The sequence below is a fragment of the Dysidea avara genome, chromosome 2, assembly GCF_963678975.1.
Source record: "Dysidea avara chromosome 2, odDysAvar1.4, whole genome shotgun sequence".
In the NCBI taxonomy this organism is placed as follows: domain Eukaryota; kingdom Metazoa; phylum Porifera; class Demospongiae; order Dictyoceratida; family Dysideidae; genus Dysidea; species Dysidea avara.
This window is the reverse complement of record NC_089273.1, coordinates 1,809,803-1,953,981: the sequence shown is the minus strand read 5'-3', so window position 1 is coordinate 1,953,981 and position 144,179 is coordinate 1,809,803. Positions and strand designations below refer to the sequence as shown.

At 37.9% G+C, this 144,179-nt stretch overlaps 4 protein-coding genes and 2 long non-coding RNA genes across 23 annotated transcripts in view; 3 read left to right on the top strand and 3 right to left on the bottom strand.

Moving 5' to 3' along the window:
• Positions 1 to 4,720, top strand: part of LOC136246345 (probable serine/threonine-protein kinase DDB_G0271682) — a 12,551-nt gene extending 7,831 nt beyond the window's left edge. Inside the window, exons 2-4 of the mRNA XM_066037738.1 lie at positions 1 to 109; positions 1,163 to 1,238; positions 3,381 to 4,720. The exon at positions 1 to 109 is cut by the window's left edge and continues 14 nt beyond it. Coding sequence (XP_065893810.1) covers positions 1 to 109; positions 1,163 to 1,238; positions 3,381 to 4,543 — 1,348 coding nt within the window. The 3' untranslated portion in view covers positions 4,544 to 4,720. The remainder of the gene's footprint in view (positions 110 to 1,162; positions 1,239 to 3,380) is intronic.
• A 35,988-nt stretch (positions 4,721 to 40,708) lies between these two features.
• On the bottom strand, positions 40,709 to 84,616 carry LOC136246439 (deleted in lung and esophageal cancer protein 1-like). Of its 16 annotated transcripts, none has more exons than XM_066037890.1 (19): positions 84,476 to 84,616; positions 70,197 to 70,538; positions 67,751 to 67,861; positions 64,931 to 65,023; positions 64,714 to 64,764; positions 57,637 to 59,953; positions 56,984 to 57,040; positions 56,258 to 56,619; positions 56,012 to 56,100; positions 54,346 to 54,525; positions 53,087 to 53,168; positions 52,494 to 52,617; positions 51,798 to 51,890; positions 48,833 to 49,059; positions 48,632 to 48,783; positions 48,190 to 48,290; positions 41,366 to 41,436; positions 40,966 to 41,197; positions 40,709 to 40,915 (listed from the first exon to the last, which is right to left on the bottom strand). In XM_066037890.1, exons 15-19 carry the CDS (start codon positions 48,638 to 48,640, stop codon positions 40,876 to 40,878), a joined length of 453 nt encoding a protein of 150 aa, XP_065893962.1. In that variant the 5' UTR covers positions 48,641 to 48,783; positions 48,833 to 49,059; positions 51,798 to 51,890; positions 52,494 to 52,617; positions 53,087 to 53,168; positions 54,346 to 54,525; positions 56,012 to 56,100; positions 56,258 to 56,619; positions 56,984 to 57,040; positions 57,637 to 59,953; positions 64,714 to 64,764; positions 64,931 to 65,023; positions 67,751 to 67,861; positions 70,197 to 70,538; positions 84,476 to 84,616; the 3' UTR covers positions 40,709 to 40,875. The 16 variants fall into 16 exon arrangements, with proteins under 16 accessions (XP_065893962.1, XP_065893964.1, XP_065893958.1 ...); XM_066037892.1 differs by lacking the exon at positions 56,984 to 57,040 and having other exon boundaries at positions 48,833 to 48,949; positions 48,996 to 49,059; XM_066037886.1 differs by lacking the exon at positions 56,984 to 57,040 and having other exon boundaries at positions 57,637 to 57,955; positions 59,755 to 59,953.
• On the top strand, positions 84,557 to 108,070 carry LOC136246456 (uncharacterized). Of its 2 annotated transcripts, none has more exons than XR_010696430.1 (3): positions 84,557 to 84,683; positions 97,074 to 97,114; positions 107,963 to 108,070. It is a non-coding gene; the product is annotated as an uncharacterized lncRNA (long non-coding RNA). The 2 variants fall into 2 exon arrangements; XR_010696431.1 differs by lacking the exon at positions 107,963 to 108,070 and adding an exon at positions 99,242 to 99,417.
• An 8,228-nt stretch (positions 108,071 to 116,298) lies between these two features.
• On the top strand, positions 116,299 to 117,369 carry LOC136246344 (uncharacterized). The gene has a single exon (XM_066037737.1). It carries the CDS (start codon positions 116,299 to 116,301, stop codon positions 117,367 to 117,369), a length of 1,071 nt encoding a protein of 356 aa, XP_065893809.1.
• Positions 117,370 to 120,056: 2,687 nt separating this feature from the next.
• Positions 120,057 to 122,120, bottom strand: LOC136246396 (uncharacterized). 2 transcript variants are annotated; one of them, XR_010696387.1, is made up of 8 exons: positions 121,793 to 122,120; positions 121,581 to 121,740; positions 121,354 to 121,458; positions 121,033 to 121,097; positions 120,944 to 120,972; positions 120,762 to 120,854; positions 120,279 to 120,343; positions 120,057 to 120,219 (listed from the first exon to the last, which is right to left on the bottom strand). It is a non-coding gene; the product is annotated as an uncharacterized lncRNA (long non-coding RNA). The 2 variants fall into 2 exon arrangements; XR_010696386.1 differs by having other exon boundaries at positions 121,581 to 122,120.
• An 11,667-nt stretch (positions 122,121 to 133,787) lies between these two features.
• On the bottom strand, positions 133,788 to 134,906 carry LOC136246343 (integrase/recombinase xerD homolog). Its single transcript, XM_066037735.1, has 2 exons — positions 134,717 to 134,906; positions 133,788 to 134,458 (listed from the first exon to the last, which is right to left on the bottom strand). Exons 1-2 carry the CDS (start codon positions 134,904 to 134,906, stop codon positions 133,788 to 133,790), a joined length of 861 nt encoding a protein of 286 aa, XP_065893807.1.
• Positions 134,907 to 144,179: the final 9,273 nt, after the last annotated feature.

Below are 144,179 nucleotides of genomic sequence, written 5' to 3'. Positions count from 1 at the left end.
CCAGTATACTAAAAAGACTCCACTGGAAAGAGCAGTTGATGACAACAAGGTGGACATCGTCTATTGCTTGATCAAAGAGTTCAATAAAGATGTTTCCAGTGTTGATCAGGTACAGTATAAACAATAATAGCCCTTACTGTATCATCATCTAACTACATATTGATGTCGAACATTTGTAGTACTGTTTGTGCATAGTTTTCCTGTGTGAATGCCTTAACACTATAACCTAACCGTGGTTAAATTATCGCAATATCCTATTTTCTTACAACTATTGTCAGAAGAAATAATTATGATGCATAAAAGTCAATACAAAGTTATACATTTCTAAGCCATACATTAATGTAGAGGTTCATCAACAGTATTGTGTGAGACCCATACTCTTATAGCTGGTAATTAGTTTATAGTTTCAGTACGAAAATTAATAATGAGCACCTACTAGTGCTGTGAACCTGCAGAGTTTACTAAAACTGATTATTGGAAAGTGAATTGGATATTGACTGGTTATTGCCTGATTGCAAATTAGCAGACATAATGTACTTTGTTGTCTCAGCAACAAACAAAAAGCCGCATAAAATTTTACAAAAAATACGTACACTGCATCTGCATCAGCCGCTATACTGGCTATTGATATTGTAATTGGATGTTGTCACATGCCATAATGTTATAGAACTCGGTGCAGTGGAAGGGTGGTTTGTGTTGGAAAGCATGCCATAATGTGCTGTATGTGCTCAAGCTAGCATGTTAAATGGTACGTACTCAACATGCCTGTGTTGGAAACAGTAGGGTGGTAACAAAGTGACCATCAACATTCTTCCTTAAAATAACAGTTATTACAATCACATATTTACACATGCTGTGAGGTTATGTTATAATGTTAGCACTTGTCAGCAGGGGTAATTTATTGTTTATCAAGTGTTTACCAAGTGGGTTGGCAAAACTAGTTTAGCAAATAATTTCCTAGACTTAGACAATAACTGGTTTTTCCATACTGTTTCATAACACTAACACCTACAGGGTATAGTGGAAAAGCAAAAGATTACATTAAATTGTTATCACATTTCCTGAACTTCACAAATTTAACTAGCTGTTATTGATACATTTAAAACTGCAATTGCGTTTTCATTCATGACTACCAGCATCACAAAGTCTTCCTGTTATCTAGAATTACCAATCAAGGATTAGAAAAATGGTTCAAGATTATGAAAGATCTCATCCTAATCTGATGATTCAATCACAAGGTATAGATGCAATTATTGACTTGTTTGTACATTCTGTTACATTTCTTGATCTATACAGCCCATGTCTGAATGAGGCACTTAAACGAACACCAATAAAATAAAAGCCACACTGCTCCAAAGTAATAGCAATAGAAAACATAATCAATTATTGGTGGCCACTAGACAATTATGCTCCAATTTTATCTATTAACCTGTGCTGCACTTCTTAATAAGTTTATGACCTTCACAATTTACATATATAGATACCTGTTCAGCTGTTTATTTACTACACATGTACTGACTGAGGTACCTGACTGCTCCAAAAGGGTTATTTATATTTTCTCTGCACTATTACATGTTATATATTAGTGCTAGGTATATAGTGTACTGGATATACCAGGATACTAGGATACTATGTAGTTGTCATTAAACTTCCCTTTAAATACCAGAAATATTGGCATTTGGTGTATTATGCTATGAGGGAAGCCCAACATTAGGTCTTTGGTATTTAATTAAGTTTTGTGTTGATGGTTTGGTGTAGGGATGCCACGATAGTCGTGACATACGACATGTCGTGACATAAAACTCCATGATATGATATGACATAGGCTTCTTTATGTCATGATATAAATATCTCCTAATAATGCACACTTTTCCATTCATTTTGATCAAATTTGATGTAATAAATATGAGAAAAATTGACAAATAAGTATGAGCAATGTTGGTTGTTGATGTCATAGTTAATATTGCTGATGTTTAAGTTATCATGTTTGAATCAAAATAGCTCTACAGTTTCATAAGTAATAGCTTCAGTTGTGAAACTTTAAGAATTGCTTATATCGTGACATACGACATGTCGTGACATAAATCTCTATGACATGTGACATAAAAATTTCTATGTCGTGGCATCCCTAGTTTGGTGGTGGCCACAAGTCCTACCTGTGTGTAAACTGTGAATTAGGTTACAATGTATAGTGCCAGCCTATTGTATAGCAGTTAGAAAATTGTAATTATATACCCTGTTAGACACAAGTAACTTTTCTTGTGGCATATGTCCAACTATAAAATTATGTGTTAACACAAATAAAATTGATTTTATTTAATGTAGATTTGTTGATTAACATGAAATGCAGGATACCAGGGTATTTCTCAAAACCAGATTCCGGTAGCAAAAATGCAATAACATTCAGAAATATTTTGTATCTAACTTAAATTAATTGTATCAAATTTCGTAAAAGTACAAAAAGTACAAATTTATCACTTTGTAATTCTTGCAATAGAATTCTTAGAAACGTGGTGAGTTTTCCTTTTCTATGCAGTCTATTACCAGAATGAAACCATGGGAAAACAGTGTGAGTGACTAATGTTTAAAGTGTACAAAACCAAACTAAAATCTCTTTTCAAATTCCTCTTGGTTCATTGTGTCCACTTTTTTATCCATAGGTGCTTTTCTTCAACATATGTGATCAGCTTTGCATCTAACTTGTTTGTACAAATTGAAAATTTGCGGTATATTTATATGAGAAATTTGTATTATGGTTTGTACTGAATAGCATAAACAAAGCTGCACATGTACAGCATCATACAAGTCATATTGGAGGCCAGAAAATATGATTGGGTCTTTATTTTTGGGATCCCCATTATACAGAACTATACTGACAGTAGTGTAATGAGCTTAGTATATGACCACTTAGCTGCCTACACTTTTAAAGCAGAAATTATCTTACTTCCATCAAAAACATGCTTCCCAGACTCATATGAGTATTGTTTCTCGGTACCTATTGTCATAACTAAGCTAAGGCAATGTGGTAGCTAAAATACAAGATAGGATACTAAATACTGAAACACCCTGTATTCTCAATGTGTTTAATTTTATTATCCATTCAGCTTTTCTGATAATTTCAAAAACTGGTTATTTCAGCAAGTAACATGTTAACGCTAAGCTACAGACACAGTTTGTCATCCCTTCATTAGCAAACAATGCTGGTGCAGTGATGTATATCATTCAACAGGCATCACAATTTCTGTGTTGTCTATCAACATACATGCATGCACTGCACCATAATTATTACAAGTATAGTTACGTAATACTTGATACATTTTACCAAACTGTAGCTAGTTATTCATACAAAATTATAGTAATTTATTCTTGGTATCATTTAGCCACACCTCAAAATGTGATGGCTGGTGTGCAACAGCTTAAAATGGTGGATGACTATCAACAGAGAAGGAGCCAACCGCAACAGCAACAACCACAAAATCAGCAACGACAACCAGAGCAAGCACAACAGCTACAATTGCAAATAAACAATTTAATGACACAATTTCAAACATTGCAAACAACTGTCACAACAGAGCAAGAAAAGTCACAGTTACTAGAGAGAAGATGTAAATCACTAGAATCAGCTCTAGCTTCTGAACAGGAGAAGTCCAGGTCGCTAGAAGCAAGGTGTCAAACTTTGGAGTCTAGTGTGGCAGCTGAACAGCAGAGGTCCCAGTCAAGATATCAGAATCATGAGGAGAGGCTGAAAGAAGTTGAGGACACAGTTGAACAATTGTGGTCAATTTCAAGGGATGAAGTCAACCTTACTAAGGAGATTATAGGCACAGGAGGATGGGGATATGTTACTGAAGCTGATTTCAGGGGAAGGAGAGTAGCAGCTAAATGTCTTCATACAGCCATCACATCTCAACATAATCAACAATTGTTTGCCAAAGAAATGAAAATATTTGCACGTTGCAGGCATCGCAATCTCCTAGAATTCATTGGAGCTGTTCCTGACCACCCAGCTATCATTGTCACAGAGTTGATGGACACCAACCTCAGAGAAGCCTTGAGTAATGGAAGAGCCACTCCAAATCATATCCATCCCATCTGCATGGATGTGGCTCAGGCATTATCATATTTGCATGGCATCCAACCCCACCCCCTAATCCATCGTGATGTCAGTGCTCCCAACGTCCTACTGAAGGCTGTTGACAAAAGAGGATGGATAGCCAAGTTGTCTGATCTTGGTTCAGCACAGTTTGCTAATATTGCACAGACCCTTGCTCCTGGATGTGTGGTATATGCTGCTCCTGAAGTTCGTCAAGAAAGTTCTGCTCGTAATCAGACCACGAAGATGGATGTCTACAGTTATGGTGTGCTTCTAATAGAGGTCCTCATCAGAGAGATGCCTCTTGGTAATGTTGCAGATCTGATCACTAGTATCCAACTAACATGGCCAAAGTTTGTTCCACTGATCAGGCAGTGCACTACCAATGAGCCATCCAGGAGACCAACTATGATCCAGGTGATCACCACGCTGAATACCATAACTATCTGAACAGCTTTTAAACTGTATTAGTTTATTTTAGGATTCATAGCATTTTTAGATTTTGTTTGTATTAGGTAGCGTTTTTGATCCTTTATTATTGGTAGGAATATTTAATGCTATGAATACATTTTAATAAACAGTTGTTTTGATTTGAGATTCATAATAGAGTATTAATATTAAATATCACCGTTTGCATGTGAAGAGGTTGTTGTAGTCTAAAATGTAGTGTTCTATTATTTTTATATAATACAAGCTATGTTTATAAGAGGTGAAGTGTAATGTATAGTAGTTCTACTTGAAGTTAATCACAAGAGAACTCTTGAACTTCTCTAAACTTTGCACTGTATAGTGCAAATAATGTATGTAATGGACTGGACAAATGAGCATTTTGTGAAGCAAAATTTTTGGTGGAGTGTTTCAATAATATCATGACATATGAGAATCAAGACACACGGTAGTGTGTCGTGCGGCCCAAGAAGCCGGCGCGTAACACCCGTGATCAAGACACACGGTAGTGTGTCGTGCGGCCCAAGAAGCCGGCGCGTAATACCCGTGAGTATATTGACAGGAAGAAAGAAAACGCAATTTTCGCACCTCCGTAGCTCTGTGCTTCCTTGATGAAACAAGACGATTTTTGCTGTGGACATTCCCTCCAACTGCAGCACTCCACATTCCAAATTTGAGCGAAATCGCTTAGCGAGTTCCCGAGATATGCGACTTCAAAAATTGGCTCAGTTTCTTCGTTTTTTTTCTTCTTATTTTTCTTTTTCTTGTCGCACACTTACAAAAACTGCTATAAAACTCGAACGCCATATCCGATTGCCTTGAAATTTGGCACACAGAAGGGGGATATAAAGGCGCACCTCGGTATTAACTTTGGCTTGGAATACGATAAACAGGCAAAGAGTTATGAGCGATTATTCACGAAAAATAACACCAATATGTTGTCACGCCTACAGGGTAAACCGCGTACGGGAAGAAGCTGAAAATCGGTGGGTGAATAGGTTAACTATTGAACCTCAAACCTTTTGTAGTTTGAAAGAAATCGAGCTAAAAACCAGGAAGATACAACGAAAAAACCAACAGTGTGCAACAATTATGCAATCGAGATCAGCTAATAAAAAAACGACTGCTTGCCACGCCTACCAGATAAACCGCTTAGGGTAATGCTTTGAAAATCGTTGTACAGATGGAGTAATCATCTTAGAAAGGCTCATCAATGGTGTAGAAGAATCAGACTTAAAGCCACGGAGTTATAACACGAAATCCAACTTGGTGCGGCAAGTGCGAGATCGAGATACTCTAATAGAGCAGTCATCCTAATAGAGTAGTCACCCTGAAGAGAATTCAAGAGATCAGCTAGAAATAAGAAACCTGTATAGAGATCAGCTACACACAAGTCACCCTGTAGAGAGATCAGCTAGAAGAAGTTACCTTGTAGGGAGTTCATGCAACTATGGAAAGAGATAGTTCAGCTAGAAAAAATCACCTTGTAGAGTTCAGCTACAAAGAAACCACCATGTAGAGAGTTCAGCTACAAACAAATCGCCCTGTGGAGAGATCAATAGAAGAAGTTACCTTGCAAAGAGTTCAGCTACAAAGAAACCATCATGTAGAGAGTTCAGCTACAAACAAATCTCCCTGTAGAGAGATTAGCTAGAAGAAGTTACCTTGTAGAGAGTTCAGCTACAAAGAAACCATCATGTAGAGAGTTCAGCTACAAACAAATCTCCCTGTAGAGAGATCAGCTAGAAGAAGTTACCTTGTAGAGACTTCGGCTTCAAACAAATCACACTGTAGAAAGATCAGCTAGAAGAGGTCACCTTGTAGAGAGTTCAGTTACAAAAAAACCACCATGTAGAGAGCTCAGCTACAAACTAGTGACCTTGTAGAGACATCAGCTAGAAGAAGGTACCTTGTAGAGAGTTCAGCTACAAAGAAACCATTCTTTAAAGAGCTCAGCTGCAAAAAAATCACCTGTAAAGAATTCAGCTACAAATAAATCACCCTGTAGAAAGATGAGCTAGAAAAAGTTACCTTGTAGAGAGTTCAGTTGCAAAGAAACCACCATGTAGAGAATTCAGCTACAAACTAGTGACCCTGTAAAGACATCAGCTAGAAGAAGGTACCTTGTAGAGAGTTCAGCTACAAAGAAACCATTATTTAAAGAGCTCAGCTGCAAACAAATCACCTATACAGAATTCAGCTACAAACAAATCACCATGTAGAGAGATCAGCTAGAAGAAGTTAAGTTCAGCTACAAAGAAACCATCATTTAGAGAGTTCAGCTTCAAACAAATCACCTGTAGAGAGTTCAGCTACAAACAAATCTCCCTGTAGAGAGATCAGCTAGAAGAAGTTACCTTGTAGATCGTTCAGCTACAAACAAATCATCCTGTAGAGAGATCAGCTAGAAGAAGTTACCTTGTAGAGAGTTCAGCTACAAAGAAACCACCATGTAGAGAGTTCAGCTGCAAAGAAATCACCCTGTATAAAATTCTACCACGAACAAATTGCCCTGTAGAAAGATCAGTTAGAAGAAGTTACTTTGTAGAGAGTTCAGCTACAAAGAAACCATTCTGTAAAGAGCTCAGCTGCAAACAAATCACCTGTACAGAATTCAGCTACAAACAAATCACCCTGTAGAGAGATCAGCTAGAAGAAATTACCTTGTAGATAGTTCAGCTACAAACAAATCACCCTGTAGAAAGATCAGTTAGAAGAAGTTACTTTGTAAAGAGTTCTGCTACAAAGAAACCATTTTGTAAAGAGCTCAGCTGCAAACAAATCACCTGTACAGAATTCAGCTACGAACAAATCACCCTGTAGAGAGATCAGCTAGAAGATATTACCTTGTAGATAGTTCAGCTACAAACAAATCACCCTGTAGAGAGATCAGCTAGAAGAAGTTACCTTGTAGATAGTTCAGCTACAAACAAATCTCCCTGTAGAGAGATCAGCTAGAAGAAATTACCTTGTAGAGAGTTCAGCTACAAAGAAACCATTCTGTAAAGAGCTCAGCTGCAAACAAATCACCTGTACAGAATTCAGCTCCAACAAATCACCCTGTAGAGAGATCAGCTAGAAGATATTACCTTGTAGATAGTTCAGCTACAAACAAATCACCCTGTAGAAAGATCAGTTAGAAGAAGTTACTTTGTAGAGAGTTCAGCTACAAAGAAACCATTTTGTAAAGAGCTCAGCTGCAAACACATCACCTGTACAGAATTCAGCTACGAACAAATCACCCTGTAGAGAGATCAGCTAGAAGAAGTTACCTTGTAAATAGTTCAGCTACAAACAAATCTCCCTGTAGAGAGATCAGCTAGAAGAAATTGCCTTGTAGAGAGTTCAGCTACAAAAAAACCATCATGTGGAGAGTTCAGCTGCAAAGAAATCACCACTGCCCAAATTTCAAGGCAATAACTCTTTCCAATCTGAAGTTATCAATTGTCAAAGTTGGCAAATTGGATGTGTGTGGAAGGCCCCTTTTTGCAAATCCGGTCACATATGTATTATATATATAATTTGTACATTTACTGATAAAATATTTAAAGTATATCTACTTCATCTTTACTTCTTCCTGTAGTAAAGAAAAACAACATAGGTTAAAAAAGTCCCAAAGCTGGCCATAGGCCGGTTTTGGGGTATACAAATACAAAAAGAAATGAAATCTAATCCAAAACAGCCAAGCTGTAAAAAGTGTGCGGCCCTTAGAAAGGCTATGGTGAAAAAAGATGTGAAATCCAAGGTGGCGGCCAAGAAATGGCTGTGATGGTAGGTTAATGGTAAAAATTTAATAACGACAATTCAGGTGAATTTTTGTGCAGCGGGCTGCACACTTTTTTTACAGCTTGGCTGTTTGGGATTAGATGTACTTAATATGAAATTTTGAAGGATGTTTTTATAAAACTGTTTCACTGCATGATTATAACTTGCAATGTATTACATTAGCTAGAAATTTTCCTCCATTAGGCATGAGGCTATTGTGCTCCAAAAATTGAGCATTATGCTTTTGATCAGTGTTCAAAAATCACTTAGCAATACTAAAACAACGCTACTGAAGTTATGATCAATATAAGTTTGCAATTGGTTTTGTGTGGAAGACATTTTTCACAAATGTGGTAACATATTATTACACTTAAAATTCTGTTTTATATTTTTTATTATGTGTTCAGAACTGATTATTATAAATTGTGACCAGGCCTACAAAAATAGGGTATGTGTGCACAACAAATTTGTCTACTTTTCAAACTTTCATGACTCATAACTTTTTGTGTGGTTATCATATTACCATGTACTTTTCAGCACTTACTAAATGTTTAGTTGGTTGTATAATACAAGTGACAGATTGCATATATTCCATTGTACTACTGAGATATGACTTGTTATGTGATTGTGTGTAGTGTGTTCTCACATGTCCTATTGTTGCAGGCCCGGTCACATTTATAATTATCTTGCATGTGTTTTAATTATCCATTTCCAAATACATACATGTAGAACTGTTCTAGTAAAAGTGTTGATATTCACATGCTCTTCTCATTCTACTACTCTATAATGAGCGTATCTGTTCACTGTTTTCCATGCAAAATGTACAGAGTTTATATCCCTCAGTATCAATCTTACAAAATTGTACCAATTATACCATCATCATGTCCTTTACTATTAACAATGTATTATTCTCCAAATTATGTCAGAAAATTGATATGTAATTAACTAGTGGTTGCTCTAGGTTTCTAGTTTTATGTTAACGTTGGTTTAGGGAATATCTTGGGGAAAAGTTGCATGATTTTAGCATAAGTTTTGGGCTGTTTTCAAGCCTTCAAATTGAAAAAAATTTCTGCAGCGTCTGAGGGTTGTACCCTCGACCCCTTGAGATTCTACTTTATATTACAGACATATAACAATAGTCATGCTGTGCCCTAATCGACCTACCCTGTCGGTCAGGTCTAGAATTGCCACTGATCACAGGTTAACTACATTTCATTGCAAGGTTTCATGTCACTGAGAGAGTTAGACATCCAGTCACTAATTGTGTGTATGATGGAAATGATGAGTGAGAGGACATGATAAAAATAGTCTATGATATGTGGTATGTAAGTGACCGAAAAAGTTGGCTAGATATCACATATCAAAGCTTAAATCCATGATCCATGATCTACCCCAATCCTAAGTGGATTATTCTATGATCACACCAATGTTCTCAATAATAGTCCTGAAAATTTCATCATGATGGTGTAGGAGATATAAAGCAACATGTGGAGTATTGTAAAACAATTTTGCAACACTTGTGAGAGACATGAGGCATTATGACAATTGAGTGCTAAAAGTGCACCTGTGTATTATGCCTTTGAGAGAAATTTGACTGATAATAGCATATTAATGGTTTATATATTATGCCACAAATATTGTTTCAGTTTCCAATTTTTTTAGCTGTGCAATAGTTCATATCATAATCATTCTACGTGACTACTTTAATAGAGTAGTATTATTGCTTGTCATTTGACTGCTCTATTAGAAATTTTTAACAGAGTTGTGGAATGTCTGGTTGATCTGTAAATATCACAGGTTAACTACATTTAACTACAAGGTTTCATGTCACTGAGAGAGTTAGGATATCCAGTCACAATTGTGTGAATGGTGGAAATGATGAGTGAGTGGCCGTGATAAAAATAGTGTATATATGATGATTGTAAGTGTCTGAAACAGTTAGCTAGTTACCATATAATTATGTGATCGAATTTGTAAAATCAGCCATATGGTCGCACATGAAACAATTTGAATTTTATTATTTTAAGGTGATGCTGTTTAGTGCAGGGTCCAGTTTTAAAAGTATTTCAAAAACTTAATTGTAATTCAAGGAATTGAGAATTGATTAACAACTGCATTTACACCATAAATCTTATTATTTAATCATTACTTTAAGCATCAAATGTACCCATATATATGAGTAAGTTTCCAAAAGTCAATCACATCAAGACACACGGTAGTGTGTCGTGCGGCCCAAGAAGCCGGCGCGTAACACCCGTGAGTATATTGACAGGAAGAAAGAAAGCGCAATTTTCGCACCTCCGTAGCTCTGTGCTTCCTTGATGAAACAAGACGATTTTTTCTGTGGACATGCCCCCAAACTGCAGCACTCTACATTCCAAATTTGAGCGAAATCGCTTCGCGCGTTCCCGAGATATGCGACTTCAAAAATTGGCTCAGTTTCTTGGTTTTTTTTTTCTTATTTTTCTTTTTCTTGTCGCACACTTACAAAAACTGCTATAAAACTCGAACGCCATATCCGATTGCCTTGAAATTTGGCACACAGAAGGGGATATAAAGGCGCACCTCGGTACTAATATTGGCTGGAATACGTTAAACAGCCAAAGAGTTATGAGCGATTATTCACGAAAAATAACACCAATATGTTGTCACGCCTACAGGGTAAACCGCGTAAGGGAAGAAGCTGAAAATCGGTGGGTGAATAGGTTAACTATTGAACCTCAAATCTTTTGTGGTTTGAAAGAAATCGAGTTAAAAAACAGGAAGATACAACGAAAAAACCAACAGTGTGTAACGATTACGCAATCGAGATTAGCTAATAAAAAACGACTGCTTGCCACGCCTACCAGATAAACCGCTTGGGGTAATGCTTTGAAAATCGTTATACAGATGGAGTAATCATCTTAGAAAGGCTCATCAATGGTGTAGAAGAATCAGACTTAAAGCCACAGAGTTATAACACGAAATCCAACTTGGTGCAGCAAGTGCGAGATCGAGATACTCTAATAGAGCAGTCATCCTAATAGAGCAGTCACCCTGAAGAGAATTCAAGAAATCAGCTAGAAATAAGAAACCTGTACAGAGATCAGCTACACACAAGTCACCCAGTAGAGAGATCAGCTAGAAGAAGTTACCTTGTAGGGAGTTCATGCAACTATGGAAAGAGATAGTTCAGCTAGAAAAAATCACCTTGTAGAGTTCAGCTACAAAGAAACCACCATGTAGAGAGTTCAGCTACAAACAAATCGCCCTGTGGAGAGATCAATAGAAGAAGTTACCTTGCAGAGAGTTCAGCTACAAAGAAACCACCATGTAGAGAGTTCAGCTACAAACAAATCGCCCTGTGGAGAGATCAATAGAAGAAGTTACCTTGCAGAGAGTTCAGCTACAAAGAAACCATCATGTAGAGAGTTCAGCTACAAACAAATCTCCCTGTAGAGAGATTAGGTAGTAGAAGTTACCTTGTAGAGAGTTCAGCTACAAAGAAACCATCATGTAGAGAGTTCAGCTACAAACAAATCTCCCTGTAGAGAGATCAGCTAGAAGAAGTTACCTTGTAGAGAGTTCAGCTTCAAACAAATCACCCTGTAGAAAGATCAGCTAGAAGAGGTCACCTTGTAGAGAGTTCAGTTACAAAGAAACCACCATGTAGAGAGCTCAGCTACAAACTAGTGACCTTGTAGAGACATCAGCTAGAAGAAGTTACCTTGTAGAGAGTTCAGCTACAAAGAAACCATTCTTTAAAGAGCTCAGCTGCAAACAAATCACCTGTACAGAATTCAGATACAAATAAATCACCCTGTAGAAAGATGAGCTAGAAAAGTTACCTTGTAGAGAGCTAAGTTACAAAGGAACCACCATGTAGAGAATTCAGCTACAAACTAGTGACCCTGTAAAGACATCAGCTAGAAGAAGTTACCTTGAGAGAGTTCAGCTACAAAGAAACCATTATTTAAAGAGCTCAGCTGCAAACAAATCACCTATACAGAATTCAGCTACAAACAAATCACCATGTAGAGAGATCAGCTAGAAGAAGTTAACTTGTAGACAGTTCAGCTACAAAGAAACCATCATTTAGAGAGTTCAGCTTCAAACAAATCACCTGTAGAGAGTTTAGCTACAAACAAATCTCCCTGTAGAAAGATCAGCTAGAAGAAGTTTACTTACCTTGTAGAGAGTTCAGCTATAAACAAATCACCCAGTAGAAAGATCAGCTAGAAGAAGTCACCTTGTAGAAAGTTCAGTTACAAAGAAACCACCATGTAGAAAGTTCAGCTACAAACTAGTCACCTTGTAGAGACATCAGCTAGAAAAGTTACCTTGTAGAGAGTTCAGCTACAAAGAAACCATTCTGTTTAGAGCTCAGCTGCAAACAAATCACCTGTACAGAATTCAGTTACTAACAAATCACCCTGTAGAGAGGTCAGCTAGAAGAAATTACCTTGTACATAGTTCAGCTACAAAGAAACCACCAAGTAGAGAGTTCAGCTTCAAACAAATCACATGTAGAGAGTTCAGCTACAAACAAATCTCCCTGTAGAGAGATCAGCTAGAAGAAGTTACCTTGTGGAGAGTTCAGCTACAAACAAATCACCCTGTAGAAGGATCAGCTAGAAGAAGTCACCTTGTAGAAAGTTCAGTTACAAAGAAACCACTATGTAGAGAGTTCAGCTACAAACAAATCACCCTGTAGAGAGATCAGCTAGAAGAAATTACCTTGTAGATAGTTCAGCTACAAACAAATCACCCTGTAGAAAGATCAGTTAGAAGAAGTTACTTTGTAGAGAGTTCAGCTACAAAGAAACCATTTTGTAAAGAGCTCAGCTGCAAACAAATCACCTGTACAGAATTCAGCTACAAACAAATCACCCTGTAGAGAGATCAGCTAGAAGAAATTACCTTGTAGATAGTTCAGCTACAAACAAATCACCCTGTAGAAAGATCAGTTAGAAGAAGTTACTTTGTAGAGAGTTCAGCTACAAAGAAACCATTTTGTAAAGTACTCAGCTGCTAACAAATCACCTGTACAGAATTCAGCTACGAACAAATCACCCTGTAGGGAGATCAGCTAGAAGAAGTTACCATGTAGATAGTTCAGCTACAAACAAATCTCCCTGTAGAGAGATCAGCTAGAAGAAATTACCTTGTAGATAGTTCAGCTACAAACAAATCACCCTGTAGAAAGATCAGTTAGAAGAAGTTACTTTGTAGAGAGTTCAGCTACAAAGAAACCATTTTGTAAAGTCCTCAGCTGCAAACAAATCACCTGTACAGAATTCAGCTACGAACAAATCACCCTGTAGGGAGATCAGCTAGAAGAAGTTACCATGTAGATAGTTCAGCTACAAACAAATCTCCCTGTAGAGAGATCAGCTAGAAGAAATTACCTTGTAGAGAGTTCAGCTACAAAGAAACCATCATGTAGAGAGTTCAGCTGCAAAGAAATCACCACTGCCCAAATTTCAAGGCAATAGCTCTTTCCAATCTGAAGTTCTCAATTGTCAAAGTTAGCAAATTGGATGTGTGTGGAAGGCCCCTTTTCGCAAATCCGGTCACATATGTATTATATATATATATAATTTGTACATTTACTGATAAAATATTTAAAGTACATCTGCTTCATCTTTTCTTCTTCCTGTAGTAAAGAAAAAAACATAGGTTAAAAAAGTCCCAAAGCTGGCCTATGGGCCGGCTTTGGGGTATCTAAATACAAAAAGAAATGAAATCTAATCCAAAACAGCCAAGCTGAAAAAAAGTGTGCGGCCCTCAGAAATGCTATGGTGAAAAAAGATGTGAAATCCAAGGTGGCAGCCAAGAAATTGCTGTGATGGTAGGTTAATGGTAAAAATTTTAATAATGACAATTCAGGTAAATTTTGTGAAGCGGCACAAAAATTCACCGGAATTGTTGTTATTAAAATTTTTACCATTAACTTACCATCACAGCAATTTCTTGGCCGCCACCTTGGATTTCACATCTTTTTCACCATAGCCTTTCTGAGGGCCGCACACTTTTTTACAGCTTGGCTGTTTTGGATTAGATAATTATTATCTTGAAATATGTTTGTGTAATGGCCAAGTAAGTAATTTTTTGCTGTGCTAGGCTGACTTAACTTGTAGTGTTGGGAGCTTTAAAATTGGCTCCCTTTGGTACCAGTATTGCCAGGAGATCATTAAGTCCTTCACACTCATTATACTATTAGTAGGGAAGACCAGAGAAATTAAGGGGCTCAGGGTAAAGAGTTAAAGTGGGACCCCAGGGTCAAGGAGGGTTCCACTCTGAATCACAACTTCAGTCTAGAAGTCAAATACCAATAAAAACAGGTCAATACATGCTGACAATGACAATAACTGCCCCTCACCAACTATATCTCCTTATATATAAGGTTGCTACACTGGCTGCTCTGAAGAATACTGTGACTGCTCTATTAGAGTATCTAGATTTTGCTACTCTATTAGAGTATAATTATCGATCTTTTAAACAGGTATTCAAGGGGCTCTTGATGGGCCCCTTTTCAGGCTGGGACCCAAGGAAAAATGGCCCAGTCCCCCCTTCCCCTGTGGGCAGCCCTGACTCTTGGTATAACAAAGTGACTACTAAGAGAAGTTCCACTACATATAATTTTATCACACATGTATAACTTGAGTTGTGTGTTAGAGCTCTCTATTCAAACCCAAATTGTAGGATAACTACACAAGTATGTATTGTGTATAGTGTAGGTGGATTAACTCTTATGTAGTATGTGATCATACAGTGTTCAAGAGCATAGTCAGGATTTTTCAAGGAGGGTTTCCAAAAGCACAGCAAAGTTGGCCATGCAGCAGCAGCAGCTGGAGGACACACCTTTATGTTACTATACTTGAACTCAACAGACTGCTATATTTTGTGAATGGAGTAATGTTATACATAGTAAATAATTGTAATTTTTAACCAGGCCTGTGATAACAGGGCATGTAGGCACATAAAATTTGCCTTGTTTTTCAACATTTCATGACTCATAACTTTTTATGTCACAGTCACTTCTGGCCATGCAATTATTATCCCTTATGGCCCATTTAATTAGCTAGACAATTGTATATAGTCTATTTTATTGCAAATAGTTTCAGAATGTAAACAATCTATTCCATTACTGATATATGACATTTTATGTAATGTGGTGTAGTTTGTGCCCACACCCTATTTTCACAAGCATAATCACATTGGTATAACTCCCTAGGAGACATCTATTTAGCTAGTACATTGGCTTGTACATATAATACAGACACTAATCTACTGACAATAGCAGTGATTTGTAAATCAACAGACACATTATTTTACCCTGAATGACATTTTATTAGAAGATGATGAACTGTTGTTGATCATTTCAAGCACTCCCTTCTCACAATACTTAATGGATATTTATATGCATATTCTATTAGAGTATTTGAATAACTTTCAAGAGGTCCCATCTGTGGATCCTTATGAATTAAATCTTACTATAAATTATTACTCTGTACTGCACGCTGCACTTTTGTGCTGCCAAAATTAGCATGTTAGTTGTATTTCATAATAGTGTGTTAAGTTGATATATAATAACAGAGCAGTCATACAGTCTAATATTTAAAACTATCAGCAGATTACATTCAATGTATACATCTTATTGCCTTACTGCTTCATAATCATGCTAAAAATTAAATTGCAAAAAATCTATTAATTTGAGAATAATAAATATACATTTTGAAATGATCAGAGCATGATGAGAGCTATTTGAGAACTCTGAATAAAGAATGAGTGAAAATCTGAGCATAACTCTTGCCTGAGGCTTATATGGGTCACTTTTCACTCTGACAGCATTTGGCAATCAGAAATTAAAAGTGCTTATATAATTATTCTGAAAATGGGCTCAGCGTTAGAGATACCAAAATTCAAAAACATACATTTAGTTATCTGGCTACTATTTAAAATCATCACTAACAAGTCCATCCTGGCATTCATTGTTAATTATATGGGTGTTCAAGAATATCAAGTAATGTTATTAACTATCGTCATTCTTTTGCCAAAACAATGATTTCTTTTAAACCCATTCAATAAATTAGTGACAATGTGAGTGACATGTATAAGCAAAGAAATGATAAGTGCAAAATTGAATAAAAGTCAAACTTATCATGACATTTGTGACAATAGAGAAAATGTACTTCAGTTTCGATATTTTTGAAATTTGTTGGACATTCATCAGTTAAATTGTAAGTAATTGTCCCAATATAGCCAGGCTGTGAATAAGGGTGTGTTGTCCTTCAACAAGTATAAAGTTGCAAGTCTAAGTCTCGATTTTACATTAATAATTATTTCACATTTTTTGCAATCATTATTAGATTGCTTTTCATTTTTGAATTCGTGATCATGTTTCACTGGTTGCTTTATTAGAGTAGTTTACTGTTGTGTAACTGTTCTATTGACTGCTCTATTAGGGCAACTCGATATTCTCCCAATATTGGGACATACAAACAACTGGGCATGTATTATGCACCACTAAATTTGAGTAGACAATATCAAAAGCTCACAACATAGACTTGGTATACTGGGACAACCAATATCAACTATAATATCAGGAAAAGCATATCAGAAGCTTCTCAGTCGGTAGCTAACTAGAAGGAAATAATACATCAGTCTTGTGTGTTATCTTTATATTGTTGTCAGGCCCGTATTGTTGTCAGGCCCGGAAGCCTTTCTGAATAAGGCAAGAGAGAATACAGTGAAGTGTATAAAACTAAAATAATTATAATAACTTTTATTCATTGTGCATACAAGACATGCTTAGTAAAGATGCTACAAAATAATTACATTTTATTGACATCTTCTTTGTTAAATTTTACAAATTCTAAACCCTCACTTAAAATCATGCTGTCCAGCACAAGATTTGATTATTCAGACAATTAAACACTACATATACTTAATACCTTGATCTGTAGAATTCTTTATTTCATTTTGACCATAATTGCAAACAGAAGTTATACACCAACATGTTATTTATTTACAAGAAATTGACACTAACAATGTGTATAGTGTATACTAGTCAATATCTCTGCCACCGTACAAAAATGAGTAATAATTCACTTTATGCAGTATTAAATAAAACTCTCATCAACTAGAGATGTGCAGATATACCAATCTGCTATATAATTAAATGAGTTATCTAAACATTAAAGTTAGAGAACATCTCCTGAGCTCTCATCAATATCTCTTAAAAATCCCAAGTATAGATGACCTAACTTGTTTCATTGATTTTTATTTTATGATCCCTACTCAAAATTTCTAAATTTTCCTTATACTTGTTTGTTTAACACAATGATGACTGGTGATCCAATGTGATATGTTTTGATGTGGTATTACATACCGCTTTGATGTGGTATTGCATACCGCTTTGATGTGGTATTGCATACCTCATCAAAACAATGAATGGCAGCAGCCTGATAACATAGCTATGTAACTTGTGCCCTGACTATAAACAAAATAAATTACCATGTTTGTGAAAAGGGATCTTCCCCACGCACCCAATTTGCCAACTTTCACAATTCATAATTTAAAAAGTTCTTGCCTTGAATGTTGGTCAATGGTGAGCACCAACATATAGCTCATTAGATAGTGAAAAGAATATCAGATTTGTATGCACATTGTATCTAAGTTATGGTTTTGCAAATTCGGTTATCACAGAGAATGACATAGCCATTGTGCTTAATGTTCAGCTTTGTTCTACCCATTATACAGCATTACAAACAAAGGAACAGTACCAGTAGCACAGTAGCAATCCACTCACTAAAATAAAATCGATTCACTACAGAAATTGCAACTAAATCACCCTAGTAGTGAATTATATCCTGACAATTATTATAACACCTAAATATTGTCAGATTAGTGAGGATGTTGCTTTACTGTGATATATATATATATATATATATATATATATATATATATATATATATATATAGTAGACCTAATTACAGAGATGTAGGGTTAGAGAGGTGTTGTATATACATAGGTGAATATTACAATACTATTATGTGACCGGATCTGTGAAAAGGAGTCTTATAGCCTTTCCAAGTACATGTACTTTTCAATCCATAACTTGATTTGTATGGATGGTACCAACCTGAAAGTTGGTCACCTTACACTCCTTACTCCTAAATAGCTATATATATGATTTTGACTGGTTTTTAATTGCAGCAGGAAAAAACTGATTGTGGTTAATAAAAAGTTAGTATTAATTTTATAATACTAATCATACAGGTGTGGAAAGACAAACACCTATGAGTCCTGCTCATTACACAAATCACACAATACTATACCTAGATAATTAAATCTAATAAATAAATCATAATTATACAATATAATAAACTAAATAAACAAATTATAGTCAAGTGTTATAGGATAGTAGCTAGCTATAGTGAATATCAATGTTGAAATCATTAATAGAAGGTGAATTGACAGTATCCCAAAGTAGGTTGTTCAGTTTACACATTATAATTATAAAATTAATCTTCAAGGTAGCTATGCATGCTCACTTCAGTCAGAACACTTGTAGTTGATATCAATTTGCATAATGTATTTTTAGTTGTTTACACATCTTTAAACATTGTAATGTCACATGTTATGGGGACATAAGTGTATATTATTATAGAGTCTTTCACACTTTCTTCTGTTACACTAGACTAGCAGTGTGACTATAAAGTATTTACAGATTTTGCGGTCTACATGTATTGTAATTACTAACACCAAAATTAGTTCAGTTTTAAAGCTAGCCTGGTGAGGGAATAGGATGCAATGAGATCGGGCCTACAAAAAAAGGTCATGTGGGCACATAAAGTTTGTTTAAATTTCAATCATAACCTTTGATATTTAAGCTATTGCCATTAACTTTTTGGCACCTACGTATTATCCATTTAACTGGCTATATAGTTACAGAATGCAGATATTCTATTCTAGTACTGATATGAACTGTTGCATGTTGTGGTGTAGTTTGTGCCCACATGACCGGTCACAAACATTGAGCTATATGTACTGTATTATATTCCATTCATGTGCAAGTTGAGCTGGATCCTGAAAAACAACTAAAAATTTTAAGTGGATCTTTTCTCAACATTTTAGCCAACCAGATGATTAATGGTGACAGCAAAGGTGTCAAACAACAGACACATACAGTTTGGTAGCTCCATTACAAGTTCAGGAAGAGGCTGTAATGGACACTGAACTTTTATGGCTTCATTATAAGAAATGTATGGTAAAAATTTAGATTGGCCATAAACAATATGTCAGACATTGGAACAAAAAAAATTGAAATATTTTTAGTGGGTCAAGCAGCACTACAAGTGTGCTAAATATTAAGATCGTGTGTAATAGGCCGTCTCAGCAAAAACCTGTTAGTTTTCACAACCATGCATTTTGAGAATAACAAAATGATGAAACTATGCATGCTACAAATAAAAACATACGTAAGCAAGTTTTAATCGAGCCATTACTGATGGGAAGCAAGTTTCAAATCAATTAAATCTATGTACCATCTTGCTTGCCTGTTCATGGGGAGTTTGAATATCATCGTTTTGTTTCATTAGCCCCAACAGTGTACATGCCACGTGTGCTTCCTTATGATGCAGCAAAATTGATGTTACTTCTTTATATAAAATTCCTTTATTGTAAGTGACTACAATGATAAAACTATTATATTGATTGATTTGCCAATTCATGAACGTGTAAGCCAAATCCCAACTCTGTAGACTAATGCAAATGAAAGTTATGGCAGCGAATTTAAATGCCTGCAGTTTATTTTCAGTAGAGTTGCTGTATATTTCGATTTCTTTGTTCTTCCTACCATCTAGTGCTATAATTCAAAAACTGCTAACCATAATTTGGACACCAGATAAAGCTGAGAAAATAAAATGAAATTCGGAAGTTGTGCGAACCAGGCAGAATTTGCTGAGATGGTCACATATTCATACATAAGCTTGCACACGCACAAACACAGGGATTGTAAACACACAGCTTAGAGAAGTCCCTTTTGACCACACTACTCTTATTAGTGCTCTCCTCCATCTCATCACTATCATCATCATCATCCAGTAGGACTAGTAATGTCCCATGACCTCCTGGTGTTCAACTCATCTGTCTTCTCTGTCACTGCACTAGCATGGGTACTTCTACTCCTTAAAACTGGGGTTTGAGCTAGTGGAGTTGAGAGGTATATCATAACAGAAAACTAGCACACAATGCAATGGACACCACAACTGGTTTATTTTTAACATACAGCTTCATACGTAGTTATAGTCATCTGACCACTAGAGGTTTGCATAACTACTAGGGTGTTTATTGTTACAGTAGTGGGAAGTGAGCTGGAGGATACTTACTGATCTTATCACATGTATGTATCACAAATCAATTTATGGCCACTTCCTTTTAGAAGTAGCGCAATGTCAAGCAATTGTAATTGTAACTTTCCTTCACCACACATCTTCCAATTCTATGAATATGGAAATCATAACTTAATGATTCAGAAATAAATTACCCTGAAATTTTCTTCATCCATTAAGCCACACTATTGACCAAATTTCAACCCAATAGCCATTTCAATTCTGAAGTTGTGATTTATCAAAATTGGCATAATATGTACATGAAAGACCCCTTTCGCAAATCCAGTTACATATACATACAAGTTATCACTAATTGTAAATAACAACTTACATAGGTCCCCCTCAATATTATACAATAATGCACTAATATGGAAATAGTATAGCATTTATCCCTAAGGTGCACCAAGAACAATTAGCTACTATATAGTTTGTCTTGGCTACTCTACTTTGTTTTAATTCATCACAGATCAATGTATGGCCACTTCCTTTTAGAAGTAGCACAATGTCAGACAAGTAATTGTAATTGTGATTTTCCTTCACCAAAATGTTCCAAAATAGCACATGAGAGAATTGTGCACTAGTAAACTGATATATTTTAGATGATTTTAATGTTTAGTTCCCGTTTGTAAAATTTAATGAACAGAGTATAATATACATTATCCTATTGTTGGGACAAATTCCTTATTGTTTATTGTTCTGGCATTACTAACCAATATCTACAAGTTTTACACAGGTCAATCTCAACTATGCATGCAGCTATCAATAAGTTTCAGTGAAATGTCTGAAATAAGAAGTACATATATTCCTGATGTTGCTTTATTGTGCTAAATATAATAGACTCAATTACAGAGGTGTAGGGTTAGAGAGGTATATTTTAATACTATGTGACTAGATCTGCGAAAAGGTCTTATAGCCTTTCCAATTGCATGTGTGCTTGGCAATCCATAACCTGACTTGTGTTTATGGTATTAGCCTGATATTTAGTCACCTTGCACTCCTAACATAGCACTATTCCTGGATGTAATTTTAAAATAATAGGCCAGGTTAAACATATAATGAGTTATGACTCATCAAACCTAGAATTTTGGATAGACTATAATACCCCTTTTGCAGATCTGGTCACATATACATAATATTATACAATTCTGTAGAAGTTGCAACTCTATATACGCAATTTAATTATTTTTTATAGTAAAGTGCACAACTTGCAAGAAGTAGCTATACACATGATTTTGACTGGGTTGTAATTGCAGCAGGAAAAAACTGATTGTGATTAATAAAAAAGTTGGTATTAATTTTATAATAATAATCGTACAGATGTGAAAAGACAAACACCTGTGAGTCCTGCTTGTTACACAAATCACACAATACTATACCTAGATAATTAAATCATTTATACATTATAATAAACTAATAATTTATTAGACAAATAATATTACTATAGTCAAGTGTTATAGGGTAGTAGCTAGCTATAGTGAATATCAATGTTGAAATCATTAATAGAAGGTGAATTGACACATGCCCAATCACAAACGTTGAGCTATATGTATTATATTCCATTCATGTACAAGTTGAGCTGGATCCTGAAAAACAGCTAAAAATTAAAAGTGAATCGTTTCTCAAGAGGACAAACATTTTAGCCAACTAGATGATTAATGGTGACAGCAAAGGTGTCAACAACAGACACATACAGTTTGGTGGCTCCATTACAAGTTCAGGAAGGGGCACTGTGCTTTTATGGCTTCCTCATAAGAAATGTGTGATGGTAATAAGTTTGAATGGCCATAAATATTATATCAGACATCTGAACGAAAAAATTTTGAAACATTTTTAGTGGGTCAATCAGTACCACAAGTGTGCCAAATTTCAAGATTGTGTGTAATAGCATCATCCATGAGTTATTAAATGTTTTTGAAGATCCAGCTGCTCAATGCGTACATGCTATATCAAATTTTGTACCCAGCTGTAGTCAGTCAACTGGCATCATCATGTGACCTGGAAATAATGTAGCAAACTTGAAACTTTGTTATTCTAGAGCTCTTGCATAACACAGTAACGTACGTATACATCTAAGACAAGAAAGTTTCAAGTTATAACACATGAAAAAGCTATTAGTAAGACATGCATCACTTTGGGTTACTAATGTCTCACACTACACAGTAGTTCAGTAAAACACTTCACAATGGAAAATAATATGAATTATTATACACAACTATGTGTTTACAATAATGAGACAAGAAACAGTTTGTATTTGATGTAATTCACAATTCATAATAATAAAAACCACAAACCAGCTAATTACAAATCAATAATACATAAAAGATGACATAATTAAAATAATTATGTTATTATCGGCTCACTCCAAAATAGATCATGGTATTTGTAGTAGCGCCCAAATGAACTCAAGTGAATTCTAAGGTTCATACGAAGAATGAATGAACATTCAAATGTGGGATGAACAGTTCAAACTATACTAATTAGATAGTAATACAGTTAACTATTCCATAATGATGTGTGGGAAGCTAAACGTATGGTATTTTGGAATTTAATCAAGTTAACTAGTGTTGATGGTTTAGTGGTGTTACAGGCCATGTCTATAAAGTAAACTGTGAGGTTTTAAAGTTTCCATGTTGTGCCAGTCACTTGCCTCAGCTGTATAGCCATAGTAAAACCTAGTAACCATGAATAACTTTTACTTGTGGTATTCAATTTTAAGTTTTCTGAGTACAAGTGTTGAGTCAGTACAATTGCACGCGTTGCAAACTTGTGAGACCACATTAATATGCGACATTTATATACAGGAACCATTTCTATTTAAAAGTTGGAAAGATTCGTAAACGTTAGTTAATAAATGTTTGAACCTTGACAATCCAAGTTTGTTTGGGCCCTAGTTTGTAGGTCACTTGCTAAATTTGTCTACAAAGTTTCTTACCAGCCTTAAAGCCACTTTTTACTGTAATATTTTCAAAGTAATCTTTTTCACCATAACATGGAGGGTGATAGATCACATCATAGTCGTCTACCTTGTCTGGACTAAACACACTTAACTCTCAATATTGTTTGGGATTACTACAACTTGTCATTGAGGGACTTAGTGAGCCGTGACTTTTTCTCTAGTGTGAACTGAGAGATTGTACTAAGTTCTCTAGAGTGAACTGAGAGATTGTGGGGCTGCTTATTATTATTATTATGATTAAAGTACTTGGTAAAGGCAGAGCCTGTATACCAGAAAGCCTTATAAAGACCTGTTTAATGATGTTTACCAGTTACTACATTAGAGTGAGCTCCATTTCAGTTGGTACATGATCAGGTGATGATACAGCAATCATGAGATCATCGAAAATCAAATTTCTGAATATGTGACTGAACTTTGGAAAATCACCCATATGGGCACACTTTACATCTAAACTATTTAATGATCAAATCACAAACTTTATAGTGCAAATCTACTTGTTTATGGTTGTAAACCATTCTCAATACCTTAAATTACAAAAAAATACTTGAAATATTTTCAAGAATGTGCTCTGCTCTTATTAGCAACCCACTAAAAATGAGAATTCTAATTGTTTCATGTGTGCCCATACGGGTGATTTTCCAAAATTCAGTCACATATAATCATCATATTGCCTTTATGAGACAATTTACTGAATAAAATCCTCTTATGAAGATGGAGATACTCTAAACTCTAATAGAACAGTCAACTCATATAATCTAATTCTCCGCAGCTATTGATTCATGGGTATCATCAATGGTAGATCCAGGATGGGGAATTTGGAGCAAATGCCTCCCCCCCCCCCCCCCCCCCCCCCACCTTGTGCAGGAGCCAGTCATAGCTACATACTTATGATGAAATACTAAACTTTATGTCAGGCCAAGATTAGTTTATAAAATATGCACATTTTACTACAGTAGCATTTATTACAAATTTTACCTGAAACCAAAGTAAACTAACTGTAAATTGTCATCCAGCATCTTCGTGTGTGCTAAGCACCTCTAAAATAATTATTGTGCTGCTGGCATCATTGCATTCAGTGCCTTTAAACAGTTTTTAAACACTTCACAACCATCTGCAAATGCCAAAATTGCAAACTCAGCAGTGAGACACTACTAAGAGGTGATTATTTGCTGTTTCAAAAATGCAGCAATTATGACAAGATAATCTGGTTCTCCCCAACCACCTACAACGTAGCCTGTTTGCGCCCCTCTCCTTGCCAGCTCCTGGATCTACCCCTGATCATCTACACCATCTTCCCATTCATGGGCATGGTTTTTTGCTAATGAAATGTACATTGTCCTTTATTCTCCATTCTTTTTTATAGATATTAAATACAAAATGATTAATAGGCCAAAGGCCTTTAACTATGTCCATATCCAGTTTTCCTCCCATATTAGTTTAATAACTTAAAGGCTATTAATTTTTTGCCAGATCAGGTAAGTCATTCCATTGTTGGTCATTCCAAAGTTGAAAAGTGTTGACCAATGCTTCTGTTAATTCTTGGTTCAATTGGTGACCCCTGCATGGTGACACCATCTTGTTGTAATGTAAAAATATCTTTTGGGTCAATTTGATAGAGTGATTTTAACATTAAACACCTCAATTAGGTCTCCTCTTGGTATACTACAAACTAAAGTGAGTACAAATCAAAATATTCAAGTCTAGCTTCATAAAGTAGTGTAGAGACAGATGGCATCAACTTAGTGGCCCTTCTTAGTATCTTTTCTAATACATCAATGTCATTACTAGATTATGCTGATTATGCAACTGATAAAACCAAAACTTAATGTTTAAAATCTACTACACATTAGTTATTATACATAGCTCAGATCTAATTACTGATGATGTCACTATTATCATCTGATATCTTCAAAAAATACTCTGTTGTTCACAGAACAAGTTGGTTTGGTAAAGTTTTAATTGGCTTAAACTTAATTATATGGCAACTGTTGTGTTAAGCTGTTCATTAGTCAGCCAAGACATTCAGATGCTTGTTTATGTCCATCGCTTTCTGAGTGCTTCTTAAACTTCTACAATGCCACTGTCCATAAATACAATGGTGTCTTGACCGGCTCATCAATTTTATCAGGACCTGAGAATAGGGCACAATACATACGTATTGCTTCATACACTCCATCTAGCAAGCTACATGTAGTGAGTAGTCATATGCAATCCATTTATACTCATTACTGAAACATGTTTGGTTAAGAGATTTAGATGCTTTCCATACTATAATCTTCTATGACACTTGACAGAGCGTATAGGTAAAATGTAATGGGACTCTAGTGTTTCAAGCTTCTTTTCATTTGAGTTATGGAAATCATTTCCCGTATCCTTGTATACACTTCAAGTCACTGAGCCTCTAAAATAGTCTACACTGTGCTGCTATAGTGCTAACTGAAGTTTTAACTATCAGTGCAGTTGGCAATCAATGCCTATAATAGGTTACACAAGATCTATCTAACTACTGAATCCTTATGCTTAGCTATTTACAACTACAGTAGCTTATAGCTTATGGTGATTCTACTGTATATTAAGATATATACACACTATCACACCTTTAATAGGCTAGGTAACACAACACCAAGGGGTATTGTGGCTGCTCTATCTAAGTATCTTACTGCTCTATTAGAGTAATATACATTGATCTAGTTCTCCTTAGCTGCCTTGGTTGCCTTAGTGGTAAGTAGCTATGTCACTGAACCCTCTCCTGTTCATTCCATAGTCCTGCAACGTTTACCAATGAAATTGTCAGGAAATGTATAAGTTTATCATGGACATGCACATTTCCTGAAAGGAATTAGGTACATTCATGCATATAATTACCAAAAGCAAGAGTTCATAATATAAATATACTAAATACATATATTATGAACTCTTGTCAAAAGATAAATTAATTGTGACAATTCCTTACACAATTCCATGTACATTTTCTTTAATTCAGGAATTACACACATTCGGGTATTTCTGACTCAAGGAATTGTCATGATTTGTTATGCATGAAACGTCAGGAAACACAATTTTTTTGCACAGTGGTAAATATAGGGACCATGAATACACTGATAGAAATGGAATGACTTATATACAATCTAAACATTGTTTTTATACAGATAGATTCATTCTATGCCCAAGTGATAAAATACAGGAGTCCTACAGTATGTCTGCTATACAAAAAATAGCAGTGTAAGGTCATGCTCATTTGTATCACCTTCAAGTTATAATGTTTCGTCTGAAAGTATTGTTAGCCATAAACTCCAAAACAAACACTCACCAACAACCTTTTATATTGTGAGAATGTTCTATTAGAGTAAATGTGACTGCTCTATTAGAGTATACATGACTGATCTATTAGAGTATTTATTAATGCTTTACAGCAAAAATACTGAAGGTTCCCTATAGCTGTTTAAAGATGTTATTATAGGTGTGTTTAAAAATTTACAGAAAGGAGAAAAATCCTTGATCTGACCTAGGCAGCTTCGAACCTGCAACAATCCAATCAACGATTGAATGCTTACAGGAGTTTGCCAGGTGGTCAGGACATTTTCTCTTTGTATTTGTATCCATAGGAACTCTAGTGAGTGACTTATTATCTCTAAGTACCCCAAGTAGAACCAAATGGATATTACTTACTGTATTATTTTATAATATTCTTTTTAAAAGTTTTATAAAAAGGACTCTTGAGTGTAGGGGTGTAGGGAAGGGGTTTCCTATGGTTTCAGGAATCCCTTTGTAAAATTTAGACTTCTAAGCTTGCAGCAAGAACTTTACGCAGCATTAATTTGGCAGCACAAAATTACACATAAGCATTGCGACCAAATTTTGAAAAATCACCCATATGGGTGCATTTGACACCTATAATACATTTAATGATCAAATCGCAAACTTTATAGTGCAAATTTATGGTTTTAAGCTATTCTCAATGCTGTAAATTTCTTCAAATGTTTTCAAAACTGCGACCTGCTCTTATAGCTAGCCACTAAACATGAAAACATGAAAATTTTTGTTGATTTCGTAGTTGCTTCGTTATCCGAAAAATTTTCATCCTCGAACATTAAAAATAATAGGATTGGCTCAATGCTTTATAATAGATAGCCTAGGTAAAAAACCAGTGATCCTTGAAAATAAAACTGCGAAAACCCTGAGAATTATTAACCCACAAAAATTACATACCTTGAAAATTGATACGTATACGGTAATCACAAATCATTTTACCTGTTACTACTTACATTGAGGAGTGAACATCATTGTTATAATAGAAGAGTGATGTGGATAAGTGGTAGAACAGGTTGGGTTGACACTAAACACTTCCCCTGACCACTTAGTTCCCTCACCAGTGTTCATCTCCAATGGTTCAACTGTACGGTGTGGCAAACACTGTAGGTGAATAAGCATGTATTACTATAGATAATACCTATCCCTAAAAGAATACACTACAAATCTTAAGCAATAGGTTAGTAAACTGCACATGTCAGTATCACATGCCATACATGCAACATATGATATCCCATTTCAGGGGACACGTGTAGAATTAAAATGATGTTGGGAGTGACAGGATCTCAATGTTGCAGCTCTGAATATTTCAGAATGTAAGCCAAGACATTTTACAAATGTGTTAAGTCAGATCCACATTGTTATCTATAGCATTAAGAGTGTTGCTTAAGATTTCAATTTTTAGCATTGGCTCGTACAGTTTTAGATTTTTTTGCCAAAAATATAAAGTTACAAACATGTCACATGTAGAGTAATCCTCAGTTATCTGAACACTTTTGTTCTTATAGTTAGTCATCAGATAAGTGACAATTGTTCGGATAACTGAAGCCATGACAGAGCTATGTTCAATTACTCTAATAGAACACTCAATTACTCTAATATAGTGTACACTAATGACAAAATACTCTAATAGAACAGTCACTTTTGGCATTCGGATAATCAAGGTGCTCAGATCATGAGGTTTGAATAAGTGAGAATCCACTGTACACCCAGAGAGGGTAAGGGTGCAAATCACAAGGGACATGATACAACTGATATATTATGTACTATGTCTATTACTGGCTAACAGCCTCTGGCAGGCAACCAAATCTCAAGGGTAATCACTCATTTTATAGACATGCCTGTGAAAAAATCAATTAGAAACCATGGTGTAGCACCTGGGACTTGAAGGTGACCGGAAGTGAATTAGTATATCTTGTAGTGTTGACTATGCTCTCGTGTTTGCTTGAAACACTAATAGACACAGCAATAACGATGTCAGTTTCCAACAGTTTCTCAATTAGCCCACTTCATGTGTACAAATGCAGTTTACAAAAATTGAGTTCAAAGTTGCAAACTTTGTGTACACAACCACAAATGGTTATTGAGTTAATCAACTTATGTATTAGAATGCTTCATACCACAAGTAGTTAGCAAGCAGTTTCCAAATGTGGAAACTTAGTCAATTAACTTTTCAACAACAAAAAACACACAAAGCTTTACAAATACACCTATTAATAATTGTATGCAATGGCGGATCCAGGATGGGGCATTTGGGGCAAATGCCCCCCCCTCAAGAAATTGCATACAAGATCGAGATACTCTAATAGAGCAGTCAATTACTCTAATAAAGCAGTCACAATGTTCATGAGGCAGTGCAGCTTATTTATGAAGCTATAAATAGGATTTTATTTTACATAACATACGTGATATAATATATTTAGTAAAGGATAACTAGCTATTATTGTTGTGACCTTTTTTTTTTTTGCTCTTCAATTTTTTTTTTCAGCAAGGTGCCCCCCCTCTTTCCAGACTCTGGATCCGCCCCTGGTATGATGTCACAATTAATTAACATACACCACACAACACAGTTGGTATTCTAGCAAATAATTTTCTAAATATATTAGACTTACATATTTACAAAAATGTACAGATAAGTCATATCCAGCTCTATATTAAAGAGTTATAGCTAAACGTTATCAAAATAAATATAACACAGGTGTCATTACTGTCACAGAACATTATATTCCTCACATTTACATCCGTTACCAGGTGGAAAGGATTTTATTGGGCTTATATGAAGCTGTAGACACTTCTGGGTAGTGGCTATTGTACCACCAATCTCCCACCACCTTTGATCTTCTATAGCTATCTTGCAATGTGTTAATGAAGATATCAATGTCTGTATATGCATACAATAACAATGATAATGAACATACACAATAATGATAATTATGGTACATCATTGTCATACATGCAACTCCATTATATTAGTTGCATAATAGTAGCTTGCATAAGTACATTAAAGTGTGAAAAAAAGTGAAGCTAAAAATTGCATCTCATGGCATGGCAGTGGTATTCGTCTTAACAGTATTACATTTCCAAACCTCTGTGGCCATCTTGTCTGTGTTCTGTTAATATGTGGCTTGAATACCACAAGTGAAATCAAGCCAAGCAATATAGTGCTTTATAGGCACGTCCTCAGTTGTAGGATTCAACCCCAAAAAAAAACAAATTTTCTCCATTAACATGTGCATACACATACACACATACGCAAAATAGAGCAAAGCTTTATTCCTATGCTGTGAACCAGTTCAGACACCTCTGCAATACTCGGGTGCTATGAGTCAGCACATTCCAATCCTCCAGGTAAAGGACTAGTGACCCACATACAAGAACAACAACAACCTTGCCTGGTGAAATGCTTACATGTGAAAGTTAAGGTACGTAGAACTAGACTAAGTTATGAATCCAAGTGGTATGGTTCTTTGTATACTACCAGAGGATCAAGCTGATACCTGGACTGTGTGTTCAGTAATTATAGTGTCAAAATTTCTGGCTAAACAGATCTAGATTTAGCCTTCTTTGTGTAATCCCAAGTATAAGCACACATTACAGTATGTATGTGGGTATACATGCGTGCATGCACACACACAGACACAAAATTAATATGCACAAAGAAATCTCCGGCAGCTGCAGCTATTGTTGTCTAGCGAACACACTAAATATCACATCACACATGTACACTGGACACACACTTTATACTCTACATAGTGCACATACACACACAGAAACCTAATAATTAGGGACCGGCCGATTATGCTCATAATTTTACCTATTATGCTATGCTGCACTGCTCAAAAATTCACCTATTATGCTTAAATTAATGCTCAATATTTACCTATTATGCTCGATTATGCTCAATGTTCATGCCTTAGTTCATATGCTTTGCTACTAGTTTAACACTGTGTAGAAAAAAAATGAGTGGCTGGAGCATAAATAATAAATTCTTGCTGCATGTAAGAGAAAAGATCGATATACTCTAATAGAACAGTCAGTTTGATGATTGTTCTATTAGAGTTACTGACTGCTCTATTAGAGTATATCGATCTTATTTTGCAATTGTCATTTTTCCAGCAAGAATTTATACTATCGTACAAATATTTAACCTATTATGCTGGCATTATGCTCAATGCTTTTAGGTATCTATTATGCTCAAAATTATGCCAGCATAATCGGCGGGTCCCTACTAATAATTGAACCAATGTAAGTTGAATGAATGCACAGTAGTTCTGGATGGAAGATGTATGAATCCTATAGTGCATGCATAGAATGGTTGTTGGCAGGTCAAGTGCTGAGACTATACTTTAGCTTTTATAAACAGTTCTAATATAACATACACAACACAGTACACATTACACACAGTGAAATTTGGCACTCTAAATGCAAGGGTGTATAGTCAAGGGTTTCTGAAGGCTCAGAAGCCTCCCTTTTCCATGAACAGAATGTTTTAAAGTTAAAAGTTACACCAAACTCATAGCTCTGGAATTCTACAGTAGCTATACTTGCACACTGGTGCTGCACTGCACTACTCCTGAGGATCACATACCACTAACAATGAATTAAGCATTTCTTCAATAGGTTATTAGGTATATCATAATATAATCAATTGTGTACGTGATTCTTGGTGTAAATGGCAAAAGATTCACATAAAACTATTTACAAGGCAGCAGGTACAGAAAACTTGAGTGTTCATGTGATATATACATCAAATTAGCACAAACTGTTGAATAGTTTATGTATGTACATTGTGAATGTTTGTATGTATGTGATGTCTTATTGGAGTATAAGAGTAAAGACATCTGGATTTACTTTGACCATCAACAGGGAAAGGAGCAAGAATTATGTTTATATTTGGAAGAAAGTTTTGCCAACCAATAAAGTCACTCAGACGTGGAGGAAGCAGGAATACTAAAAATTAAAGTTGGTTGGTCATCAGTAGCTACGTACCTGAAAGAGGAAGAATAGTAGTTCTATTTAGGCTTAGAACTGCATAGATACCTGTGTGTACATTTCAGCTAGGAAGATGCATACACACTAACTTTAATGTAACCACCTAGGGCTCAGTTTGCGTATGCATTCATAGGTTCCTCCAGGAGATCACCCCAAACCTTCCCCCAAGATAATTCACTTCAAATTTGAATCCCATCCCCTCCCAGAAACTCTTGACATGTGCATTTGGTGACAGTGGCAGCAGAGGGGAGTATAGAGAGATTGAAACCATCAACTTTAAGGGGAGAGGGATAGAGTACTCCAATATTACCTTGCATGACATCATGAGTCTATGACATGATTAAATACTGGCATGATTTTTGAATTGGCAGTTACATAATTATTAAATACGTAGCTATGTATGTCTGATAGTTAAATTACTTGACAATATTTAAAACTTAAATAAGTGTCACCAACTTCAATTTCAAGGTACCCACTTTTCAACAATTTCAGGTCCTCCTATAAGAGGCATGCTATGTTAAGTGTCCATTGCATACTGTTGTAATCACTAGTACAAACATAAACAAGTACGTACTACTCCAGCCTCTATATGAGTGTCAAATATTTAAGCCTAGTTTCACGCCCAGACCTAGCTACCTTCTTCCCCCAACTTTTTCACATTCCTCAGCCTCTGAGCTACACACTTTACACTAACACCACACACAGTGAGCCATAGATATACTAATTAACCCAACGTGATCCACTACATTTTCAATAAACTTAGTGTACTTAGAGTCTACTTGTGATGAGATGCTGTAGTTGCAATCTTCTCCTCAATTTGTCATACTGCCCTGAGGCTAATAAAACTTGATTACCAGTTTCTTACTCAGATTTTTGAAAATTTGATGCGGGCGGGTGGTTATTATTCATTATTTTCCAAAAGCACAACACACATCCCAAACATGAAGATTTCTGCCAAGAAACAGTGAGATCTATACATTGACCACTCTTGCATTAAATAGCTAACTGAAGCCATTATGCAGAGCTGTGTTCAATTACTCTAATAGAACACTCAATTACTCTAATAGAACACTCAATTACTCTAATAGAACACTCAATTACTCTAATAGAACACTCAATTACTCTAATATAGTGTACACTAATGACAAAATACTCTAATAGAACAGTCACTTTTGGCATTCAGATAATCAAGGTGCTCAGATAACTGAGGTTTGGATAAGTGATAATCCACTGTACACCCAAACCCAAGTGAGGGTTAGGGTGCAAATTACAAGGGACATGATACAACTTATATATTATATACTATGTCTATTACTGGCTAACAGTCTCCGGCAGGCAACCAAGTCTCAAGTGTAATCACTCATTTTATAGACATGCTTGTAAAAAAATCCATTAGAAGCCAAGGTGCAGCACCTGGGACTTGAAGGCAACTGGAAGTGAATTAGCATATCTTGTAGTGTTGACTATGCTCTTGTGTTTCTTTGAACACTAATAGAGCAGTCACTTGACAGTGACATGTGAGGGCTTTCAGGTTATTTGCTCACTTGCATTTAGGTAATGGCATTGTTTTGTGTTTAAAATAGGTCATAATTGTTGAATGGCTTCATAACATTTTTGTGGTTTGGTGAAAGCAATACAATAATTTGTCTAGCATTGGTCAAATTGTTTACTGTTTTAACGTTGCTGTATGGGAAAATATAGCACAGTGGGAAATACAGCTCACAAGTGCAGCCAGGTGTACTTAAGCAGTACTACCTACATAGCTGCAATATTTGACCTATATTATACACTTAATAAATTCACTCTCACTTGCTAAATACAATAGCTAACCACTCGTCTATAGCATACTCACAAATTTAATCTTGGGCTTGAAGCCAAGCCTCAACTGAAGAACAAGTATTTGGCCATTTAATGTCACTCTAGCAGCTGAAATCAAGGAAACCTAGCATCATCACACTTGTGTAGTGTGGATAGTGCACTGGGAAAACTTATTACCCATGCCAGCCACTACTTTTGTGCAATAAACCAGTTAAAGCACTGCCTAGCTCATGCGGAAAAAATAGCTTGGAGCATGGTCTCGAGCGATGAGCCCGCACTCTTTTCCACATCGCATTTACAGTGGTGCTTTAACTAGTACAAGAAAATGCAATACTATCACAATAGGGTCAGGCTAACAAGGCCCACATGTTTTAAAACCAAGTTGATGTTGTGCTACTTCTAAAAACTAGACACTGTGTGACCAGCTTGAATTAACAGTTGGAATTAACAAAATATAGTAATATTTATTTAGCTTTGGTGCAGTGTTACATACAGAATTATTTAAAATTCATGAAATATTTTGTAGTTGTGTAATTATGTTGCTATGCAATGATAAGGAAGTGTACTCCATTTTAAACCACTAAGAAGTATCTTCATAATGTGTTTTATAGTTTATCTATGACATTTTCTTGCACAAATTTTCCGGACGAAGCCTCAAAGCTGGTCTTAATTTTTGTTCGTGTTATATATAATCTAATCCAAAACAGCCAAGCTGTAAAAACAGTGTGCGGCCCTCAGAAAGGCTATGGTGAAAAAAGATGTGAAATCCAAGGTGGCGGCCAAGAAATGGCTGTGATGGTAGGTTAATGGTAAAAATTTTAATAATGACAATTCAGGTAAATTTTGTGAAGCGGCACAAAAATTCACCTGAATTGTCGTTATTAAAATTTTTACCATTAACCTACCATCACAGCCATTTCTTGGCCGCCACCTTGGATTTCACATCTTTTTTCACCATAGCCTTTCTGAGGGCCGCACACTGTTTTTACAGCTTGGCTGTTTTGGATTAGATTTCATTTCTTTTTGTATTTGTATACCCCAAAGCCGGCCTATGGCCAGCTTTGGGACTTTTTTAACCTATGTTTTTTTTCTTTACTACAGGAAGAAGAAAAGATGAAGTAGATGTACTTTAAATATTTTATCAGTAAATGTACAAATTATATATATAATACATATGGGACCGGATTTGCGAAAAGGGGCCTTCCATACACATCCAATTTGCCAACTTTGACAATTGATAACTTCAGAATGGAAAGAGCTATTGCCTTGAAATTTGGGCAGTGGTGATTTCTTTGCAGCTGAACTCTCCACATGATGATTTCTTTGTAGCTGAACTCTCTACAAGATAATTTCTTCTAGCTGATCTCTCTACAGGGAGATTTCTTTGTAGCTGAACTATCTACAAGGTAACTTCTTCTAGCTGATCTCTCTACAGGGTGATTTGTTCGTAGCTGAATTCTGTACAGGTGATTTGTTTGCAGCTGAGCTCTTTACAAAATGGTTTCTTTGTAGCTGAACTCTCTACAAAGTAACTTCTTCTAACTGATCTTTCTACAGCGTGATTTGTTTGTAGCTGAACTATCTACAATGTAATTTCTTCTAGCTGATCTCTCTACAGGGTGATTTGTTTGTAGCTGAATTCTGTACAGGTGATTTGTTTGCAGCTGAGCTCTTTACAGAATGGTTTCTTTGTAGCTGAACTCTCTACAAAGTAACTTCTTCTAACTGATCTTTCTACAGCGTGATTTGTTTGTAGCTGAACTATCTACAAGGTAATTTCTTCTAGCTGATCTCTCTACAGGGTGATTTGTTTGTAGCTGAATTCTGTACAGGTGATTTGTTTGCAGCTGAGCTCTTTACAGAATGGTTTCTTTGTAGCTGAACTCTCTAAAAGGTAACTTCTTCTAACTGATCTCTCTATACAGGGCAATTTGTTTGTGGCAGAATTTTCTACAGGGTGATTTCTTTGCAGCTGAACTCTCTACATGGTGGTTTCTTTGTAGCTGAACTCTCTACAAGGTAACTTCTTCTAGCTGATCTCTCTACAGGGTGATTTGTTTGTAGCTGAACGATCTACAAGGTAACTTCTTCTAGCTGATCTCTCTACAGGGTGGTTTCTTTGTAGCTGAACTCTCTACAAGGTAACTTTTCTAGCTGATGTCTCTACAAGGTGGCTAGTTTGTAGCTGAACTCTCTACATGGTGGTTTCTTTGTAACTGAACTTTCTACAAGGTGACTTCTTCTAGCTGATTTTTCAATAGGGTGATTTGTTTGTAGCTTCACTCTCTACAAGGTAACTTCTTCTAGCTGATCTCTCTACAGGGAGATTTGTTTGTAGCTGAACTCTCTACAGGTGATTTGTTTGAAGCTGAACTTTCTAAATGATGGTTTCTTTGTAGCTGAACTCTCTACAAGTTAACTTCTTCTAGCTGATCTCTCTACAGGGTGATTTGTTTGTAGCTGAATTCTGTACAGGTGATTTGTTTGCAGCTGAGCTCTTTACAGAATGGTTTCTTTGTAGCTGAACTCTCTACAAGGTAACTTTTCTAGCTGATGTCTCTACAAGGTGGCTAGTTTGTAGCTGAACTCTCTACATGGTGGTTTCTTTGTAACTGAACTTTCTACAAGGTGACTTCTTCTAGCTGATTTTTCAATAGGGTGATTTGTTTGTAGCTTCACTCTCTACAAGGTAACTTCTTCTAGCTGATCTCTCTACAGGGAGATTTGTTTGTAGCTGAACTCTCTACAGGTGATTTGTTTGAAGCTGAACTTTCTAAATGATAGTTTCTTTGTAGCTGAACTCTCTACAAGTTAACTTCTTCTAGCTGATCTCTCATACAGGGTGATTTGTTTGCAGCTGAGCTCTTTACAGAATGGTTTCTTTGTAACTGAACTTTCTACAAGGTGACTTCTACAAGCTGATTTTTCAATAGGGTGATTTGTTTGTAGCTTCACTCTCTACAAGGTAATTTCTTCTAGCTGATCTCTCTACAGGGTGATTTGTTTGTAGCTGAATTCTGTACAGGTGATTTGTTTGCAGCTGAGCTCTTTACAGAATGGTTTCTTTGTAGCTGAACTCTCTAAAAGGTAACTTCTTCTAACTGATCTCTCTATACAGGGCAATTTGTTTGTGGCAGAATTTTCTACAGGGTGATTTCTTTGCAGCTGAACTCTCTACATGGTGGTTTCTTTGTAGCTGAACTCTCTACAAGGTAACTTCTTCTAGCTGATCTCTCTACAGGGTGATTTGTTTGTAGCTGAACGATCTACAAGGTAACTTCTTCTAGCTGATCTCTCTACAGGGTGGTTTCTTTGTAGCTGAACTCTCTAAAAGGTAACTTCATCTAACTGATCTTTCTACAGGGCAATTTGTTTGTGGCTGTATTTTCTACAGGGTGATTTGTTTGCAGCTGAACTCTCTACATGGTGGTTTCTTTGTAGCTGAACTCTCTACAAAGTAATTTCTTCTAGTTGATCTCTCTACAGGGTGATTTGTTTGTAGCTGAATTCTGTACAGGTGATTTGTTTGCAGCTGAGCTGTTTACAGAATGGTTTCTTTGTAGCTGAACTCTCTACAAGGTAACTTCTTCTAACTGATCTTTCTACAGGGCAATTTGTTCGTGGCAGAATTTTATACAGGGTGATTTCTTTGCAGCTGAACTCTCTACATGGTGGTTTCTTTGTAGCTGAACTCTCTACAAGGTAACTTCTTCTAGCTGATCTCTATACAGGGTGATTTGTTTGTAGCTGAACTCTCTACAAGTTAACTTCTTCTAGCTGATCTCTCTACATGGTGATTTGTTTGTAGCTGAATTCTATATAGGTGATTTGTTTGCAGCTGAGCTCTTTAAATAATGGTTTCTTTGTAGCTGAACTCTCTCAAGGTAACTTCTTCTAGCTGATGTCTTTACAGGGTCACTAGTTTGTAGCTGAATTCTCTACATGGTGGTTTCTTTGTAACTGAACTCTCTACAAGGTAACTTTTTCTAGCTCATCTTTCTACAGGGTGATTTATTTGTAGCTGAATTCTTTACAGGTGATTTGTTTGCAGCTGAGCTCTTTAAAGAATGGTTTCTTTGTAGCTGAACTATCTACAAGGTAACTTCTTCTAGCTGAAGTCTCTACAAGGTCACTGGTTTGTAGCTGAGCTCTCTACATGGTGGTTTTTTTGTAACTGAACTCTCTACAAGGTGACCTCTTCTAGCTGATCTTTCTACAGGGTGATTTGTTTGAAGCTGAACTCTCTACAAGGTAACTTCTTCTAGCTGATCTCTCTACAGGGAGATTTGTTTGTAGCTGAACTCTCTACATGATGGTTTCTTTGTAGCTGAACTCTCTACAAGATAACTTCTAGCTAATCTCTCTACAGGGAGATTTGTTTGTAGCTGATCTTTCTACAGGGTGATTTGTTTGAAGCTGAACTCTCTACAAGGTAACTTCTTCTAGCTGATCTCTCTACAGGGAGATTTGTTTGTAGCTGAACTCTCTACATGATGGTTTCTTTGTAGCTGAACTATCAACAAGGTAACTTCTTCTAGCTGATCTCTCTACAGGGTGATTTGTTTGTAGCTGAGCTCTTTACAGAATGGTTTCTATGTAGCTGAACTCTTTACAAGGTAACTTCTTCTAGCTGATGTCTCTACAGGGTCACTAGTTTGTAAATGAATTCTCTACATGGTGGTTTCTTTGTAACTGAACTCTCTACGAGGTAACTTCTTCTAGCTGATCTTTCTATAGGGTGACTTGTTTGTAAACGAATTCTCTACATGGTGGTTTCTTTGTATCTGAACTCTCTACATTGTGGTTTCTTTGTAGCTGAACTCTACAAGGTGATTTCTTCTAGCTGAATTATCTCTTTCTATAGTTGCATGAATTCCCTACAAGGTAACTTCTTCTAGCTGATCTCTCTACAGGGTGAATTGTTTGTGGCTGATCTCTCTACAGGGTGGCTTGTTTGTAGCTGATCTCTATACAGGTTACTTGTTTCTAGCTGATCTCTTGAATTCTCTTCGGGTGACTGCTCTATTAGGATGACTGCTCTATTAGGATGACTGCTCTATTAGAGTATCTCGATCTCACACTTGCTACACTAAGTTGGATTTCGTGTTATAACTCCGTGGTTTTAAGTCTGATTCTTCTACACCATTGAAGAGCCTTTCTAAGATGATAACTCCATCTGTACAGCGATTTTCAAAGCATTACCCCAAGCGGTTTACCTGGTAGGCGTGGCAAGCAGTCGTTTTTTATTAGCTAATCTCGATTGCGTAATTGTTACACACTGTTGGTTTTTTCGTTGTATCTTCCTGGTTTTTAGCTCGATTTCTTTCAAACCACAAAAGGTTTGAGGTTCAATAGTTAACCTATTCACCCACCGATTTTCAGCTTCTTCCCATACGCGGTTTACCCTGTAGGCGTGACAACATATTGGTGTTAATTTTCGTGAATAATCGCTCATAACTCTTTGCCTGTTTATCGTATTCCAGCCAAAGTTGGTACCGAGATGCGCCTTTATATCCCCCTTCTGTGTGCCAAATTTCAAGGCAATCGGATATGGCGTGCGAGTTTTATAGCAGTTTTTGTAAGTGTGCGACAAGAAAAAGAAAAATAAGAAGAAGAAGAAGAAGAAGAAGAAAAAAAAAACGAAGAAACTGAGCCAATTTTTGAAGTCGCATATCTCGGGAACGCGCGAAGCGATTTCGCTCAAATTTGGAATGTGGAGTGCTGCAGTTGGGGGGCATGTCCACAGCAAAAATCGTCTTGTTTCATCAAGGAAGCACAGAGCTACGGAGGTGCGAAAATTGCGTTTTCTTTCTTCCTGTCAATATACTCACGGGTGTTACGCGCCGGCTTCTTGGGCCGCACGACACACTACCGTGTGTCTTGATTAGTACAGGTCATGTCTCTTTTAAATCAAAGGAATTCACTATAGTATACCTGGTAACCTATAGACCAGCTACATTGTATTTCAGCTGTTTGACGTTTGTACAGCAGATTTGGAAAGGCTTTCACAACATGATAAAACTAATTTCACCTGTATTTTTAAACTGGCACGTTGATGATGAGTTTTCTGAATTAATTTGCTGTTGTGATAGTCAACTTATTTCAGGTTATGAAGACCGATCTAGCTAGCAGGGTTGCCAAGAGAAATTAAGGGGCCCAGGGCAAAGAGTTAAAATGGGGCTCCAGGGGCAAGGAGGGTTCCACTCTCAATGCACAACTTCAGCCTAGCTGTAACTGAAGACCAAATAAAATAAAAGGTCATTACATGCTCACAATGACAATAGCTACCTCACCAACTATATCTCCATTTTATAAGTTTGTTACACTACTCCTACAGATACTATGACTGCTCTATTAGAATATCAAGATCTGACTGCTCTATTAGAGTATATCAATCTTTTAAACAGGTATTCAAGGGGCCCTTGATCGGGGCTCCTTCAGGCTGGGGCCCCGATCAAAGGCCCCTTAGGCTGCCTGCACCATAATTCACAACATGAAGTCATATCAGAAGGTAACTGATACAAATTTAACATTCATAGACAAAAGTGGGTAAATATGCTATTGCTTAGCTGCCTTATCAGACTGTTAATTACCAAGACTACAGTTTTGCTAAATGGCTGAGTTGGTAGCTATATACTGACTGTAACCAGATAAACAAAGTAACACTTTGAATCAAACTACACTTTGATTAAGAATCACCTCTTATAGCCATAGTGGAAAACAATGTATAAAACAAAACCCACAATTAAATTTTTGTAACTATGGAAATGCAACCCACAATCAAACCTTTTTCTTGAAGAACTTTTGAAGAAAAAGAAGCTATACTCTCCTGTAACAGAGTTGAACAATAGAGGATTTAGGATTTAGGGTTTTATTGGCCAAGTACTAACTTAAAAAGGAAGCCCCCTTATCCCCCTCCCTAAATCCGCCCCTGCAGTATCTATGCCTTAGTTAACGTTAGACCACCATTTAGATATTCAACTTGTACACATGTTTGTATCTGTGTGTTTAGTTTTGTACTTGTTAGCTACGTAGCTATACTGTATTTGTACATTTTGTACTGCTCTGGCAAGGGAGAATGGCAGTCATTGACTGCTAGAGGGTAAATCATCAATCAATCAATCAATCAGCAGAGACACTTGAATGTCCCTTGATGACCTGTGAGTGATCAAGAACCTCAATAACAATCAATCAACTATGACACCTACAATTTGATCAGTCTGATAGGATGAGACGAGGCTACTCCTTCATGAGCCTTGATCATGACCTTTACCAGATCACATGATCCTTTAATGACATCATCAGGTATGAGATCATCATCACATGATTCCTCATCATCAGTGATATCATCAGGGAATGGTTTACCCACAGCCACAGTGAGATCTATCAGTTGTTGATCCCCTGGTACTTTATTGTACACCTCCCAGTCCACCATCAGCTCTGTATAAGAAAATAAACATTTAAAAAATACCAGCAGTCAGATTTAACTGCATCTAAAAATACAAATATAAGCACTACCAAAAATATGGTGACCAGTGTGCATGTGGGAGAGACCCTACAAGTATAAGTGTAGCTTGTGCTCACTACACTTATACTAAACTAACTCACCATGTGGACTGGTGTTCTTTAATTTCACAATTCTCTCAACAGGTCCACTATCAGCTGGGTGAGAACCAAACCTGAACAACACACACACTAATCATAGCCATACTTTGATGTAACACATAGTGGATACATCAATATACCATACAGTCTGGTTGTTAGGCACATAAAGTTCAAGAAAATTAAAATGTATTTGTTAAGAGTATGTGCCTACTTGTTGTGATTATGATTCACTCTCTTGGGGATCATGTGATTTGCAGTCACAATGTCTACCAATATTTGGAGTAGTCTAGTTACTGTGTAAATCATTGTATGGAGCATACTATCAAGAGTTCATAATATTGTAGGGGGGAGAGTGTCTAACGCTCAATATACCACGTACAATCCCACAGAGATAAGCATCACCAGTAATCTATCGTATACTCTCGGATTCAATTAACACGTGATCACGAATGACAGGACTGTTGATGAGTGATGATGGCCTTTGTGTAACAAGGACTTTGCCGACAGCAAAGCGATATTGCCATTGTGCATCGGTAACAGGAGATGTCTCGTGATTCTCCCACCTATCGAAATGGCGCGTTTAAGAAGATAGCACGTGGTAGCGATCCGGATCCCTTATGGCAGATACTCCTAAGCGGCGGAGTGACGGTCTTGATAATTTACAGTGCAACAGCAAAATACGTCGTATATTTGTGGGGCAGGCCAGTTCAGATTCATCTGTTGCGCATTTGAGATTTCCAGTACTGGTAAGTATCGGCCATCATTACGTATGTTGTTTATATTATTCCATTTGTTGTATCATGAATGCGCCTTTGTAGTAGTGTTAAAGCACTGTGTCTGCCATCCCATTCAGGAATCAGCTCAAGATCAACAAATCAGTCCATCGTATACAGAGCCAGTTCTTCATTCAGCAACAGCAGCACAAATTAACCAGCAAGGCATTCAACTGACAGCAGCAGCTGAGGTTAACCAGCAAGCCATTTAGCCAGCAATAACAGCTGTAGTTAGCCAGCAAGTCATTCAGCCAACAACAACAGCTGTAGTTAATGTTAGCCAGGGAGTCATTCAGTCAGCCGTCTCAGAACAAGCCATAGCAGACAAGCTAACCAAGCTTCAATCAGCGATTCCGTCAACAACAACTATGTTTTGTCAACCACATATCCTCCAGTCTGCTATTCAACTAACAGCAGCTGCGGTTAATCAGCTTTCATTGATTCAGCCTACTAATAGACCATCTACCACAATTAACCAGCCTGTAGTGCCCCCTCCATTTATTCTACCAAACCAGTCGACTCTTCAATCAGCAGCAACCAAGTTACAGTTCAATACTCAACCAACATCTGTGACAGTTACGCAGTCAGCGACTACCCATCCAGCTGCACAATCGATGGTACCAATGTCCCACCAAGCTCCTAGCCAACGTTCAGTTAATCAGACAGCAATGGTTCAGTCATACATTCTAACAATGCCAACAATAGCTGATCGATCAGGAATGCTCCACCCAGCAACTCACCTAATAACCACAATGGTTAGCCAACAAGCATATCAACCAACATCTGTTAGCAAACCGACAATGGCTAATCACACAACAACAGTGGTTAACCAGCCAACAGTGGTTCAGTCAGTAGCACCAGTGAATGCATTAACATTGCAAAATGCTGTTAATAAAGGAAGCACAAGATATCCTGATCTTTCCTTTACAAAGACAATTTGTGGGAAGGGTGAAGCACTGGATATCACACAAAGATTTTTGTATCAGTTACCAGGAGCTGTCTATATGTCAGTAGCAAGAATTCTGCTTATCCCATCAGAGCTTCACTTCACCTGTGATATTCAAGTATTGTTTGTTTCAATTAAGAGTGGTACAGTAAACAATATTCGTGAGTTATTTGAGGTGTGTGATATTATTGCTAAGAAAAGTGATCACAAATTCTGCCCTGGGCTTAATAAGAAAATGTATTTTGATGAATATCAGGCCGTTATTCGTTACCACATCAAAAGAGTTCATCATGGGACAAACCATTCGATTGAATTGATTCTGACAGTTGTCTGCTGTGGCATCACCTTGTTAAGAACATCAGCAAGGAAGAGAAATTAAAGTTTGCAGTGTTGTGCAAGCAATGTAAACGCCTTCTGGCTCTGTTAGCATACCAAAGGCGAAGATCTGATGTAAGTCCAGCAAGACGGACTGCCAGGCAGCAGCCATCATCATCATTCAAGTTGAAGTACCTCTCACCGGCTAGTGTTGCTAAGAGAAGAAAAGCTGCACAGGTGGAAAGGTCAGCTGATAAAGCAAAGTTAGCCAGGCTTGTTGATACAGAGCTATTGCTAGATGATGAACAATCTAATGAGCTAAGTGAAATTATGTCCCAGATTGAGGAAGCTAAAGTGGATGAGTTGCAGAAAGCATTTAAGGAAGCAGATAGCTTCTCAGTTGGAGATTCTGTGAGGGTTGCATAGGAGTTGGACAAAAATAATGCCCGAGAGAAGTTTTTAAAGGATCAAAAGTGTAACAGTGAGTTGATATAATTACACTAAATTTCTATAATCTGACACTTACTTGTCATGTTGGTAAAGGAAGATCATATTATATTAACAGATTATAGAGATTTTCTGTTAGATAATAAGTTTTCTGATGAATAGCTTCATTTAATATACTTTATGATTTTACATCCTGTAGAGACTGGAAATCGTAATAACTATTGGAGCTTGGTTACTATCAGAATTGGTACGTTGTTATGCAGTAGACAATGCTGACAGATTAATTTTCTTTAAATCAAATCCTTAGTTTTGACAAATTGAATGTTTCTAAACAACTGAAACACTCACTTAATGTTTGATAATTGTAAAACTTGTAAATCCATACCTATTCATAATTATTTTGTCAACATTTTCTTATCAAAATTTTCTGCTATAAATATTGTAATTCTATTTTGCAGCACTTGCTGTCTTTGTCCGAAGCCCTGCAGCATATAAAGCTCTAAAAAGCTTTAGTATCTTGCAGCTTCCTTCCCGTGCTACACTGCAGGCATACACAGGGGATTTCCTGCATGAAGCTGGGGCTGCAGTGGAGTCAATTGGCAAGCAAGTAGAAGCGTACAGAATATTTCAGCAATCCTGTTAAGCTGAGCATAAATCAAGGCCGAAGAGTGCAGGGGTGCTAATTCTTGATGAAGTAAAAGTTGTGTCGTCTCTTATGTGGAACTCACAGAGCCATAGAATAATTGGACTAGCAATGACTGTGGAAGCACAGGCATCCTTGCACGATGTATTCCAGCTGTTTGATAGTGATCACAGAGTACAGCAAACCAACTACATTCTACAATTCCTATGGAGAGACCTTACCTCCTCATGTGACATTGTGGGGCCATTTTATACTAGTGAAGAAACGATGACAGCTAAGTTTATTTGCTCTTGTGCGTTGGAGAGTATTAGACTTTTTCACGTATGTTATAACATAAGTTTAGAATAACGTAGCATTTTTCTAACATGTGTAGGTTCACGACATTAAAACTCTTATCCTAGTGTGTGATGGTGCAGTTCCTAATCTGGCAGCATTAAAGGCTACCCATGACTGTTATGGAATGTGTGGTACTTGCAATGGCCCAGATCCATATGCAGTGAAACCATGGTTTGTGAACCCACGTGATCCACTAAGCTTTGCTTATTGGCTTATATGTCCCAGTCACCAGGTAAACTAGCATAATTATTACATCAAAAGTTTATGGTATTTATCTATAGTGGTATTATAAACTATTGATCAAGTCATGCAGTTGATTTTTTTTTTTTTTGTATAGTTGAAAAACATGATAAATGCTTTGTTCTCATCACAAGAGAGGAATTTACCTCTGCTGATGGGACAAAGTTTGGGTGGAAAGCGACACTGGATTTGTATTCTAGGGAGTGTCAAAGAAGAGACAAAGGTTGTGCACGCATGGTGCCAAAGCTTAAAGAGGTTCATGTCCTTCGTGATGCCTGGACAAAGCTAAATGTCTTACCCGCTAAGATCATGCAGGTACATATAAAATAATTTTAAGTCAGCGTGCATTGTTGATGTATTTAATTGTAGCAAGAACTGGTACTATCAGAGCTGTACCAATACATTAATCAAGATCCTGTGCCTAAGGATGCTGCTAGTGTTAAGCTTACGTTAGAGTACCTTGAGACATACAGTAAATTATTTGAGAAGGGTTTCCTGAGTCACAAGAAGGTATGCGACTTAAGCAGCGAAGTATTTCAGTAAATTTCTTCTGGGCTTTTATACTTTGTAAAGTGGCAAAGTTCTGTCAAGAGAAGGTCTGATTCTGAATGTCAATGCATGGTTTTGATTTGCCTAGACAAATTTCCAGAACATTTTATTAGTCCCTTACGACTTTCAGGAAGTGTGTTTGAAACACTACTCAGCCAGTTCAAGCACATAGCAGGAGGCAAGCTCAGTTCAACTAACTATTCTACTGCAAGAGCAGCACATTTGGTAAAGCACACTGTGGAATACCACCACAGCTCAGTTAACTATAGAGATGTTCCCCTACACTTATCCAATTGCACATTAGAAAAGAAGAAATATGGATGTAAACAATAATCAAATGCATTTCATAATGTAAATATTGTTAGTATCACTGTTTAGTTTTAAGGTTAACATGGTGTGTCAATAACGAATCCCGTAGGTTCTGCCCTGCTAATGAAGCACTTCCCTTTTGAGCAGCTCCTTTGTGTTTAAAGGTATCAAGATACTCTTGTACTCTGATATGGGCAAGTTTCTGTACCATCTCGTTAAATACAGCATACACTGTTGTGATGGGTAATCACACATTCTAGCAGCCAAGGCGGTTGAATACACTGCAAGACGATTGCTATAACTGTGCAGTGATTCCACTATTATAGTCAACATGTTTGAACCCAGATGGTTAAATTTTGTATCATTAACTTTATTTTTGGTGGCAACATCAACAGCTTTTAAAAATGGAAGTAGTTCTGTACAAGGAAAGTACATATTTCCCTTGTCTCGGTACTTAAGGTAATCCGGTATGTGGTCCTTGTCTTCTTTCTTATGTATACTGCAGTAGGGCTAGTTCTAGTGAGACTGTAACATTCTGTTGTGATGAGCAGACTTTTATTTTGTCATATCTCCTATGCAGCATACTACATAGGGTAGCACCACCAAAACGATAATAAATGTCCTCTGTATCCTCTAAACATATGATGTCTTTTTGTCTGTCAGCTTGAATAGCTATGTGACATTGTCGAAGTAATTCATCATATACGCAACTGCAAAATACCATTAGGAACTTCTTGGATTCAGATGATAGAAGAGAATGTAGAGAACAAAATTTATTCCACTTTGACCAAACAGCCACTACTTCAATAGCCAAAGGGTCTGTTGGATGCAGACCAACCGGTGAAAGCTGACAGTTCTTATCAACTAATAAGTAGCTGCAGTATCTATGCCACCTTATCTGAAACTGCAGGTATCTCTCCTTCAAAGTCGAACACTCCTCGTAAAGTCTTATAAATACCTTCTGCAAGTGTTATGACAAAAACTTTAGCTGGTTGGGAATAACAGATGTACAAAACTGTTTTAGTTCAGAGTTGTAGCTTGGCAATAGTTTTTGCACGTTGTTTAGAGACACAGTGGTAACTACTTCAGGCTTTAATGAACCAAGGTGATCTGTTATACGCAACTTCTCCTTTTTATTTAGTGCCTTTTGTTTTCGACCTACAGTAGAGGACAAGCTGGAGGCTGACTCTGATGGTTGTGGTTGAACTGTATTAGAGGCAGCGTTTGGTCGTGTACTTTTTCGTTTCCCTTCCCCTCGTACCGAGTTTACTTCAGCTTGCTCATCGCCTTTCACATCGTGAGCCTGAAGCGGTCCTTCTTTACCATCCAGTGACTTCTCGACGGGGAGCTCAGTTGAGTCTTCTCCGCAACCACTAGGCCTGTATAAAGGATTCCATTCAATCAGTCGTCTTCTCTTCGGACGTGAGGCCTGATTTTCAAGCACGGGTTCTTCACCAAATATCACTGTATTCGGGCGCCACATTATCGATATGAGCACTTTTATTTTAGGCGTGCATATAGTTCGCACCACTTGCTACAAACCAGCCTCGATCTGGCTGCCCTATTATCAACACTAGAAGGTGTAAAATCATTACAAATCACTGTGCGTTTGACTTATACACTGGTTGTTAGACACTCTCCCCCCACCCCCCCCTACAATATTATGAACTCTTGACACTATGGTAGACCATTTTGATTGGTAAGTATAGTCATTTTAGCCATGTGCCATGTGAAATTTCACACCTTGCAACATTGGAATACCTCTACAAGTCTTATAGTAGCTATCTTGTATAGCACATCTTGTCTTGGAACTTTGTGTTTGTCCACATGTGTTTTCTTTCAACCATGACTAAGTACGGGAAATGGGTAAGCGCTAACAAACAATACGAGCTTAATGCATATGTGTGCTTAACAACCAGACCCTATGGTAGTTTCATCTGCAGTAGCAGAGTACGAAAAACTTGTAGAAGTTTGATAATTGCATTTGACATGTGTTGCAATAGATAAAACTAAACAAGCACTAAAAATGTGACCCTATTTTGGAAAACCATACATTTGTTGCAATTTGTGAACAATACAGTGATACAGTAACAAAACTTCGTTTCCGTTGCTTACATTAGAAACTCTTGGTAGAAAGATCTTTCCAAATGGCCCCAGCCTTTTTTTACATTGTGACATTTTTCTACTGAAATCAGAGGATGTTACCCCTTCATTGTGAATTGGTGTCAATGTGTCTTCAATATACAAGCCATATAACTGATGTTGTTACCTCACTATAGTGGAGCCATGTGTATCAGTGGTAGGGAACAATACAGGACTACCAACAACTCCATAACTGATCACAATTGAAGTATCAGCTAACCCTGGTACCTGAATAATATAGCAAAAACACTCTAATTGATGTAGGCTGTATGTATACACTAATCCATAAACCAAAGCATTAACCATTTTCAGTTTAAAGAAATGTTGCAAACATTACTGAATGTGTAGACATTAGCTCAGACAAGCTTAACTATAATTTTAATTCAGTAATGCAAGGGAATTTTCAATACTAAACTGATTTCTAAAAACTTATGAAAATCCTCTCTTTATCCTGTCAGTGTAGCAAACTACTTAACTGTAATTTGGTAACATAAAAGAAATGAAGTCACACAATACCAAATTATGTCACATAACATAAGGTGGCATCACATGACCTTCTAAGATATTACCTGACACATAATTTGATCAGAGTACACTCCTCACATGTCAGAGTATAACTACACTTGGATCATGTGACTAGAGTGGGCAGGAATGTCTAACTGACTTGGGGTCATTACAAAGCCACACCCCTTTCCTCTAGACAACACCTGATTGGTTAGATCTGCAATGACAACTGAAACATCACATGATCATCACATGACATATCTTACCTAACTGGTTCCTTTTGTCTGTTATATTCTTGGGATTAGCTAGGTCGGAAGTTTGACTAAGCATTGTGCTCTTGCCAGCTCTTGTAGTCGGTGGGTCAGCAGGTATCACAGTTGGTACTACATGGACCACTATACTAGTAGGTATGACAGTGTTGTTTGTCACCTTAAGGTATAGACGGTGAGGGGCCTAGCCCAGTGAATTGGTACTGCCAAAGTCTAGCAGGCACCTAATGCAGCACAAGGTGAGGTAAAGTACATGTACAGTATATAACACACATGTCATGACAAGTAATTCACACACACACAACATATACAAATACATGAAAAAATTTGGAATTTCAACTAGCGTAGGGACCATAGCACATCGATAAAAAGTGCTGAAATCAGTTGGAGTAGTCCATGCTATTAAATCACAGTAAAACAATAAGAAGTGTTATATCCCTACTGTGCTCAAGATACCATAACAGAAATGTACAGTAGGGATATAACACTTCTGAATGTTTACTATCATGGACTACTCCAACTTGTCTCAGTACTTTTTATCAATGCGCTATGATTCCTACTCTCATTTCGAATCAAGAACTGTTTGGAAAGCACCGTTACAATCCACGCATACCAAAAGAAATGGTGCCGCGCGCCCCAATTTTATTATTAATTATCGTCTCTTTGAAAAGCACATCTGCAATCAAAATAGCCACTATGAAAAATACAGACGATTTCTGTTTTGAAGGGAAGCTATCACGTGCTATTGCTAAATCAACACTTTTACTGTGCTCAAAATACCATAACAGAAATATACAGTAGGGATTTAACACTTCTGAATGTTTACTATCATGGACTACTCCAACTTGTTTCAGTACTTTTTATCGATGTGCTATGATCCCTACTCTAGTTGAAAATTCCAAATTTTTTCATGTACTTGTTTGTCAACTTTTTTTTGTAAATAATTTTGTTATGACTGGTAAACCCATGCATACCACTTCTGAAATGGTGCCGCACACCCCAGCTATATCAATTATTGTCTGAAAAGTGAAGTATTAATTATGCTTCATTGTCAGCTATGTTCAACCCGTTACATGGCATTTCGAATCAAGAACTGTTCGGAAAGCACCGCTACAATCCACGCATACCAAAAGAAATGGTGCCGCGCGCCCCAATTTTATTATTAATTATCGTCTGTTTGAAAAGCACATCTGCAATCAAAATAGCCACTAAGAAAAATACAGACGATTTCTGTTTTGAAGGGAAGCTATCACGTGCTATTGCTAAATCAACACCTTTCCCTGTCAGCAAAGATGAATGGGACACAAAGGAGGACACTGGTAAGTCCATGAAGAATGCGTTGTACATACTGTGGTATGCTAAAAGGCACCTGTTGGGCTGAAGCAACGTCGTACAGTAAAAAAATCAAGCCCGTGGCCTTAGCCGTTATCGAGTTACGCTTGTCTGAAGGCATCAGCCAGTCAGTACTCAGTCAGGCAGTAGAAAATTCCGTCAAATAAAAAAAAATTAAAATTCCGTAGCAACTTGTCGAAAGTGTTTTGGGTCAATTTGAAATCTTGTTTGGGCTTAGTTTTACCTAACCAATACTGCCTCATCGTTGTCAGGGAAAATTGAGGCTAGTTTTGGGGTGATGTTATTTTGTGGGCCATGCCTACTCCTTTGTGGTACCTACCATACAGTTACTATCGTACTGTATGATAAATGCAAAAAGGAAAGCAAAATCCTTCAAAAAGTCTTTGGCTCTCACCTATAATGCAGTCATGCCTACCCAGTGAACCAGCACTGGGACACCTGCATGCTACTCAGGTGCCAGTCAGTGCAGTGTGTTTTAAAACATACACCACAGAATCCCACTGACACACTAGTGTAGTTTTGTTGGCCTCAATAAAAATTACAGGAAAAGTTGGACACCTTTTGAAAGTCATTTTCTAGTGGTCCATTTGAAAAATGGTAAACTTCAATAGACTCAGCATATAGTTTACATCAGGTGATCCATTATATCATGTAATATGGTCGTACAATTACACATGGTGGTCAAGGACATTCTAATAAAGTGCTGAGGTGTTTGTAATTTTGTAACAGGAAGGAAGACAGGAATGACAGGATGACAGACAGACAGGATGTTATTGTAAATAAAAAAAGAAACTCATATGTAGATGTACATGCATGCTATGATATGAGATATGATAGATGATTCATTTCAAACATGTACCATGAACAAAGTAAACAACAAGTTAGTAGTTCAAGTTTAATTAACCATTGATGTTATAGCTGGGTGGGATGTTCCCCAATTGACATTACACATGCACACACAAAGCAAAGCCTCCAGTGGTCATGTGAAACACAACTATTGCTGTCCAGTGAGCTAGCACAAGGATGTCTGCACGCCATTTTATTGTTGTCCAGACATTGTGATTGGATACTTCATACATCACTGCTGGAGGAAGAGCAGCCTTACAAAGGCAGTAATATTTAATTAAGCTGTTTGTTTATGGCTTGTGGCCACAAGTTTTACCTCAAGCCAAAACAGTGATGTTTGGAACACCAGCCTACTTGTACTTGTCAGCTTATAAATGTGCAAAATTTATTTAAAACCATGTTATCCAGTGTTACCTTTGACTTGTGGGATACATGAAGTTTTATTTAATAGCTAAAAGACTGTTGCAGTGGACTAGGAACAGTGTGTTACATTAATTTATGACATTGTTACATTAATTTATGACATCGTTACATTAATTTTGGCTTAACTACATCTTTAGTACTGAAAGCTTAACACAGGGTACCAGAACATTTTTATGTTTTGACAGGACAAAATCTGTGTTGTACTGACAGTTTGACAGTACACCCCTGTACATTCAAACAAATTACTGGAAGCCCTGCACACACACGCATGCACGCACGCACACACACGCATGCACGCACGCACGCACACACACGCATGCACGCACGCACACACACGTACTTCTAGTAATAGTGAATACTTCGACACTCTCTGGTAGGGTTTCAACAGGTAGGCTCCTAGTGGTAACATGTGTCCAAGTTTCTGTTGACATTTCTGTACAATAATACAATAGAGTGATCACATCGTATCATACACTATCAATAAACAGTTATGAAATCTAGAGGACTTTGTAAGCTAATGTATGACTGGCATTTCAAGTGAACACCTACTGTAGGCTTAGAAACATGTACAATATTATTGTGATGGTTATGTTCACAGACTTGACCTTGAAGAAGTTGTTCATTGCAGTATACTTGACACAATAATAATATTAATGCAGTAAAACAACTAGTACTATTAGACATGTATTAGGTACAAAGGTGTTCCACAATTGGAATTCTGTTACTAAAAATTTACTTGCAGATTGCTGCTACACATTTAGTACACAGCTACAAATAAATAATTTGTGACAAGCTGATAAGGCAATATGATAACACAATATGGGCCAATGGGGCACCATATTACCTTATCAAATACCCTGACAGGAATTAGTTACAATAAAAACATCACCATACACATGTAATACAGTACAGAAGCCATCTATGTATACATGTAGCTGAACATGTGTTACGGTTAGTAATATCCAAAGCAGTTAAACATAGTACAGCTGTTAATAATGTCACTATGGCGGGAATTAATTAGAACACACATGGTTACCTTGGATACTTGGTACAGTAATCAGAGTAGATCTTAAACCATTCAGCGTTCTCCCATATTGTGATGAAACACTGCTATCTGTTTGATGTCATCTTTACACTGTTGTAAGCTCTTTAACATGAACCTGTCGTACAACAAGGTACAGATAATGTAACAGATTTTATTCAAACATGATTTGGACTATTATATATAGTAGTGGTATATGCTTGTCTTGTGTCCTTGAAATATAGTTACAATTTGTGTGTGTGTGTGCGTGCGTGGGTGTGTGTGTGTGTGTGTGTGTGTGTGTGTGGTGTGTATGTGTGTGTGTGTGTGTGTGTGTGTGTGTGTGTGGTGTGTATGTGTGTGTGTGTGTGTGTGTGTGTGTGTGTGTGTGTGTGTGTGTGTGTGTGTGTGTGTGTGTGTGTATGTGTGTGTGTGTGTGTGTGTGTGTGTGTGTGTGTGTGTGTGTGTGTGTGTGTGTGTGTGTGTGATGTGTGTGTGTGTGTGTGTGTGATGTGTGTGTGTGTGGTGTGTGTGTATGTGTGTGGTGTGTGTGTGTGGTGTGTGCGTGTGTGTGTGTGTGCATGTGAACATATACTATCTTAACATACTCATAAAGTCTTGATCTCTTCAGATGTCTCCATCAGTGACCCCAAGTGAGTCCATGTTCTCCACCAGTGGGGTCTGATAACCCTATAAGGAATAATGGTCAGTAATTAGTAGCAACCAACAAATAGAAAACAGTATGGTAGTACTGTATATTAGAGATCATGGAGGTTTGGTTTTTCTGAAACCTGCTTCAGATTACCATCCTGACACCTTGGCAGTATTAGTTAGGTACGTATAACAAACCCAAGAGAGCCTTCAGCATGACCATAAATAGATTGTTGCTAAATTAAAAAGAAATTATTCAATGGAATTTTCTATTGACTAACTGTCCAAATGAAGAACACTAAGAGAAGCACCTCTGTAGTCAATCCAGTCACTATGAAAAATACAGACAATTTGTGTACCCCAACTAATTGAGAGTGCACACTTTACCCTATTTTCAGCCCATTACACAGCATTGCAAACAAAGAACAGTACTAGAAGTGCCTCTCAATCCAGTTACCATGGAAAATAGGGACAATTCCAGTTTACAAACATAGGGAAGCCATGCATCTCGCTACCGCGAATTGACACCTTGGGCGGCACGTCTTGGAATGAAGCAAAGTCTAACAGTGAAAAAATCAAGCCCACAGCCTTAGCCATTACCTTAAGGAATGAGGTACAGTGCAGCACTGTATAATGGGCTGAACATACGTAGCTGAAAGCAAAGTGTAATGGCCGCCTCACTTTCGAGTTAGTAGTTGATAACTGGGGCATGCATTCAGATGAAAACTTTATCTCTGGCACCACCTTTCTTTTGATGTGGTATGTGTGGATTCACAATGTCACAAAAATTAGACAAACAACTTGAAACAAGTATTAGGAATATTAAGTTTGATTAGGGATCATGAAACATTGGAAAACAAAGGAGGTTGCCTACACCTGCAGATATACTAGTGAACATTTAATCCCTAATTCAGTCATGGGTAATGGGATCACATGATCATTAGTATATCTACAGGTGTACAGCTGTAGGTGACCTCCCTGTTTCCATTTCTTCTAAAATTCCTAATTTTTCCTTTTATATACAGATACACTAAAACTTCCCATACTCATCACTACCAAGGAGTTGTGTCAGATTAGTAAACATTATAAATAGTGTTGTACTATTTTGCTGATATTCTGATAACCTAATATTTTCACATAGCCAATTCGATATAGCATAACGTGTCTATTTTGTATCATATTTTACTAGTTAGTTGATGGTGAAGGATATCATTACCTTGTTTATAATGGCAGTATTGCTACAACAACAGCTGACAGTACATTGAAGGAGTAATAACAACGTTGTAACTCAATGTGTTTATAAACATCATTTGGTGCACATGATCATGTATTTCTAAACAAATACATATACAGGTGTATCTGTCTCTGATTTGTTCATCATGGTGCTGTTCCGATACTGATATACAAAAAACACAGCTGATAAATGACTTTTCCAATAACCAATCCAATTATAAGTTCCAATAACCAATCCAATTATAAGTGTAACACTAGTAAACATGTCAGATTATCAAGAGGATGTTGTCTTATTGATGTAGTAAACATGTCAGATTATCAAGAGGATGTTGTCTTATTGATGTAGTAAACATGTCAGGTTATATGTAGTTTGGGAGGTTGACCATGTACAGTATTAGTGTATGAAGTGTATGTGTGTAGTCTAGCCTGTATTATAGACAATTAGACTAAGTGTTCTCCATTAACTACAATCACTACCACACACAACACAACTAGTGTGATATGCACAAAGGGAATATTGGACATCATAACATTACAAGAGTTTTGTTGCTTCAAAAACAATTAATGTAATATTACTACTTGTTATGTTTTTAATGGGAAGGTCAATAATAATATTCTCCCCAAAAGGCCAACAAGCAATTTCTGATCCTAGTTAGTACCGGGCGGTACACCAGACCAGATATACCAGGATGCAGCAGTATTATTGCCAAACCAGGTCAAACAGCTCGTTTACACTAGAAGCAGAATTCGAGCCATTGTGGTGTAATTCAATCTGGGGAGATTAACACTTCAGTGTAAACACATGCCGAATCGAGCCATGCAAATATGAATGGGACTACCTACCTGAGGTGGTCCAGTTCAATTTAATGTGACTCACATCAGCGTGTAAACAGTTGTGACCTTGTAGTTTAATTTAACTTTAATAAACAGAATTAAGGTATGGACAGTTACAGCTAAAATGGCGACCGTAATGATGAAATTTAGTAACAGAAAAGTATTTAGATGACAATATGGAAAGACACCCTCTAGAACTACACTAGGACTTAAAGCAAACATGTACGTGTACGAATCAACAGTTAACTAATTAGACAGAGTTGAGAGTAGTCGCCAACACTGAGGCCAACATTTACGCAAGAGTTATCATGCCTGCTAGCCTGGCAAAAATAGAGAGCACAAATCCTCAATCAACAACATTTAGTTCGATACAAATTATGATTATGGGTTTAAGTTTTTACAGATTGGAGTGGGCTTGGCCTTCGTAATATAAACGGGGCTCAAAAGTTGATCTGGATTGCACTGAAGCGATCCCATCCAGAGTGATCTGCAGTATAAACACATGGAGAGATATTCACTTTCAAATCTACCAGTAATATTGGTATGAATGCCATTAAGCTATGAGGGAAGCCAAATATCAGGTCTTTGGTATTATGTGTTGATGGTTTGGTGGTAACCACAAGTCCTGCCTAACAGTAAACTGTGAGGTTTCAGGCTACACTGTAGAGCCAACCATTACTTGTATCAACTGTGTAGCAGTTAGCAAAATGCATTTAACCTGTTAGCCATGAATAACTTTTACTTATGGTATATCTCCAACTTTGGATAATAACTACAGATTAACACTTGACTGTTTTAACACAAATAAACATTACCAGCTTGATTAAAATGTGTATTAATTAGTAGATTACCAAGATACTGTGAAATACCAGATACTGGGGTATTTTCTCAATACCAGATATACCTGCAGCAAAAATACAGCACTAATCCTAGTACAAAGTATCTTGTGTCACATTCCCACATCTCACCAAACTGTACATTACAACACTTAAACTAGAAAACCAGATTATGATTTAAATAAAACAACAACAATTTAAAACATACAACACTTAAAGATTTACATGAATAATGATTTCAAACAGTGATACAGTATCTCATGACATGTTCATCCCGTCTCTTAGAAATAAAGATTTTGGCAAGAACAAGAGGAACAACCTGTATTATAACAATAACTACACACATGGCACAAAGAAGAGGTACCCCTCGACCCACAACACATCACTACACAGACGGTGTACACAGAACACACAATACTCCCTAGTTTATGTCATCACCATAGACACAGTACAACTCAACACTAACAGTACAAAAGATATGGGACACTACAATAATGTCAGCACAGGTCAAGAGATAAACAGATTAACTCTGTTGTCAACCTGTTGTTAGTATTGACTGGCTTGCCACCGAGAAACCAGAATGTGTCCTGTAGTAAAATAGTGTTAACTATATGTGAAATACTTGAAATACATGTTAAATACATCAAGTATATACAAATGGCGACGTAGTCTTATGACAATAACACAGTTTCAACAGTAACTGTTCCATTAGAATAATTCTGCAACACAGCTCTAACAACACACACACACACACGCACACGCACACTACACACACAGCCCAAATTGTGAACACACACATGTTTTGTTGACTGTAATAAAGCGAGTACACTTAGTTAAAATAAAATTTTACAGATCAAAAATTCTTTAAAATTTTGCTACTACATATCAACAGACACACAACTTCAAACTCTACACAACTCATCACATTAAAATGTTGCTACAATACTGGACCTTGTTTACGATGTCAAAATTCTTCCACTTCATTACAACATACAAGGTGTGTTGTTCCTATAATAGTATACACTGGACACTTTTATACACTAAGATGTGAGGAGTAATTGTGGGTTTGAGTTTGTGTATGCTATGATGAGGTGGAGTTGTTAACAACATCTAATTTGTACCCTAACAGGTAGAACACAATTTATGCTATTATATTTGTGATTTAATAAAGAATAAAATGTTACCTAGGGGATTACCCTGTGACCAAGTCAAAAGTTGCCATGACAACAATGTTTATACAATTCAAACACACATGCTACAAACTATTCATAACTCCTTCCCAGTTCACTACATTGAGCTGATAATGTTACAACATCTAAAACTGATGTTAGTTGAACATTAATAAATTGACTACTGTGTCATATTCATTCACTATTGGTCTAGTCCTTCATAATAAGTCAGTGAATGTTGTTACAATTATTTATCCTTTTCTGAGTACACAAATGATATGTTTTCTATTGTTGGATGGTTTTAGGGTTTGTACATTTGTTCCAGCTCTACCATATGTACATGGTCAACACATGACTACTACAGTACTACCTTCACACAGACGTACAATATTTGTATAACACACTACACACAGACAGATGGACAGACACAATTACCTGTGATGGTAAATATCTCGGAGGAGGTGACAACATGGATGACAGGTTGATATACTGTCCTAATCTCTCACTCTCTTAGACCTATATCATCTGTGTCATTATCTGCCTGAGGGGACTACTCTTCTCTGCCTATCACATGATCCTCATAATCCCAACCCTTAGGGTATATAACACTGGTCCATTATTGTATGTCCAACTTGTTCATCACTTGTTAGATGAGACTGGAACACCATCTGACCATGAGGGTGTTCTGTGTCTGTCATCTTGTTGAGATCATGTGATCTGACTAACAGTGGTGGTCAGCATTACTTGAATCAACCTGTAATGGAACAAGTTTAATGAGACACGTATGACAAGCTAGTCAGTATGGTGTACGTATGTATAATTACTCTATGATGACCATGGAATTATTGTGTTGTAACACACATTTATGAAATGAGCTACACAAGGACACAGTTATTAAACTACACTACTAGTGTACATGGTTGAGAGGTAGAGGATGACAGATATACTACACAGTTAACAAAACTGTCAACATTGAGCTGTTAAACAATCAGAATAAGAAATGTTATATCCCTACTGTGCAATTCCATTATGGTACCTTGAGCACAGTAGGGAAATAACACTTCTTATTGTATTACTGTGATTTAATATCATGGACTATTCCAGCTTGTTTCAGTACTTTTTATTGATGTGTTATGGTCCCTACTCTAGTTGAACATTCCAAATTTTTTCTGTGTACTTGTTTGTTAACATTTTTTTGTAAATAATTATTATGACTGGTGAACCCACGCATATCGCATCTGAAATGGTGCCATGCATATCAATTATTGTCTGAAAAGTGAAGCATCCATTATGCTTCGTTGTCAGCTATGTTCAACCTGTTACACAGCATTTCGGATCAAGAACTGTTCGAAATGCATCTATCAAAATAACTACTATGAAAAATACAGATGATTTCTGTTACAAAGTGAAGCCATCACGTGCTACCGCCAGATTGACACCTTTCGCTGTCAGCAAAGATGAATGGGGATGGGATACAAAGGAGGACAATGGTAAGTCCATTGTATGTACTGTAGTATGCCAAAAGGCACCTCTCGGGCTGAAGCGACATTGAACAGTGAAAAAATCAAGCCCATAGCCTTAGCCGCTATCGAGTTATGCTTGTCTGAAGCATCAGTCAGTTACTCAGTCAGTTAGTAGAAAGCTTCGTTAAATAAATATATTTTTAAAAATTCCGTAGCAACTTGTTGAAAGCATTTCGGGTCGATCTGAAAGTTTGTTTGGGCTTAGTTTTACCTAACCAATACTGCCTTATCATCGTCAGGGAATTTTGAGGCTGGTTTTTGGCTACATTGTTCAGCAAATGGACAAAGGCCAGCAGTTTTGGCTGGATAAATTGTTGTCTTCAGGTACGTAACAGTTATACACAATATTACTGACATTGCGTCTGAGTGTTTAAATTAGACACTTAATGATTATATTATTTTAGGATATGATCCCATCCCAGCTCAGCAAGAGCTTTATATCCTGGCAGGTAAGTTGTAGCTGTCACCGTACATGACAAAATTTCGATGGGGGGAAATATTAGCGAGTGGAGCTTTTCTCCTTCGTGTTGTATATTGAAGAGGGAAAATTTGGCAAACGACTTCTAATCCACCAATATTTTGCCATGTACGGTATATCTGATAATATTAACTCTCTATGTTTATCACTGTACTAGACGTGGGACCTACAAAGGATAATGTATTACGGATTTAAGGACTTCAGTGCACAATACATAAACAGAAATCCTGGATACTACATCAATCCCCATGATGTTACTGGAAGTGTAATGGAGACAATTTTTGGCCAGATGAGACAGGTCGCCCAACACAACCTGACAGCAGCCAACTATGCTTGGACAAGGACATCACTTTTAACGAAAAGGAGTTTGTCAGGAAAGAGGACATCGAGAGATGATTATAGACAACAGCCTTTGTATTAAAAGGAAACAGAACTACGCAGGAAGAAATAGGTGTACATTTCCCAGTAATTTATAAAGTTATGTTATGTAGGTACATGTTTTTCACTAGCATGTTTTTAACTTAGCACGCAATTCTACATCTACATCAGCACATTTTCCTCCCTTTAAGTTTCTTAGCAAACGGTGTCCTGTAATAAATTCTTTACATCGTGAATGTAGCATCTTCAGCATCATCATTTGTCCCACAGAAGCAACTGCACTGTTTGGAATATCTTCCGGAATCAAACATCTTGCAGAATCCATCCATCGTTGTTTTAGCATCTCATTGTTGAGTACAGCTTGCTCTGTGACCTATAGACATTGACACATATAAATACATACATATATATATATATATATATATATATATACATTATGCAATATAATATATACATTATGCAATATAATATACATTATGCATGCAAGTATCATAATTTTATGGTATATAATTTTGTATGTTAAATCACTTTAAGCAGCTCAGAACCATATTTTTCGTATCTTTCTGTGCAGAGATGATCCATCAAAATTTTGTTTGCAAATTGTATGTAGTGGAGCAATGAATACTTTGGAAATGTCATTGATCCCCTGTCTTGAGCTGTTATACCAATTGGCAAGGTCTTCTTCTCTACATCAACTAGTGATTGTAGAACCCGCAGCTCTGTGGAATATGACTGCAGTTTGTCAGCTGTGTGTTTAATCTTTGTTTTGTTCTTAATTGCTCTTTCCCGATAGTCAATGCAGCTGAATAGTACCCAACCTCCTAGCCTCAACATTGATACCTCATCATCCATAACTCTTCTTTTCTTTTTCATTGGTCTGTTAATGGCACATATTCATTGTTCAAATTTGCGTAATTAGAAAATACGGTTGGAGGGGCATGTGCGTTAAAAGAAATAATTGTGATGATGGAAAACCTCGCGGAAGACGACAAAAGGCTATCTAAAATGAAGGTTACGGAATTGAAGAACTGGCTCGCCAGTAGGGAAGCACCAACGAAGGAGAATAAGGCTGAATTGATCGCCAGGTAAAATATTCATAGGCTTATTTATACGTGTTTGTAGTGGCATCCCCCACATACGCCTGTGGTGAGACCTGTACTACAGCTATCCTGTATACGTAGGTTTTACAACTACGCTTAAACGAAGGTCTATTACCGGGGTCGACATCTGTTAGGGTATTTTTATACGAGAGCCTGCTTATTACATGTAGGATATGTAGCTTAATGTTTGCATTAATATTTCATCTTATATTGTGTATGGAATAATTATTAGTGTCCATATATACATTACACAGGGTGAAGGCTTGTATTAAATATGGACATTAATAATCAAGCTGATTGCACTGACTTAGAATTCCCAGAAAGTGGATGGGAAGAGTTCGTAAAGGCTCTTACGATCACCGACAAGTTCCATTTTACTTTTGGTGAAATAGTATCTTATTTTGTAAACCGATCTGTCTCCGATGGACTTCCTGCTGATGATTTCAAAGCAATCAATTCATCTGCAGAGAACTTGTTTCGATGTGGACACATTCAAGGAATTCAGGTATGTGCTACAGAAGATAACCTGTTTTTACGAGATGAGAAAAGACAGAGTCTACTTTCTCAAGATGGTGTTGAATGTGAATAGTTGTGATATCTTTTATGCTGAATGTGGATGCCCTGCTGGAGTTGCACCACAAGGAAGTTGCAAGCACATCGGTGCCTTTTCCTATGCTTTAGCGGACTTTTGCAGAATATGATGTTTGCCAGAGTACATGACTTGCACAGACAAATTGCAGGAATGGAACCAGCCATGTGGGAAACGTGTAGAACCAATTCCAGTAGACCAACTTGGCAAGTTGCTCGTTGTCGAGAATTAAAACCAGAACAATTTCGATCAAGAGGCTCGAAGACGGTATTTGATCCTAGGCCATTGAAGTTTAGAACTCCTTGCCCACAAAGGCTAGAGGAACTAAGTTGTATCTTTTGAAGCTTGAAAAGCTACCGAGTTTCTTGAATGTTATTCTACCATCGGTTGACAAAATTCAGCATGATCATTGTTATTGTATCAGAAGTGATGAAGTTTCAGATATAGACCTGAATGGCAATGAAGAATGTGATAATGACACAGCAGCTTCGCCAAACCAACTTTTTGTGATCCCAGCAGTTGCAGTTGAGCAGAATATTTTGGAGAAGTTGATACTTACAGCTGAGGAAAGGGACTATTTAGAATCATGCACCAGACAGCAATCTGAGTGTGACAAATGGCATGATGCACGTCGTCTGAGAATCACTGGCTCTAAATGTGGCCGTATTTTATTGCAGAAGAAAAGGACTGTTTCGTTGCTTCAGTTTTGTATGTATCCTAAGGTCATGCAGCACCTACCCAAACCTATCGCTTGGGGTATCAACAGTGAAGACAAGGCAAGACAAGAATATGTCAAGGTCATGGGAAAAGATGGTCATCATGGCAATGAAGCCACTCGGGCAGGATTTGTGGTACATCCAAGGAAATGCTGGCTTGGAGCTTCACCAGATGCATGGGTTACTGATCCATCTGTAACAAACCCACAGGGCATAGCTGAGTTCAAATGTCCATATTCTAAGGCATTTGTCCATCCTCGTGAGGCTTGTAAGAATGCCGACTTCTACTGCTCCATTATTGATGGACAGCTACACCTGAAAAGAACACACAGTTATTATCACCAAATACAACTGCAGTTACATGTTTCACCCAAATCTAAGTGGTGTGATTTTTGCGTATATACCACATGTGGCATTGCAATTGAAAGGATTTACTCTGACCCTTTATGGGAGGATTCTTTTTGTAGTCAACTTGACGATTACTACATGCAACATGTTTTCCCGAGCTTATATCCCCGGAACACAAGCCCAGTTATTATTTATAGAACATGCATTGTACATAGATATACAAGTTTCTTTTGTGCATAATTTGCAACATGTATAATATCATTACTATACAGGTTTTTAGAATATACGTAAACAATGTCAATAATTTACATTTACTGACACAGAGGAGGTGAAAAATTTGCTAGAACTCAGCACACAAAAAAGATTTTATCTGCAATATCTGTCAGTGAGGAAGGTATGGTACAATCAAATATATGAAAATTCTTAATCCTTTCCATGTCTCTTTCAACATGTATCCGTAGGGATGCAATTCTTCTAGTGGACACTAATTCATTTTCTGATAGTTGCTTTTTACCACGTAAAAATGGAGGTATATTTAACCTCACTCCAATAAGCATCAGATCTTCTTCAATTTCAAAGTCTCTATCAGCCATCTTCTTCCAACAAATCAAGAAAGCCACTCTTCCTTGTCAACTCTTTATCAGAAATACAGCCTGGATATAGTGAGGATGAAAGTTATAGCACCATCTGGTGAAATACCAACTAATGCTTTGAAAGTGTTGTGATTTTTGTAGCTAGAAAATGTCATTTTTTGAAGCTCTGGTAACTGTGGTTGTTCCACAAATATTTCTGTGGCATCAATGATGACTCTGGTTGATGGGTACTTTTCTCGAAATTGTTTGGGCATGTTCATTTGTACTAGTTCTCTGGGTGGCCACAATGGAATGTCTTTGAGTTTTAGATACAAAAAATTTATCCAAGTGCAAACTATGCTGGATACTGTTGACTGACTAACTTGGAATCGATTAGCAATGTCCTGCTCAAAAAGGCCAGCACGTAAACGCAGCATGGTCATAAAGAATTCTTCAAGTGGAGGTAGTGCTCTTGATCGACATCTCTTAACTTGTTCGTCAGGAATGGGACCATCATGTGAATAACTCAGGTGATCTGCAGCCGGCCCAAGATAATCATAAAAACTCTTGAGGGCAAAGAATGAACTAAACCCTGTATAATAACATACTTGAGAGTCATATTTTTTAATGTTTTCTAATCGAAACAGTTTGCTGTTTGCACTAGTAAGCTCCTCCAATAACCAACTGCTCTTTGCTTTTCTTCACGAAGCAAACGCTCTAGTTCCTCTATGCTTGGCCCTTCCCTTTGACTACTCTCACACTTACTACACACTGACACGTTTGTAGTATCACTTTCTGTAGAGCTTGAGGTTGGGATCCCCACATCTGGGCTGCAGCTGCTGGTGTGCCTGGGCTGTGGCTCGACAAAGGGGCGATCTTTAGGGGGTTTTTGAGTAGCAGTTTTATCGCCTGTGCTTCTCACCGGAAGGTGAAGAGATGGAACTTCGTCTGGCCTTAACAAACGCCCAGCTGCATTCACAAAATGAATACTGCAAACACGAGTACTGCCACTTATTGGTAGATTTGTCCTCCTGATCACATGAATCCATTGCTTCAAAATGGCTTTTCTGTTTAACGGCAACTTAAAATAAGAAAGACCTGTTTCTCTGTCCGATCGGTTTGAGCAACCTGGCACGTAGCAGGAGTGAGTCATTACTAGGAGTTATTCCAAATAATACGCATGCCCCTCCGACCGTATTTTCTAATTATGCGCATTAGAGTAATGAATACGTGCCATTGCTTCAATAGCTTTGGTCACTTCTGTTTGTATTATGCTAAATGATGCAAACAGTGTGGTGGACACCAACGTATTCCAATTATCAACACTCACAGCCTTGTCATACGAGTCTGTGAGGTCTTTTCTCAACTGCACAAACATTGCTTGGGCAGGAACCGAGTGTGGCTGATTGTACCATTGTAAGTAAAATTTGGAATACTTATCAGCTCCTTTGTTGTTTTCTTGGTACAGCCTGTTGTATTCATCTGTTGTGTATATTATGTAGCTATAGGACAATATTCACCCACACACAAAATACATAATTATATAACGCTAGTTGACTAACAAACAATACAATAGAGTGGTCCCTCCATAATCTGGTCATTGAACAATAGAAATGACTGCTCTATTAGAGTGTTTTGTCTAAGGAGTGCTTTTACTGAAGTAATTGAACAACGTTCTGGATTATGTACTGAAAGTGTCCTCAAGTGTCCACATTAACAGGTTCCAGTGTAATATGGAACAGAGCAAAGAACCCCTCTCCAGCTACTATTGGATAGTGACTTACTAAATACAAGCATATGTGACTTACAATAAGGTCTTCTTTCCCATCCTCTCCAGTACTTAAACAATCATTGATCTTCTGTAATAGTAATAAACAAATGATGAATTATTTGTGTGTTTAACTGTACATATGTCAGCATATACAGTAAACAATCCTTGTACATACAAATAAATATGAAATATAAACAACCACACACACACACACACACACACACACACACACACACACACACACACGTACACACTTCTGGTATTAGTGAATGCAACAACATTCTCCGGACAGGTTTCAACAGGTAGACTCCTAATGGTAACATGTGTCCAAGTTTCTTTTGACATTTCTGTACAATAATACAATATAGCGATCACATCGTATCATACACTATCAATAAACAATTGTGAAATCTAGAGGACTTTGTAAGCTTATGTATGACTGGCATTTCAAGTGAACACCTACTGGAGGCTTAGAAACATTACACAATTATATTGTGATGGCTATGCTACACCAGTAGTATACTACTGGACCAATCAACTTATGTTTGATGTGTATTAGTCACAAAGTGCTGAGAAAATTGGAGCAGAAGCCATGACTTGTGTGGGTCATTTTGTGTTCACAACTGGGTCAATGGAGCACCTTGATATTACATTATCAAATACCCTGACAGGAATTACAATATCGTAGACTCCCAAAAAAGTCAGCAGAAATAAATAAATTAATTTCATCCTGAGTCTGGCCGAAGAATTAGGAAAACAATGTACCAACCCGGTGCTATTGTCGAATTATTCCTAATACAGACTGCAAGCTTTATGGCTATGTTATTAGCGATCCGTTTACTGCTTATTTTCTGGATATCTTTCTGCAGGGACCAACAGGAATGACCTTGAGATGGAACTGATGATAACACAACACTCACTTGGCCGCAGCGCTATATACTATGATTGCCTACATTATCCAGGAGGGATGGTCAATGTCATTACTACATTGATTTTGAATACAGTCATCCAGATGTAATATTAAGGATTTCAACAAGTAAAAAGTAGAAACCACAATCAATAATAAATAAAGTATCTCGTGACAAATCTCTATACCAGATGCTGCATGAAGTGTTCCATGGCTTAACTAAGCATTATCCGAGGGTGAATCAGGTTACAAGGAGAAGTGGGGCCAAGAAAGACGTTATTCTGTGAACAGAAATGAAGATCGTTTTGCAGTAGCCATGATGCTTGCTGAGATGTCACACATTGGGAACGTTCCAACAATTTCACACTCGGTGCTTCATCCAGCATCGAGGTAGCATATCGTGTGAGGTCACTGGTAATCCTAAGTACTCAAGAGACCTTCGTCAACTAGTACTCCAAGTGCCAAAAAATTTGCACGCTTATAGTTAGAAATTTCCTGTGCTTGCCGAAATTTAGAGTATGTAGGGCCCCGCTACAGTGCAAGGACTGGACCACGCGTTTCCTTCACTACAACTCTTATTAACGCGTCTCAATTACATCTTCACGCATGCGTACACAACACATAACATACACTATAGTAATATACAGTCTGGTTCTCCAACTCCGTTACAAGTACATTGCGTTCAAAGCACGGGGAGTGCCAAATATTTAGCGATACCGAATTTTTAGGGAATCCATGAATAACTTTTACTTGTGGTATATATCCAACTTTGGATAATAACTACAGATTAACACTTGACTGTTTTAACACAAATAAACAATACCGGCTTGATTAAAATGTGTATTAGTAGATTACCAAGATACTGTGAAATACCAGATACCGGGGTATTTTCTCAATACCGGATATACCTGGAGCAAAAATACAGCACTAATCCTAGTACAAAGTATCTTGTGTCACATACCCACATCTCACCAAACTGTACATTACAACAATTAAACTAGAAAACCAGATTATGATTTAAATAAAACGACAACAATTTAAAACGTACAATACTTAAAGATTTACACACATACATGATTTCAAACAATGATACAGTATCTCATGATATGTGACCCAGTCTGAGAAAACCGGTCTTATCGCCCATTTGATTTTTTACCTAAGACACAAAGCTACATGAATACACTATCTAATTCCATAATCAAAATCAGCTAGACTTGAGTGGTCTGGTTTTGCTGGCTGCTTTTCCCAAGCCCAGTGGTGATCCGTACATGCGGTGTGGGGCATTAATGGAGCTCTGGTCAGCCTGGAAATGACTGTACGTGGCTGTACAGCTCTGTGGTGTTGAATAAGTACCTCTGCTGTGAATTTCCTTTCATTTTAGCCAATTTTGAGACCTCAATGGTCAAAAACTTGGCCTAATTCATCCCTACGCCTTCCTTTTCAATTTTTGAACACCATCTTTCCCGCCTTCCAGGCCCCCTGCCTCCCACCCATTTTGCAGCTTGCCTGATACAGTCAACCTCGGTTTAAAAACTATCTAAAATGGCGGGAAACTTAGTTGTTGACTACTTGCACAGTGGATGCTGTGGAAGGTAAGGAATTGGTATAAAATGTGTGAAAATTTGGTACACATAGCTTCAACCATTGGCGAGCTACAACACAGTAAATACTTAAACTGGTGTTTCTTGATACTTTTAAATAGGCGATAAGCCCGGTTTTCTCAGACTGGGTCACATACGTTCATGCAGTCTCTTAAAAATAAAGATTTTATTAATTGGCAATAACAAGAGAAGAACCTGTATTATAACAATAACTACACACATGGCACAAAGAAAGGTACAACACCTCCACCCAGAACATGACACATCATTACACACATGGCACAAAGAAAGGTAATCCTCGACCCACAACACATCACTACACAGACGGTGTACACAGAACACATAATACTCCCTAGTTTATGTCATCACCATAGACACAGTACAACTCAACACTAACAGTACAAAAGATATGGGACACTACAATAATGTCAACATAGGTCATGGGATAAACAGATTAACACCTTAGTGATATTCATAACAACCAGCTGACTGTATGTGAACACTTCTGTACCATAGTAATACACACAGACAGACAGATGGACAGACAGACAGACACAGTTACATACATTATTGTGTTGCTTGTACATGAAGTGATCTTCTTTCTTCTTAGTAGAGGAAGAAGTGTATCACCTGATACTAGTATTGACTGGTTTGCCACCGAGAAACCTTATTGTGTCCTGTAGTAAAATAGAGTGTTAACTGTATGTGAAATATTTGAAATACATGTTAAATGCATCAAATATGTACAAATGGATGACGTAGTCTTATGACAATAACACAACAGTGACTGTTCCATTAGAATAACTCTGCAACACAGCTCTAACAACACGGACACACACACAGAGACACAGACACACACACACACAGCCCAAATTGTGTACACATTTTTTGTTGACTGCAATAAAGCGAGTACAGAGAGGAACCTTAGTTAAAAGAAAATTTTACAGATCAAAAATTCTTTAAAATTTTGCTACTACATATCAACAGACACACAACTTCACACTCTACACAACTCATCACATTATTTTGTTGCTACAATACTGGACCTTGTTAGGCCTTAAAAATTCTGTCACTTCATTACAACATACAAGGTGTGTTGTTCCTCTGGTATACACTGGACGCTTTTATACACTAGGATGTGAGGAGTGATTGTGGGTTTGAGTTTATATGTGTTATGATGAGGTGGAGTTGTTAACAACATGTCATTTGTACCCTAACAGGTAGAACAGGAGGGGAGTTATGAAAACCCGGACCGGACCAAAAGTCAATTCTCCAGGTAAGCAAGATTAGCCTTGTTATAAATATTTACTGCCATTTACATCCTCTATAGTACTTATACACTACTCACCTTGCAGCAACTCAGCCAAGCACGCGGTCGTGATGGTTGAGCAATACGAAGCATCCACTGTAGAACAACTAACTAAACTAAAACATTTTCTAATGTGCTTTACTACATGATCACTACAAACCTACGTATTCTCCTGCTGTACTTGCATAGAACTGGCACACACGAGTGGCTGCACGAATTTGTTAGAGTCACGAGTTTCACTGTAGAAATCTATACTGAAATAATTTAAGTACCGCCTGCCTACCTTGCTTAATTCCATGTGTTATCTATCACCAAATGGATTTCGAGACAAATTTGACATTTTAACTGCTAATTTAGTCTCAATCACTTTGTACAGCACGACTCTAAGTAATAGTTAGACTTCAGACCACAGGGGTCTAAGTAATTTAGTAACCTACTTAGACCCCTGTGGTCTGAAGTCTAAGTTATTTAGACCCTTTATGTAGTTGTTGTACCTTAACATTGTTGACAGCTGCTTGTAACAGAGAAATGTAGCATTCATTAGTAGAAACAAGCCATTACTCCACAGTTTAAAATAAATTTTCAGGTGGCGATGCGTTGCCAACGCTACCAGTCTGGGTGTGCGTAATAAACATGAAAAAGGTCTAAGTAAAGATGAAAGGGTCTAAGTAAACATGAAAAGGGTCTAAGTAACTTAGACACCTCCAAAATTCACCACAAAAAGGGTCTAATAAATTCAGGCAGCGACTCGTGTGTGTGTGCCAGTTCTATGCAAATACATACAGCAGGAGAACACTTAGCTTTGTAGCAATCATGTAGTAAAGCACATTAGAAAGTGTTTTAGTTTAGTTAATTGCTCTACAGTGGATACTTCATGTTGCTCAACCATTGTGATCGCGTGCTTGGCAAAGTTGCTGCAAGGTTAGTGGTGTATAAGTGTTATAGAGGATGTAAATAGCAGTAAATATTTATAACATGGCTAATTTTGCATACCTGGAGAATTGACTTTTGGTCTGGTCCAGTCCGGGTTTTCATAACCCCCGAACAGGAGTGTCAGTTCTCCATTTAATATAACCATGTAGATTACTTCCCCAGTTAACACGAGGTCCCCATTAATAAAGCTGGTCATTTTCTAACTCTTAAAACCCACACATATAATATACCTTAGTAACAATTCATTGAAAAATACACACACTGATAAATTGACTTTCACATGTAACCTCAAACAGATTACTATCACTATGGAACACAATTTGTACTATTATAAATAATGTAATAAAGAATAAAATGTTACCTAGGGGTTTACCCTGTGACCAAGTCAAAGGTTGCCACAACAACAATATTTATACTATTCAAACACACATACTACAAACTATTCATAACTCCTTCCCAGTTCACTACATTGAGCTGATAATGTTACAACATCTAAAACTGATGTTAGTTGAACATTAATAAATTGATTACTGTGTCATATTCATTCACTATCGGTCTAGTGCTTCATAACAAGTGAGTGAATGTTGTTACAATTATTTATCCTTTTCTGAGTACACAAATGATATGTTTTCTATTGTTGGATGGTTTTAGGGTTTGTACATTTGTTCCAGCTCTACCATATGTACATGGTCAACACGTGACTACTACAGTACTACCTTCACACAGACGTACAATATTTGTATAACACACAGACAGACAGACACACTTACCTGTGACGGCAAATATCTCAGAGGAGGTGACAACATGGGTGACAGGTTGATACTCTCTCCTAATCACTCTCTTCTATATCATCTATGTAATTATTTTCCTGAGGGGGCTGCTCCTCCCTGCCTATCATATGAACCTCATAATCCCAACCCTTAGGGTATATAACACTGGTCCATTGTTGTATGTCTCTAAGGCCCCAACTTGTTCATCACTCTTAGGACTTATTAGATGAGGCTGGAACCAGGCATCTGACCATGAGGGTGTTCTGCGTCCGTCATCTTGTAGAGATCATGTGATCTGACTATCTTGTACAATTGGTGGTGGTCGGCACTACTTGAATCAACCTGTAACAGAACAAGTTTAATGAGACACTTATGACAAGTTAGTCAGTATGGTGTATGTATAATTACTCTATGATGACCATGGAATTATTGTGTTGTAACACAATTTTATGAAATGAGCTACACAAGGACACATTATTAAACTACACTACTAGTGTACATGGTTGAGAGGTAGAGGATGACAGATATACTACACAGTTAACAAAACTATATCATCGACTATGACACAATTGTGTAGTCAGTCAAACACACAAGATAAACAAGTGGTTAGTGACATGTGTTATCCTGGAGGTAATATTTGTAGACCAACATGTAACACAATATATGTGACTAGTTTGCATAATTCTGTTTTTGAGAAAAACCACATTGAAATACATTAGGCAAAAATGCTTACTATACAAAATAATTTTTACACACATATTAATTGCTTCAGTAAACAGTGAAACAAGGCTCGAATCGAGATAACTAAGTGACCAACAGATTTACCTGCTAATGGTGAATAAGAATATCTTTGTTTTGTGCCATGAAGCAAACATGAGTTTAGGCATTTGTTTGCGTTGTGGTAAAATATTACATAAACGTTGCCGTTTCTAAATTTAAACAACTTTTTTGCTTAAATGCATGGGTGTATGTAGGGCAAAATCCATACCTTGCTGAATGCCCCAATTCATTGTGAAGACAATGAGCCACGTTCAATCTCCATAGCTTGTTTCCTTCGTGAGTTCTGATCAATTAATTGAGTGCCAGTAATTTTTTTCCTGTATAGTCACTGTACAAATCAATTGTTTAGCACTTCCTGCTGTCTATCGCTATAACCCAACAACTATTCGCCAGATAAGGCTGAAACTTTGACAGCCCATTGGTTTTTCCCTCTGGATGGATAACAAAGAAGTTCTAAACGGAAGTTTGATAAAAATGCAAACTAGTCGGGTTTTCGTTCAGCGGGTCACATATTAATAACAGGTCAAACAGGTTTCCAGTTTGAGATAGTCAAACTCTTCTCCACGGCGATTTATCACAATAACAGCTGAACAACAAATGTTGATTCTTGCAATAAACCCTCTACCTGCTGGTCTGAGCTGTCTGTCTACACATGAACAACTCTGGCAGTTGTGGGAAACACAGTTATTGTTTCCAGTCAACCAACACTGGGATGTCCATGTACCACTCATACACTCAGCTTGGGCAGGACTAGTAACACACAGGAGGACTGTACAAGTCTTACAGATAGAGGACACACAACCTGAAGTTCCAGAATGACTGCTAAAATGCTACTCAACACAATGACAGTTAGGTTTGTATAGCTGGGTAGACTACAACAATGCGAGCAAAATTTCTTGTTCAAGATAACAACAGCAATAGTAACCGGGCATTGAACTTGGAACCTTTCAATTACCAGGCAGTTGGTACAGCCACTTGGCTATGATACCTCACACAATGCATGCATACACAGACAGACAGACAGACAGACACACACACACTGCAAATCTGCACAATAGCAGCTTCAATCACAGTCAGAGCATGATGATGTGTAAAATGGCCTAACGTGACCAAGAGTACTCTTGACGTGACATTGTCTTTAATCTCAGAATCAGTATTTTCCATGACAACACTACATCAGTAGTATACACAGGTAAAATGACATCATCAAAACATCATTACAAAAAAATAAATTGTTATGTACAGTGAAACCTCTAGGACCATGAAATTGGACCTACTAGATGTGGCCGATGTAATGAGGTGATCTTATTAAACATCAAACAGTATTAGTATTATCAATTACCGGTAAAGGCACTGCCTGTATACAATACGGTTGTACTGTTTAGTAGAGAGTTCCCCCTAAAGTGATATGAGTCACTAGTGTGGCACTGATAATCGGATCAGTTATCAGAAAAACCATATAACAGCTGTATTTTTGTATATCGGTATCGGATCGGCACCATGATAGAAAAAAGCAGTAGATATTATGTATTATTTAAAAACACATGCTCATGTGCACCAAACTGTGTATAGAGTAGCATTTTACTGCTTTGTAATGTTGTTATTATTACTGCTTAAAAGTGCTGTCAGCTATTGTTGTGGCACTACCACCACTACAAACAAGCTAAATTAGTCCTTTATAAACAGCTTTGTGGTAAAATTCAATGAAGGATAGACATTTAGTATTATATCGGATCGGCTAAGTTTATCGGCTTGGAAATATTATCCCATATCAGTTATCGGAATATCGGCAAAATGTCATATCGGTGCAACACTATGAGCCACTAAGAATGTTGCATTTAAAAATCATCATGAAAATATCATACTCAGCGAAAATCACCTGTACAGAATAGCCTTACTCCATTCAGCATCAATTACAGCATTGAAAACAAGAAAACACATACAGGCACCCGGATATTTAGTTTTTAAAAAATCACCATAACTTGAATTTTTGTTTGCCAGTCTGCCTGACCACAGTCACAAGGTTAGAGACCAAATGAAGTAGCATACGGCCACCATTTTAAGCCACAACAACAAACTCACTGGTGGGATGTGCCTTTTGTAGTTCTGATGAATGTCTGTTTTCTGTGCTTTGTCATTTCTTTTATCTTCAATTAAATGATCCTCTTCTATCCAGGAAACCATACCAAGACGTTAATCTTCCATATCGACACTTTCCTTGAAAGAGCATATCTAGATGCCACAAAACTATTTGAGGTGCTTAACAGACTGGTAGCCGCTAAGCTGTGCTGCTTTTAAAACAATTGCCATACTCCTTAAAGATCAAAATGTGACAAGACAATCTAGCTTCATAGGAAAACAAGGTGTTGTGTCATGTCCACTAGCTTGATCTAATGTGTAGCTTAGTGGCAAGATCGAGATACCACACTAACATATTTCATAGCTAGCTCTAGTAAAAAAGAACCAAACTAGTATAATAAAAATTATATAATTTAAAAATGAGGTATGGTTCCAGCGATAAAACAAGAGATGATGGTAGCTGTGAGGGAAAATCCCTAGTTACGTACTTGGAATTGTAGCAAAGTGGGGAAACCCCTACTTTTGAATCCATCATCTCTTGTTTCACTACTTCTTATCGCTGGAACCACACGTGCCTCATTTTTAAATTATATAATTTTTATTTACAATAAATTTTATTGCACTAACTTTAAGGTGGTCACTATAATGAGCTTGTCTCAGGGAGGGTAGGACAAGCTCACGTAAATACATAATAACATTGCACAAATACTGAAAGTATTTCACGTGAACTGAATAGACTCTGTACAAAAAGTAGAGGGAGGGGATTGACGGGGATTAATACATATTTTAGTTCTGTTGTTTGCAATGATGTGATTCACGATTAGAAAAACGCTGCCGTTATGGAATAATTAGACTACAACAAGTTTGATACTGAAATTTGATTGGCTGAAAACGTGGTCTCTAAATCTCGTAGAGCCACGGTCATGTCCAATAGAGACCACGCTCTGAGGCGATACGAAACACGATAATTACGCGCCTGTAACATTGGCAACGCATGGGCGTTTAAATGGCTAGTAACAGCCATACTGAATTAGAGGGAGGTGTAATGGGCTTGTTTGTACTAATCAACACTACATTACTTGCTTACAAGCAACTGTCGGGGCACAACAACAGCAACAATGAGTTGTAGTCCACTCGCTGAGTCCAGTACTTCGATACATAGCACGCGCCTGTAACATTGGCAACGCATGGGCGTTTAAACGGGTAGCAACAGCCACGCTGAGGTCCCGCCATGTAGGGAGGTGTAGAGGGCTTGTTTCTAGTAATTAGCCATACATTTCCCATTTACAAGCAGCTGTCAACTCAAGGTACAATAACGAGTTGTAGTCTAAATAAGTTAGACGTCAAGAACCACTGGGTTCTACAGGATTTAGAAAACCCTCAGGCCCTTAGTAGCGCCCTTGCTGCGCTCAGGCGCTACAGCCCAGGGCCTTCGAGTTTTCTAAATCCCTTAGAACCCTGGTTCTTGATGTCAAACTATTATTTAGACTACAACAAGTTTGATACTGAAATTTGATTGGCTGAAAACGTGGTCTCTAAATCTCGTAGAGCCACGGTCATGTTCAATAGAGACCACGCTCTGAGGCGATACGAAACACGATAATTACGCGCCTGTAACATTGGCAACGCATGGGCATTTAAATGGCTAGTAACAGCCGTACTGAATTAGAGGGAGGTGTAATGGGCTTGTTTGTACTAATCAACACTACATTACTTGCTTACAAGCAGCTGTCGGGGCACAACAACAGCAACAATGAGTTGTAGTCCACTCGCTGAGTCCAGTACTTCGATACATAGCATGCGCCTGTAACATTGGCAACGCATGGGCGTTTAAACGGGTAGCAACAGCCACGCTGAGGTCCCGCCATGTAGGGAGGTGTAGAGGGCTTGTTTCTAGTAATTAGCCATACATTTCCCATTTACAAGCAGCTGTCAACTCAAGGTACAATAACAAGTTGTAGTCTAAATAAGTTAGACGTCAAGAACCACTGGGTTCTACGGGATTTAGAAAACCCTCAGGCCCTTAGTAGCGCCCTCGCTGCGCTCAGGCGCTACAGCCCAGGGCCTTCGAGTTTTCTAAATCCCGTAGAACCCTGGTTCTTGACGTCTAACTATTATTTAGACTTACAATGATGACGATGTGTGGCGGTGATGACTTTCACATCAACAGTAACAGTGGTCATCAATGATTACAATACAATCGTTTTTTGTAAGATATATTAATTTCAACAGGTAGTATGACTACGTTTAAAACAAATATTTTTGTTAGTGCTCCGTAGTGTACGTGGTCCTGTCCTACCCCCCTGAGCTTGTCTTATTAAAGAGGTGGTAATATAAGGTTTCACTGTACTAATATTATAGAATACACTAAAACACTTTGTTGTTACAGGCCCACAAGCTGTTAACAAGATACAACAACAAACAATAGTGTCAGTTATACAATCACTCAGGACCACCACTTTGGTCAGGTACCACAATACAACACCTTCACATGACTACATTCAACCATAGATATATAGCACTCTTCATAGTGATTGGAAATGGCAACACACACCCAGTATACTACTTGTACATTTGATGTCACCAGGTAGATACAAATTGTTATATCGTGCTATTTTGTTATCATTTCTACACCAAGATACCTGTAGCCTCTGCACACACTTCCTGGTATCAATGATACGTGGCTTTTTAGAACACTTTTGGTCATTAGAATTAAACACAACGGTTTGTAAGTCATACCCCTGGTTTAAATACTGCATATTCCTTACTTACAACATTGCTTGATGTTGTAATACCCTAATGTTTCTGTTCTTAAACTCTGCACGGTTGTTGTGTAGCACAACTATTTGTCTATCAAGCATTGATCTAATGCCCAAGCCGTTGAACAAAGCTAGTAATACTGTGACACACTTTGTTAACGGGTCCTAACCCCTCTCACAAAACCTGCAAAACTCCCATCAATGGCCAATAATTTAGCATGCGGTACAAATTACAGGAGACACATTCCCATTCAAAACACGGCTATTTTAGGCATGTGACGCCATTTCCAATCCCTTTTAAGAGTCGTATATCTATGATTCAACATGTATACTTCATGGACAGTATATAGTGCCCATATATGGCTTTGTTAAGTAAGCAATGCGCAATATCTAGCCATATCGCTACCTACTCACAAGTGATACAGCAATCATGATCAATGTAGTTTAGTCACCATTTGACTCGCAAAATCACTCTTCAGCTGGTAAAAATATATTTATTTACCGACCTACTGACCCTGTACTTGGCTGAATTTGGCCTAAGAAACAAAAATATTTAGTTGAAGTGGCCTAGTTACAGGTTGCACATCTTGCAGGACATCCATGGTTACAAAGGATTGATGGGGTAAAGCACTACCACTATTGACAAAACTGTTTGTATGGTTCATCTCAATTCCTACAATATAATACAAAATAAAAGTAGTTCTCAATATAGAACTAAAGAATTAATTCTATATAACATAATAGTTCTATATTCACAGGTCAAACACTGATCAACACTTCAAATAACAGATCAAGGTGAAACGTTGCCCAATCAAGACTGCAAGGACTTTGACAGTGGTAGTAAAGCAACCTATAGCTCATATCACTACCTTGTATTGTATATAGTGTACTTCCCCAACAAATGTATTGGTCTGTTTACATGCCGGGACTATAAGAAAATTAAAACTAATGCTACACATCTGAGTAACATGTTACTGTATGTTAGACTTTAAATTGACCAGCTACTGAAAGTGATTTAGGGTGGTGATCTTCTGTTTCTCATCAGTATCCACATGTATTTTCACTGCCACAGGTATTTCCCCTATTACAGATTAATTATTATTTGTCTGAACAACAAAATATTGAGGTTAGTTTTCAAGATTGCTACACTTGTACAGCAGCTACTGTACCTCGTGTACTGTACAAGCAATGTTTATTGGAGTGTCAGATTTGTGAAGTGAGCCCGAGGGGTCCGCTACGACCTTAAAATCCTGTGCGAGATTCCAAATCCCACGAAATTTCAGGCAAGATTCCGGATTCCAAGAAATATTTAAATTACTGAAATCCAATTAACAAAATTAAAATCCTGTACTCAAACAAAATTAATGACACGCTAGCCCTACAGAAATGCGTGGAAAGGTAACAGCTACCTCGAACTACTCTCTTGGATACACGATCAGTGCCTCGGACACTCTCCTCGAATGCCGGCTAGCTCAGACAATGCTGCTCAACTTCCGTGTTCAACTCGCACCTAAACGAGCACCTAACTCGGCACCTAAACTTCATTAGCTACTCATTGTAGACTTCGCTGTACCTGGGATAGGCTCTGGATTCGCCTTGTGGTTCGCTGTTAATCGGAGACACAACTACAGACTCGGCAAAACTCGAGACTCGACTATTCAGCAGTTGGACTCTACACTCTGCTCTGTTGAATCCATAAAAGCTCTTAAACACCTATATAGACACATTAAGTTTAAAGCGATGTGAAATTAACAGCTCAAGGTAAGTTATAACAGGCCAACAAGCTTATAGCTGCATCTCGAGCTGCATACCATGAGTTGCACGCTATTAGAATATCCGGGAGTTGCACGCTATTAGAATATCCGGAATTATTCGGAAATTCATGGACTTTAATCAACCAAAAGATTCCAGATTCCAAGGCAAGATTCCAGATTTTGTGCGAGATTCCGAGGGATTCCAAATGACTTGTACGGGATACCAGCCCGTGACGGACCCCTCGAGTGAGCCCTTCATTATTTTAATGTTTACAGAATTTTGCAAGCAGAAAGTGTCAAACAGTGCCACTGTGCTTGTTAGTGGAGCTGACAGTACACCAGAAATAGTCTAGTATCTTGTCATAGCCTAGCAATTGTGGCATGTGGTGTGATAATGACCCACCCATCCGCACACCAGCCTCGCACCTGCCTGTACTAATGAGGGTTAGACGCAGTTTAACCCAGGTTAACTGGCCGATCGTAGCCCGGTTCTTTAAAGTGTCACGGAGATAGAGGACGGAAATGGCGGCAGGCTATCCGGCATCACGTGAACGGAACAATAAGCATACACAAGCAGAAGTGCGAACTAGTTTTCTTTCAGTGAGACAGCACAGTAGAAGAGTGATAGCAACAAGAGGAAGATACTTGTGTGGGATAGTCAGTCGGCTACAGCGGATAACGAGGAACGGAGTAGAGACTGAGGATGGCAGAAAATTGTCAGCAAAGACGCTGCTCAAGAAAATAGGAGTCAGGCCGAGAGTAGCTTAGTGAAGGCCTCACAAGACCGGAGTCGGACACTGACCGAGACTGACTCGCTTTGCCACCAACCGTCACGAGGTAAGTAGAAGCCCCCGCCTCAAAAGGTTCTCCCTGTAGCCATATGGCTGAGGGATGACAACACAGTTGTGTTCACGTGGTGAAAGAGCGAGGGATAAAGGCGGGGGCTGTGAAAGGGTCGAACGACGCAGGATGGTATCGAAACCACAATTAGACTAGAAATAATAGGGGTGCTGGGCCTGTAAGCGTTAATCGAAAATCGTCGAGGATGTGCTGAGCTAACGTGCCAGCAGTCAACGAACGCCAGCTCAACCGCGAAGATAGTCGATTACGCAGTGTTACGTACTGAGCTAACGTGCCAGCAGTCAAGGAAGACCAGCTGAACCACGTAGATGGTCGATTACGTGCTGAGCTAACGTGCCAGCAGTCAAAGCAAGGCCAGCTCAACCATGAAGATGGTCGATTACGTGCTGAGCTAACGTGCCAGCAGTCAAAGTTAGCCTTTGGCAGTACTTTCCATTGGCTTTCAGTACCTATGTACTGTAAAACATTAATAATAAGGAAGGCCAGCTCAACCACGAAGATAGTCGATTACGCAGTGTTACGTACTGAGCTAACGTGCCAGCAGTCAAGGAAGACCAGCTCAACCGCGAAGATGGTCAATTACGTGCTGAGCTAGCGTGCCAGCAGTCGAAAGCAAGGCCAGCTCAACTGCAAAGGTGGTCGATTACGTGCTGAGCTAACGTGCCAGCAGTCAAAGCAAGGCCAGCTCAACCATGAAGATGGTTGATTACATGCTGAGCTAACGTGCCAGCAGTCAAGGAAGGCCAGCTCAATCGCGAAGATTATCCATTACGTGCTGAATTAATGTACTAGCAGTCGAGGAAGGCAAGTTCAACTGCGAAGATGGCCGTTCATTACGTGCTAAGCTAACGGGCCAGCAGTCAAGGAAAACCAGCTCAACCGCGAAGGTCAATTACGTGCTGAAATATGCTAGCAGTCGAGGAAGGCAAGTTCAACCACGAAGATGGTCGATTATGTGCTGAGCTCATGGGCCACCAGTCAAGGAAGGGCAGCCAAACCGCAAAGATTGTTTATTATATGCTGAGCTGACATACCAGTAGTCAAGGAAGACTAGTAAATTGTGATTGTCGTCGATTACATTTATTTAGAATTTGATTATTATAAAGGCTGCACACTTTAAGGATGCTGAAGGTCCACCAGTATCCTGCATGTAGCTACCGGTGGCCAAGTTAATCACATCAATGCATCGATGTGTCAAAAATAATAATAATAATAATACTAACGAAACTATCCCTACCACACTTCCCGTTTCTTACCACTTTGGGTGGACGGTGTTAATGTGTGATACTATTGTTAGCGTATTCAGTTCTACAATAGCATAGTAGACGGTAAGTGAACTATATGGGGAGCTAACATGCCAGGAAAGCCAACGAAGATCATCAAGTACATGCTGAGTTAACGCGCCAGCAGTCGAAGAATGTCTTGCAGCTAAACTGGGAAGTGATAAATGGCGTGGGTGATGAGAATCCAATGTAGTCTCACCCGAGATCCTTGTACAAAAGTTTAAAGTCAGCATACGGTCACCAATCAGTTGTAAACACCTGACGACAAGTATTCGGTATATTTCATGCGAGAAAAAGTCGCCTTCCATTCGTCATCTGGCTTATTTACTGGTGACGTGACATCGCTCACCAACTAAAGCAGTGACCCATCATGCTAAAAGGGGTCACACACTGATTTGTAATGAATGTCACGAAGGTTACAAGGCATCGCACGATGCAGCCATGTGTTTCTATTGTGTATAGTGCCGCACCCTAGCATCAACTGCCCGGAAGTCTCCAATTAGTAGACCTGGTAAAGGGATTGGAAGTTCCAGTAGTCCAAAAGCATACTAACATGAGTAAATTCAGAATTTACATCCACGTGTGTGACAGCGAGCTATATAGTAATCACCTACAGTGCATCAAAATGTGTGAATCACTTAGAGCAGATGAGCTCCCAGGACGATATGGTAATGCCACATTCCCCCCTGGGTAGTTGTTTCGTGATCCCAATTTTGGCCATCCGGTAGACTGAAAGTGGATACAGTAGCTGTTCACTGTGTCAGTAACACTCAAAAGCTGCACAGTGCCTGGTTGGCAGGTAACTTAAACCTGCCCTCGTTGCTAGGGTCAGCACTCATCTGGACAGAAATTGGTCGATGTATGTTGCACTTATAGGACAACTTACCTACCACGTAGGTCAGTTATTGGGGGCAAATCCCACACCAGCGAGAGAGCCATAAGTCATCGTCAATTACACGGCAATTTACGATCAAATACGAAAACTTCCAGTCATCGTTCATTACACGGCAACTTCATGATTAAATATTAAAAATAAAAAAATAAAAAAACCGTACAAGTTCTTTAGTGTTACACAAGGACGCAATAATATACAAAGTAGTGTCAGTCATCGTCAATGTCACAGATGTAATTAACGGTGTAGATTACTGGACTTTCTTATTGGTTCTGGTCATTGTGGAGGTCACGGCAAAGTTAAACAGCGTAGGTTACTAAGCTTATTACACGGAAGTTAAACGGCATGGATTACTGAACTTCCGGTTTTGCTGTCAGTCATTGACTCATCATCAATGTCATGGCGATTCTTCAAGACTTGTATTACAATGGATAGAGATTACTTCCTTCGAATGAATACCAACTAAGAGGCTGCCCACACGTTTTTGGATCTTCGATAGCAGTGGAAGCGCAAACACGCAACTACTAGATAATGCGCACTTTCACGATGATGATCCAGACTATTTACAACTGGATGATGACATTGATAGCACCTAGTGACAACAGTGATGAAGAGCCACCAGATTACTCACCATTTTAACTGAATGCACAGTCCCTGACACTCTCAACCATAAAATGTGGTGGTAGATAAACAAAATTCAAATAGTTATATGGTAATATTGAGGTAGTTATTCATTACCGAAGGAACATGTTCCAATATATGTAATGACTGCCACTGCCTCACTACCTACATAACAGAAACAATGCCATACAGTCACCACATCATATACAGCACAATTACAACTACACAGGCTCACCCCATGATGCTGATAGCATCTGTCTAGTCAAGCAGGTGGTGTAAATGGAGGTAGGCTCAATGCGTAACATCACATCATCACTACAATTTCAGCACAGTTATTACATCGATAAACACCCCTCCCCTTTTAGCCATCATGTGCTAGGTCAAGCCCACTCACTATTTACTGGCGCATGCAATCCCAGCTCTTGACAGGGCAATCAAGGGTTAGTTTGGGGTCGTTGACATGAGCTGAAAGTTATTCGGGACAGTATAAATGGAGTGCTAGAGAGAGGTAGCAATCTAGGTGAGAGGTGCGAAACAAGTTAAGGCCATACTAGGCTAGATAAAGCGATGTATTGAGCCATATAGCACATACAAGTTAATGAAATGTACCACAAAAGAATGTGCAAGGAGCAAAAGTGTTGGGAAGTACCAATACAGGTTACACTGAATTACGAGACACAACAAAGTGTATATACATACAATGGTCAGGTTAGACCCCAGTATGTCATGGGCAGAAGCACCCAGGACTGTTTACTGAGAATCTACAGCGATGAACCTAATGAGTTTGAACAAGATGAGATTACCTTGGTGCCAGTGGGAGTACCATCGAATGTCTTCGGTTTGACATTTAGAGCACTGTGCATATTTCTTCACTTTGACATTCAGAGCATTGGGCAGTTGTGGTAACATGATCATTGGACACCACCATGGATTCTACAAGGGACTCTGACATTGGTACAGGTGTATGGTGACAATACAATTAGTACAGTAATTGTATCAAACAGTACAGTCGTACCATTTAGGTAGGGATTGTGGTGAATGTTTCGTGTGCCGTCCAAATTCCGCCTTTAAAAATCATCCTACAGACATTTTACACAGCAAAAATAAGCATTGAGATAAAAGTGACAGGGATGGATTACAGTATGTTAAATGATGGCACTTCATTTATACAATAGTTTACCAGTACGGTACATGTGTCGCAAAAAGCCTTTTACTCAGAAGGCTATTTCCAAATATTAACGGGTATGTTAGGGTTAATGGGTAAATGGTATATGGATGTTGTTAATTACACGATATGACAAAAAGGGGGTGTATATAGACAGCAGAGTTGATTGTTTAGTTTCGGAAGCTCCTGCGTTGTTGAAAAGTTGCTAATAGTATGCTAAGCACAGTGGGACAAAATAGTGGTGCATACATATGGTTAAGTGAGGGAAATATGCTGAGTGTTTGACAGGATCCGAATCCAGAGCACATATGATTGAGGGGTCAAAGCAAAGGGTAAGCAAACAAACAAATTAAAGAAACCCCCGTTGCTTGGGTGAGGCCTGGATTGCATAGCAACCCAGCCTCTGGGTACAGTGGGCACTGACGCCCACGTGTCTCACCCAAGCCTACTGAGGTCACGTGAGCCGTTGGGGAGGCCGTGGGCGTGCAGTAACGAGCAATCCCTTACCCAGCATGGGGGGCAAACCTAGGTAGGTAGTGAGTGTCATCGTAATGCGTAATCGTAGCCAGTTAAATGAGGGTTAGACGCAGTTTAACGCAGGTTAACTGGCCGATCGTAGCCCAGTTCTTTAAAGTGTCACGGAGATAGAGGACGGAAATGGCGGCAGGCTGTCCGGCATCACGTGAACGGAACAATAAGCATACACGAGCAGAAGTGCGAACTAGTTTTCTCCCACCTCTCCTCTCCCAGGGGTATGTCTGAATTCCAGTGTATTGTGCTTAGGCAATACACTGTGACTGGTGTTGGGTACAGTGGGCACTGACGCCCACGTGTCTCACCCAAGCCTACTGAGGTCACGTGAACCGTTGGGGAGGCCGTGGGCGTGCAGTAACGAGCAATCCCTTACCCAGCATGGGGGGCAAACCTAGGTAGGTAGTGAGTGTCATCGTAATGCGTAATCGTAGCCAGTTAAATGAGGGTTAGACGCAGTTTAACCCAGGTTAACTGGCCGATCGTAGCCCAGTTCTTTAAAGTGTCACGGAGATAGAGGACGGAAATGGCGGCAGGCTATCCGGCATCACGTGAACGGAACAATAAGCATACACGAGCAGAAGTGCGAACTAGTTTTCTCCCACCTCTCCTCTCCCAGGGGTATGTCTGAATTCCAGTGTATTGTGCTTAGGCAATACACTGTGACTGGTGTTGGGTACAGTGGGCACTGACGCCGACGTGTCTCACCCAAGCCTACTGAGGTCACGTGAGCCGTTGGGGAGGCCGTGGGCGTGCAGTAACGAGCAATCCCTTACCCAGCATGGGGGGCAAACCTAGGTAGGTAGTGGGTGTCGTCGTAATGCGTAATCGTAGCCAGTTAACACTTTTTAAATCTTAGGCAGATTATATAGAGCCGGTACCGGTTACACTGTTTTGCCGGCTATTTTGCCGGCAGTGGAGGGTATAATACTTAGAATGTTACGTGCATTAAAAAAAACTTGTACAAAAAACCTAAGAAAACGAAAAAAAAAAGTTGTATAAGCGGGGGTTCGAACCCGGGCATCCGTACTCATAAGCAATGTTTGTAACGATTATACCACCGGTGCTGCAGCTAGTAATATTATTTAGTTTCTACGTTATAAACATCCGACTGAAGTGACTTCTATGTGAAGAAGAAACCAAAGCTGAACCCTAGCCTACCCCTAACGCTAAGGAACTACTTTTCGCATCCCTAAAGTTGAATGCTCGGGGCAACCTACTAGACGCGTGCCCTAAAGTTGAATGCTCGGGGCAACCTACTAGTGCCGGAACAATAGCCGTTAGTGTTTGCAAACCGGTACCGGCTAAATATACACTTCGTAAATCTTAACTGAAAATCATCACAAATAGTTGCCTTATGAACGAGAGTACTTAATAGTTTCGCGTGACCAGACCACCTTTTCTCTTTATCATTTGGGTACGGAGAAACAATGACAAAGTGAAAAAAAAGTGGCCCGCGGTTTGAGACTTGAGACTACTCCAGGTGGGCTAACAAAACATAACAGACCAACTGGAGGATTATACATCCCGTACAAACACATCACAAACACTTACCACACATGATCATTTTTGGTATCGCTCCTACTCTAGCTCCTTATGCTGCGTTCCTGTTAATAACCATTTTGCCTGCCAGCTTCAATTCCACACGAGTATCCATCAATCGCCGTACACCCTCCGTATATTACCTACACCAGTAGCGTGATTTGCCTTAGCCTGACTGCCTGAGTAGTCGCTGTCCTCATCGATAGCTGATAATCACCAGGTGTTTGTGTGTGTTGTGTAGTATATTATGATGAAGTGTTGATTCGTTCGTGTTGTGTCCTCGGGTGAGGCGACTTAGGTACGTACAATTTCCGGTCCTGACGTGTTAAAAACTGCTATCTATGCAGATAGGTATAACAGCTAGTAAAAGATCAGTATACAGGAGAAAACTCGGGAATTTAATCACATTGCACTTGTCTTATGAAATAATCAGATAATTATAGTGAGTATAATGACTATTTAATAGCAGGCACTGGGTCCAGATTTTAAGTTGAGAGCCCTGAATGTCTTAATATTTAAATCAGAGAAAGAGCTGACAATGTTGTTGTCTAGCTTGTACAGTGAAGCACACAGTAACATGATAGCTCTTATGCACATATGTAGCTGTATCCCAGTACAGGCCAGTGGCAGATCTAGGAATTTTCAGAGTGGGTTACAGGTTCAGGAAGTTCAGTTTCAATAACTGTGATCCCAGACTGAGAAGTGCATAGCTAGTCCAGCTGGGGTGAATGTTAACTCAGTCTGGATAGCTCAGTGGCCTGGTGGCTACTTAGATCTATAAACTAGCTAGCAATGAATCAGTAAAAATCACTCTACAACATTGTTTCATACTTGAATCTGGCCTTCGCAGAAAGTTTTGTCTATGCTTGTACTCATTAAAACGACAATTACTTTTAGAGGCGCTTAACACGTTTAAACGTTGTAATAGCTTTTTCACTGATTTCAAAGGCAAAAGTACAATGTTTGGCCAGTAATAAAAGGTCCCAATGTAATACACTATGTATAACTGTTGGTGATTTTATCACCCACACGAATCGTATATAAATTTGGGGTGTGTGCACCATTTTCAGAGGGGGTTTCAGCTGAAACCATTACAACCCCCCTGTATCCGCCACTACAGGCTGATCATGACCAGTGGTTATAACAGTGGACATACTACACATTCCTTTCTGTGTTATGTGATATGTAGGAGTATTATAGGTTAGGTCTACTGTAATGATTAAGTGAATGTGAACTATCTCATCTATTGATCACATGCTCCACAAAAAGAAACATTACCTTAAAGATTATAGCTATAATTCCCATTATATGTTTTTCACTATTAACCCTTAAAGCCACATAAAACTGTACAAAAAAATACATGAACTGCATCTACAGAAGCCGCTATGGTGGACATTGATATTGATTGATTGATAACTCATATACGGAAGGTCACACATACTTGTAATTAAGATGTTTGAAATGCTGGCTTCACAAAGAATAAATGGTGTCAAAGTTTTACCGATTCTAATACTACTTTGCCAAGTTATGCTGGTTGAAACACGAGTGTAAATTTGCATAATGTTTTAGAGAAGAAGATACAGTATCTTTGAGGTTTATAAACATTGTGGGCTCTAGTCTTCTAAAATGTGTCCGTCGATTTACAAGTTGATATGGTCCAGTGTCGCTTTCAGCAAGTCCCTCAAGATTAGTGTGAAATGTTCGAGTGAGCTGATGGCGATTCTTGCTGATTGAGGATAGATTTTTAACTGAAACCAGATGAAGAAGACCATGAAACACATGGAGAAACAGTACTAACTGTTTTATTATTGATAATCCCTAAAGCAGACCCCATATTTTGCTTTCAAGAACTCCTCTGCGCTAATACTGCCCATTGTCTCATTACTGCATGTTGGAATCTGATCGGCATGCAATGTAGGGATTTAGTTCATATTGACAAAATCTGCATTAACATAGTGATGAAAGAGATTTATTCATGATTAGCATTATGATTATAGAATCATTTTAGTAAACCCGTCACCCTCCCTCCTACCCCCCAATCAGTGCCTGTTACTGTTATAAGACTGTACCAATACCACATTTTACATCCGGTACTGATATCCAATATTTATTGTCTATTTCCAGTACAAGTTTTTTTTATGTCATATAACACAGGCGATACTTAAAGTTGAACCGATATACATTACAGCATAAGAGTATGTAGGATGATCACTATGGCTGTGTTAACAGTATAAGTATAGTTATCTTGATGAAAACTGTAAGAAATGCAATAGAAATTAAAAAAATAATAATAATAAAATTCGTAGCATCCTAAAGGAAGCATGTCAGGTTGTACTAAAGGCACTTTTGGATTTGATTATACTTAACCATTATAGCCAAGGCACCATGAAGGTATTGTGAAGCTGGTTTCTGTTATATTTTATTTTTTATTTGTGACTCATACAGTACTACCATATTGTACGATAAACAGTCACACTAGTTAAACTGCTCTAGTCAGGTAGAATAATGGAGGACGATTGCTAATTATTTAACCAATTATTGAAAGACAGTGTACAGTAGTTCCAACTGGTTGGAAATAGTCTCTTATAACCGCAGTTCGCAAGGGTGATGATTGTGATGACCTCAGCAATTATAGGCCCATATCTGTGATTCCTGTCCTCGTCAAAACATTAGAAAAGATTGTGTCAATTCAGTTTAGTTGATACTTGGAGCAAAACAAATTACTTCATCCACACTAAGGTGCTTTTTGTTGTGGAAAATCAGCAGAGAACATCTTGCTTCATGCTGTACATCATATAGAGGAGGGAAAGTAGTGTGTGCTGCTTTTCTTGACCTTCGTAAAGCGTTTGACTCCCTTGACCACTGTTTACTATTGGAAAGAATCTACAAATCTTGGTGTTACAACTTCTGTACTATCTTGGTTTCTAAACTATTTAAGTGATAGAGATCATAAGTGCTGTTATAAGTCTTCAGAACAGAGAGAAATGAAAGGTGGGATTCCTCAAGGCAATGTACTGGGACAATTGTTATTGTTGGTATACATCATGAATGATCTACCTTTACAGGTTACTGATATGGGCCAGTATGTTGATAATACAACATTTATTTGTAGTGCATGGAACTACTCCTTCCATTACAGCAGCTTCCATGAACACACAGTTAGATCTGATACATAACTGGATCACTAACAGTAACATGAGATTAAACTGGCAAAATGTGTCACGTAGTTCAAATTTGGTTCTAAAAAGTTTTCATCATATCAGTAGTAGATAATTCTAACCTGAAATCAGTACATAAACAAAAGTACTTGTGTGTGTTGTTTTTGACTGTATGTTATCATGAACCTACCATGTATCTCAAGTTTGTAAGAAAATGTCATACTATCATTTTAGTGGTCACAAACATTGTCTGAATGCTGACTTGCTATACATAGTTACTGTTTGTTATATTAGTCTTATCTCACTTGTATTATGTCCTTCCTGTGTGGGGTCCTCCACTTTGTCAGCAGTCCTTGTATTGGCTGGAACGTATACAAAACAGGACAGTGTGGATGTGCAAGTAACTGTCTAATGTACATACATATGTATCCCAGTACTGACCATAACAGTCCTCTTGTCTAATGTTTCACCAATATCAACAAGTCAAATGTATTCCTTTGTTACCTTTGATTCAGTTGATCACTGCCATTCTCAGTATAATATTAGGACAAATGATCATTTCATTGATTCACAGAGGCTACACCTTCAGGTTTACTGCTTCTCACTGGTGGCATACGATACCATCTTCCTTCCATCCTACTATCAAAGACCTCCATTACCAGTGATCCTGCCATGATAATATCATGCTAATCTACTTAATGACTTGTAATAATTAGCTTGTGTTTGTAGTCTGTTTTGTAATTGTATTTTATATACACAGTATGTCCAGTTGTTCTCACTTGTAGCTTTATTTTTGTTCAGCTAATATCTGTACTGTATATTTTTAGTGTAGTTGTATGTTGTTACTCCTGCAAGGAAGATTGGCCCTAGCTGATTACATGGAGTTTAAACTATAATAAGTCAAATTGATATGAAATACTTTAGTACAACAACCAGCTGAGAGAAGAAAGAATGTTTACAGCTGAAATATCAATGTTAATGGTCTAATAATAATAATAATTGATAGACATTTTATTGACAAATAATATGACCTAATTGTGATAAAACTGTCGACGTATGCAGATCAATAGATTGTGAGATATGTAAATAATTATAAACATTTCAATTTTAGCGAAGTCAAAAACTATGAGTTTGAAATTTAGACCACTCAAACATTGTCTTTAGCCCACAGCAAACTAGTTATTGATATAACCATGATTTTCCATGATAGTATCTGTAACACAAGCATACCATTATGTGTGTTAGGAGGGCAATTCCCTATATGCCTAAATACCAGCTCTAAAGATTACAGTACCTGTAACACTCTATTTGAAAAAAATTACATCTAGGCAACTCTCCAAAGTGTCTATGCCTCTAGTATCTTGCCAGTGACAGTTAAAGGAGCCAGAGCATTCCCAGTGACTGGCACACATCTCTATAAATCCACTCATGAAAAGCAGTCCAAATAACTCAGTAGTATGGCTGTGGTGTGAATGTGTAGTGTATTGGTATGGCCATCCATTCATGGTGAAAAGTCAAGTTCAATTGTGTGTGTGTTGTATAGCTATAATTCCCTATAATATTATGTTTTTCACTATTAACTCTTAAAGCCACAAAAAACTTTACAAAAAAATGCATGCACAAAATCCACATAAGCCACTATAGTGGCTATTAATTTTGATCAATTGATAACTCATATATGGAAGGTCACACAGCCTTGTAATGAAGATTTTCGGAATGCTGACATCACAAAGAATAGATACTACTTCGTCAAGTTATGACAGTTGAAACACAGGGGTGTAAATTTGCATAATGTTTTAGAGAAGAAGATACAGTATCTTTGAGGTTTGTAAACACTGTGGGCTCTAGTCTTGTAAAATGTGTCCATTAATCTATAAGTTGATATGGTCCAGTGTCGCTTTTAGCAAGTCCCTCAAGATTAGTGTAAAACATTCGAGTGAACTGATGGCGATTCTTGCCGATTGAGGATAGATTTTTAACTGAACCAGGCAAAGAAGACCATGAAACACATGGAGAAACAGTACTAACTGTTTTACTATTGATAATCCCTAAAGCAGATTCCATATTTTACTTTCAAGAACTCCTCTGCCTGGTAGTAGCTAATACTGCCCATTGTCTCATTACTGCATGTTGGAATCTGATTGGCATGCAATGTAGAGATTTAGTTCATATTGGCAAAATATCCATTAACATAGTGATGAAAGAGATTTATTCATGATTAGCATTATGATTATAGAATCATTTTAGTAAACCTGTCACCCTCCCTCCTACCCCCCAATCAGTGCCTGTTACTGTTATAGGACTGTACCAATACCACATTTTACATCTGGTATACCAATATTTATTATCTATTTCCAGTACAGGTTTTTTATGTCATATAACACAGCCGATACTTAATGTTGAACCGATATGCATTACAGCATAAGAGTATGTAGGATGACCACTATGGCTGTGTTAAATCACTACAATTCATAATTATTATGCTTTTCAACAATGTACTCCTTTTAATTGTTGGTGTTCACAAAAGTTGTTTTGTCTTTTTTTGTAAGTGCAAATCACAAAAAATATCTACCACCAAAACAAAACGTGATACAAAAAGGAAAAAAAAAAAGCGAGGAAAAGGAAAAGAAACCTTGATGAGTTTACACCAAAGCCAACTCGTGCTAGTTAAGGACTTAGTCATTTGACAACTATAAGTTGATTTGGCCAGTAAGGCACTTTTCATGTTACATACGTATACTATACTTTTAATGGTGCATATAACTCAAGAGAAATATCTGTGTTTTAGAAAATTTTACATAATATTTCTATGATATCTCAATAGAAATCTGTGGTGTGGTTACTAGTTAGTAACCTGTGGTGTGGTTACTAGTTAGTAACCTGTGGTGTGGTTACTAGTTAGTAACCTGTGGTGTGGTTACTAGTTAGTAACCTGTGGTGTGGTTACTAGTTAGTAACCTGTGGTGTGGTTACTAGTTAGTAACCTGTGGTGTGGTTACTAGTTAGTAACCTGTGGTGTGGTTACTAGTTAGTAACCTGTGGTGTGGTTACTAGTTAGTAACCTGTGGTGTGGTTACTAGTTAGTAACCTGTGGTGTGGTTACTAGTTAGTAACCTGTGGTGTGGTTACTAGTTAGTAACCTGTGGTGTGGTTACTAGTTAGTAACCTGTGGTCTCACCTATGGTTGTTTACTACATTCATCAAATGAAAATCAGCAAAGCCAAAAAAATGTCCACTAACTTTCAGGAATCATTAGCATTCAGTTAGTCTAGGTGTTAACATCATTCTAGCCCAGAATTGTACCTACTTGTTACTGGCACTATTGTCATGTAGTGCCTGGATGTCATGCTGGTACAGTGGAAGCTTTACTTAAGAATTCCAATGCTAGCACGCACCGTTTGCCACTTTCTTTCACTCTTTCCTAACCAAAATTTCTAAGTCGCTTGGAGTGGGTCTGCTAATCTATTAGGGCCCCTCAGATAGTGTGGGCTTGGCTACGGGCCTTGGTAATTAAGTTTGTTCATAGCCCCACCCACATTGTCCTTGGGTCTCTAAATAGCATAAAAACCTTGTTGACCCATTCTAACTAATACGTAGACTTCCAATTGACCAATACTGACACTTGTAATAATTATATTGGTACGGATACCGATGTAATATCAATATAGGTATAGCCCTAGTGATTGTGTCAGTATAATTTTGGGAATGACATGTTTACCTGTTAACACTAGAGGTATAGTTATGTTGGTTAAAACTGGAAGAAAATGCAACAGAAATTCCAAAAAAAGTACATATTACCCTAAAGGAAGAAAGTTAGGTTGTACTAAAGGCACTTTTGGATTTGACTACACTTAACCATTATAGCCAAGGCACCATGAAGGTATTGTGAGGCTGGTTTCTGTTTTATTTTATTTTTTATTTGTGACTCATACAGTACTACCATATTGTACAATAAACAGTCACACTAGTTAAACTGCTCTAGTCAGGTAGAATAATGGAGGACGATTGCTAAATTATTTAACCAATTACTGAAAGACAGTGTACAGTAGTTCCAACTGGTTGGAAACAGTCTCTTATAGTTCACTGTGGGTGATGATTGTGACGACCTGAACATTTATAGGCCCATATCTGTGATTCCTGTCCTTGTGAAAGCATTAGAAAAGATTGTGTCAATTCAGTTTAGTTGATACTTGGAGCAAAACAAATTACTTCATCCACACCAAGGTGTGGAAAATCAGCAGAGGACAGTACTACAATAAACAGTCACACTAGTTAAACTGCTATAGTCCAGGTATATAGAATGATGGAGCATGATTGCTAAATTATTAATTAACCAATTACTGAAAGACAGTATAGTTCCAACTGGGTGGAAATAATAACTTATAACTGCAGTTCACAAGGGAGGTGATTGTGATGACCTCAGCAATTATAGGCCCATATCTGTGATTCCTGTCCTTGTCAAAGCATTAGAAAAGATTGTGTCAATTCAGTTTAGTTGATACTTGGAGCAAAACAAGTTACTTTATGCACACCAAGGTGCTTTTTGTTGTAGGAAATCAGCAGAGGACATCTTGCTTTATGTTGTACATCATATAGATGAAGGGAAAGTAGTGTGTGCTGCTTTTCTTGACCTTTGTAAAGCGTTTGACTCCCTTGACCACTGTTTATACTATTGGAAAGAATCAACAATCTTGGTGTTACAATTTCTGTACTACCTTCAAAACTATTTAAGTGATAGAGATCATAAGCGTTGTTATAAGTTTCAGAATGGAGAGAAATGAAAGGTGGGATTCCTCAAGGCAATGTACTGGGACCATTGTTATTCTTGATATATATGATTGATTGACATTTTCAGGTTACTGATATGGGCCAGTATATTGGATACAACATTTATTTGTAGTGGAGCTACTCCTCCCATCGCAGCAGTTTAACACACAATTACATCTGATACATAACTGGATCACTAGCAGTAAAATGAGATTAAACTGCAAAAACGTGTCACGCGATTCGAATTTGGTCCTAACACATTTTCATCATATCAGTAGTAGATAATTCTAACCTGAAATCAGTGCATAACCAAAAGTACTTGAGTGTGTCATTTTTGGCTGTAAGCTATCATGCACCTACCATGAACCTACCATGTATCTCAAGCTTGTAAGAAAATGTCGTACCATCTTTAACTTATTAGTTGTCACAAACATTGTCTGAATGCTGACCTGCTATAGTTACTGTTAGATGTATTAGTCTTATCTCACTTGCATTATGTCCTTCCTGTGTGGGGTCCTCCACTTTGTCAGCAGTCATTGCATCTGCTGGAACATATACAAACAGGACAGTGTGGATGTGCAAGTAACTATCTAAGTTTGACCATGTACATATTATTATGTGTATCTCAGTACTGCATGACCATTTAAGAAACTCATTTAATTCCAGTCCTCTTGTCTAATGTTTCACCAATATCAACAAGTCAAATGTATTCCTTTGATAATTCAGTTTGGTCGCTGCCATTCACAATATCATACCAGACATAATCATTCTTTGCTATTTCACAAAGACTGCACCTTGTATTTTCCCAGAAAAGTTTCATGTTTACTACTTCTAACTGGTAGAAAGCAATATCATCTTTATTCTATTCTACTATCAAAGACCTCCATTACCAGTGATCCTGTCATGATAATACGTATCATGCATATCTAACGATTTGTTTGTGTTTGTTATGTTTTTTGTCTGCTTGAAGTTCCAGTTCTAGACTACACATGTCCATGGATCATATAAAGCAACATTGATAAATTACTTGCATCCTATGTGCCCCTACTAAATATTTACTGAAATATAGCTCTTACTAACTCTTTAAATTTTTTTGACTGTCCTGGGAGACTCATCTGAAGTGAGGTTAACCATAGACTACTGACAACACACTGCTTTCCATCTTGTGATACTACTTCACTTCCAGACTTATCCACCTGAGTATCCACCAGTCACCGTATACTCTCGGGATATTACCTACACCAGTCTCATGATTTGCCTTAGCCGTTGTCCTCGTTAATGGCTGATAATCACTCTATAACAGGTGCTGTGTAGTATATTACAATGAAGTGTTGTTTCTTGTTTGTGTTGTGTCCTCGGTTAGAGGGTGGAGTGATTTAGTAATGCATAAACGGTCCGGACTTTAGGACTGCTGTTCCATCCAGACGATCTATGCATAGAGGGTCTAAAGCTGGTAAAAAGATCAGTTCATGAGATGTTTGATGTTTGTGAGGTACAAGTGACATTTGCTGTGCTGTAAAATGATAGCCAGCCTTCTTAGCATCAAAATAAGTGTCACATGATTGATGACAGCAGTAATGAAACTAGAGGCGGTAGGGTAAAAGGGATGCAGGCGGGGATGAGAAACAATTAATTAAGTTTGCATGGTCTAATGTAGTGAATATTTCAGCTTAATTTTGGAACCTTTTACTAAGGCCACTCCAATTGGTATTTATGTTTCTGGTCCCTTAAAATTAAATTTTAGATATGGGCAGGTGGAATTCAGCAACAAAGTAACAGAAGTATTGTACATTATTATAAACATTTCACCATTATCATGTAGTATAAAATAAGTAAGTCACATCATAGTTACAAAACGTAATAATAACTGGTAAGATACGACAGTACAATATGAGTACATCATGATTTTTGAATTTTGGGGTGTTTACCGTCAATACATTGGGGATAATATTCCTTGCACTCCATTTGCATCTTTTGCACAATAGACACGAATAGGTGGGTATTTCACAGTGTAATTTAATTTTTCAATTGGTTCACCACAAGCTATATCTCTTGTATAAACATCAAGTCCCTCTGGTGTCTGACTCGAGATCACTCATTAATACACCATGGACTTTTATTAGACAGCTTGGATTTTTGCTGCAATAGCCTTTGACTGTGCATCATTATTACAAGTGTATTCTTAGCTGGCACTGGTGTGGTTAATGCTAACATCACACAATACTTCAGATACACACCAAACATTTGTACAGCCCTATCCAGGTTTACTGGTACCTCTGTTAAATCCATGAACTCCTTGGACTATCCAATGAAAACACCAACAAGTGTAAGTATTTATTCTTGACTTCCACTTGGTCCTTCCTCACACTTCATTATCACTTCTAATTGCAGTTTATCTTTGTAAAACCCCAAAAACAGTATACCCTGGGGGCTCTAAAGGCATTACTGTCCAAGGCAGAATGATTCTGCTGGTACCCCGGCTTACAATTGTACAATTCACCAAATTCATTGAACTAGAAAAAGCAATAACAGTGTTTTATAGCTACAGTATATAACATGTACAAATACCTGTACTATAAATACTTACCAAGTACAGAGAAACAACGTTAAAACGATTGAAATGTCTTGAAGCAAGAAGCCATGCCACATAATCACGTGATATATGCACATGCGTGCTGTTGTATTTCTGAAATTAATTATTTTGTAAAGACCAGAAACATAATTATCAACTGGAGTAGCCTAAGGTAGGATGGGGAAATTTCGTGCGTGAGGCAATTTTGTAACTTCGATTTTGCTGGGCTGTAACTTTTCAACACTTTTATCAAATCAGTCAACATTTATGGTGAAGATATGTTAGGCTATGGAGATTAATTTACACTAAAGCAGTATGCTCTGGCTGTGCTAGTTTTCTCGAAAACACAGTTTGATTGAAGCACTGTAGCACAATTTTGCTGCCAAAAATTTATTACATGCCAAAGCTCACTCCAAGTTGTTTCTTTTAATCATTAGTGTCATTGTAATACTTCTACCTGCTAACTTTTAATAATTAGCAGCTACCAATTTCCAAAACCACACTTACTTTGTGGTTCAACCAATGCAACTGAATGATTGTGTATTGAAATCAACTGAACAAGGAATGCAGTGTTGCAGAGTAGCTGTGGTTGTTTTAAGGACTAACCTTGCTCTACGTTTTGTACCAAAGTAAGATAATTTTCTTAGGATTGGTGATCTTCATAGCTTGCAGCAGAAATCTACAAAATTATTCTACATGTGTTTTTTTTGACGCAGATATTTTGTGCCATATCTCCCTATCAGATATACTGAATCACTTACAATTTGGTATACATAGAGTGCATGAACACATCAGTGGTATTTGTAACCAAGTTTGGTATTAATTGATTGTGAGGATCATAAGTTATGAACTTGACAATAAATTATCTACGAAATCACCCTTCCTTATCTTACAATAAATGTGGTTATGAATAATGTAAGAAAATGTGCACAGTTTGTTAAATATGAGATTCTCTAATAGAGCAGCCAGAAAAGTAAACAAGTGCAAGGAAAAACTAATTTAGGGATCACTAGGAGTGCACCTGAAGATATACTAGTGGACATTTAATCCCCAATTCAGTTGTGACTGAAGTAGAGATTAAATGTCCACTAGTATATCGTCAGGTGTAGGTGACTCCACTTGTTTCATTTAATTCCTAATTGAACTTAAAATCTCTGATTTTTCCTTATACTTGTTTGTTTACTTTTTTGTACACCAGCACATAACACATTAAAATACTTGACATTAGACTTGGTTTTATCTGAATGGGCACACCGACTTCATTTACTGAAAAGTGACAAGTGGCTAGTACAATTTGTTTTTAGCTTTGTTCAATCCTTTAAACAACGTTTCTAATGAAGAACCATATGACAGGTACCTCTATAATCAATCCAGTCACTACAGAAAATACAGATGATTCCTGTTACAAACTTAGGGAAGTTATCATTTGCTGAATCAACACCTTGAGCTGTCAACAAAGATAAATGGGACACAAAGGAGGAGAGAAAGTTAGTCCATGATGGATGCATTGTATGTACTGTGGTATCACAGTTGGACTGAAGTGATGTCTAACAGACATACTTACTGATACCTTCAGACAAGCATAACTCAATAACACCTATATATGACTATGGGCTTGATTTTTTCAGTCATGTAGTAGAAATTCCTCTAAATGAAAGAAGTTCATATAGCTACACTGTACCTAATGGAGGCATTTCAAGGGCACTTTTGTGTTTGATTATACTTACTGTATACTGCCAAGGTGCCATGAAGGTATTGTGAGGCTGGTTTATGGGTCGTTGTTTTTTTGAGACTCCGTGATCCTTAATATACAGTACTGGTAAACAGTCACACTAGTTAAACTGCTCTACTAGGACAGTCTGGTAGAACGTGAGAACATGATTGTTAAATGATTTAGCCAATCACTGCTTTAACTTTATCAACCACATGATGACATAAATCAAAACACAGCAATTTAAATGTGTGTGTTCCGTTACTGACTCCATTGGAAAGATACTGTATCTATGAATATACTCATCCCTATTAGGTTATAAATTTCCTGATTCATGTGATCATGTGATCCACAATAGATAACTATGTAAATATTACAACATGTTGTGTTATGTTGTTACAGAGGATAGTGATATGGCTGAAAAGAAGAGGAGACCTACTGATGTGAGTATACACTTATTATACCTGTGTTGTGTATTGTGTTGTATAAATGTCAAACCTACAATGTGTGGTTGATGTATTAGTTTATGAAATAATGTTTGGACAATGGACAATTACTGGCCAATTACACTAGTTGTCAGGCCATATTTTGTCAGGAAATAATGTCTTTGTAAGTTGAGTGTGTGTGAGATATTGGCCAAGGAGGGACACCAAACATAAAGGTATTGGCATGTAATTTTTGTTGTTTCCTTGTGGTGACCACAAAGCCATTCCTAGGGTAAACTGTGAGGTTAACAGTTTACTAGGTTGTACCAGCCTACTTGTCTCAGTTATGTACCTGTATTGTAGTAGTAAAATGTACGTACTTATAACCTGTTAGCCATTATTACCTTTTACTTGTGGTATTCACCTGTACATCTAGAATGAACAAGACATCACTGTATCTCTTACAATTTTGACCTTAGTGATAAACCTCAATAATAAGGCCACTTTGTTTTATAGCTACACTAACATTGGTACCTGCCTTACATGCAGGACCATCTCCACATGTGTTAATAATGCTGGACACAGAGACCAAGCATTAAACACTAGCACTGTTCATGTAGGTATGTACCATATATGGTGATGTTACTTTTAAAGAACTTATACCATCCCTCAAGGTAGGTAAAATCAGTGTACCCAGGGACCCAGGACCAGGGAACCTGCGGGAATCCAACTCTTCTTGGAATTTTATACACTTCACAACATTCTATACTTGTACTAGGACAAGTAGTCTTGCATGGACAATCCACTTTTTCCCCATCATGGTGTCTCCCTTGACGTTTATACCAATTAGAAATTACAAGCTCCTCTGGAAAAGTGTCTGAAGCTGACTTCACTTTATATAGGCCACTTGCCTGCATGAGCATACGTACTAGTCTATTATGCCACCTAGCTACTAGAATAGTTTAGAAGCATTGTGCAAAATGTATGAAGTCTGGTTTTCGAGCTGCTGGAACTTGCTTAGTTTGGCTTAGCTAGTAATCGCTATTTACATAGAATATTTGTTTGCACAATATTTCTAAACTTTAGTAGCTAGGTGACATAATATACTAGCATGCTCATTGTGCAGCAGGTGAATGGTTTGTAAATGCAGTCAGCTTCAGACACTATTTCATAGGGGTAGGTAAAAACAGTGGACCCAAGGACCAGGGGACCCAGGGACCCAACTCTTCTTGGAATTTTATACCCTTCACAAAATTCTATATTTACACTAGGTACCTTTGTAAGTAGACTTCATGACTAATCCACTTTTCCCCCCATCATGGTGTCTCACACAATGTCTGACGCGATGTTTAAACCAAGTAGAAATTATAAGCACCTCTGAAAATATAGTGACATTTATAGGCCACTTGCCTGCTGCACAATGAGCACACTAGTCTATTATGTCGACTCACTACTAAAATTTAGAAACATTGTGCAAATGCACCACGATGTATGAAGTGTGGTTGAATGTCGAGCTGTTGGACTGAAACTTGCTTAGCTAGTAATCGCTATTTCCCGTGATTATTTGTTTGCACAATGCTTCTAAACTTTAGTAACGAGTCGAAATAATAGATTAGTGTGCTCATTATGCAGCAGATGAGTGGCCTACAGTTTCAAACACTTTTTTCAGAGGCACTTATAACTTCTAATTGGTTTTAAAATAGTGTGAGACACCGTGACAAGGGAAAAAGTGGATTAGTCATGCAAGTCTATACTTGCAAAGGTACCTAGTATAAGTATAGAATATTGTGAAGGGTATAAATTCCAAACAGAGTCAGGTCCTTGGGTCCCCTGGTCCCGGATCCTCGGTCCCTGGGTCCACTGTTTTTACCTACCTCTTTCATAGGCGCTTATAATTTTTGGTACAAACATCATGCGAGACACTCTGATGGGGGGAAAAGTGGATTGACAATGCAAGATCACTTGCAGAGCCAGGTACCTATAGGACCAGGGGACCTGCAGGAATCCAACTCTTCTTGGAATTTTATACACTTCACAATATTCTATACTTGTATTGTATTAGTCCTACTGTTTTTACCCACCCCATCCTGCATACTGAAATTAATGATGTGAAACAACAAAGTTATTTGTCTGTGGTTTTGACAGGAATGTAGCCCATTTATTGAGTGAGTCTTGCCTACCAGTGCCTTCAACGTGCTGTAAAGAACAAATAAAAGCATTGGTACCTGCTGTACATGTAGGGACAACAAATGTGACATTATTAGTATTCTATATTGCTGTGTAGCATACATGTTGATAGTGCTTTAAACATAATCCTTATGTCATCCATATAGTGACATAATGAACATGCAGGTTTAGTTGAACTACATACAAGCTAAGACCATTAAAGGTGGTGTACACACAGCACAGTTTCTGTCTCTGCATGACATTTACCTTATTGTCAACAAAAAGAAAGAAATGAACTTGTGCATAATTTAAAGGACATGACTAAAATGCGGAGCAGACTGGGAAAACAGACTCATAAATGAACTGGGAAAACTTACTCCAAACGTCTATTTGCCACTCCTGAACAATATCAGATGCTGCAGTGACTGTAAATAAACCTCTGAACATTGTCTTGAAACTTGTATAAGCCGATATTAAGTAGAGCTGTACCGATAATCGGATCAGCCAAAATATCGGCCACCGATATGGATTTTTTTACCAATATCGGCATTGTATAGAACAGTATCAGGACCGATATCGCTACCGATATTTATACAGCAATAGTTCGTATATAAATGGATTATAATATTGATTTTCTACATTATTCATGTGGTTGTTCAGTGGCAGTGGCTTATTTTCACCCTACAGCAAGCGCTACGTTACGAGAAGCCTTACAAATACATGCAATTCTATTGTTTGTTGCTGGAAAGCTTATCAGTCTTAAACAAAGCAGTTTTATATATAGTACCTTTGTAATAAAAAGAAGAGTCACAGGACAACCAAGGAAACCTACTGTACCAGCCTTCACACAAGCCAATAAAATGCAGAAATATCTGTTTAAGGCTTCATTGGAGTATGCATAAAATGTTTGTGGGTGACTAATTATCTGGATTACACAATAGAAACCGAAGCCACCATCACCACAGGCATAGAGTGAGCAATGAATGTACCATTTGTTGTTGAATAGTAGGTAAATGTACACTTTTGCATAGATTAACTATGACTTTTATTTGTAATGCAAATATCGGACTGGCTATCAGTTATCGGCTTCTTTTGGTGGTATACATATTGGATATCGGTACATGCCAAAAACCCATATCGGTACAGCTCTAATATTAAGCACCACACTTAAAACTGCTGTTGAACTTCATTCTTCCGTGCTGAATTAAAAGTGCATTCTTCATGGCATGACTTTATAATGCTGTAAACAAGCCAAAGGTGACTTGTTGAAGAGATGCTGTTATTAATAATAGATTTGTGTTCAGGTTAATTGCTACATAGCTTTGTGGCTGCTTCTCAGTGTAACAGGTTACAGGAGGTGATGGGCTGGCTTTCAAAGTCACACCACAGTTTTACTTCACCAGCTGGTTAGGCTGACTGCAACAATAAAATGTGCTATAATTATAATTCAACCATGTCTACAGCACTGATAGTGACAATTTCACCCATGACTGCTATTACCTGAATTTATTAAACCTAGTTTTAAGCGCTGGGCTTGTTGTTGGCTTGACTGCGCTTTAAAATCATGGTTAAAAGCTTTTGTAAGACCTTTGTTGTGTGTAGTATTGTTTATGGGATGTTATGCTATGAGCTATACTGGTATTTAGGCTTGTTTGAACCAGTCCATTTACGAGTCCGTTCTGCATTTTAACCATGTCCATTTGCAATTGTAGTTACTGCATGGCGAGCAAAGAATCAGAGCTTGTTCTATGCTATGCACTTTCAGTATTAACGTTGTAGTGACACTTCTTGCCATACAAAACCCCATGCTGGTGTTTAAACATCATCATTAATTTTATTGTCATATATGACATTTAATGATCCTTTAAGCAGATCTAGAGTGAAAAGATGTAAGCAGGATTAGTGAAATGGTTGAGCAATTGCACACATAGTTCCTCATCGTAAACTATGGTATCTGCATGGTGCCAGTAATATCATTTTTCAGATGCACATGTATTTGATGTAGTTGTACTACTTGAAGAGGTGTATGGCTAGTTTAGACAACCATTACAAAAGTTACATTGCTTATAACATGGATAGATTAACATGTGTGAATAAGTGGGCGATGCCTATCAAAATGGGTGTAGTTGGAGATGGTCGGATATCCAAATTTCGTGTAATAACCATTGCTGTGTCAAATTTGGTCAAAATGTACACTTGTTATGCTATGCCACTACACTATTTCTAGTAGTGGTATGTATTACTAATGTCACAGTATTAGGCCATGTCAACTTAATTATTTCACAGGCTTGACCAGCCCATTGTTCAAAGATTAAAAAATAACTCACCCATGGAAAAGGAAACTAAAATGCCACTAAAAACTGAAACTCTGAATACAACCCTTGTATTATTCCAATACAATTAACTACTATGTATTTACCTGCCATTCACCTTCTCAAAACATAACTCAGAAATACAGTATGGTTGCAAATGAGTTGCTGCTTTGTTGAGACTAAACTTCCAGATTTACTAAAATTGTTTTCATAAATGTGTGTGTACCTATCTATTTACCTAACTATCTACCTATGTTTGTCCGTATGCACCCACATGAGCAAATCATTAAAATGGCAAAAGTAGCTTTATGTAAGAAGTAAAAGCGAAGTAAAGTCTGTATTAAACTTCTGCACAGGTAAACTTTGCTCTGAGGTAGTTTGCAGTCTGAAATGTGGGTGTGGCAGCTCTCCTCAGACTTTGCGAATTACATTCCCTTTGGGGTTTACAGGTGGTTAACAACTAAAAACAATGGTGCAGGCCTCGTAGACTACTAGGAATAGCCTATCCCTTCTAGTCGAAAGGGGATGTATTCTTTGCGTACATGAACGAAAATGAAGAGCATGCAGCTTTCAGGCTTTATCAAGAGAATTTGTGGCAGAAAACATGATAGTCAAACTGTAAAACAGTTTAGAAGATACTTCTGCATTTGTATAATATATTGTTTGTTTAACAAGCGCTTCCATAGCAGTGCATAGCAACGTAATTGAAAGAATTATGAAATATGAGAGTTACGCACTGATAATATTATTTATTATCGCACAACCAAGAACACTATTGGTTAAAATTATAAGATAGTAATACATAGTTGGTTAATTCCAGATGAGTTAGAGCTAGTGTAGCTGCATGGCGCCTGGTTTTTAGAAGTAGCACAACATCAACTTGTTTTTGTACTCATATTGTTCTGATTTCTGTTAATATTACATACTGACCTATCAACCCTATACTCTCGATATTTTAGTCTGTGAAACAACTAATCAAGTTGAAGTGTTCTTAATGTAACAATCATTTACCACAATAAAAACAAATACCTGTGGTAGCTCAACAAGTCTCATGTGTCAATACCACAAATAAACTTGTTTACATAAATTGACCAATTGCCAACATCGTCACCTGACTTCAAACATCTGGTAATTCTCTACTGAAATAATGTGGAATGAAACATGTCCAAAGGAGTCCTAGAAGGTATGGTGGTATCTATCTATTCTATATATATAAAGCTGAAAATGTCTGTCTGTCTGTCTGTCTGACGGTCACGCTGCTTACTCACCAGACTTGGCGCGAATCGACATAGTCTGTGCTGATAATGAAGTGCTCATCATCCGCCTACTCTAAGATTGTTATCACGAGTTCACGCGTGCTTCCGTTCGGTCTCTACAGCGCGTAGAAGGCCAAGGTGTAGAGAAAACTTGAGCAACATTCCTTTGAAAACCACAGCACATACTGTTCAAGTGGTAGAACGCCTGACTAGCGTGTAAGAGGTCGTGGGTTCAAATCCACGTGTTGACAGATTTTTTTCTTTCTACTCAGTACCTTTTTGTGAACACCTTTTTTTAAAACACGACTTTTAGCTCATCATATCTTGGCATACAAAGCACGTATCGAGGCGGGACGTTAGCGAAATTAAACGCCCATCATCTGGCAACTCGAGTGTTGTTGTAGCAAATCAATACGTGCTTTTGTTCGCTCTTTATAGGGCGATGAAGGCACTAGTGTAGGGAAGGATTACTGAAAAGTTGAGCTACATTCCTGTCAAAACCACTGATAAACAACTGTGGCGATTTGTGCACCTCCCTTAACCCCAAGTTATTATAACCAGCCAGGGTTCAATCCCCGCCTAGGTCATAACTTTTTTTTTCACTTTTGGGACCTTTTTGATGCACCTTTTTGCTCTATCTGTTCCATGCAAGTCTTCATCTACAAACTCTTATGATCAGTTTTTCAGCACTGGCACTGAATTACCTCACATAATAGGGACTCTTATAGCACTTTTGGGACAGGGCAGACAAATTGCCAACATATTTGTCCATCTGTGTGTCGGTCCAGTGTGTTGTATTAGAGTAGGTAAAAGCTTCTTTCACCAGTATCCAGAATATCTACATCTTTGTTTTAAGCACATAGGTGTGCACTGACATGAAAAACTGTTTGTTCAGACTTACCTCAATACTGCTGTAGTAATAGGCAGCTTGCATGATTGAACAAATACTACTGTGCATCTGAAAAATGATAATACTGGAACCATGCAGATCCATAGTTTACACCGAGGAACTGCATCTGACCTGGCACAACTGTTTCACTATCCTGCTTACATGCTTTCACTCTAAAGATTCATACATTACCTTATTGGTCAATTACACTGCAGGTGTTTCAAAACTGGGTTTTTGTATGGCAAGAGGTATATGTGTCACTGCAACATCAGAACTGAAAGTGCATAGGACAAGTTCTGAACTTTTGCTTGCCATGCAGTAACTATAACTGCAAATTGTGTTGACTGTAAATTATGCTCAAGTTCATTTCTCTTTGTGACAGTCGGTAAGGTAAACATCAAAATGTAGAAACTGAAACTATACCTTGTGTACACAACCTGTATGTAATGTAGGGTATACTATATACAATTGCCTTAGCTCGCATGCAGTTTAACTAATTAGCTAGCCTTGTATGCATGCTTCACTATAAATTATTATGTACTGCATAAGGATCATGTACTTTAAAGCACTATCGACATACATGCTACACAGCAAATATAGGACACTAATATTTATGCTTGGTTCCCAATATATTAATTATTGTTGCATTAGTTCTCATGTAAAGCAGCAAAGGTTTCGTTTGTTCTATACAGCACGTTGAAGTCACTGGTTGGGAAGATGCACTGAATAATTAAGCTACATTCCTGTCAAAACCACAAACAATAAACTTTAGTGTTTTGCATCATTAATGACATAAGAAAACCTCATGCTCTTTAAAAAATGTGACATCACCATGTACCCTACATAGTTACATTAGCAGTGCTGGTGTTTAATGCTTAGTCCCTCTTCGTGGCATTAAAATGTTTAATGTGGAGATGGTCCTGCACATAGGGCAGGTACCAATGCTAGTTGAATATAAAAAGCAGATGATATCAAAAACAGTATGACTTAAATATCACAGTTTACTAATATGATACTGGTATATTGGCCAGTCCTATTTGTCATCATTCATTACACACTACTAACACTAATGTAACTTAGTTAGTTTACTTTATTATTGTAATCCAATAGTGCTCCTAGTTATAGCTAAAGTTCAGTCTCTTTAACACTACACTATGCAAACAGACAGAAAAGGTATAATTTGTCTAAAATTAATCAAAATAAGCATCTATCAATTTTAATAGTGATAATGTCTTCACCTGAGAAGCTATTTTGGAATCATACTGTAAACAGTGGTGAAGAACAACTTGTATACTAACAATATGCTAAAGTTCTTACATTCTCAGCAATATACCTTTGTACATAGTTGAATTTGGCTTAAAGATTTTACCATAAATTGGCATAGCTTGGTTTTAAATAAAAATGACAAAGATCTTGTTTACGTACATACTCCATTGTAAACAATCGCATGTCATTCATATACTGTACTCTTGGTTATACAGTGTAGCTACAGGAATGATACACAGATATTCAAAACTCTCCATGACAACAAGTTAATAAGATAGTATATGGTGATAACTAACTTTTCACACAGTGGCAGAGCCATCCTGTATAGCTGTACGGTAGTTATCATCCAGCAAGGAACTTTGACAATCCCACGCACTGGGATTTAAGAGGGTATCACTAAAAGGAGGAATGGGAAATGAGGAAATGGGAAACTGAGTATTTCTCTATAGTTTGTTTTCGACATATTGGTGATATTGCTAGCAAGTGAGGGCGTAAAAAGTCATCAGTGAGGGTGCAAGCTGGACATAAAGCTAAGTGCATAGTTGAAACTTGGTATTTGAATTCATTATTCGATGTTCGACTGTAAGTGCAACTTTGCTAAGAGTAGCTAGAGTGACAATGAACAAGACTGAATGAAAGCAACTTTCAAGTGTTCTCAGTATTGTGCAAACTCTACCTCATTCTTCCGACATGTGATCTCAGTCAATACATATTTGTGTATCTCATGCTGTGATTATACTATAGTGTGATTACTCTACTCAGTGTCACAAGTTCTCTTGTCACTGCTGCTAACACATGGTCTATTGTACGTATGTTGTTGTAGCTATCAGATAGTTACTCATGACATTTATATTTACCATGTGCTTAATGTAGTCTCAGATGTAGTGGTCGGTGAAGTAGTAGTAGTAGAACAATTGAGTTGCCAAGGGAATCTCTTACACTGTATCATAATCACAAAATGTTAATTTATATCATGTACTATAGCTACTACAAACATTGCAAGGTGCAATACTATAAGTCACCTAGTTCACTATACAGTCATGATAGTACTGGTGAGCATATACTGGTAGTGGATTGGTGTTTTGTCATTACCATATCCTTAAATAAAACTGGACCAGCTTTCTTGGAATACGTTATTTGATATTTTCTTTTTGAAGGAACTGAGTACCAGTAGCTGGCTAGTGACACTCTACCCAAGCTACTATCATGTACAATCACCTCTACATATATGCTGATTACACATGTGTCATATACATGTACATATAATCATATTACATTACCATGTGTATGTGTCATTAGTGGCTACTTACATTCATCATTCTTGATAAATCATAATTTGATTAGTGCCGAACTTCAAACCAAAAGATACAGTAGTTGCACTAATTCCATGACAGTGTTGATGGAGACTTGATGTAGTGACAGGAGAATTTGAGTATGGTAGGAGGTACACAAATATGATTGAGATCGCTTGCCAGACGAATGAGGCCAAGTTTGCACAATACTGAAGAGCTGCATTCAATCAGTCTTTCTCATTGTCACTCTAACTACTCCTACTCTTGTAGTAAAGTCACACTGACTGTGGGATGCTGAATAATTGATTGAAATACCAAGTTTTGACCATGCACTTGGCTTTGTGTCCAGCTTGCACCTTCACTGATGGCTTCTGACACCATCACTTGCTAGCAATACTGCCTGGAATACGACAAATTAAAGTGTACTTTAGAGAAACACTCCGTTTCCCATCTTCTCATTTCTCATTTCGGTTTCCTAATTTCCCATTCCTTCTTTTAGTGACACTTGATTTAAGATGGTTTAGTTGATGTTAGACTTGTTTCCTAGAGTAACACATAATGTATTGTAGCACATCATTCCTTTTTTCAATAGCATGCTTATTTTTCAAATATTACTTTTTATTTTAAAAATATTTTGTGCAAGCAATGTGGGTTACCGTATGGAGGGAAACTTTGGAGGAGGTAAAATTTGGAGAATCAAGCAAAATATCGCTGTTGTCGAAATAAAATCTGTTGAATTATTAGCAAAGCGCACGCCCTATTTAATTAATTAGATTACTAATTGCTGTGTCTGAAGCGAGAACTGGGAGTGCCACGCCTCTTTGGTGCCTAGAGTCAGCTATCAACTAACAGTAGATCTACACTCTCTGGAATAGTGAATGTCGTACTTAATATGGTATGACTTGCTACTTGTCACGCCCGTTTCGAGATGAGGTTTGAGTACACTTGCATGTACAGTAACTAGTTGACTATAGCTAGCTACCTAGTGAGGTATAGTTGAGTCAAACCTTGCTTTAGCGTGATGCCTGGCCCAGTAGCCCTTGGTCGAGTAGAAAATTGATTCATCCGAGGCTTGGTTTGCTATTTTCTTCACCAGCGAAAATATTTGGATGGGGAAAATTTGGCGAATTCATGGTCATTCGCCAAATTCGCCAAATTTTAATGGCGCCAAAGTTTCCCTCCATACGGTATGCTGAGATGATTGCATATACACTGAGCACTGTACGTTTTGACACTTAGTTTGTTGAAACATTAGAATGAAGTCATTTCTCTTCAATTCAAGATAGTATTACAGCATGATTGGATATTATTGTAGTTTTAATATGTAGAAAAGATTTGAGTGGTGAGCACTTACATTTACTCTAGCAGTGAAAAAAAATAGGGATTATCCATTATTTTCAATGTTTTTGCAAGATTCCAGAGAGTAGGTTAGGGAAGAGGAAAATTCATCTGTACACTGTTTTAAAAATATGGAGGCCTGACTTATAGGAACTAAACACTTGGGCTTCTATACAGATAAATGTGTTATGTCATAATGCACATATTGAAGTACAATACATATGTGTAAAGATGATAATCATCATTGGAGAGTTAGTCCACTAGTAATGACCATATTGTGTTGTGGTATTAGTGATTGTTGTTATGGGGATGTAGTGTGGATGATGTAATAACATGTCATATATTAGGATGAGAAGAGAAGACTTCACAAAGCTATAGATAATGATGATGTAGAGACCATTAAGAGAATAATGGAGGAGGGTTCAATCCATGTAAATGCTTGGATACAGTATCAAGTAAGTATAGTTCTAGTTAATGTCCACAATGATGTAATTTTATCAAATTATAATACTGCTAATCTCATACATTACGTGATGAAGCAATTGATTAAATTTTTATTAATTTGTGAAAAAAATCACTGGGGAGAGTAGGAGGCTAGAAAGCCTATAAGAACACCCCCAAGGGATGAAGTGAAAGTGGATAAAGGCTCATGGGTGTTCTGTAATAAGAGTACATTTCACAATATTTTCCATAATTGCTTGAATATTTATGAAATTTTCTGGTATCATCTGAGTATAATTTCTCACACTGCTTGTGGTTTAGCATATTTAGTAGTGCTGCATAATTATTCTATTGTGAACCATGGTAATAGTTCGTAATAGGGATTGCTTTGGAATTTTTGCAAACTCCTAATACTATAACCTGAAAACCACTTTAAATAGCAGACTTGGAACACTCAGAAGATTTATTAACTTAGAGAAATGGTATTGTTTTGAAAAAGAAAAAGAAAAGAGCTAGGTGAAATTTGGGGACATTCAAATATTGAAAATGTGTATCAAAATGTTCATCTTCATATTATTTTTCATTATTCATACGAAATATATTCATCTTATTGTTTCACAGGTTTACAGCAAAATTTAATGTGAAAAACTATGTCCATGACCCATTCATTTATAGACCTGTTCGTTATCCACTTAATATACGTAGTTCAGAGATTTTTCATCTCGTGAACAGAATTACGTAATTTATTAAATCTGCCATATTGGAGCACCGCAATCTCAACTAAGGGTGACCTCAATCATAACAATAGTTCAGTTTGTCGTATGTGATTGTAATAACCAAACTGATCTTTGTCCTGGCAGCAACCAAGACAAAATCATTTCCTTTCATAGAATACCAGCAGTTCATGACAGAGTTTCGAGTTAAGAAAACGTCGACAAGATGGGTATCTTGCTGTTATTCATAGAGAAGACCTCAATATTCATGCTCTAGATAAGTACAGAATTTGTTTGAAGCATTTTTGGTCTGGAAAGACTGTACTACCAAACAAGCCCAAACTGGCTATCAACTTTGCACCTTGGACACAGAGGTAGTAACAGTGAAAACTTTTCGAGGGCAGCAATTGAGAGGTATAAATGAATATGGGAAAGAGACCAATGTGAACCAGGAAATGGAAGAAGTGCTACCCAATGTAATGGGTAATGAAATTGATTTGATTATTTCTGAAGAAGAGAAGCTGATTGCAAGCGAGCAAATTGAAATTGCACATCAATAATTTAAGGCAAAGGTGTCAAGTGATTGTGAGTGTTCCAGCAAAGTAGCCTTGCTGGAGAAAGAACTTGCTGATAGTAAAGAAGCCATCAATTCTTTGAATGAACAACTGCAACTGATGAATGAGAAGCATTTACGAGGTCCCTTTACAGAAGAAAGTCTGTTTGATGCAACTGATGATGCCATGAGTTCATACTCTGCTTTACCGAATTTTAAAATCTTAAAGGCTATTTTTGAGCATGTCCATAAAACCTTACCAAGTGATGGGATCACCAAGTTGTTTCCTTTTCAGGAATTCATGTTTGTGATGCTTAAGGTTCGGATGTTGGGAAGGTCGAGTGAGTGACAAACATCTCACTGAACACTGTGGCATTTAAAAAAATTATTACCAGGAGATATAGTCTTGGCTGATAGAGGATTTGACATTGCTGAGTCAGTGGCTATGATGCAGGCACAACTGCTTTCACAAAGGGAAAGCAGGAGTTGTCAGCAGCAGAGGTAGAAAGCACTAGGAAGATAGTCAATGTTAGAATTCATGTGGAGCATGTTATTGGTTGTGTTCGCCAAAAATATTCTATATTGCGTGGTATTATTCCAATCAATATTGTAACAAAGAGAGTGGGAGAAGAAATCCCAGCCATTGATTGGATAGTATGAGTATGCTGTGCCTTAAACAATGTATTGGTGTGTCAGTTGTACCATTTGAATAACAACTTTAGAAATGATACATTATAATTACATACATGAATCAGTAAATTATAATTATTGCGATTTATTGCTTGTCTTGTCTTTTCCTTTATGTTTATTACTGTTTCGGCAATTGGGACAGTACCATTTTCCTTTTGGTATAGACCTACTACTCATATTCAAGTATTTGAGATGGAACCACTTTATTTTACAGTCATTATTATTACAGCAGATCTTCTCCCCTCATCTGGACCACTACAGATACAAAACGTATCATCTTCATTGGTTGATAGCACTCTGTCCTTCTGCAACTCCAGACTGACTACTAGTCGATGACCCGTCTAGATCATTGGATGATGTTACAGCTGGCCGCATAAACCAGTAGCCTAAATCTCTGGCAACAAGCAAGTGACAAAGAACTGCTCAGATTTCAGCACACAGCTATCCCAAAACGATTCATTCCTTTTAATGTGCTCAACATACAGACTAGGTTCCTTCTTAGAAGAGTCAAATGTGAGCAAACAAAAATTACAGTACAGTACACCACAAACAAACATCTGCGTTTATACTTGGTAATAGTAAGCATGACTCTGATTCAGATGAAATGAATCACCTTGCTTGACCAGACAAAACTGACCATCATTGTCTACTGCATCTTCAATGCTATCCTCACGGTGACTGTAAGGACACTTCACTTCCAGTACACACTTGACACAACAGTCACACTGCACAATACTATCAGGGGAAGCTCCAATGTGTGGCCATCTTGGATTAATAAACAGTCTATTTTCTGAAACCTGTAGGTTCTGATGATCTTTCTTGGCAGCCTTACATACTCCTCTACTGCAAGCTTCTCATGTTTCCTCCCCCAATCTGTTTGCTTGCTGAATACAAACAACTCAGGGTAACAAATTCTTATAACAAAGCTCTTTGATGGATTCATACTATCTGTGTGGCACACTACTTTCATATTGGAAGCAGTAACTCTTCCAGCTCGGTACTTAAACCAAAGCTTGGAATTTGCTTGTTTCTTCGTTTCAGCCTCAACCTTCTCAGCCTTTTCAAGAGTAACAGTAAGTGAAACATTTTTACATACATCAAGTAAAAGGTGGTATTCAAATGTAGCATACTCTGGCTTCTGAAGTGAAGTAATAGGCTGTGGGAAAGTTGACAATGACATTGTAGAAATGTATCAGAATGCTCTGAGACAACTGATAGCACAAACTTTGACCCAGTAATACTCAAGGTATTAAAAAGCTGTGCTAATTCTTCATTTGTTGACCTTATGCCTTCTTTAGATTTCTCCTTAGGACTATCACACCCATCGATTATGTCATCTAGTTTATGCTTTTTACCTCGTGCAGAAGTAAAATCAATGTCCTTAACTGGTAGACACTGTGCTGATTTCAGTGAGGATGGCAATATACAAGCACACTGGCCATCAGTACAGGTTCTCCCTCCTTCAATTCTATTAACTGCTTCCAAGTAGAACAGCACAGCAGCTACATGAGTGCACACTTCACCAAGCCATGCCATGCAGTTACAGTGTGCACAACAGACTTGACCATCTTGCTCTGTTATCAGCCAACACTTCAGAGGAGTGTCACTCAATTGTTGGGAGTGAAATACCTGCAAACAAACCGACAAGTTACACTCAATTTGTGGATTATTCCTTACTCTTCCAGTTGTAACAAATTCTTTTACCCAGCCACACACAAATTAATTGTATGCCTCTAGTCCCTTTCTTGCTACAAACTGTTCTGTTGTTATAAAACTAGTCCTGAGCACCAAATACGACAGCAAGTCACAAGCGTCCACAGGAGGGCAATCGTCACTTCTTTCGAGATATCCAAGCGTACTGGTACAGAAGGGACTGATTCCACCAATTATTCCGATCTTATGTAAGTGATGAGACTTCGCTTCATCTGACAAACTACTTGCATACGATGATAAAGTAATATCTGCTGCTTCAGACATCCTAAGTCATTGTTCTAAAGTAGCAGTGGTGCTCCAATATGGCAGCTTTAATAAATTATGTAATATTGCTCACGCGATGAAAATTCTCTATAGTTCTAAGTTCTCTTCACTGTTATTTCCGGTGGTTCCATATAACTAAAGAAGTCTTACAGTAATAGAATATACTAGTTTTCTTTGTATGATTGTGTGTACTGGTGTTTGGTGAACCATGTTGAAGTGTTACTTAACTTAGTTACTTTAAAACTGTAGCAGTACTTTTCATCTTTAAACAATCACATATTAAAGTGTCGCTGATAAGATTCTCTTCGCATATCTGATTTGCTGCAAGAGGCCATATATAAGTTCATTCATCATTTGTGCTGCCTCTGCTTAGCAGCACTCATGCCCACTTATTTGTTGTCATGGATTTGATTCATTTTCCTATCCACACAAAGGAGTATATACTAGTAGGGTTGGGCCATATTGAAAATCTCCTCCCAAGGTAACTGTGGAGCTTATTATCATGATGCATACCACGGTATTGAAATGAGCTAAAGCAAGTACACTAAAAACAGTTCACACATTATCTTCGAAGTCTGTTTACTACTTTAACGACAACTGCAAGGAGGTTGGTAAAACCATTGTAACTTATGGAGATGCCATGGAGTGTATATAAACCTTGAAGGAGATGAATCATGAATGACTATAATATAGCTAGCAGTTGGTTTACTAGCTTAGGCTTGCTAATGTTGAGCCAGATTCTTTATCCCACAACATAGTAATGCTACATCCAGCTGGTAAATGTCTCCTATGGATTCTAAGGATCCCTTGAGTTAGGCTTGTTTGCTAGTATATATAAAGAGGCTGAAATACTGATTGACAAGTACTATAATTATGGCATTTTTAACACGTGCAACAAGAAGCAGCTGTATTTCGGCCTCAATATCACAATACCTATATAGCAGTTTTTTTTTTAAACAAGGTGGAATCTGTTACTGCCAGCTGTAATATTGCCTTGTTACCTTCATACCAGTATATCACCCAACACTAGATACTAGTCTTGTTAATTTAATATTAAAACTATTTACTGTATCGGTGCCATATTGTCTACCCACAATTTGTAAACATGCATGCTAATGCTGACCAAAAGTTGCTTACAGCATTGTTTCCAAGTGCTTACCCAAGATAATGTTATTTTTCTGATATTTCTAGTGGAACTCTTATTCACATGATATCTTCCAAAACTTGTCAGCCTCCTGCAATTTAATGTATAGTGTGTTATTACAGTACAGGCCACTTACAATTCACACACGTGTAGCATTTTGTAGGTCATGCCATGTATTTTTCTGCATGAGGAATGCCACTGCCACGAGTGGGGAATTCTATGGCCATGCATGGGGACATGAGTGCAAAATAGTATCCAGAGCTACACGTGGTAAAAGCCATGGGCAATACATAAAGAACACAGTATGATTACTTCACTAGCAGTGGCATATTTCATTACTGCATAAGTGCAGTGTAGCTACGTACATATAATGTAATTTTGCAACCATTAAAAAAAAATACTGCACATATGTATAGCTACGTACTTACCCTGTCTTTTCAATGTAGATATACTTTACGTCACTATCTACCAAACTCTGGCACCTGTCTACTGCAGGAGCAACAGCTAGGATCGATTTCTCGAAACTTTGAAAAGAGCTCTCTGTGATTGTAATGAAATGCATTTATATATAAGTAATGATTGTAACACACACATGAGGTTTGCATCTGATTTGTAAATACGACACCCGAGGGCCGCAGGCCTGAGGGTGGAGTGTTTACAAATCAGATACAAACCGAATGGGTGTGCTCTAACTTATTTGTGGTATGGGGCATGCGCAGATCAAAGGCGCCCATTTGTAACGCGGAAGGAGCATGAACGCAAGGCTAATACTGGCTACCGCTGAGCGCTGTGTAGCTCGTTTGCTATGCACAAGCGCGAGGTGCCATCATCGATGCCAATCACTCCAGTCATTGTACAGCTTCCAAATAATTTAGACGGGTGTAACTGAAGTGTCTGATATTCATTGTTGAGTGGTGCAATGCTACAATAGTCTTGGTTAGCTTAATTTATTGGCGAACGAGAGTGTGGTAGATTATCGGGCTCAGTTCAGTGGTTGTACTGCTTCCCATTCATTCAGACAAGTGCAGTGTTGTGTGTTCATTCGTTCCAGAGCGATTTACCTCCTTGTCAGTCCTGGACATTATTAGCCTTGCATTGTGACTTCCTGTGTTGGTCTGGTGTTTGGTTTCATTTAAAGTCTTTGAACTAATTAGTGGCCAGACTGTGTGGCCTAAAGGAGGTACTTAGCCCTGCTACAATTATTTGTAAACAGGTTTACAACTGATTTGTAACACTGTCGGCAGCCTTTGATCTGCCCACGCACCATACTACATGTACAATTACAGTATATACCACTTTCACACCTCACTTCAAAGGGAAAAGAAGGTGTATAAATGGTATAATAGCACTGTTATCGGTGCTCAGGAATGCATTAATGAGAAATGGAGGTAGTATATACAAGTTGTAGTATGGTGCGTGGGCAGATCAAAGGCTGGCGCCAGTGTTACAAATCAGTTGTAAACCAGTTTACAAATAATTGTAACATGACTATGTAAGTACCTCCTTTTGGCCACACAGTCTGGCCACTAATTAGTTCAAAGACTTAAAATGAAACCAAACACCAGACCAACACAAGAAGTCACAATGCAAGGCTAATAATGTCCAGGACTGACAAGGAGGTAAATCGCTCTGGAACGAATGAACACACAACACTGCACTCGTCTAAATGAATGGGAAGCAGTACAACCACTGGGCTGAGCCCGATAATCTACCACACACTCGTTCGCCAAGAAATTAAGCTAACCAAGACTATTGTAGCATTGCACCACTCAACAATGAATATCAGACACTTCAGTTACACCCGTCTAAATTATTTGGAAGCTGTACAATGACTGTAGTGATTGGCATCGATGATGGCACCTCGCGCTGCATAACAAATGCGCTACCAATGAATAAACTAGCTAACAATGAATTAACTAACCATCAAGACAGTAATTGATGAGTCAAATCGTTCCTTGTACACAGCGCTCAGCGGTAGCCAATATTAGCCTTGCATTCATGCTCCTTCCACGTTACAAATGGGTGCCTTTGATTTGCACATGTCCCATACCACAAATCAGTTAGAACACACCCATTTGGTTTGTATCTGATTTGTAAACATGACACCCGAGGGTGTCGTGTTTACAAATCAGATACAAACCTCATGAGTGTGTTACAACTATTACTTATATCCCTCCTAGGAGTGATATAACTTGTATATGCTACCTCCTATTTTCATTACTGTATTCCAAGCATTCTCAGAAATCATCTGATTTCTTTGATCAAATTGTGTGATCTCCTCTGCTTTAATATAGCGACACTTTACAGGATCGATAGTGGGTTTTAATTTTGTAAAGTGAGCCAAAGCATAGGCCATGGACTTGGGAAAGAAGATACTTCGTTGTTTTACTGAATGAAGAAGGTCACAGGTTAGTTGGTATTGTTCTTTTGATTGTATAGTCACATGGCGATATCCAGACACTAGGCGTAGCACTTAATTGATTTGGCCATTAGTGTTAACAATATTACTCAAAAAAAAAAGAAGGCATAATGGCGGTTGGACATTTTTTGTGTTGGGTTCTATTGGTGATACTTATGTTGTGGCGGACCCAGATCTTCCCTACTAGAGAAGCAGTTGTGTTTGGTGACACTATAATTCAGTCTTACTTTGCGTTTATAGTGAATTTCATTCACCTCGTGTGGTGCTCATTAATTGGAAGGCACGTCCTAGTTTTGTTCAGCTACTACTATCTCTCTGCAGGGATATTCACCTAAACCCAGGACCAGATATTTTTCCTTGTGGATTGTGTGGAAAGCAGGTTTCTGATGATGACAAGGCTATTTGCTGTGATGGATGTAATAAATGGATCCATGTGAGTTGTGATCAATATACTACAGAAACGGCATATGATGACATGGTTCACAATCCTTCTTCAGACCCATGGTTTTGTGGTGTCTGCATTCACAGTGATATGGATGTTTCCTGTCAGCCTCATAAACATGATTTACAGTGTGTTTGTCTCAATGCCAGAAGTTTGTTTCCTAAACAATATGATCTACTGGGTTATTTATCATCAAGCAGTGTTGATATTGTTGCTGTGACAGAAACTTTCTTAGATGATACCATTTTAAGCTCTCAACTTTGCCCACCTCAATATACACCTTTTCGTAGAGATCGTGATCGACATGGTGGTGCCGGGAGTACTCATTTTTATTAAATCCTCAATTCCTGCCATTAGAAGAACTGACCTTGAAACACATTGTGAAATGTTTTGGATTCAAATTCAAACTAGAGATGGTCCAGTATTGTTTGGTGTATTCTATCATCCACCAAATTCTGATGCTACAATTTTAGAAGAAATGAATGCTGCCATTTCAACCATTCCTGGCAAGTACTCTATTGTTCTATGTGGAGATTTTAATGTTCCAAATATTGACTGGTCTCTTGCTACTCCCACTGTTTCATCACCTGTTAATTCTACAATTTGTTCTCTTGTTCATGATAATTTTCTGACTCAACTAGTTTCTTCACCAACTAGAGGTGATCATATCCTTGACTTGATCCTTACTAACAATCCCAGTTGTGTGTCTAATGTAAGAGTTGTTGATAACTTGCCGGGATCTGATCATGATGCTGTAGAGTTTGACTTGTCTGTGTCTTCAGACGATATTGTACAATCCAGCCGAGTTTTATTGAACTACTCTAAAGCTGATCTTCATGAATTTCAGGAAGTCTTATCACATATTCCTTGTAACTGTATTCCCACTGATAATGGTATAGAATACGCTTGGCAATACTGGAAAGACTTATTTTTCTCTACAGCTACTTCAGTCATTTCTACTGTCAAATGGAAACAGTCTAAAATGAAGCAATGGTTTACATCAGCTACTTTGCATTTGATAAGAGTTAAACGCCGTGTTTATCACCAAATGAAATGTCTTGGATCTGATTTGTTGAAAGCCAAGTATAAAGCCATTAGTAACTTGGTTCACTCTCAAACCAGAAAAGACACATCAGATCATGTAACCAATTTGTCAAAGTCATATTTTGCTAACTCTAAGAAATTTTGGAATTTTCTTAATTCCATAAAGGGCCGTCGTCATCCAATTCCACCTCTCAAACATAATGATTCATCAGTCTCAAATGATAGTAGCAAGGCCAACATTTTCAACCAATTCTTTCATTCTGTCTTTACTGTTGAAGATAACAACAGTCTCTCTGAACTGCGTCAATCTTGGAAGTCCACCCTGAACTGATCAATTCAATAGATTTTTCTATGGATGAAGTTCATCAGGAGCTAGTAAATCTCCAGAAAGACAAAGCCTATGATCCTGACTGTGTTCCTGCATGCCTATTTACTTCAAATAGGTGCTGATTTTCTTGCTGCACCACTCAGCAAATTATTTCAATTTTCCCTCTCCACTGGGTCTTTACCCAGGGATTGAGTTACAGCTAACATTGTACCAGTTTATAAAAAAGGTGATAGTCATCTTTCATCCAACTACTGCCCAATTAGTTTAACATCAATTGTAATTAAAGTAATGGAGAGATTAATTCATTGTCAACTTTTAAAAGCATTGGAGTCTCACAATCTTATCAGTAACTATCAGCATGGTTTCCATGGTCATTGTTCCACTGTCAGTCTGTTACTGACAACAATTCATGATTGGGCAGCTTGTCTGGAAAGGCGTCACTCAGTACACTGTATTTTTCTTGACCTAGCTAAAGCCTTTGACTCTGTGCCTCACTCCCGTTTATTATTAAAACTTGAATGTTTAGGAATCAAAGGTGATCTCCTACGATGGCTAAAGTATTTCCTTACCAAGAGGTCTCAGAGGGTGATTATTAATGGATCATTTTCAAACTGGCTACCTGTATTATCTGGAGTGCCCCAGGGATCTGTTCTTGGGCCTCTATTGTTTTTATTGTACATTGATGATATCTACCAATCTATTTCTCATAGTTCAGTTCTAATGTTTGCAGATGACATAACCCTCTACAAGGAAATTGTATTTTCGTCAGACCAAGATATGCTTCAAGTTGATTTGTCAAAAGTTTTTGAATGGTCTCATAAATGGCAACTGAGCTTAAATCCTTCTAAATGTGAGACAATCTGCATTTCTTATAAACATTCACTTCCTCCTGCAAGCTACAGATTAAATAATCATCTTTTATCCACCAAATCTGTTGTACAATATCTTGATCAATTCCCACCTTAAGTGGTCGGACCATGTCAAGTATACCACTGCAAAGGCAACTAGATCCTTAAATATTTTTCGGCATTCTCTTTATACATGTCCATCTTCTGTTAAAGCTGCAGTCTATAAATGTATTGTCCGTCCTACACTGGAGTATGTTTCTCCAGTATGGTACCTGCACTCATCTGGTGACATCAAATAGCTGAAAAATGTTCAGCGCAGGGTAGCCAGATGAGTTTGCGGAAGCCGTTGGAATTCTGCTTGCAAACAATGGTCCAGATCATCTGACTGTTGCTTAGATCAGTTGGATTGGCCATCATTACACCGGAGACAACCTCTAGACATCAAAGGAAATTATGCGTAAATTTTCTGACTAATGATAATACCCCATTGAATGTTAGGGTTTGGCCGGTGGTCACCACCAAACTATCAACAAATTAATCAATGGTTGCAATCATAACAGTAATAGACTAATGAATACTCAATGTCTTTGGATGACTGCCCTCCAGCAGTTTGATCAATTATTAGTCACATGTAGCACTTTAGATGTTCAGTAAACTAAGTGTTTCAGATGTTTGAGGCTTGAAATACTACTCTGGTCAATTCTAAGTTGACTGCATGCATGCATGCATCATTCTAAATACGTTCATCATCCTGGATAAATAATTTCGAATGTTTGAACTCCTAAACTGGCCTAATCTACTCATGCATCTTTCACAATACCACGGCTTGAATTTGCTTAGATTGCCCTAAAAATCAGTGCATGGAAACCAAGGAATTCTGGTCAGCATGAGGCAAGCTAGCTTATACAGTAAGTCTTGTCTGTTGGCACTGATTCTGGCAAGATTATCAAGACTCACGGTAGTGAGTCGCGCGGCCAAGAAACTACAAAGCGCACGCCCAATTAAAAGACACGCTGCCACTACTGTGAGTTATTTACGTGTAGGGCCTGTTTCACAATATTAGCCCTAGATTACGCAACATCTCTCAATAGATTTGTATTGCGTTACGTGATAAAAAAATCTTTAGGAGTCGTCATCATCATCATAGTTTTCTTGTGACCTCGCTAAAATAAAAAAGTAACCATCGCAAAATAACAAATAGGCGTATTTCACTTTATTTCTCTACCTTATGTTACAACTACTGTCACGTTATACCAGTCAACATAGTCGTGTTTGTATAGTTCATCTAGCACTGACATTATCCAATCCTGGTTTGCCTATACGTGTATTTTCTTCAATCAAACCTCTAATCCCTACAATAACTTTTAAAGGCACGACGTGGACACAAACTCTAATGCCTGATAAACAAGTTGTGACAACGTGCTGAACCGTAAGTTCCCTAGGGATGGCGTTTTAAGCAGAAATCTTTTAAATTCCATTTAGTGCCACACCCGATGCGAGCGTTTATAAATCGCCAGTTGTCTTATGGTGTGAAGAACAAAATCACTAGCGAAGGTGCTTTAAGCGTACTCTTCAATTCTCTATTTACATGTAATTTTTAATAGATTAACCACAAAGGCCGATAAGGTGAATACAAAAGGTAACAAGCTTTTAGGGGTTACCACCTCTATGTAGTGTTTACCATGTAGCTTGTGTTGTGGCTTTCATTAAGTATTATGCACACACAAATGGTGCAACAAAATTTTGTAATGGATTGCTCGAATGTGGTTGGTGGTGTTGTGGCTCGAATGTGGTTCGTGGTTTGCCAGTGACCATGTATGAGTTGGGGTTGTTCCACACAACTTACACAATATTCAAATTTCATGATGGCCATGAAAATTTCTTGCCATATGGTAAACATACAACAATGTGTAACAACATTAATCAACATCACATCAAGACTTGACTAAAAATAGTTCCAACAATAGTGATGATTTCTTGTACATCAGCATGACGATACTGAGACCTGTAAAAGAATAAGCAGGCACTGAAGTTAACCTTAAATTAAACACTCATGCAACTGACCTGGAACATTGGTCGCAACACCAAAAACACTTGTTTTGATATCTGATGACACAATCCAGCAGGCACTGAATTAAAAGAGAATGTACAAAAAATCAATATGCCGGGCTGTATCAATAATAGCATGGATAATCAAAATGAACAAAAATTATATCCCAGGCTAAGTGAATGAATAACATAACTGTTGGGTAAGCATGTCAAACCTGAACATTAGGACATTAGTCAAACAAAAGTACGCTATCACAACTTGGTCATAATACAATGTTTGTACCACTGGACTTCACACTGGTTGCCCAAAAATTGTGCCATTCCAGGACAACAGCATAATTATGAAACAAATAGTTACTACAACACAGAAGGCTTACTGTTGTACTGTCTACACTGATATACCATAATTTAAAAACATAACAGGTAGGCATTAAATACAATACACTTAACATCTGGGTACTAGGAAAAAATCACTAACATCACAACATGTAAACTGACCTAGAAATTAGCACCCTTGATGCCACTACAGTCTACACTGGATATTTGTTTGAACCCATCAACACTATACCCGATACATCTGAGTAGACTGACCTGCAAATCACATCACTAGTATACAGTGATAATTGATAACTACAAAAACAACAATTGCAATAATACAATTCTTCTGTACGTCAACTGACCTGAAATTCATGACACTCGATACCGAGACCTGTAAAAGAATAAGCAGGCACTGAAGTCAACCTTAAATTAAACACACATGCAAACTGACCTGGAGCATCGGTCGCAACACCAAAGACACCTGTTTCAATATCTGACGAAACAATCCAGCAGGCACTGAATTAAAAAGAGAATGTGCAAAAAATCAATATGCCAGGCTGTACCAATAAAGGATGGATAATCAAAATGAACTAAAAAATATATATATCCCATATGCAAGTTAAGTGAGTAACATAACTGTTGGGTAAGCATGTAAACCAGAACATTAGGTCATTGGTCAAACAAAAGTACGCTATCACAAACTGGTCACTGATAATTGATAACTACAAAAAGAACAATTGCAATAATACAATTCCTCTGAACGTTAACTGACCTGAAATTCATGACACCTGTATCTTTGTTCTTGCATGGTCTCAACTTACATATGTACCATGATCACATTCAACTGCTAGTGGATAAATCAGTATGACCAGATGGCCTGCAAAAACCAACAAGCAGATGTTAAATACAATACACCTAAAGCCTGGAATATGAAAAATATTATGTAAGCATTATTCCACACTGATATAATAATAGATTATAGGACGTTGTGGAACTTGCCTAAACGTGTAAACTTGAACATGAGGATAACTACATAATCTGGACACTTGGAATTGTCCAATACCTGATGAACAAGTTAGTACTAATGACATTCACTTCAACATTTTATCCCAGCTGGGTGAATCTCTTGTAACTGAGTAAAAAGGTGTTTATTTTCCACCTGCAACCAAAGTTCTACATTTCGATCTGTGGTTGAGTGTACATAAACTGACCAGGAAAATCAGTATGCCATAGCCGGGGTATGGAAATGGTTCCTTTCCTTCTGTTGTGACATTACTTACAGCTGACTGGTAAATGATCATTGATGTCCCCATGGACCCCAACAATGAGTATATCAATAACTTCACAAGTTGGAATGAATTTCCTTTCAACATGTGGTGGAATAAATTTCCTTTCAGCATCTGGTGGACAGGTCCATAAACCCTATCGCACAAACACGGTGAATCAGTGTGTGGTGATGTGACACGTTACACAAACTTCACTCCTCGTTTCGTTATTATTCAAGACCGGCATATATCATAGAGTACCTCAATCAGTATTCTTGACTCTTACTTCTTCAAGCGTTGCTCAAGCGATGTAGTTTCTCACGAGGGGCTCGAGTTTCTCATTAAAGGCGAGCCGATTAAAGTACGCCTCACCATCTAGTTACATTCTTAAACCATTCAATTTAAAATCACGTATCACGAGTGTCCGCTTAAGGTAATTAGGGACTTTCCACGAGATTTCCCCTAAATAGATCACGTGTTAGTTGTCAATCCGGTGGATTCTGGTGGTATACATGGTTGAACAATGCGGTAAGTGTACATATGCTGTCAATAATTGTTTGTGCACTGCTAAACTAAGTTATTTTTGTGTGATAAGCATGCTTGAGGAAGGGTCTGGGGGACGACACTAATGTTTTGACAGCAGTTGATGATGGCCAGGCAAAGAACTGCGAGAAGAACTACTGTGATAGTTTGATAGTAGGGAAAAATTCTCACCCCTATAGCTCTGCCTAGGGGCATTATCTACAGCTACTGTATTATGTTGCTGATATGTACATCTGGGCCAAGAATAAAGGTGAAAGTGGTAGTAAGGCTCAATCCTATTATTCTGCTGAACAGGCAAGGGAGTCTGGGACTCTAGGGGCATGCTCCCTCAGGAAAGTATAAGTACTACAACTTTTTTGTTTTAATTGCTTCATCAAGTATAAAAATTTCAGTCAAAAGGTGATGATCGAGGCTCTGTTCTTATGCACTAGTTGGAGTGGTTGTATCGATACTGCAATGTGGCAACCTTGAGGGGTTAGTACTGGCATTATCCTTGGCAATACTATTCCATCTCCCCGAGTCTTGATGATTGAGTCCTCCATTCCTTTCTCTGCTGCTCCAATCCTGAAGTTGTGACCACAGTCAAAAGGTGACGATCGAGGCTCTGGTCTTGCATCTATACTGTACTGCAACACCCTTGAGGGGTTAGTACCGGCATTGTCCATCGCAATACTGTTCCATCTCCCATAAACAAGTCTTGATGGTTGAGTCCTCTATTCCTTTCTCTGCTGCTCTAATCCTGAAGTTGTGACCAAAATAATAAAAAATGGTTATAACATGATAAATGATTATGGTGATAACAATTACAAATGTATTTATAGCTGTGTAGCAACTGTAAACTAATTAGTCACTTGCAAGTTTAATTAGGTGTCTGAAGCATTTAACATGCACAGATATGAGATATATTCGTCACATGCAGGCAGTAAAGATAGATTTACTCTAATAGAACAGTCATACTACACCGTAAATTCATACTTCCGAATTTACGGTGTTATAAAACAATCATTATTATGTATGGATTTTACTGACTCTCCAAAATAATATTCTGCATTAATGTTAATTGCTCATTTCCAAAAAAAATAACCTTTTAAACCAAATGTAGAGTCTACCACTGACAAAAATGAGTGATATCCACCCCAAAAACACCTTCGCTGTAAAAAAGGCACGCCCAAGAAACTACAAGTACCTGGAACCCAATGTAAAAAAACAAAAAGAAAACAGCTCAGCTGAAGTGAAAAGTAACTGGTAACTTAAAGAGCTGATATCTGAAGCGGCCAAGACTACAATTACTAAAGTTTAATCCACGCAAGAACACCTTGGCTATAAAACAGGTGTGTACATGAAAGTAACTGGCAACTGTAATGGCTGATATCTGAAGTGGCCAAGAATGAATGGTCATATACAACTTATTCAAAAATTTAACACTGAACCTTTATAATTCAGCTGTGTTCTATATTCACTCTTGCTGCATCGTAAAGTAACTTCTTTTAACTCTAATTGGCTGGTAATTTGGCCGCCTTTTTCAATCATCAGTATAATAGAGCAAAAAAAGGCGGCCAAATTACCAGCCAATTAGAGTTAAAAGAAGTTACTTTACGATGCAGCAAGAGTGAATATAGAACACAGCTGAATTATAAAGGTTCAGTGTTTAATTTTTGAATTAGTTGTATATGTGACCCGGTCTGCGAAAAGGGCTCTTATAGCCTTTCCAATTGCATATATATGGTAACCCATAACTTGACTGGTGAATATAGTACAAGCCTACAATTTGGTCACTCAACAACCCTAACCTGGCAGTAGCTGTGGGTGTAATTACATGGTGATAGCTTTAGTAGATTAGGAGTTATGATTAGCCAAACATGGATAATTGGAAAGGCTATAAGAGCCCTTTTCGCAGACCGGGTCACATATGACCATTCATTCTTGGCCGCTTCAGATATCAGCTATTACAGTTGCCAGTTACTTTCATGTACACACCTGTTTTATAGCCAAGGTATTCTTGCATGGATTAAACTTTAGTAATTGTATTCTTGGCCGCTTCAGATATCAGCTCTTTAAGTTACCAGTTACTTTTCACTTCAGCTGAGCTGTTTTCTTTTTGTTTTTTTACATTGGGTTCCAGGTACTTGTAGTTTCTTGGGTGCGCCTTTTTTACAGCGAAGGTGTTTTTGGGGTGGTTAAAGTTACTAGAGCATTTATATACTTATAAATATTAAATCAGAGCTCTACAGTGTAAATATGTATGTATTATACAAATAGTTTGGTCCTTTATCATACATATCAAAACTTGTCTGTACATTTTATCAAATGAAACCATATTCAGGTAATCTATTTTTACACAGAATACTGAGCTTACCATAAATTCTGCATTAATTCTGCAGAATTACACATTAAAGTTCTCCCTTTCACATCCTCACCTTGGTCAAACAAATTGGCCTTGTTATTCCTTGAGATTCCTTGTCCAATACAAACTATTATGTATTTTGTACAGTACATGCAACATACACAAAAGTAGAAGCATTGTCACCATACTCTCTCTAGCATGTTATATACAACATAAGAAAGCCCAGTGAATTTCCTTATACAACAGTTGCAGGTTTTTTGGGAGTTTCGACAGAAGCCTCCTTTGCAGCTACACTTAACTAACACCATTTATAGCTATTACACCCTCAGCAGCACTTTACTTTCCATCTCCCACTGCATTAGAAATGATCAAGATACTCTAATAGAGCAGTTAAGTAACTACTCTAATAGAGCAATCAAAGCTACACTTATAGTCACCATCTTTGCCCTATAGTTAGCTATAGTATTTACAGTTTAATGAATTGGATTTATTGTAATTGCTAACTAAAAATCCAATCTCAGAGCTTCTAAAATCTCAAAGTGTCTGAAGAAATGTCATCAGATGTCTTTTTCAGCTATACCAACTTTCAAAAAACCCCTTTTTAAAATCCTAAATCCACCTCTGTATAACAATGCCACCATACTGTTGTATCATTACCACAGTGTCATTGATTCACTCTTGATCAAAGAAGTATAATGCACACTCCATACAACAGTCCAGAATTATAATACACACTCATTTTATGCAAAACAGGAAATACCTGTGTGGAATTTGGAAGATTTGATGCAAGCTTTAACATAAGTGAAATCGTGTGCACTCTTTAAACGGTAACTACTGTACAAGAATGCCTACTCATCATACGTATGTTCACAAGAACTGTAATGCACTTTCATGCACTATTTCCTTTATTGCATATTCTTTGGAAGCCATGTATTTACCTACTGTAGATGCAATGCATAAGTGGATAGTTTCAACTTTGACTGCATGGCATACTCAAAAAGCTAACAATTAATGATCACAATTTGGCTGAGGTAACCAAACCATAAAAGTACTGGGCAAAAGTTATCAATATCATTTTAAACAGAGACAAATAGCGTAATCTGCCAATTATTGGCACGAACTTGTTCACCTGGGTGTCCTTCCGTAGCACAACAAAATACAGCCAGTACTTTTTGCATGCTGGTAAAGCACTTTATCGATCCTTTGCACAAGAAAAATCGGCTTGATATTCGTTTCATACTTGAAGTTACTATCGACAGAGCTAGCAAGTGCGATTAACCATTTATTGTCACCCGGTACGTATTATCGTAACCCTGTACATTCTTCTGTGCTTTATTATCGTCACCTCCTTGGAATTTTCATCACAGAAGCCCATCACTATTTTTTACCACTACAGCTACGATATCGATATACTGTCTTATCACCCACGTACATTTGTGTATAATTGAAAAGTTAATAACACACGTAACAACAGAGATAAAATTCAATAACAAACGTATTATCAAAGCGTAATGACACTATGAACACTAAACTACACAGTTAGAAGATATCTTTTCTTCTCCAGATTCATCTAGAGCAGTTTTGCTGATGCAGTCAACATGAATGGCAAAGTTCCTGAAGTGTGATTAGAGTCTGGTATAGTAGCAGGTGTACTTGAATGAGGAGATAAAGGTTCAGTCTTTGACATTAAGCTTGAACTTTCTGAAGGCAGGGCAGTAGGGATTGTAACAGCACTTCTGTGACTGGAGGCAAACCTGAATCCATATTGCAGAGTTCTAAAGGTGTTACGTTTTCAAAGTGGTCAATCAATCTATCTTCAGGATGATTTAGTTCTACATAGCGAGGATCAGGTATGTTATATCCATTATTATACCGTCTAACAAAAAGAGCCTCTTCTTCTGCAGTAAAAGTTGCTGCTTCACTAGTGCTGTGTTTGCCTTGTGAACTGGTGATTGACAAAGTATCAACTTCCGTAGACTTCTCCTTGGTAGGATCATGATCTAAAACTGCCTTTGGATTGAACGGACAAATCCCACAGGTTTTAAAACCACTAATTATATTAGCTGGCACCATACTTTTCAGCCATGCTTTAGCAAAGACCTCGTTAAAGTGGTATTTTGTTATGATTCTTCCTTGATGTGATTGGACAAACATATGGCACTCTTCATACCAGTGTTTTTTAACCGTCCAAAAACAGCTGTGCCAAGGGGTTACAATTCATGTGCGGTATGTGACACAAGAGTGAATATAATGACACTATTTTCTCTTGACAGGGTGATAGCTTCTAGATTGTAGTGGGAACTATGGCCATCAAGCAGATTCTCAGGGTCAATTTGCTCCAGCATGACACAGGAGGTGATTGAAAAACCATAGTTTAAAAAGCTCCATATCAATCCATTCATTTTCACTTAATCCATAGGTGGTACCACGGACCTCCTTCTCAGTCCAATCCATATTAAGATTTTTACATCAAAAATGATAAATGGTGGCATTGCTTGGCCAATAGCATTAACGCATCCCACTATTGTAATTTGTGATTTATTACCTACAACATAATCTCAAATACCTTCATCATCTTGATCTATTATGATATTTAGAGATTATCAGTTTACAATAACTACATGTGCAAAGCACTAGGAGGGGCATGCTTCCCAGGGGATTTTTTTTTAAACAGATGCTTTGAATGGCATCTGGAGGCTTTTTTACATACACAGTCTCTTTCTTTTTTAATACCAAAATAGCTTAGACTAAGCAGTATAAATAGAGTAATGGTTATATATTCTACTGACTGTTCTATTAGAGTATCGCACTGACTGCTCTATTAGAGTATTTCGATCTTTCTACAAATTCAAGTAGCTGAAAATTGGCGCTGGTTAATCACAGTAGCTCTTTGAACTACTATTCTTCTCACTGGTCTACTGCTTCCTACATGTCCCAACCGTTGCACACAGATCTAAGTAGATAGTGCCTCCTACAAAATACCCAACAGTATTCCACACCGCTGACGTGGGTGCAGCAAGTGTAATGGAGAAACTGGAGATGCCACCTTACGAGCTCACGTTGTACTGCTTAGATCACGTACGCTACATCACGATATAATTTCTAGCTATTGTATCACGATATAAAAAAATTATGTCGTGATATGTCGTACGTCAGCTATATCGCCCAGCACTAACCTAGAGTATTACATAGTGTATTATTATATTGGTACTTTTTCTACTAGCTAAACTTCATACTTCAGCCTTTGAAATCATTGAAAATACCATTACGGCATTTAAGCGTGTTAAGCGCCTCTAAAATAATTATCATTTTAATGAATGCAAGTGCTTTTTGCTTCAAAATTTTCTGCGAAGGCCTGGATTGGAGATTCAGCTGTGAAACAATGTTGTGGAGTGATTTTTTAATGATTCATTGCTAGCTAGTATACAGAATAGAACTATGTAGCCATATAGGCTTTTGAGCTATCAATTCACCCTGGCTGGATAGTATGGGATCACAGTTATTGAAAACTTCCTGAACCCGAATCCCCCTCTGAAAATTTCTAGATCTGCCACTATAATTGCATGAGGCTTGGGAACACTGCAAGGATTCAAGTCTACCACACAAGACTCCCTTCAATGTCTGTGCATTTCCTTCCCTGATAGAATAATCCCAACCATAATGTTAATTCCCTCTTTTTATGAAAGTTTTTATTGTATTATCATTCTTATAACAGCGCTAATGTAATTGGTTTTTATGTACTCATTTCCAACATAGTCTCCTAGTCCTAGGGGTGGGTTTTGGGAGGGGCCTTTTTATTCCAGCCGGTTACACATTTGGAATGACCCATACATGTGATATTTTTCCTGTGCCTGCGTTCATTGTGATAATGCCTGCAGAGGTTAATCTCCATATAGTATGGATCCCCTGAATAAAATCTTCCCAAACTCTGCTGTTAAAAAAATCTACACAGACAAAATTTATGAGAAACATTTTGTTGGTAATATATAGGCTGTACATACTGTATTAGAGGATCAAGGGGAATGGTTCCTGCATGTTCTGCAGTGTAATGGTGATGTAGGGTACAGAGACTATAATATTAAATGTGATAGACTACTGAAAGCCATAAAAACATGATCATACTTTGTAGTGAGAATGAATGTACACTGTAAGAATGACAAGATATTGATTTGAGCTTGAGTAAACATTGTGCAATGAAAAGTATTCAATGCTCTTTATACACATCACAATATTTAAATTGTATCCATAGATACCCATGACGATAATAAATTTAAAATGGTCACAATGTTACTGACTGTATAAGTGTTGCCTCTGTTTTACAGCATAAACTATATGCACATGCCTTGTGTCAAACTGTATTTTTAGTGTAAACATGAGCCTCATGCTGTAAGCAAGTTCATTCTTAAAACACCACTCATAAGACTTATTTTATTATCAATTGTTTAACTTATATAAATTGTGTTGTTGTGAACCTTAAAGGATGATCTTGATTTTGAAAGCATTATTTTGAGTGTAATAAGGTTAATTTTTTAGCATTGCTCAAAATTATAATAACCTAAGTGTAGCATGGAAGACCCTCCTTATAATTGCAGGAGGTCCCAAGTAAGCAATACAGTAGCAGTCAATGTCTTCATCACAAGAGAGAGCAAAATCACTACAACTACTGTACAACTGTGACATAGCAGAGGCTCCCTAAAATGGCCTTACCAGCTGCATGATCTGCTATGATATTCACATTGTGAATATCTAAAATGTGTAACAGCCCAAACTACTAACATATCTAGGTTGGTGATAGCATAGTTGGACTCAGTTGTGGACACAGAACGGCTAGCATATGCTACCGGATGTAATTTCTTATCATCTTGATACTGTGACAGTATGGCTCCCAAGCCCTGTTTGCTAGCATCACTCTCTAGTATGAGATCCTTAACGAAATCCGGATAGGCAAGCACGGATGCTGCTAATAACCTGCTCCTTAAACTTTCAAACGCTACTTCACAATCAGCTGTGCATTGGAAAACTGTTAGTGAGTAAACATAATGGGTGAGCAATCATGGCATAACCCATAACAAAACACCGATAATGAGATAATAGCCCAAGGAACTGTCTCAACTACCTCAAGTTAATGGGAGTGGGGAAATTCCTTACAGCATCCAAATTCTGGTTATTTGGCTTCAATCCAGGTGGTATCACCAGATGACCCAAGTAATCTACCTCATCGCAATCAAATTTGCATTTATTTGGGTTGAGTTTCAAGTCTGCTCTCTTTAAATAATTAAACACAGCACTCAGGTGAACAACATGATCATGCAAATATTCTGAAAAGACTATTACATCATCCAAATTGACTGATACAAATTCTTTGCCACCGTCAGACTGTATTTCATGCAATAGTCTCTGCATTAAACGCTGGAACACAGCAGGTGCATTCATTACACCAAATGGCATCACTCTAAATTCATAGAATCCCTGGTGGGTAATAAATGCTGTCTTCTCTTGGCTGTTCTCATGAACTTTAATTTTCCAATACCCTGATGTAAGATCTAATGTCATAAAACACTTCCAACTGGTCTAAAAAGTCGTTGCTTCTTGATAAAGGGTTTGGTAACAGAATTAAGAATACAGTAATCTACACACAATCGTAGTGTTCCATCCCTTTTTCTGACCAAGACAACATGAATGGACCATGAGCTCTTGGATGGTGTGATCACTCAACTTCTCTGCATCCTCTCTAGCTGATTTGCTATCTCTTGGCAGGAAGCAAAATGTGTTCTTCTCACACGTTGTTTCCTTGGGGCCTCATCACTGGTGTCAATCTCAAATTCAATCAGGTCAGTCTCCCCTCTCTCATCCTCATCTAGACTAAATATGTCATGATATTCCACTAACAGATCTTCTAAAAGTAGGTGCTCTTCTTACAGTAGTTTGTTAGACTCTTTCAGCATCTTGCTCATCTGTTGCAGTCTCCACTTAATTCGTTCAACTGTTTTCTCAGATGGTAGGCTGATGCTAAACAGGTGTACTTGATCTAGTAGGGGAATTACTGCCTAGAGACTCTTCACTAACAACAGGTATGTGTTCATCTTTGGCAATAACAAACTCCACTCCAACAACTTACCTTTCTGTAACTGACTTCCCAGTATTGGCTACCACTACTGCAGAAGAGCCATCCTCCTCTTTTACTTGTGTAAGAAACTCTACAATCTTCAATGAGGTGTCCAGTGAATCTGAAGGCTCTAACATAACTGTGCCTTTCACATTCAGAACTTGTATGCATGAGTGTGATGTAGCATTAAATCTTAAATTATTGAGTCTGGTTTTGATAAACTTACTGGTTAATAATTATAAGAGGAAGCTACAGCCCGCTTAGTCCCCTCCCTAAAATTTGCTTCTAATAATAGCTGTGTATACTGAGTTCCTCAACATATACACACATCACTAATGTGTTCTTCACTTTCACTCCCTGGCTTGTCCATCAATGACTAATTTGAGCAGATATCATTTGGGCTAATTAATATTATTGTTTTAGTAATATATTGCAAAATTTTGAAATTATCGAAATTGCAATAATTATTTTGTTAATAGGTATTGTGATATTATGTCTGTACATTAGTGGCATTAAAATATTATTTGTTATATAGATTAAGTCAATAATTGGCTAGGAATCCTTGTAACAGTAAGCTAACCTACCTGGCTAACCATAAATTTCTGAGGTGTGAACATCATTACATAACCTCAAAGCAAAAGCAAGTGTTAAAATAACACTTGCTGTAAACAAGGTTGATAGTGGCAGTAATGCATATTATATAGCACCTTATTTGCTTCCTATAGGAGTACTGGACAATACAATGTATGTAATTCAACTATTGTGAAGTATTCACTATTGTGAATAGTTAGTTTAGTATCGATTGTGATCAGTCAGTCCTAGAAATCATATGCATAAATAGTGAACATGTGATAACAAATTAATGATCATGAATAAAGCACTTGTGTGGATTTAGCAAAGTCACAATTTTTTACCTACGTACTTAGTTTTGTAATTGTGATAACATATAATTATGTACATGTATTGTTAATATGTACATGTATTGTTACTATGTACATGTATTGATACCATGTACATGTATTGTTACTATGTACATGTATTGATACCATGTACATGTATTGTTACCATGTACATGTATTGTTACCATGTACATGTATTGTTACCATGTACATGTATTGTTACCATGTACATGTATTGTTACCATGTACATGTATTGTTACCATGTACATGTATTGTTATCATGTACATGTATTGTTACCATGTACACGTATTGTTACTATGTACATGTATTGTTACTATTGTTACTATGTACATGTATTGTTACTATGTACATACATGACATGTGTACACATTAATGATAGCTTAATGTGATTTGTTCTTTGTGCCACTTTAAAATGTGTGACTTGTAATTGTATTTCTTTATTTCATGTTGATTTCATCAAATCTAATGGAACCATAGTGGGTAAGCTATCACTATGTGGTGTACAAATCTCATAATATTGTTATTGTATGTACATAACATGTGTACACATTGGTGACAGCTACATCTGATGAGCATTTGTACTACTTCAAAATATGGTAATAAATATGTGACAGTAAAGAAAGTGGTTAAAGCAGTGGTCATTGGTAAAATATTTATTAGTGGGCTAATTTTAGAAAACCGTCAATATCTACACTTTTTCAAAATTCATTTTATTTGTTCTTTGTTACCTATAGGGACAGAGGAATGGACTGGCTAAGTTTCAGCTTCATAAGTTGAGCATTGCTGTAAATATGGCACTAGACAACCAAAACAAGCAGATAAATTGATATGTACAGAAGTTATTGAGAAAATTATCCACGGGTGCTTACATAAACCATCAATAACTTACTAATTCAACAGCATACGGAATTGAATCTTGGCTCACTCCCTCACCATACTATTACCCCTACCACCCCTAATACCACAACAACGACCTCATGGGTTGTGCCGCCACCAAACGTGGGCCAGATATTAGGCTCTAGAATGGGGTTGTGCCGCCACCAAACGTGGGCTACTGTTCATTAAAATTCAACGTTATGACCACAAAATGACTGACAATCACAAGATCAGAGTGGGGGCTAGCTCAAAATCATAATAAAACAAAATAATAAATTTGTGGCTGCCCAGGCAAAGGCAGCACACTGTAAAAAACCTGGTAGGCTTTATCATTATTTATTTATTTTTATTTCCCTACCAGGAAAAACCAAAACAACTCCACTCGTGTATGCATAAGAAAAAAGTCAACTGTTTGCAATGCTGCTTTACTCCTTCAGTCTTTGGCTATCTATAAAAAATAAAAATAAAACGTCAAGAAAAAAAATCACATTAAACATAGCAACTTTATAATGGGGAGGGAGGGGAGGGGTAACCCACTTGTACGAACACGTTGCGTAGAATGTATTTACACACTTAAAACACCTTTTTAAACCCTATGTCATGTGAGAGAGGCTCACGTGACTACCAATAGTATTCATGCGGGAGCTTATTTTCTGTCTAATTCATTACATTCAACCGACAGAAAATACACCTCCCTCACCATACTATTACCCCTACCACCCCTAATACCACAACAACGACCACATGGGTTGTGCCGCCTCCAAACGTGGGCCACACATTAGGCTCTAGGGTTACAAAGAGAGCGTTATACAACATTACATCATAAACCCATCTGTTTGGTAACCAGTAATCTCCGCTCTACTGAGTCATCCACATAGCCATCTTTAGCATTGTCGGACTTCCAGCGACCGTGGCGTTTAAACAACTTGTCTGGGATCCCTTCATTAGCTGCCTTCGTACCTCCACCTGCCCTCATGCTGTGTAGTCCAAATTCCATTGGGTTATATCCAAGCTTGCTGAGCTTCTTTTTGAATTGTTCCCACAAGCAAGTATAGCTGATACAACCCAACTCTCTCAGGCGTTCACCCGCCTTGGTCTTACAAATAGGCCGGAACAGGGAACTTTGACTTTGTAAAGAGGTACCAGTTCTTCAGAGGTATCCCTGCAAACTGGCAACCGGGCAAGTTGCCTTACCACTTCTGGCAATGATTACCTCGTCTCCTTTTCTGAGTCGATCAGTTTTACTTTTGGGGATCTTAAGCACCATTGAGTCATCTCTAATTGATATATCCTCCGCCTTGATCTGAATCAGCTCGTTAAACCTGAGGAAACCAGCAAATGCAATAAGGCATGCAGTAGACAACCGTAAATCTGCTAAAGTACCACTCAGCCTCGCATCAACCACCATCCGCTCAAGCATCTCAACTGTGGCTGGAGCCTTCTTGCACACTGGTTTAGCCAGCATCCTCTGTAACCCTTGAAGTGTGGCTTTAAACAGAGGTGAAGCCACTGGAGAGACCAACCCTGCTGTTGAGTGTAACCAAGCCCGAGCATTGCAGGCCTCCTCCGCTGCTGACTTGGATTTTACTGTTTCACCTATCCACTGGAGGTATAAGGCCACATGAGCTTCCTTGGCTGGAAGCACTGGCAACTTATGCTGCAGAGCCCAAGATTTCCACCTCCTAAATGCTGACCAATATTTCTTCACTGTAGAGTCTGCCCGACTGTGGAGTACTGTGCCTGGTAATTTTGCTGCCAGTGCTCGCAGCATGGGATCCTGCAGCTCACTTATCTCCAACCAGAGTCCTTGAGAAAACACTTCTGCAATAGACACAACAGGCACCCACTAGTACAATATTTCATTTATTCTTTCTATTTTATTCATCTGTATTTATTTATATTATATTTTTCAGCTACCTACAGGTGTACTTCCATTTATACCCTCCATGATACCTGATACCATTGTTTGTGTGCTTGCCTTTGGCTTTGGGCCACTTTAACAGACCTTTGGCCCAGGTGACAGGCTTCCTCCTTACAAGCATCCACATTATCTATCCCTGTATTAGTCATATGTAGCACCAGGGCTCCTGACTGAATCACTCCAGGCATTCCCGGTATGTGACCAATGCAACATCATCTCCTGGCTGTGATCTCCATTGATCGTGAGCCTTGCCACTCCCATCTGCAATTGCCACTGCCGTACCCGACAGTACTCCAGGCCGTGACCTCCCTTGGTCCCACCAGCAGAACTCCAGGCTGCGACCTCCATTGGTCTTACTCTACAGTACTCCAAGCTGTGACCTCCATTGGTCTTATACAATAGCACTCCAGGCTGTGCCTTCCATTGTCTTGTACAACAGCACTCCAGGCTGTGACCTCCCTTGTCTTATACACAGCACTCCAGGCTGTGACCTCCACCGGTCTTACACAACAGCACTCCAGGCTGTGACCTCCACTGGTCTTACACAACAGCACTCCAGGCTGTGACCTCCACCAGTCTTAGACAGCACTCCAGGCTGTGCCCTCCACCGGTCTTACACAACAGCATCCCAGGCTGTGACCTCAACTGCTCTAGCACAACAGCACTCCAGGCTATGGGCCCATTGGTTGATACAGAACAGCACTCCAGGCTGTGACCTCAAATAATTGTACACAATAGCACTCCAGGTTGAGGCCTTCTTGAGTTCACCAAAGACCACTTTGAGTTTGTCTGTAACAAACTCAAAGTGGTCTTTGGTGGACTTGTGATTATTTTGTTCATAGGGGGTTGGTGTGAACTGGAGAGGTAATCTATAGCCACACTGGATCCAATCTACCACTGTAGGTGAAGCTTTAAGTACCTCTGTCCAGAAGGGGAGGTGTTGCTTAAGCCTCCCTTGCACGTCCACTATCTGATGGTCAACTAAGGGCCCAGGTTCTTCCCATTCCCATGACCTAGTAAGTTCCCACTCATTGGACTCACTGGGTGTGACTGATTCCAAACAATCCGAAGGCTCCTCACTGGTAGACCTGTGTCCCAGTGCTGTTTGCCCTGAAACCCTAGCTTTGCCTAAGGGTCCCCAGTTCCAAGGCCAGAATTGTCAACACCTGTGACCTGGTTATTAGACATTTGCTTTGCTGTGCTATCAGCACATGGCTTCTGGACATGCCCTTTCACACCAGCAGCCAACTGTGGGCTGTGGTTGTCTACCTCTGTGACACTGTTACCCCCCACAGAGCCCTCTGTGCTTGACACCATACTACAATTTGACCACACTGTATCACCAGCACTCACAACTGGTTCATCAAAAGGATACGGCTGATAGTTCCTGGGGCATGACCTTGCCAAGTGGCCCCACTGTGAGCAGGAGTAGCATGGCCCAATGGCTCTGGTCATCCTGGATTTAAATGGAGCCCTCCGTACTCCGCCATCATCCAACCTGGTCGACCCTTCGGTCCTTTGCTTCTTCTTCGCCGGCCCGCTAGAAGCTGCCCACTTGCGCTTGCTGTATCTCTCCTTTCGGGCACGGAATAGCCGCTTCTCGTCATCGGAGTTGTCAGCAAGCTCATCAGCCTCGTACTCCGCTACCACAGCCCAATCCGACCGGCCAGCAATCCGGATATGTTTCTGCTGGACGCGGATCTCATCTTTACCTCTGTCTAGCTCCACCTTGGCCCGCTCCAGGGCTTGCTTCGAGGCGTCGTCGGCAGTAGCGATCTTATCCAACTGCTTCTGGGCATTTTGTAGGCGATCATCCACCTTATCGTTGAAAACGAACTGGTGCTCGCAGCCTTTCTTCTTAAATGTGCAGGACTTTCGGTTGAGCTTCTCCAGTACTTGTTGCGAGCAGTTTGCCTGCGTCGCAGCTACTTCCTGCCGCAGCTCGTGCAGATTCGCGGCGAATTGCTGCTCCATCCCCGATTTGGTCGCCGCTATGGCATTCATGATCTGTTTGAATCGGTCTTCCTCCAGCGACATAGCTCGAGATAACAATTCGTCGTGGTCGAGAACAAGACAGTCACACAGTCAGTCATGCAGTAACCCACTTGTACGAACTTGTTGCGTAGAATGTATTTACACACTTAAAACACCTTTTTAAACCCTATGTCACGTGAGAGGCTCACGTGACTACCAATAGTATTCATGCGGGAGCTTATTTTCTGTCCAATTCATTACATTTAACCGACAGAAAATACACTTGTGTTAGCCATGAACTTGTGAATCCACCAAAGTGTAGTTTTTTCCCAAGGTATACTTTCGTGTTCAAGAAGGAAGGAAATTCACTGAAGAATGATCATCGGTAAATTATTTCGTCAATGTGACCAAATGTCTGTAACCTTTTTGTATGGAGATGAAACTAGGAGTTTTGTACTCCCTGTGAATAGGTGAATACGATTATGCTTAGGATTTATCCATTGGAGTGTTAATTCACCGACCATTGAGGTGATAAAAACTTACTTTTTTTCCTGGAACTTGCATTTTTACTCATTGTTTTTAAATGCGTTTTATTACAAAAGTACTATTGTGTGTAGATAGACGGATTTCCAAAATTCTGTCACATTTGTTGTAACTATTTTATAACTGTTTAAGCTTGTTTGTCTACCAAAAGTATGATTGCAAGGCTATAGCAGGCTGTGTACATTTATTGGCCATCCATGCAATTAGTTGATCACCTTTCGCCAAAGACCTGGAATTCCACTAAAAAACTGTTGGAGAAGCCAGCTTAGCTGTTTTATAGCTACTTGGCTTTCTTTTCCATGAAAGAGGTTAGTGGCAAAGCTGTAGCAGATTTTGTATACTCAGCCACCCACGCAATTGATTACATTATCATTACAATGCAATGTACACAAACTTTAGCTGTTCTTTTACTCTTCCTCCCCTGTTCTGAAGAATATCAGTTATAATATTAGCATATCGGTTACAGGAATTGGCAAATAATCAGTATTGGTAAATGTGAAATATACATATCAGTGCAACACTACTACTTATATTGAAAGCATTTTTCACAAAAACCAAATCAAATTTCACTAGTTTACACCAGTTTATATGACATGACATATTATATTGGTGTTAAACATGTGACAATTTGGTGCATGTATAACTTCACCATTGCTAAGCTACACGACACTTAACAAATAATATTTCTTTTGGTATTTGCAAATACGCAACATATGGCAAATTTATAGTCAGGGTTTTAAAAGGTCTTTTGGTAAAAGCATGCAACTTGGCAAAAAGGTTTGTGCGTATGACATTATTATTTCTTTGATAGGGAGCCAGCTCAGATTTGACCTTTTGATGACCTATACTGGCAATATAATGTTCAAAACTGTCAGTTTTGTTTCATGTCATGTAGGTATTATCCTAAATCCACAAACCTGGTGGTAAAATGAAAGCTCTTGCTTTAAAGGATAAGTCATGCAGTTTTACAGAAAGTCTGTAGCTTACTCTGTTCTAAGTTACAGATAATTTGGTGGTAAAACATATTTCCCCCACCCACGCACAAGCTTGAAATATGTGTGGATAAAGGTTTACTTTCTCAATACTTATACTGTACAATAACTTACTGTGTTAAATAGGCATGATACTTAGGGATAGATCAATGAACTACCATGGGGTATATATCCAGTAGAGCTGCCACAATATATCGATGATATCGATGATAGTTACATCGATATAAATATTATCATAAATGATGTGGGGAGGCCAGTATTTGGCGTTTATTTAAGTTATGTGTTGATGGTTTAGTGGTGGAGACGTGCAAACTCCTGAGGTTTATGGTTTGTATGAAGTGGCAGCCACTTGTCTCAACTGTATAGTAGTAGTAAAATGCCTGGTAAACATGAGTAGCTTTTACTTGTGGTATAATCCACCTTAAAATTTAAACGTACAATGAGAAGTATGTATATGTTTGCCTTGCAAATATCACAGTTAATTCTATATCGTGATGTGTAACACTTTTACACCTCAATTCCTGGCAGGATACATTTTCCATGTATACCTCTGTACAGGGAGACATCTAAATGTACACTGGTGTATATTGAAATGTATCCCGGGAGAGTGGTTGCATTTCTAAAACAGCAAGCCACTTTCATGAAAGCAAGCATGGCCTTGATGTGGATGAGGCAGTGGTACTGCCATCTGTTTTTTTTATACAAGCTCAGACCAAAATCAATTGTGGCAATTAATGCTCACGTGATGATTACCACCAATAATATTGAAGAGTGTTGCCACAAGAAACACTCAAGTGAAGGTATTTCAGTATCCTTGCCATTCCACGTGCTCACAATTATTGTTTGTTTACTTTTTTGTAATGTTATTATAACAGGTTAACCTGCACATATCACATCATAAGAAAGAATGGTACCCGAGTTAACGTCTTCCACTGAATGTGCTCCAACTATCAAGTACTGACCAGAAAGTGAAGTGGCCATTACACTTTGCTTTCAGCCATGCTCAGCCTGTTATATAGTGCTACAAATGAAGAACAGTAGAAATGCCTCTGCAATCAATCCAGTCAACGCAAAAAAAATATAGATGATTCATGTTCCAAAATTACCAATTAACTGATGTGGCCTTTATGCCTTGCTTTCAGCTATGTTCAGCTCATTACACAATGTTACAAGCAAAGAACAGTAGGAGAAGTGCCTCTGCAGTCAATCCAGTCTGTATGGAAATATGGATGATTCCTGTTACAAACGTAGGGAAGCCATCATCCTACCATGAATCAACACCTTGGGTTGTCAGCAAAGTGAAATGGTACACAAAGGAGGATAAAGGTAAGTCCATGATGGGTGCATTATATGTACTGCAGTATGTCAAATGATACCTGTGAGGTTGAAGAGATGTCACACAATAAAAAAATCAAGCCTGTATATATCTTTAGCCGTTATTGAGTTATGCTTGTCTCAAGGCGTTAGTTATTTAGTCAGTCAGTCAGTCAGTCAGTCAGTCAGTCAGTCAGTCAGTCAGTCAGTCAGTCAGTCAGTCAGTCAGTCAGTCATTTAGTCAGTCATTTAGTCAGTCAGTCAGTCAGTCAGTCAGACAGACAGGTAGTAGAAAATTCCATTAAATATTAAAATTCATAGCAATATTTTGGAAGCACTTCAGGTCATACTGAAGGCAATTTTGAACTTGGTTATACCTAACCAATACTTCCAAAGTGTCATGAAGGTATTGTGAGGCTGGTTTTAGGGTGATATTTTTGGCCAAAAAAGCCCAAACCTTCATGATCCATAATATATAATACTACTGTACTCTATAATGCCATTATAGCCAAATAGCATTTAAATAATTGCACATGTAGACCATGACACACCACTTGATATATTGTATATAAAGCAATTAAGGGTACACATATAATATGGCATTGTTACAATATTGTAGTTTAAGGAGAAGGGTGTGGAGTAAAATATTGCGTTCTCAACTATACTGGCTGTTTTATATCTCATAGGCATTAGCACTATTTTAACCATGTGGTCTATCTTATTTAGACAAGTGTTGTGTTTTACTGTATCATGTATGTACAAACTATGTGGCAAGTTTCATGCTTTTATCTCACAGTGCACAAAAGGCCTTAGCTATTATGACAATTTTTGGAAAATCGTGTTGTGATGAAAGCTTGAAATTTGACACAGCATTAAGAAAGGCTCTCAGAAGATTTAGGGCCGATTTTTTAATCTACGTATAACACCACTTCTCTACTAAAAATTGGCCCTTTCTGTTTTATTTCCCTTTAACTTCAATTATATGGTTAACTTCTGCCATAGAATTGAAGAGAAACAATAATATGGTTTTTGTTTGAAGTTAATAGCATATTTTATTCTAAAAGGTTTTGCATGCTACAGTGGAACCTCAAACCTCTTGGTACCAGGGGTGGTCCATAGGTCTGAAAAGTCCACATCTGTGAAATTGTGTGTAAATAACCATAAACAATATTGGTCAATATAATATAGTTTAGTGTTGTGAATTGGTGCAGGGTATATAGAAAAATGAAAGCATTGTTTTATCCCAGATACCCTTCATCTCATAATGTGTTAAGCAATGTTTGTATCGTAAAATGAAACATAACAAATCTGAAACAAATAGATGTAAATACAAAGCCATAAGTAACAGCCATAAGTAACATGGTTCATTCAAAGTCTAGATAGGACACTGTGGACTACATTTCTGCACCTTCTAACTCATATTCAGCAAATTCTAGGAAATTCTGGAATTTTGTGAATTCAGTCAAATAATGTTGTCAATCTCCTCCCCCACTTAACTCCTCAGGGAATTGTATTTCAGATGATATAGAGAAAGTAGCATTTTTTAATGAGTACTTTAACTCCATGTTTACAACTGAAGACTGTACTAGCTTGCAATCTCATCATGAGTCTGTACTGTGTAATGAAACGTTTATTGATTCTATACAATTCACACCAGAGCATGTTTTTGAAGAACTTAGCAATCTACAACACGATAAACCCTGTGGTCCAGATAATCTACTGGTTCAATTGTTAACAGTCACAGCTGAATTCATCTCCTTACCTATATCTCATCTATTGCAATGGTCACTGTCCTCTGGTACCCTGCCTAGGGACTGGGTGACTGCCAACATTGTGCCTGTTCACGAAAAGGGTGATAAATACCTTCCATCAAACTATCTCCCAATCAGTCTTACTTCAATTGTTGTGAAAGTTATGGAAAGAATTATTCACCGTCAACTTGTACAGTGTATGTGCTTTAGAATCTAAACATCATATTAGTGATTTCCAACATGGCTTTCGCCATAAACGCTCAACTGTCACTCTAGCTTTCAGCAATTAATGACTAAAAATATTTGCCTTGACGAATGGAACTCAGTTCACTGTGCATTATTAGATCTAGCGGAGGCATTTGACTCAGTTCCTTATTGTTGCTTATTGTTTAAGGTTGAATGTCTTGGTATCATAGGAAACTCTCTTGATTTAACCATTTCTAACTTGTCGCTATCAAAGAGTTGTTGTTAATGGCAGCTTCTCAGAATGGCTTCCTGTTTGTTCAGGTGTCCCTCAAGGCTCTGCTCTTGGGCCCCTGTTACTTTTACTTTATATTGTTGAAATCCACCACTTTATTTTTAATAGTACTGTTAATTTATTTGTTAATGACATTACCTATACAAGGAAATTGTGACAACTTGTGATGAAGCCTTACTTCAAGAAGACTTGACCAAATTATATCAATGGTCACAGTCATGGCAACTCAAATTGAATCCATAGAAATGTGAGAGTATTTGCATATCTTTTAAGTGGTCCCCACCGACTTGTTAATACCATCTTAATGACCAACCAATTCCATCTAAATCAGTAGTTTGGTACAGTGTACTTGGGGATTAATTCTCATTAATGGAGTGATCATGTTAAACACATATCAGCAATAGCCTCCCATTCACTCAACTTTCTAAGACACACTCTTTTTGCAAGTCCATCTACTGTTAAAGCTGCTGCCTACAATTGCCTTGTTAGGCCCTTATTGGAATATGCTGCACAAGTATGGTATTATATTCTGCCAGAGACACTGCTCAACTGGAAGCAATTCAACAAAGAGCTGCATGCTAGGTATGTGGTGGCAAATGGAATCCTCATATCCTTAACTGGTCCAAATCTTCCACCTCTTGTGTACAGGATTTAAGATGATAGCCTTCACTACATACCAGTCGGTTGTACCTTGCTATAGCTTCAGTACATGACATTCTACATAACAGGGTCTCCATCCCATTTAATTCACCTTTTAAGTTCTCTAACAATTGTACCAGATCTCATTCATTGTCACTTGCCATATCATCTTCCACCATCAATGCATATCGTTATACATTTTTTTATAAATTCTCCATTCCTTTGGAACTTAGTACCTGGAGAAATTTTCCAAATCAGCGCCTTTCTGTTTTGTACTTCATTTCTGTTTAACTAACTGACCTCATTTATTTTGTCTTGTTCTTGTATAGATATTTTTGTGCGTCATGTTCTGTTGTAAGTTTATTTATGGTTGTTTTTGTACTTGTACTTTTATGTATGTCTGTAAGGGGAGCACGTTTGTAGACTTTGCCTTTTGTGAGTGTTAAGTTTCCATATTCAACACACACCCTGCATAAAATATGATAACAAATGGTGCCCCAGTCAGACAACAATTATTGTGGTACCCCAAACATGGGTACTACGTATTTCTTGAGTAGGAAGCTTAGCAATCCTCTGATCTGGAGTCGCAAAGACTAATGGCGACTTTGAAAAAAAAAATTCTGGAACATAATAGCATATCTATTGCCATTAGCTGTTAGTGGCTATTCATCAATATCTGTGCCAATAATTTTGAAAGGATGGTCCACATGTATAGACTACAATTTGAGATTTTGGTCCATCACCTTGCATGTTGCCTTAGCAGGTTTGGTGTGCCTATTATAGCTTTAGTAGCAGCATGGTGTGTTATGATGGTCACAGTATGTCATAGTAAATTTCCATAGTACTGCTAGCATCTCCAAGTTTGTTATATAATAATTGAATTCAGCTGCATGCAGAGACAGAGCAGGCGACTGGTTGTATTTTCTTATCTTCTTGGTACAGTGATAGTATTACTCCCAAACCCTGCTTGCTAGTGTCAGTTTCTGATGTAAAATCCTCGTTTAAATCGGGACAGACTAGTACAGGTGCTGTTAATGACTTACTTCACAAACATTCAAATACTATACTTCACAATGCAGCAGTCCAAATAAACTTTGCTCATTTTATAGTGGCGTAAACCTTGATATAACACTGATAGTGAGATGTAAGTCCCAAGAACTGTCATAACTGCCTCACAACATCAGGTGTAGTAAAGGACGTTACAACATTCAGGTTCCAGTAGTTTAATCCAGCTTGTGTGACCAGATGGCCCAAATAATTATTCTACTTCTTCACAAACAAACTTGCGTTTTTATGTATTGAGCTTCATGCCTGCATCCTTAATCAATCAAACACAGCTCCCAAGTGAACAACATTTAAATGACTGAAAAAAATATCACAACATCCAAATACTCAGATACAATTTTTATTACTATAACCAAACTGTAATCCATATAACACTCTCAGCATACAATGTTGGAACACTGCAAGTCCATTCATCACCCCATAAGACATCGCGGTTGAACTGGTAATATCGTTGGGTGATGAATTCTGTCTTCTCCTGGCTGTAGTTGTGACCCTTAATCTGCTAATAACCAGTGGCGAGATGTAAAGTTGTAAAATACTTGAATCTTAAGAGATCATTAAAGGGAATACATCTGGCTTGGTTATAAAATTTGATAAACACAAAATTGAAGTGTTCCATCCATTTTTAAAACAGGACTGGACTATGGACTCTAAGACGGTTTTGTCTCCCTAATTCTCAGCATCTTTTCCAATTTGTCAGCCACCTCCTTACTAGTAGCGAAGGGTACTCCCCTAACAGGTTGCTTCCTTGGGGACTCAGGGGAAATGGAACATTCAACTGCCACTGTGGATCATAATCTAGAAGAATAAACAAGACAAAACTCTTTTTCTGCTCTTGGGAAGATGAACTGCAATAGAACTACAG

Excerpts from the sequence above, each read along its gene's own strand:
- LOC136246439 (XM_066037883.1), bottom strand. Across the intron at positions 41,437-48,189 it reads CATGGCTCCACTATAGTGAG|GTTTGGTTCTCACCCAGCTG; the intron begins GTAACAACATCA and ends TGTGTTGTTCAG. Across the intron at positions 41,198-41,365 it reads AAAGAACACCAGTCCACATG|AGCTGATGGTGGACTGGGAG; the intron begins GTGAGTTAGTTT and ends TTTCTTATACAG.
- LOC136246343 (XM_066037735.1), bottom strand. The coding sequence starts at position 134,906 with ATGGAGGTCGCAGCCTGGAGTTCTGCTGGTGGGACCAAGGGAGGTCAC. Across the intron at positions 134,459-134,716 it reads TGATTCAGTCAGGAGCCCTG|AAGTGTTTTCTCAAGGACTC; the intron begins GTGCTACATATG and ends TGTCTATTGCAG.
- LOC136246344 (XM_066037737.1), top strand. The coding sequence starts at position 116,299 with ATGGTGGTGCCGGGAGTACTCATTTTTATTAAATCCTCAATTCCTGCC.